Here is a 107,325-nt window from a genome sequence, read left to right on the forward strand (position 1 = left end):
ATACTGACTGGAACAATTCACAAATAACTGGTACATTGTTGAGTCAACTAGAGGATGTGTTAGTTCATTCTGGACCATGAAATAAGGCAGGTGTAACCCAAATGGTCCAGGAAAGACCAATACCTCATCTAATTTGGTCTGCAGCCTCTTTGTTTATTGTGAGTGAAGGTGTGTGTGTGTGTGTGTGTGTGTGTGTGTGTGTGTGTGTGTGTGTGTGTGTATGTTTGTATGTTTGTATGAGGAGAGAGTCATCGAGGACATTACCTTAAGCTGGATGTGAGGGGGGAGTGCCGTAGAGGGCACTACCCTAAGCTAGGTATGAGGGAGAGTGTCATAGAGGGCACTACCCTAAGCTATGTATGAGGGAGTGTCGTAGAGGGCACTACCCTAAGGTAGGTATGAGGGAGTGTCGTAGAGGGCACTACCCTAAGCTAGGGGTGAGGGAGTCATAGAGGGCACTGCCTTCAACATGGTGCGTAGAGAGCACTGTATCAAGCGTGTTTTTCAGACTACCTTAACTTCTAAATATGTACAAGGACAGATATTTGTGGTTTAATGCAGCATAAAATAAACAGAAAATTAACATTATTTTTTTTTGTCATCCCAAGGCTTGAAGAATGAAGTAATGGTGAATATTGGAAGATAAGAGATGGTAGTGATTGAGAAGAGTAGAAGCAGTGGCCGGGGTTCATTAGGGAGCGCTGCACTACGCCTTGTACCCAAGACGCTACACTCTAGTCTCCACTTTTAATGGCGTCCAAGACTTGAACAGTTCACAAAGCACTTGAAGATCTCGGTCATTATCGTGTTTACAGAAGGTCGGAGGGGCTCTTGGTGAAGCGGACGAAGACTTGAGCGCTTCGTGAGGTGCTTGAAGATCTCAATAATAGTTTTACGAAGGTCGGAGGGGCTCTTGGCGAAGAATTCGGTGTTGGTTTGAAGAAGAGATTTAAACTGGGAATGGTGGGTAGCACAAGAAGAATAGTAGAGGCGCCAAGTTAAAGTTGAAGCTTGATCAAAATGTTGGCCAAGACCAAGAGAGGAAGAATTAAGTCGGTACTACCACTGAGGTAATTTCTTTCCAGTCTCTTGGAAAGTCTCTAATAAGAGCACCAACATATTTAGTCTTTAAAAGAGTATATAAGAGAGTTGTTCAGAGTGACGATTAACTCCACATCTCTCTCAAAATTATTGAAGAGTTTCAATTATTTTTGTAACCACACTGATCATTACTCACTAGTGTTAAATGTAACATTTGAGTTGCTTAATTGTGGATTTGTTTGAACACACAGTGGCTTCTGCAGTCCAATACAGAGGAGAATAATGGAAGATGATAAGTTTGAGATGATCAGTTCCTCATCCTGGAGTTGATATCTTCACTCCGTCAAACTTCTCATCTTCCACTGTTCTTCTCTATATGGACTTGTAACTTCCTAACTGGTCAGACATTTATACAATAAAGTCGCATCAGTGTTGCATTCAATAACTTGTCAGTTTTCAAAACCATTTATACAGTATCCCTGAGAAGTGTGTATGTGTCACTTTATACACCCGAAGTCAGTTTAATATACACAGGTGTGTATGTGTATGTCTCATTGTGACTGCAATCGTTTGTTGATACACAGAGAGGTGTGTATGGGAGTACATACACTAAGGTCTCAGTATACACACTGTATACTGAGAGTTATCTCTTGCTAAGTAAACTACCACTAAGAGATGTTGATCTGTACTAAAAGTTTACTGGTATCAGTTTTAGAGTAAAGGTGTCCTCGACTTTGTAGTGTATAGGTGACACAAGGCCTTACAGTACCCCAAGGTATTACTGTCAGCCTACCTTTGTGGAAGGTAGTAGTCTGCGGGTGGTAGAGGCTTGGGTGCCCAGTACACATATATGGTCATGTTAGGAGTGAGTGAAGATCAGTAGTTCTGGGGATTTAACATGCTATTGGAGTATACACAGATAACCCGCACATAGAAGAGAGGAGCTTACGATGACGTTTCAGTCCGACCGAAATGTCGTCGTAAGCTCCTCTCTTCTATGTGTGGGTTATTTGTGTATCGTTCCAGTCACGGTATTGTGCCTCTTTTTGTTATTTATTGGAGTATTTGAATGAGTTGAAGTGTGAGCAAGGTAATAGTTAGCTGTAAGTACTGGAGGTGGGAAGTACAGTGCCTGTACTCTGAAGGATGAATGAGAATGTTACAATTTGGAGGTGGGAAGTACAGTGCCAGTACTCTGAAAGATGAGTGAGGATGTTACAGTTCTGTAGGTGGGAACCATGACTTAGTCAGAAAAATGACTTAGAACCATGACTTACAATCAGAACCATGACTTAGAACTGTCAGTAGTGTTACTGTGTACTGTGTAGTATACTTAGATAATCCCAGCTACTTTATAGATATGCTCCCTTGCTAGCCATGACATCACGAAACCCATCACATGTAAACAGTAGGCCAGAGGCATTGTGGTCAGTTCCCGCTAGGCATAGACTGGTCAAGGCAAGGCTCCTCGGCTTCTCAAGACTCTCTTAATTATATGCCTCCAAGACATCCAACGTATGTATGTCTTACTCCAGTATCTCCTCACGAACCCCCACAACAGAACCACGACTTAGAACCACAATTTACAGGTTCTTTGTTCAGATCAAAGTCTTGATGAATATTATAAAAATTCTTATCAAGTTTTTATTGATAAAGGACCTTCCCTCCCAACCCTGAGGTCATCCTGGCCAGGTGCTCTTAACCCCAGGGAGTGCAGCTGCCCCCTTGAGCCATGCCTGGGGCACTGAGCAGCTCCTACAGGTCTAGCACTCACCCCCCCCCCCCACACACACACACACAAAATAGCCTTCAACAAAAAATAGGCTTCAAAAAATAATTTGAAAAATTGACATTTAATATCATGAGGGAGGTGTTGAGGTGTGGAATAATTGTAATTATTACCAAACTAATGAATTATCAGGCAGGATAAATTATCAAGCATAATGACCACTAAATTATCAAAGTAATTGGTCAGTTATCAAGCAGATTACCCCTCAGGAATAATTATGCAGTGACTGCCAGAGAGAATTATTCAGTGAATATCATAGTTATCATACGAGGCAGTTATCACACAAGACATCAGATTGTAAAGTCTTCTTTGATCTCTTTAACTGAGCCAAAGTTGGCTTGATAATGCTGAGTCTTAAAGTATGGGTCTTTGACAAGTGTGAACGCTCAAGACTCAAGTACAGATGCGCCTGTCGGTCTTGAAAACAATTGATTTCTTCTAATTCGTATTTCCTTTCCAGATTTTTTTGGGCCTCTGACATGAAATTTATGAAGACTGTTTTGTAACACGTAGTGGACTGGTACTGCAGCAGGCCTATTGACCTAGGCTAGACATGTGCTGCTCACACTATTGTTGCACTTTCTTGCAGTACTGTCTGCTTCTGCTAGACTGCTGGCAGTGGTGGCGGTGGCAGCGGCAGTACCGTTGGTTGGAGTTAGTAACTAAAGGTACTTATTTTCCCAGCAGAACCATGTTGGTTCCCATCTATCATCACTGATGGTTGTGATGCTACCATCTATCATCACTGATGGCTATGGCATTGCCATCTATTTGCCATCACTGATGGCTGTGACAGAACTGTACTCTTGTGATGACTTATTGTACAGTACATGCTTCTTGTACATAAAGTACACACGTCATGGAGAAACACCTGGCACCAGTCTGAGTAGTATCAGGTATGCTGGTAGTACATCTGCCAGACAGCAGGCACACTTTACGTTTAACATCTCCACTATTTGACTATTCTGACTACCCTTCTCAACCTGCACAAAGTATGTATTCAGTACACAAACTCTCCATAACTTGCTCACTACCATCACATGGAAGCTACAAGAAACAGTACATACAACAAAGGTGCAAATTTTAACTAGTTGCAACAACTCATTTTGAAGTGCTACTTGTGTTGACTCTACTCTCCTGCAGCATATGGCAGATGCATCTTCCGACACAGTGTTGAACAACACTGGTTTATCTCCTCCGAATATTGTAATGGAATTGGACTTAGCAAACCAGACTGTTGATATTTAGCAGCTACCAGTGATGCTTAGCTGTAAATTTGTCAGGAAGACGTACTACATGCGTGTGAAACGCCAGGTGGTAGCACTATCTGGTGGGTGTTCCTGGGGTCAGTGGCCTGATCCATGGCTAGGCCTCATGGTGGATCAGGGCCTGATCATCCAGGCTGTTACTGCTGGCAACACATAAACAAATGTACAAATCACAGCCTGGCTGGTCAGGTACTGATTTTAGGTGCCTGTCTAGCTCTCTTGAAGACAGCCAGGGGTCTTTGTAATCACCATTATGCATGATGGGAGGCAGTGTTTAGGTAAGTTGTTTCACAGGTACCTGTATACTACAACTGTTTTTGTCGATGCTTCAGACCTGTCTGTGATGTTTGTGGCTACAAGTGCACTTGAAGCAAACTACAGGTATATGGAGCACCAGGCAGTGAATAGGTAAGTTCCTTCACTGGCACCTGTATGCTACTGTTTTTGTTGACACTTGTGTACTTTGTCAATACTTAAAGATGGTAAGGTTCAGCCTTCACACACTAAATAAATCATGGACTGGGTGAGGTTTGGGCCCATGGCAAGCAAGTGATAAAACTCAAGAGGCCAGTGTGTTAACTACTTGGCCAGCTGGCTAATAACATTCATCCGTTCTCTGATTTGTTTACAGTCGTGTTATTATAGTTTTGCGAGTCACTAGATACACTAAGTTACCCGGCACTTTTACCTCAAGAAACATTATATCAACGGCAGGTATACAGGTCAGAAGTTGCAGAGTCGGTATGCTCATACTTGACACCATTGTAGTATTTATCGTACATCTTTTCAATAATAATGCCTATTAATATTAAACTTGCTCTATTTGAAGGACAGTGACTATAGGCCCACTGATTTTCCTGGAATTTGTAACAAATAGTTGTAGCACTAGTGGAGAGAGTGCCTTCACCAGTCTGCAGTAAAATCTACAGATTTTACCCAAATATTAAATTTTGTGATTTTTGTCCAATGCAAAACCCCTATGGGTTTACTGCTGTTTGGGAATATACCTTTACCTTTGATGTACCTTTGAAGACTTTCACGAGTTTCACTACTCTTGGAGTCCAGCCATGGACCGGGCTCATCTGGTGCTTGCCTGGTCAACCAGGCTGTTGCTGCTGGAGGCCTGCTGTCCCACATATACATCACAGCCTGGTTGATCTGGCACCTGGTGAAGATAATTGCCCAGTTTCCTCTTGAAGGCTTCTACACTTGTTTCAGCCGTGTTTCTGATATCTTCTGTTAAGATGTTAAATAGTTCCATGTTCCATGGAACGTCATGTCATGTTCTCGAGAATGGTGTATGTATTGCTCCTGTACAGAACACTGAGCAAGCTTGTTGTATTTCTCTTTTTAGCCCCACTCATGACACTTCTCTCATTACAGATAAACATTCTTCTCTCAGTTCTTGTTGCACGACTCTCAACACCATCCTTCAGCAAGACTTTGTAACATGTTATACAGATATTATAAAGCAGCTTCAGCTCCAGGACCTTCCCAGTCTTAGACACTTCGGAGTTGCTTGATGTCCTCGCACCTTTGTAGTACCTACTGCCACAGCCACCTCTGTAGTACCTACTGCCACAGTCACCTCTGTAGTACCTACTGCCATAGTCACCTCTGTAGTACCTACTGCCATAGTCACCTCTGTAGTACCCACTGCCATAGTCACCTCTGTAGTACCTACTGCCACAGTCACCTCTGTAGTACCTACTGCCACAGCCACCTCTGTAGTACCTACTGCCACAGCCACCTCTAGTACCTACTGCCACAGTCACCTCTGTAGTACCTACTGCCACAGTCACCTCTGTAGTACCCACTGCCATAGTCACCTCTGTAGTACCCACTGCCATAGTCACCTCTGTAGTACCTACTCCTGCAGTCACCTCTGTAGTACCTACTCCTGCAGTCACCTCTGTAGTACCTACTCCTGCAGTCACCTCTGTAGTACCTACTCCTGCAGTCACCTCTGTAGTACCTACTCCTGCAGTCACCTCTGTAGTACCTACTCCTGCAGTCACCTCTGTAGTACCTACTCCTGCAGTCACCTCTGTAGTACCTACTCCTGCAGTCACCTCTGTAGTACCTACTGCAGTCACCTCTGTAGTACCTACTCCTGCAGTCACCTCTGTAGTACCTACTCCTGCAGTCACCTCTGTAGTACCTACTCCTGCAGTCACCTCTGTAGTACCTACTCCTGCAGTCACCTCTGTAGTACCTACTCCTGCAGTCACCGCTGTAGTACCTACTCCTGCAGTCACCTCTGTAGTACCTACTCCTGCAGTCACCTCTGTAGTACCTACTCCTGCAGTCACCTCTGTAGTACCTACTCCTGCAGTCACCTCTGTAGTACCTACTCCTGCAGTCACCTCTGTAGTACCTACTCCTGCAGTCACCTCTGTAGTACCTACTCCTGCAGTCACCTCTGTAGTACCTACTCCTGCAGTCACCTCTGTAGTACCTACTCCTGCAGTCACCTCTGTAGTACCTACTCCTGCAGTCACCTCTGTAGTACCTACTCCTGCAGTCACCTCTGTAGTACCTACTCCTGCAGTCACCTCTGTAGTACCTACTCCTGCAGTCACCTCTGTAGTACCTGCTCCTGCAGTCACCTCTGTAGTACCTGCTCCTGCAGTCACCTCTGTAGTACCTGCTCCTGCAGTCACCTCTGTAGTACCTACTCCTGCAGTCACCTCTGTAGTACCTACTCCTGCAGTCACCTCTGTAGTACCTACTCCTGCAGTCACCTCTGTAGTACCTACTCCTGCAGTCACCTCTGTAGTACCTACTCCTGCAGTCACCTCTGTAGTACCTACTCCTGCAGTCACCTCTGTAGTACCTACTCCTGCAGTCACCTCTGTAGTACCTACTCCTGCAGTCACCTCTGTAGTACCTACTCCTGCAGTCACCTCTGTAGTACCTGCTCCTGCAGTCACCTCTGTAGTACCTGCTCCTGCAGTCACCTCTGTAGTACCTACTCCTGCAGTCACCTCTGTAGTACCTACTCCTGCAGTCACCTCTGTAGTACCTACTCCTGCAGTCACCTCTGTAGTACCTACTCCTGCAGTTACCTCTGTAGTACCTACTCCTGCAGTCACCTCTGTAGTACCTACTCCTGCAGTCACCTCTGTAGTACCTACTCCTGCAGTCACCTCTGTAGTACCTACTCCTGCAGTCACCTCTGTAGTACCTACTCCTGCAGTCATCATGTCTGATCCTTTTGCAATCATTGCCTCTGAGGTTGGAACCCCAGAGGCAAGGACTCGGTAGTACACACAGGTTCCTACCTCAGAAGCAAGGACTCGGTAGTACACACAGGTTCCTACCTCAGAGGCAAGGACTCGGTAGTACACACAGGTTCCTACCTTAGAGGCAAGGACTCGGTAGTACACACAGGTTCCTACCTCAGAGGCAAGGACTCGGTAGTACACACAGGTTCCTACCTTAGAGGCAAGGACTCGGTAGTACACACAGGTTCCTACCTTAGAGGCAAGGACTCGGTAGTACACACAGGTTCCTACCTCAGTGTGTACTACTGTCCTACCTTCATCATCTTTTCACTTACCTGTTTCTCCATCTATACAGCCTACCCTGACAACATTTCATATTCCTACATTTCCAAAGTTCAGAACTCCTTTAGCCCCTAAACCATGTATCATTTCCCTACACTGTTTTTCCTACGTCTTGAGTCTAGCTCCTTACCTCATAATCTGTTACTGGTGTGGAAGTTCAACCCCCCCCCTCCCCCATGTACACTTGTTCTGTCTTTTCTCCTCACTTGCTTCTTCCCACCAAGATGTCTTTAACCTCTCATTATCTATCCCCTTCTTTGGTAAGTACCATTGTCTTTCCAGTCTTTACCCAACCTACAGCTTCTGCTTTTGACATGCTTCCTGCAACTTCCTGTCATCTGAAATAATGAAGTTATCTCTACATTTGTTAAGGAGACAAAACTGGCAATGGACACTGACCTGCTAAACAAAACTTCACCTTCACATTTTCCTCAAAATTCCACATTTACTTCTGCACATTGACTTTACAGACCTTCCTAGTCTGTAGACAACTGCTGCTTACTGTTACTCTTGTACTCCTTATTACCTTATAGTGGAATATTTGTGGCCTCAGTGGTAATTGAGGTGAGTTTCAGGCTTTGATCTCCCAGTTTACCTCTGCATGTGTCTGTTTACAAGAACTAAAATTGTGCTCTGCTGTTATCCTCCCCATCTTCGGACATTTAATAAAAGTGCACTTCTTGTGCACACTCTTATAGCACATTCTCATCATTATGCTCATACTTGACTGTATTACACTGTGACCAGTATATACTTGAATAATTGGTGTACTGTCTGCTCTTTTTATCTTTCTCCTCGACCATTATCTTTTCCTGATGTTGATTTTCTGGTTACTTCCTTACCTCCACCTCTCTTCTTATTAGATTTTAATAATCATCATTTCCTTTGGGGAGGGTCTCACTCTGACTCGTGGCACTCTGTTACAGGCATTTCTTCTTTCCCTCCATGTTTTAAATACAGGTACTCCCACTTAATTTGACCCTCGCACTTTAACTCTCTCTTGCTTAGATCTCTGTTTGCCTTTCCACAGCACTTTACTTGGTCTTTGGTATCAGATTTAAATAACACTGATTATATTTCTATTCTTACCTTCCATTCATATTTCCAACCTCATTGTAGCCTATGTTGGCAGTTTGAGCGAGAGGATTTGGCCCTTACCTCGTATCAATTTTTTTTTTTTTTTGTGAGATGGCCTTCTTTGTTCTCACCAGACAAGCTATTAAAAATATTTATGACCTCTGTTTTAAACTTAGGATAGACACACTTGGATATATGTACCTTAGTGGTTTCCTGCTTGTGCAGTGGGTTTGAAACATGCTGCGAGGGGCCTTTATTGTTACAATAGAACCACAGAGCATCTAAACTTCAAACAAGGGAGGACGGTAGCCCGGTGTGTAATATGTGAAGCAAAACAAAATTGTTATTGGGACTATCTACTGTCACCACGGAAAAAAGTACAGAAATAGAGTGGCAGGTATTCTGCAGACCCAACTCCCGTTCTTACGGTTACCATCTATGCCCTTTGTTGTTTTCAAAACTGCTTGTTAAGACTTTCAAATTTTCTAGCATAGAGGAATCTTATACCTTTCATATTTTGAAAACTTGAGTCAACACTTTTCACTTGCCTACTGTCAGCAGCTGGATCTGATGGCATTCATGCTTCATCATTTACATCTATCAGGCCTCGTAGTCCTCTTATGTCTCTCTAATTTTTTTTGGTCGCAAGGGATTCTTCCTCATCCATGGAAACTGTTGTTGTTCTGCCTTTTCATAAACCAGGTACTTCAGGCCATGATGCCTGACACTATCAACCATTAATTTTACCAGTGGTGTTTGCAAGTTGCTGAAGTATCTAGCAGTAAACATTTGGTGTGGTATATGGAGAGACAATTGTATTTACATACCTATGTACATAATGCATTCACTAGTAAACACTTGGTTATTGCAGTCTTTTTTAACCCTTTGGGGGTCGGCAGGTCCTCTCAGACTCTTGTTCTCAGGGTCGGCCAAATTTCAAAAAAAAAAAAATTCTAATGAAAAGATAGAGAATCTTTTCCCGATCATAATGACACCAAAAATATGAAATTTGATGGAAAACTTATGGAAATATGCTCTCGCGAAGTTAGCGGTCTCAACGATGTTTACGCATCGGCGATTTTGCCCACTTTGAGCCCTATTTTCGGCCAATTCCAGTGTACTAGTCAACAAAAATCATAACTATTTCGTTAGAACTCCATTTTTTCTGTCGAATGAGTACAAGAAACCACCCATTTACCGATTTCAACTATCCAATACAAAGGTCAGAATTTAGCAATTTTGCCAATTTCACACAAATTTCAAAAGATGCCAATTTCCGAATAGAGTCCAGAATAAACAAGAAAGACATTCCTCGCACTAAAATAAAAAATTTTCTGTTCATCAGTCACGTCCCCAGGCTCCTCTTACATTTCTTTTGCTTTCCACTGAATTTTTATTCTCACAAAAAAATAGAAAATTTACTGTTATACAGACTACTGCATTAGTGTAGAAATGGTATAAATAATATCAGTGCACTTGTGAAAGAATATTAGACTCACCAGTTGACGTGTATTGGACGCGTAGCATGATTTGTTTACTTTTGATCTTTGGTAAAAATCGAACATTTCTGCTACTTTGAGCTCAATTTCAAGGTACTTTTCATTGTAAAATCAGTCAAAATCATCTCAATTTCTGTTATATGTCTTCCATTCTATAAAATGAGACCAGGGAAACTTAAATACAACAATAAATACCATACGAAAATACAGTGCAAATTCGCTGTTTTAATCCAAAAACATGGTCATTTTTTTTTTCTCATTTTGCACTGTGCTGCAGGATTTTTTTTTATACTGTGCACACTGACCACATAGACCCATTCTTTCATATGTAGGCCTACCAGCTTTCTCTCGCTAGATTTGACGGCACTAGAACTTATGCGTACTAGTACGTCAAAAACCCTTGCTCGTAAGCCGTACTAGTATGTCCGAAACCCCGAAAGGGTTAATCTTCAAAATGCTTAGGACACTAAATGATATAACATCTTGGCCAGAGCTCATTCCTTAGGCCTACACAGCAATCCACCACTTTTCCTTAAGAATTTCTCATCTGAGAGACATTTCCGTCTCTGGGTTAGTAATATGTTACCCCAGACAGTGTTCAAGCTGAAGGTGTCCTCAGGGTTGTCTTCTTAGCACCACTCTTTTTGTATTTATCAGTGATTTTACCTCTGTTCTCCCCATCTAATATTTGGTCATCACTTTGTTGATTTTGCTATAGGTTGTGCAGGTGCTGACACTCACTTGGTAGCAGCCTCTCTCCTGTGTTTTCCATTATTCATGGCTGTAAGTTTTCTGTTGCTGATGTCGCGTTATACCTGAACAAGCCTTCTATTTGATCTCTGGATGTCCTGGAAACCTCACATAACCTCTCTGCAAGCAACTTGCCATAGCCAGCTGAGCCTCCTTAAAACTCTTGTCCATATTTCTTGGACGGCTGATAAATGAACTCTAAATCTTCATTCTGCTCTAATCTTATCAAAACTGGATCCCATTCATCATTAAGTGTTGCATTTGTGTCAAGCTACTTTCTATTCCTCCCTGATCGAGAGTCTGTATGCAGAGGTGAATTTTCCATCTTTGTAAGGTTGATGTGATGTCCATTGTCTCTTATTTTGTTGTCTCTCATCACCTTCATGATCCTTCAACATACAGAATGGTAACACATTAGTAGAAGTTCTCTGCTGCTCCTCCTTACTACATCCTTTTTCTTTATATTCACTCTTATTTACTCTATCCATCCAGCTTCCTATTTTTCTCTTTCCCCTTGGGAGGTTCCGTTGATTCTTGTCTTTTCTTCGTCACTTCCATGTATGAAAGCTCAATTAACTACTGTAGCTTCTCAGTCTTTCTTAACCATTTGCAGTCTCATTCTCATGTCATTGTAGTTTACACTGATGGTTTTAAATCCTCTTGACAGTTTTGGGTTTGCAACAGTTTTTCTGGACAGTGTTGTATGAGGTCATTTATTTGACTCGGCTAATGTTTTCACAGCTGAGTTTTATGCAGTTCTCATGGCTGTTATACTTACTGCATTTCTGCTGCCTACCTCAACATTTGTAGTAGTTTTAGACTATTGCATTATAGGCTATCCAGAACACATTGTTGGGTCCTACTGGGCTTTTTCCTGGACATGCGAATGTTCAGGTAGACTGCTGTGCACTCAGCAGTTCATAACATTTCATACAGGTTGTTCCATTCTCAGACTATTTTACAAGAATCTCTGAACTTTACAACCATCGGCAACAATGGTAGGCCGAGATGATCTGTAAATTGTATTCTATCAAATCTTGGTGGCTTTTGTTTTATCATTGCTGTTATTTTTGGGAAACTACACTCTCCCACCATATGGGACACATCTTTTGGAAATTTGTCTGGACTGCCTACATGTGAGTTGTCTACCCTAGCAAGCTCTGTTGACACTGAGCCCTGAGGCTGGTACCTCAGCCTCACAAGTGGCTTATAGGACACATTTCCATAAATGACTGATGTTGCAAGAAATCTCGCCTGCATGCACGAATAAAGGACTAACTTGGTGTTGGAAAATATATCCTGGTCCTCAATCTCCCTAAGCTTTAGCCCCTCTGGACTTTCTCTTCAGAACCACGTGCAACTGGGAACCTTAATTCCTGCAATATTCAGTCGGTATTAGTGACCTGCCTGCACCTCAGAAATTCCCATTTCCAAGGGGATGTGTATCCCCTAGTATAACAACGAGGGGACGCCGACACGTACTGGTCATTGGCCGTCCCACTGCACAAAGACCCACAGTTCAACTCACAATTTTCCCCAGAAACTGGCCAGAATACTGAGAAAGAAAGGGAGGCCTCGTCTTACTGTTTGGGCCTGATGGAGGTCATCCACGGTACTTCCAGGTGCCTCCACCAGATTTCCCCAGGGCCTAGTATGTGTAGACACGTTGAGCGCTGCCCTGATGTTCACGGCAGTGTGCCTCGTTCAGAGTTTCGACAAAGGAGGAGGCACTGGGGTCTCAAAACCCCATGCCTCGTCATTCAAACTTGGGCTGCCAGTTCCTCTTCAAGGGGGGCTCCTTGGCGTGGTGAAGAGGCTCTTGGTCTGAGGAATTAGCCCTGTCGGTCTTCTTCCTCAGACCGAACCTAATTACCCCCCATTCTCCCCTCCCCTATCCCATCCTCCCCTTTTTCCATTCCTCCTCCTCCCCACCCCTCCCTTTTGCCCTTCCTCTTTTTGGCCTTTGGGATTTCTCCCACAGGCACGCTAGTTCCTAGGTAGGGGAAAGGACACCGGGGTCCATCCCATTCCGTTGAGGTTCTTGGCAGTGGCGTAGTTTGCCATGGAATCTGGATCGCCTGGGGATGTCCCGATCCCTCTCCTGTATCCCGGAGTAGCTTTGGGTGTCTCGGGCGACGGGTGTATCTCTGGAAGCCACCTTTCGGATTCTGGGGGTGGTGGCCGAAGGAGGTATGCTTTGTGGCGGATATCCGGCCGCCCTCTCTTTTGTCCACCGAGGTAGCTCAGCAGATGTGAGGTTGCTATCCCGGATTGCTGGTTTACTGGCATGAAGGGTAGGGTATGGCACGGGTTCCATGCTGCATCTGCGCTACTAGGGGTGCTGAGGTCCTCTTGGGCACGGAGGGAGATTTCCGGCCCTTTCATTCCTCCTGGGAACTACTACTCCCCACTCCCCCCTTTTTTTTATTCTTTTTTTTTATTTTTATTTTATTTTCTTCTTTCTTTTTTTTTTCTTAAAAACAAAAAGCAAAGGAGTAACCTAACCATGGAGAACCCAATCCATTAACCCACTACCCCCGGGCCCCTTCTTGATACCGCACCACATTCTGACCCTGCCTTGTGTTTAGACCACTCTTCGGACACTCCTGATGCCCCTGTACCTCTTGCTGGTGCTGTTTCCTCACCCGCTTCAGGTACAAGGGCTTCGACTGACTCCTTCGATTTGTCTGAACTCCGCTCTCCTTTGACTATGCTTCCGGCTTCTCCCTCTACGGTACGGCAATTTTCGAATCGCCCGCCCATTTCATGCCGGACCAACTCCGGTCCTACTCCTAAACGCCAACGTCAATCCCACCGCTGCCACCACTGTTATTGCTGTTCTTACTGCTGAACAGCGGTTTAGTGCCGATGAAGGTAGCGTAGGTAGCAATGATACGGCCGTGGACTAGTTTGGCTTTAATTTGGTAGGAGTGAGTACACAACGGGCAGTGTGAGGGAGTGACCTCGAGCCAGTCCGTGGAGGGGGAGCACTTGTGTCTATCAAGTCGGTCGGCCTAGGAGTGAGAGAGGGTGAGCTCAGCCTCCCACTGAAGTGGGTGAGCCTACAGAGGGCAGCACCTAAAATGCCGCGAAATATGAACTAGTCAGAGCAGACGGCTAGGCTGTGTGTTCTGACAGTACAGGCTGTCTACAATCAGTGCCGAGGTTGGGAGACCACTCTCCCGCCTTCGCATTGGCCACACTTGTCTTACTCATGGGTATCTCATGGAGAGGCACCCTGTTCCTCTCTGTGAGCTGTGTCAAGTTCCAGTATCGATTAGCCACATTCTGTTAGACTGCCCTCTCTATCAACGAGCACGCAGAATTTACCTCCGTCGTCTTCATTCTACTACTCTCTCTTTACCTTCCGTTCTTGCTGATGGACCCTCCTTTAATCCTGACTCTCTCATTGACTTCTTGACAATGACTGATTTACTCCACAAACTCTGATGATACTTTTCGCACTCCCCTCAGCCCTTTCTAGTTCAGTCTCTTGCTGCCCTTTACCCTTTCACCATCCACTACCCCGCTGTTATCCGCAACCTATTACTCATCCATCTCCCTTTTGCCACCTGATGCCCTCGCTTCCTTCCTGCCCTGCAGTGCTGTATAGTCCTTGTGGCTTAGCGCTTCTTTTTTATTATAATAATAATGGGCTGCCAGTTCTCCCTTGCTAATATAACCTAGTGTTTGCCTATATTACTGGCCTATTACTAAATATGTTAAGGTCTTAGGACTACATTATTATCTACAGTTCCCTCAATAGTCCTAATATTAGTTTACCAACAGTATAAACTACCTACCCCTTCCTTGAAGGGTAAATCGATCAATTAAAATGTACCTTCCAACCACCTTCACCAACCCAGGTGTGTGTGTGTGTGTGTTTTGGGTGGATGTAAGGGTCCCCCAACTCAGACGTTTCATCCGTGACATGTTAGGGCCTTCATGCGATGTATTTGCCTTGTGGAACTTTTAGGACTGAATAAGTTTCCACACATCTAATGGAGAAACTCTCACCACTATGTGAGGATTGTCAAGTTCCATTATTAATCATTTCTTAACCCTTTGACTGTCGAAAGGCCCAATCCTGAAGTGTCTCCTGGTGTCGCAAAATATTCGAAAAAAAAAAATTATTTTTTCTTATGAAAATGTTAAGATTATTTTTCCAATTGTTTTAGTCCAAAAAAAAATTTCCCATCAGTACTTACCCAGATATAGAGTCATTAAGTTTGCAGAAAATGAGCCGCATATGGCAACAGCTGCGACTGCCGCTCACCAGGTAAACTTTGGTTTACTTGTATTCGAAGGTTTGTTTGTTTTGTTTTTTTTTTTCACTATTTTATTTTTTCACATAACTTATGTGGCCTGAGAGACCAAAGTAAGGTGCAATGTACATATATACACTCGTATACAACACAATAAGCACACAAACATAATTATCAATATATTGTTTACAAAACTTGTTTACAAACACAATACAAAAAAATTTTTATTACTATTGTTCTATAATATATATACGAATATAGTCACTGGACATATTCCTAGAAGTTCTGCAGCTTGTGGAACTCTTTGAAACATGGTGTCATACACAATGGTGTTTTACACTCCTCGCACATAAAACCAGTGTGTGTGTATTTTTGTGGAAGTTTTTTATGTGCGAAGACAAAACACCTCGTCTGAGCAGTTTTCTTCAAAGTATTAGCAGGCAGTTGAGCAGTTTTCTTCAAAGTATTAGCAGGCAGTTGTGTTATGTAGTTATCCTAGGTAAATGGTCATGTGTCATCATTCCTTCCTGCATACCTTCCTACCTTCCTGCATTCCTTTCCTACCTTCCTTCGTCTTTCCTTACTTTTTTCCTTCCTTTCATCTCGTCCTTCCTTCATTCCTGCCTTCCATTCTTCCTTCCTTCATTCCTGCCTTCCCTTCTTGCTTCTGGTTTCTATAATATATATACACATATATAGTCACTAGATACTTTCATATAACTGCTATTATCTCCATTCAGCAAGCTTGTCTTGTGTGTGAGTGTGTGGCTTATAATTGTTTTGAGTCAGGAGTCGGCAGCTGTCAAAATGACATATTGTCTCATTACTCTCTCCCCCTCACGTCTGTCAAAACAATGGGGTCGGATGCTGCTTCCCCTCTATTCTATCTTAATTATCTTTCTCCCTCATTCTATCTCAATCTCTCTCTCTCTCTTTCTGTCTATCTCTGTCTCACAGGTACACACAAATACAATTATACATAGTGTAAATTACCTAGGATAACCCAAAAAATCCAGACAGAGTGCTATACTCTGCTTGAAGATGTGAGTAAACGTGATGATGACACAGTCTTGTGGTTCTGAGACAGAGAGCTAGACGGATAGACAGGGAGCTTGGCAGACAGACAAATAGACAGACATAAATGTTTGTGTACCAGCAAAAACAAAGTGAGGGGGATGGTCATCTAATCTTTTCTTATCAGCTCCACCCTCCCCCTACCCTCCTTTATGCTCATCATACGTCAGCTCTTATCAGATGTTATTTCCCCTTATCTTGTCACTGTCATGGGGTGGACTGTTTTTCATGCTTCAAGGGAACATATCGCTGTATAGCCCTTGTGGCTTAGCGCTTCTTTTTTATTATAATAATCAAGGGAACATATTACGGCATCTTCTTCTTCTTCCTCCTCCTCCATCATTGCTTTTGGTCTCAAACTCCTCAAAATCATGAAATTGATCTTCACTGACACATCTATCTGTGTTAGAGCATCACTTGGGAAGAGAAGAGTCCCAGATTTGCTAGGGAGTCACATATTTCTTACAGCTAGACATGCTGAAAAAGGACGACTGAAATGGCATTCCCATAATGCACCACTGGCTCCCGGATTTTTTTTTTATATGGTGCACACTGACCATGGAGACCCATTCTCTCGCATGTGGGCTTACCAGCTCTCTCCTGCTTGATTTGAAGCCCCTAGAATTTATGTGTATAGATACGTCAAGGTATATCTCCTATGACGTAGTATATATATGACCGCGACAGTCAAGGGTTAATAGACTGTCCTGTTTACAAGTGAACTCGGAATTTGCCTCCAGCATTGTCACCACTCTGATGCACTCTGACCTTGCTGACAGCCCCAACTTTGACTCAGACTCCCTCTGACTTTATTACACCAACTTGGGTATTTTTGTTGTAGCATTCCTCATTACTTCTCTGCCTCTTGTATTCTCGTAACCTTTACACTGCCCTGCAGTGCTGTATGACCCTTGTGGGTTTAGCACTTAGTTTTGATTGTAATAGAAATTTATGTTTGATGGTGTTCACTCAAGAGTGCACATCCCTCTAGTGTTCAACACTTGACTCGCAAAATTGTAATAATACAATATTAAATGAGTCTCAGAACAGGTGGGTCTTGAACCTAAGACAGGAAGGTTCTAACCCCCTGCTGTGACCCTGGTAGGTTTAGCACTTAGTTTTGATAATCTAACCCTCTACCCTACCTACTCCCATGGGTTCAAACTTATCACAATGAGTAAAGTCTTGTTCAATACTACTATTCATCACTTAAGTATCTTATTGAAGCACTTGCAGGTTCTGTGATGCCAGGGAGAGGCTCTTGATTCCAGGGTTTGAACCTGTGTACTAGTCCTTTGAACCTGTTCCTCCTATCACAGGTGTGGTATGGCCCTTACAGGTTTAAAGCTTTCCCTATGGATATTTAATTTCAGGTATTTATAATTAAAAGAAAATTATAAACTGTGTTTTCTGTAACCTTTGTATTTAACCCAGATGGGTTTGTATGTAACCCAAGTGGGTTTATATTTAAACTGTACTGCTTTGGAATGTGTCTTTGTAAAGGCGAGAACGAAGTGAAGGGCTCTTGATGCAAGGAATTAGATGTGCTCTCCTTCCTTGGATCAAAGTTAATGCATGCCCCAGCTGCTGTATGATTCTCTAGGTTCATCACTTCCCTACTATAAAACCTGCTTTGTTTTGATTATAAAATCATGACCGTTACGGGTTTGAGGCGAGAATACAATGAGACTTGCTCAAAGTGAAGAGAAACTCTTCACAATGCATTTGAGCATCTGTTGGGGAAAATGTGGAATAAAATATGAGCATTGTTGGGAAGGAAAAATCCCTTCAAAGGAGGTTCCTTGATGCTGGTGAGAGGCTCTTGATCTAGGGAACTGTCCCCTCAAGGAAGGTTCCTTGATATTGGTGAGGGGCTCTTGATTTAGGACCTCTTCAAGGGGGGCTCCTTGGCGTGGTGAAGAGGCTCTTGGTCTGAGGAATTAGCCCTGTCGGTCTTCTTCCTCAGACCGAACCTAATTACCCCCCATTCTCCCCTCCCCTATCCCATCCTCCCCATCCTCCCCTTTTTCCATTCCTCCTCCTCCTCCTCACCCCTCCCTTTTGCCCTTCCTCTTTTTAGCCTTCGTGATTTCTCCCACAGGCGTGCTAGTTCCTAGGTGGGGGAAAGGACACCGGGGTCCATCCCATTCCGTTGAGGTTTCTTGGCGGTGGCGTAGTTTGCCGTGGAATCTGGATTGCCTAGGGATGTCCCGATCCCTCTCCGGTATCCCGGAGTAGCTTTGGGTGTCTTTTGGGCGACGGGTGTATCTCTGGAAGCCACCTTTCGGATTCCGGGGGTGGTGGCTGAAGGAGGTATGCTTTGTGGCGGATATCCGGCCGCCCTCTCTTTTGTCCACCGAGGTAGCTCGGCAGATGTGAGGTTGCTATCCCAGATTGCTGGTTTACTGGCATGAAGGGTAGGGTATGGCACGGGTTCCATGCTGCATCTGCGCTACTAGCGGTGTCGAGTCCTCTTGGGCGCGGAGGGAGATTTCTGGCCCTTTCATTCCTCCTAGGAACTATCCCTCCCCGGTCCCCCCTTTTTTTTTCTTTTTTTTATTTTTATTTTCTTTTCTTCTTTCTTTTTTTTTCTTAAAAACAAAAAGAAAGAAGTAACCTAACCATGGCAGCCCTAGTCCATGAACCTGGTACCCCCGGGCCCCTTCTTGATACCGCACCCCGTTCTGACCCCGCCTCGTCTTTGGACCACTCTTCAGACATTCCTCATGCCTCTGTACCTATTGCCGGTGCTGTTTCCTCACCCGCTTCAGGTACTGAGGCCTCGACTGACTCCTTCGATTTATCAGACCTTCGCTCTCCTCTGACTATGCTTCCGGCCTCTCCCTCTACGGTGCGGCAATTTTCAAATCGCCGACCCGTTCCACGTCGGACCAACTCTGGTCCCACGCCTAAACGTCAACGACAATTACCTGCTGATGATACTTCTCCACCTTCACCTTCTCGTTCTTCTCAGAAACGATCGACACGTCCTTCACTACCTTTCCACGCTCAGTTTCAGACTGAACAGTGGACTAAATTCTTCACTTTACGACCAACTTCCTCTACTGCCTATCTTTCTGACCATAGTATTGGCAAGGCACTCCTACGCCATGTTGGTAAAGATATTTCTTTTCATGCTCTTAAGAGCGGTACGCGCATCATTACCGTACAGAATGCTACCCAGGCTCGTGAGCTCTCTCGTCTTTCCCATATAGATACTGTTCCTGTCACCCTTGAAAAACATCATTCCCTCAATTCTTGTAGTGGTACCGTTATTCTGCCCCATACCATAGTTCAACAAAATTTCCAGACATGTGGCACCGACATTCTAGAACAGCTGGAACTCCAAGATCTCCCAATCCTCAAGGTAGACACTTACGTTCTTCCTGCCCGTGGGCGGAGACGATACCCTAGCAATGTGGCTCGTTTAACTTTTGACAGCCGAGAACTCCCATCCTCCGTTTATATAGCAGGACATCGGTTACAAGTTCGAAAGGTGATCCCTACACCACAACAGTGTAGAAATTGCTGGCGATTTGGCCATCCAGCGAAATATTGCAGATCTATCGCCGAATGCCCAGTCTGTGGTGCCGATGACCATTCTAATACGTCTTGCAATCGATCTCCCTCTTGCCTTAACTGTCATGAGGCTCACCCTTCGTACTCTCGCCGTTGTCAGGTCTATTTAAACGAGCGGGAAATCCGTTACCTCAAAGAGACAGAAGGTCTCCCTTATGCCATGGCAGTTTCTCATCTCCGCCTCCAAGGGAGACTCCCACGTGTTTCTTATTCCCGTGTTTCAAAACGTCCCCCCACTTCTGGTATCCCATCTTCTACACCCACCTCTGTGGTTACCTCTCCCATAATCACTCCTGTATCTAATCCTTTTGCTGTCCTCGGCTCAGACGTCCCTACTTCAACGCCTCAGTCTAATCTCGCTTCTTCGAGTTCTCTCTTACAAGCCTCAGTATCGACGAGACCTCGTACGACACCTCTTCCCAATCGTCCCTCTACTTCTCAAAAGTCAAAAAAAGGTCCGGTAACACCTCCTACCCATCTTCCACCTCCTCATTTTACCCTCCCTGTCTCTGTCCCTAGTTCTTCCCCTCTCACTGGCTCAGTTACAAGTGCAGAGGTTCACCCTCCTCCTCGTAATGTACCTTCCTCCCCTGTTCCCTCCCAAGTTTCTTCCTCTTCTGCCACCTCCCAGGTTCCTGTCTCTTCTGTCCCCTGCCACGCTTCTCCAGTTCCCTCCACCCTTTCGCCCCCCCCTACCTTGGTACAGTCCAATACAGTTCCAATCTTTACTCATCCTCCCCCTACCATTCCCAATATTGTCTCCCATACGACATCTTTGAATTCCGAAACACTTGAAGCAATCTCTGAATATATTGCAGAGACCAAACCATCAATGGACACTGATCCACCTTCCGCTCTTTCTCTCTCCTCTGCTCCATCTGCGCAACTCCTTTCTTCACAGCGCACCGTTCCTTCGCTGCTTGAACATTTTCCACTGCCTCCGCATGTGGACTTTTCTAACCCTTCTAGTCCGTAGGAACCCTTACCTGCGGATTTCAAGTATCTTTATCATTGCCAATCATGGCCTTTTTACAGTGGAATATACGCGGCCTCAGGGGAAATCGGGGTGAGCTTCAGATGTTACTCTCCCAGTTTGCCCCTGTTGGTGTTTGCTTACAGGAACCAAAATTACACTCTGCTGTTATTTCTCACATCTCAGGCTATAATTTATTGTATTCTTCAGATCCTTTTCCTGATGGGACCTTTAATGAAAGTGCCCTTCTTCTCCGCACTGATATTCCGTACCATCAGCTATTTATTCATACTTCGCTGCATTACACAGCAGCCCGTATCCACTTACATAGGTGGTATACGCTCTGTTCTTTATATCTCTCTCCTTCTCGGGCATTATCTATTCCGGATTTTGCCTTCCTTGTTTCGTCATTACCGCCACCGATTCTGTTACTTGGTGATTTTAATGCCCACCATTTCCTCTGGGGAGGGTCTCACTGTGATTCCCGTGGAATTCAGTTAGAGGCTTTTCTTGCCACCCACCCCCTCCATGTTTTAAATACAGGTACTCACACCCATTTTGATCCTCGGACTCATACTCTCTCTTGCATAGATCTCTGTTTGCTCTTCCTCCGCCGCATTAGACTTTACTTGGTCTGTTCTCCCGGACTTACATGACAGTGATCATTTCCCAATCATTCTTACTTCCCCTTCATATTCGCCACCTCTTCGCACCCCACGCTGGCAATTTAATCGGGCAAATTGGAACCTTTACTCACACCTGACTGTTTTTAAAGAGGTTCCTTCTTCGTCCTCCATCGATGAGCTTTTACACCTCTTCTCGTCCTCCGTTTTCACCGCAGCTTCTCATTCTATACCCCAAACTTCGGGCAGGCATTCTCAGAAATGCGTGCCTTGGTGGTCTCCTGCTTGTGCTCGTGCAGTACGTTTGAAACGCGCTGCATGGGGCAGGTACCGGTACAATAGAACCACAGAGCGACTCCTTGATTTTAAACAGAAGCGTGCGATCGCTCGCCGTGTCATCCGTGACGCTAAACGCACTTGCTGGCGAGATTGTCTCCACCATCACCTCTGCTTCCTCTATGAGTGCAGTCTGGAAAAAAGTACGAAAACTGAGTGGTAAATATTCTCCTGACCCGGCTCCTGTTCTGCGGGTTGCCGGTGTTGATATAGCAAACCCACTAGATGTTGCCAATGAAATTGGCAATCATCTGGTCCGTATTTCTCAGGGACTCCATCTATGCCCCTCATTTCTTTCCTCAAAGTCTGCCAGAGAGTTAGCACCTTTGGACTTTTCTTCTCTCAGAGAAGAACAGTATAATGTGCCTTTTACACTTCAAGAACTGGAGGCAACACTCTCAGCTTGTCGATCATCGGCAGCTGGGCCCGACGACATTCATATTCGTATGCTACAACATTTACATCAGTCAGCCCTTGCAGTCCTATTACGCCTTTACAATCTTATTTGGTCACAAGGAGTTCTTCCACAGCTGTGGAAATCCGCCATTGTTCTCCCTTTCCACAAACCAGGCACTACGGGACATGAAACCTCCCACTATCGTCCCATTGCTCTTACCAGTGCAGTTTGCAAAGTAATGGAACGTCTAGTAAATAGACGTTTAGTGTGGTATTTAGAGACACACAACAGTCTCTCCACTCGTCAATATGGCTTTCGTAAGGGACGTTCTACCATAGACCCCTTACTGCGCTTGGATACGTATGTTCGTAATGCCTTTGCGAATAACCACTCAGTTATTGCCATATTTTTTGACCTTGAGAAGGCATATGACACAACTTGGAGGTATAATATTTTAGCCCAAGCCCACTCCTTAGGCCTTCGAGGCAATCTACCATCCTTCCTTAAGAACTTTTTAACTGACAGGCATTTCCGTGTTCGGGTTAATAATGTGCTCTCCCCGGACTTTGTCCAAGCTGAAGGTGTCCCCCAGGGATGTGTTCTGAGCACAACACTTTTTCTCCTTGCTATTAATGATTTGGCCTCTAGTCTTCCATCAAATATTTGGTCATCACTCTATGTTGATGACTTCGCTATTGCCTGTGCAGGCGCTGACTGTCACCTCCTTACAGATTCTCTCCAGCATGCAGTCGACCGTGTTTCCAATTGGGCCACTACACATGGGTTTAAATTTTCCAGCACTAAAACCCACCAAATCACTTTCACTAGACGCTCTGTCATCTCTGATCATCCTTTGTACCTCTATGGCTCACGTATCCCTGAACGTGATACAGTCAAGTTTCTGGGCCTCCTCTTTGATCGTAGGTTATCCTGGAAACCTCACATTACCTCTCTGAAGGCAACTTGTCACAGCCGGCTGAACCTTCTTAAAACCCTTGCTCATCTTTCGTGGGGAGCTGATCGTCGAACCCTCCTTCACCTACATTCCACCCTTATTTTATCGAAACTTGATTATGGTGACCAGATCTATTCAGCGGCATCTCCTGCTACTCTCTCTAGCCTTAACCCCATTCATCACCAAGGATTACGTTTATGCCTTGGTGCTTTTCGCTCTTCCCCTGTCGAAAGCCTCTATGCAGAAGCGAACGTTCCATCCTTATCCGATCGCCGTGATGCCCATTGCCTGCGCTACTATGTACGCTCTCATGATCTCCGCAATCCTTCCATTTATAGAATGGTCACTGATATTAGTAGACATTCTTTATTTGTTCGCCGCCCCTGCTTACTCCGTCCCTTCTCTCTTCGCCTTCATTCGCTCTTGTCTTCTCTTCAACTACCACCTTTCTATGTACATGTAGCATCTCACTTTTCCCTACCCCCCTGGGAAGTTCCAGCTGTTCGAGTCTGTTCTTTCTCCCTCCCTTGCTCGAAAGCCCAACTGTCTACGGTCGCTTCCCGCTCTCTTTTTCTTGACCACTTTCACTCTCATTCTCATGCCATTGCTGTGTACACAGATGGCTCTAAGTCTTCTGACGGCGTAGGATTCGCAGCAGTGTTTCCGGACAGCGTCGTACAAGGGCATTTACTATCTTCAGCTAGTATTTTTACTGCTGAATTATATGCCATCCTTACAGCACTTATCCGTATTGCATCTATGCCTGTGTCATCATTTGTGGTTGTCTCAGACTCCCTTAGTGCTTTACAGGCTATACAAAAATTTGATACACCTCACCCCTTAGTCCTCCGTATCCAACTTTGGCTACGCCGCATCTTTACTAAGCATAAAGATATTGTTTTTTGTTGGGTCCCTGGTCATGTTGACGTACAGGGCAATGAACAGGCAGACACTGCTGCGCGGTCAGCAGTACATGACCTACCAGTTTCTTATAGAGGTATTCCATGTACGGACTATTTTGCTGTAATATCTTCCCACCTTCACACCCGTTGGCCCCTCAAGGAAGGTTCCTTGATGTTGGTGAGGGGCTCTTGATTTAGGGAATTGGATCTGTGCTCCAGTTCCCCGAATTAAGCCTGAATGCCTTCCACATCCCCCCCCAGGCGCTGTATAATCCTCCGGGTTTAGCGCTTCCCCCTTGATTATAATAATAATCACACCCGTTGGCAACAACGTTGGTCTACTATGCTCGGCAACAAACTTCAGTCTATTAAACCGAGTATAGGTTACTGGCCGTCTTCTTATCACCAGTGTCGAGGTTGGGAGACTACTCTCTCCCGTCTTCGCATTGGCCATACTCGTCTTACTCATGGATATCTCATGGAGAGGCGTCTTGCTACTCTCTGTGAGAATTGCCAAGCTCCATTATCAGTCAGCCACATTCTGTTGGACTGCCCACTTTATCAACGAGCACGCAGAATTTACCTCTGTCGTCGTCTTCGCCCCGCTGCTCTCTCTTTACCTTCCCTTCTCGCTGATGGACCCACCTTTCATCCGGACTCTCTCATTGACTTTTTGACAACGACTGACTTACTTCACAAATTCTGATACTTTCAGCCCTTTCTACTTGTATCTCTTGCTACCCTCTACCCCCGTACTATCCCCCGCCCCGCTGTTTTCTGTAACCTGCTGATCATCCCCCCTCCCTTCTGCCATCCAATTCCCTTGCTTCCTTCCCTACCCTGCAGCGCTGTATAGCCCTTGTGGCTTAGCGCTTCTTTTTGATTATAATAATAATAATAATACCCTACCTACTCCCATGGGTTCAAACTTATCACAATGAGTAAAGTCTTGTTCAATACTACTATTCATCACTTAAGTATCTTATTGAAGCACTTGCAGGTTCTGTGATGCCAGGGAGAGGCTCTTGATTCCAGGGTTTGAACCTGTGTACTAGTCCTTTGAACCTGTTCCTCCTATCACAGGTGTGGTATGGCCCTTACAGGTTTAAAGCTTTCCCTATGGATATTTAATTTCAGGTATTTATAATTAAAAGAAAATTATAAACTGTGTTTTCTGTAACCTTTGTATTTAACCCAGATGGGTTTGTATGTAACCCAAGTGGGTTTATATTTAAACTGTACTGCTTTGGAATGTGTCTTTGTAAAGGCGAGAACGAAGTGAAGGGCTCTTGATGCAAGGAATTAGATGTGCTCTCCTTCCTTGGATCAAAGTTAATGCATGCCCCAGCTGCTGTATGATTCTCTAGGTTCATCACTTCCCTACTATAAAACCTGCTTTGTTTTGATTATAAAATCATGACCGTTACGGGTTTGAGGCGAGAATACAATGAGACTTGCTCAAAGTGAAGAGAAACTCTTCACAATGCATTTGAGCATCTGTTGGGGAAAATGTGGAATAAAATATGAGCATTGTTGGGAAGGAAAAATCCCTTCAAAGGAGGTTCCTTGATGCTGGTGAGAGGCTCTTGATCTAGGGAACTGTCCCCTCAAGGAAGGTTCCTTGATATTGGTGAGGGGCTCTTGATTTAGGACCTCTTCAAGGGGGGCTCCTTGGCGTGGTGAAGAGGCTCTTGGTCTGAGGAATTAGCCCTGTCGGTCTTCTTCCTCAAACCGAACCTAATTACCCCCATTCTCCCCTCCCCTATCCCATCCTCCCCTTTTTCCATTCCTCCTCCTCCACCCATCCCTTTTGCCCTTCCTCTTTTTGGCCTTTGGGATTTCTCCCACAGGCGCGCTAGTTCCTAGGTAGGGGAAAGGACACCGGGGTCCACCCCATTCCGTTGAGGTTCTTGGTGGTGGCGTAGTTTGCCGTGGAATCTGGATTGCCTGGGGATGTCCCGATCCTTCTCCGGTATCCCGGAGTAGCTTTGGGTGTCTTTCGGGCGACGGGTGTATCTCTGGAAGCCACCTTTCGGATTCCGGGGGTGGTGGCCGAAGGAGGTATGCTTTGTGGCAGATATCCGGCCGCCCTCTCTTTTGTCCACCGAGGTAGCTCGGCAGATGTGAGGCTGCTATCCCGGATTGCTGGTTTACTGGCATGAAGGGTAGGGTATGGCACGGGTTCCTTGCTGCATCTGTGCTACCAGCGGTGTTGAGGTCCTCTTGGGCGCGGTGGGAGATTTCCGGCCCTTTCATTCCTCCTGGGAACTATTCCTCCCCGCTCCCCCCCTTTTTTATTCTTTTTTTTATTTTTATTTTCTTTTCTTTCTTTTTTTTTTCTTAAAAACAAAAAGCAAAGGAGTAACCTAACCATGGCAGCCCTAGTCCATGAACCCACTACCCCCGGGCCCCTTCTTGATACCGCACCCCATTCTGACCCTGCCTTGTGTTTAGACCACTCTTCGGACACTCCTGATGCCCCTGTACCTCTTGCTGGTGCTGTTTCCTCACCCGCTTCAGGTACCGGGGCTTCGACTGACTCCTTCGATTTGTCTGAACTCCACTCTCCTTTGACTATGCTTCCGGCTTCTCCCTCTACGGTACGCCAATTTTTGAATCGCCCGCCCATTTCACGCCGGACCAACTCCGGTCCTACTCCTAAACGCCAACGTCAATCTCCTGATGATGCTCCTTCGTTACCTTCCCATTCTACTCGGAAAAGACCGACATGTCAAGCACTCCCTCTCCACGCTCAGTTTCGGACCACACAATGGACTAAATTCTTTACTTTAAGACCGACTTCTTCTTCTGCCTACCTTTCTGACCATAGTATTGGCAAAGCGCTCCTGCGTCATGTTGGTAGAGATATTTCATTTCATGCTCTCAAGAGCGGTATGCGCATCGTCACTGTCCAGAATGCTACCCAAGCTCATGATCTTTCTCTCCTTTCGAATATCGATACTACTATCACTATTGAAAAACATCTTTCTCTCAATTCTTGTAGTGGTACTGTCATTCTGCCCCATACCATAGTCCAACAGAATTTCCAGTCATGTGGCAATGACATTTTTGAACAGCTGGAACTCCAGGATCTCCCAATCCTCAAAGTAGACATGTCCTTCCTGCCCAGGGGCAGAGACGTTACCCTTGCAATGTGGCTCGTTAACTTTTGACAGCCGAGAACTCCCGTCCTCTGTATATGTCGCGGGACATCGGTTACAAGTTCGAAAGGTGATACCTACACCGCAACAATGTAGAAATTGCTGGCGTTTTGGTCACCCAGCGAAATATTGCAGATCTATGGCCGAATGCCCAGTCTGTGGTGCTGACGACCATTCTAATACATCTTGGAGTCAACCTCCACCTTGCCTTAATTGTAATGAAGCTCACCCTTCGTACTCCCGCCGTTGCCAGGTCTACTTAAATGAACGTGAAATCTGTTGCCTCAAAGAGGCAGAAGGTCTCCCTTATGCTATGGCAGTTACTCATCTCCGCCTCCAAGGGAGACTACCCCGTGTTTCTTATTCTCGTGTTTCCAAACATCCCCCCACTTCTGGGGTCCCATCTTCTGCAGCCTCCTCTGTTGTTACCCCTCCCATAGCCACTACGGCATCTAATCCTTTTGCTGTCCTCGGCTCTGACGTCCTGACTACAATTCAGTCTGTTCTCACATCTTCGCGTCCTTCCTCACAAGCCCCAGTATCGACAAAACCTCGTATGACACCTAATACCAATCGCCCCTCTACTCAGAAGTCCAAAAAATCCACTTTGCTCAAATCTTCTTTGCCCCTTCCTTCCCTTCTTCCACCTCCACACTTTACCTTTCCAGTCTCTGTACCTAGTTCTTCCCCTCTCTCTGGCTCTATTACAAGTGTGGAGATTCACCCTCCTCCTCGTACTATGCCTTCCACCCCCGTCCCCTCCCAAGTTTCTCCCTCTTCTGCCACCTCCCAGGTTTCTGCCTCTTCTGCCCCCCCCCCACACTTCATCTCCAGTCCCTTACACTCTTTCGTCCCCCTCTACTTTGGTACAGTCCATTACTGTCCCAGTCTTTACTCACCCTCCTCCTTCTATCTCCAATATGGTCTCCCATTCATCTTTGAATTCAGAAACACTTGAAGCCATTTCAGAATATATTGCAGAGACTAAACCTTCAATGGACACTGATTCACTTCCTGTTCCTTCTCTTCCCTCTCCTCCATCTTCACAACCCCATTCTTCGCAACGCTCCATTCCTTCGCTACTTAAACGTCTTCCAATGCCACCACACGTTGACTTTTCTAACCCCTCTAGTCCGTAGGTACCTTTACCTACAGATTCCTGGTATTTTCTTCATCGCCAATCATGGCCTATTTACAGTGGAATATCCGTGGCCTCGGGTAATCGGGGTGAGCTTCAGATGTTGCTTTTCAGGTTTTCCCCTGTTGGTGCTTGCTTACAAGAACCAAAATTACACTCGGCTGTTTTCCAACCTATCTCAGGCTATAATTTATTGTATTCTTCGGATCCTTTCTCAGATGGGACCTTTAATGAAAGTGCCCTTCTACGCAATGATATTCCGTACTGTCAACTATTTGTCCATACCTCGCTGCATTACACTGCAGCCCGTATCCACTTGAATAAGTGGTTTACAATATGTTCTTTATATCTCTCTCCTCGGGCATTTTCTATCCCAGACTTTGCCTTTCTTGTTTCATCCTTACTGCCACCACTTCTGTTACTTGGTGATTTTTATGCCCACCATTTCCTCGGGTGGGGGGGTCTCATTGTGACTCACGTGGCATCCAGTTGGAGGCTTTAATCGCCTCTCACCCCCTCCATGTTTTAAATACGGGTACTCCCACCCATTTTGATCCTCGTACTCATACTCTCTCTTGCATCAATCTATCAGTCTGCTCTTCTTCCACTGCACTAGACTTCACCTGGTCTGTTCTACCAGACTTACATGACAGCGATCATTTTCCGATCATTCTTCTTCCTATTCACCACCTTTCTGTAGCCTTCGCTGGTAATTTGATCAGGCAAATTGGGATCTTTACTCACACCTTACTGCCTTTAGTGAGGTTCCTTCTTCATCCTCCATTGATGAGCTCCTACACATCTTCTCGACGTCAGTTTATACCGCAGCTTCTCATTCTATACCCCAAACCTCAGGCAGGCATTCTCAGAAGTGCGTGCCTTGGTGGTCTCCTGCTTGTGCTCGTGCAGTACGTTTGAAATGTGCTGAGAGACTTCTTGATTTTAAGCAGAAGCGTGCGATCGCTCGCCGTGTCATCCGTGAAGCTAAACGCACTTGTTGGCGAGACTGTTTCCACCATCACCTCTGCTTCTTCTATGAGTGCAGTCTGGAAAAAAGTGAGGAAATTGAGTGGTAAATACTCTCCTGACCCGGCTCCTGTTCTACGGGTCGCTGGTGTTGATGTAGCAAACCCTCTCGACGTTGCCATTGAACTTGGCACACATCTGGTCCGTATTTCCCGAGGGCTCCATCTATGCCCCTCGTTTCTTTCCTCAACGTCTGCCAGAGAGTTAGTACCCTTGGACTTTTCTTCTCTCAGAGAAGAACAGTATAATGTGCCTTTTACACTTCAAGAACTGGAGGCAACGCTCTCAGCTTGCCGATCATCGGCAGCTGGGCCTGACGACATTCATATTCGTATGTTACAATATTTACATCGGTCAGCCCTTGTAGTCCTCTTACACCTCTTCAATCTTATTTGGGCACAAGTTCTTCCCCAGCTGTGGAAATCTGCCATTGTTCTCCCTTTCCGCAAACTGGGTACTACAGGACATGAAGCCTCCCACTATCGCCCCATCGCTCTTACTAGTGCAGTTTGCAAAGTGATGGAACATCTCGTAAATCGACGTTTAATGTGGTATTTAGAGACAACAGTCTCTCCGCTAGTCAATATGGCTTTCGTAAGGGTCGTTCTACCATAGACCCCTTACTACGCTTGGATACGTATGTTCGTAATGCCTTTGTGAATAATCACTCAGTTATTGCCATATTTTTTGACCTTGAGAAGGCATATGACACAACTTGGAGGTATAATATTTTGGCCCAGGCCCATTCCTTAGGCCTCCAAGGCAATCTACCATCCTTCCTTAAGAACTTTTTAACTGACAGACATTTCTGTGTTCGAGTCAATAATGTTCTTTCCCCGGACTTCGTCCAAGCTGAAGGTGTCCCTCAGGGATGTGTTCTAAGCACAACACTTTTTCTCCTTGCTATAAATGATTTGGCCTCTGTTCTTCCACCCAATATTTGGTCATCACTCTATGTTGATGATTTCGCTATTGCTTGTGCAGGCGCTGACTGTCATTGCAGTTTCTCTCCAGCATGCAGTCGACCGTGTTTCCACTTGGGCCACCACGCATGGGTTTAAATTTTCAAGTACCAAAACTCGCCAAATTACTTTCACTAGACGCTCTGTCATCTCCGATCATCCTTTGTATCTCTATGGCTCCTGTATCCCCAAACATGATAGTCAGGTTTCTAGGCCTTCTCTTTGACCGTAGGTTATCCTGGAAACCTCACATTACCTCTCTGAAGGCAACTTGTCACAGCCGGCTAAACCTTCTTAAAAGCCTTGCTCATCTTTCCTGGGGAGCTGATCGTCGAACTCTGCTTCGCCTACATTGCTGTATAGTCCTTGTGGCTTAGCGCTTCTTTTTGATTATAATAATAATTCACCTACATTCAGCCCTCATTTTATCGAAACTCGATTATGGTGACCAGATTTATTCCGTGGCCTCTCCTGCTACTCTCTCTAGCCTTAACTCTATCCATCACCAAGGATTACGTTTGTGCCTTGGTGCTTTTCGCTCTTCCCCTGTTGAGAGCCTCTATACAGAAGCGAATGTTCCATCCTTGTCTGATCGCCGTGATGCCCATTGCCTTCGCTACTATGTACGCTCTCACGATCTACACAATCCTTCCATTTATAGAATGGTCACCGATATTAGTAGACATTCTTTATTCGTTCGCCGCCCTTTTGCTCCGTCCCTTTTCTCTTCGCCTACATGCACTCTTGTCTTCCCTTCAGTTACCACCTTTATATGTTCATGTAGCATGTCACTTTTCCCTACCCCCCTGGGAAGTTCCAGCTGTTCGGGTCTGTTCTTTCTCACTCCCTTGTTCGAAAGTTCAACTGCCTACGGTGGCTTCCCGCTCTCTTTTTCTTGATCACTTCCACTCCCATTCTCATGCCACCGCTGTGTACACAGATGGCTCTAAGTCTTCAGATGGCGTCGGATTCGCAGCAGTGTTTCCGGACAGCATCGTGCGGGGGCATTTACTATCTTCAGCTAGCATTTTTACTGCTGAACTGTATGCCATTCTTGCAGCACTTATTCGTATCATACCGCATCTATGCCTGTGTCATCATTTGTAGTAGTCTCAGTCTCCCTTAGTGCTCTACAAGCTATACGAAAATTTGATACATCTCATCCCCTAGTTCTCCGTATCCAACTTTGGCTACACCGTATCTCTACCAAACAAAGATATTGTTTTTTGTTGGGTCCCTGGTCATGTCGACGTACAGGGCAATGAACAGGCAGACACTGCTGCGCGGTCAGCAGTACATGACCTACCGATTTCCTATCGAGGTGTTCCATTTCTGGACTAATTTGCTGCAATAGCTACCCACCTTCGCACCCGTTGGCAACAACGTTGGTCAACTCTGCTCGGTAACAAACTTCATTCTATTAAACCGAGCATAGGTTACTGGCCGTCGTCTAGTCATCAGTGCCGAGGTTGGGAGACCACACTCTCCCGCCTTCGCATTGGCCACACTCGTCTTACTCATGGGTATCTCATGGAGAGGCACCCTGTTCCTCTCTGTGAGCAGTGTCAAGTTCCAGTATCGATTAGCCACATTCTGTTAGACTGCCCTCTCTATCAACGAGCACACAGAATTTACCTCCAATGTCGTCTTCGTTCTACTACTCTCTCTTTACCTTCCCTTCTTGCTGATGGGCAGCGCTGTATAGCCCTTGTGGCTTAGCGCTTCTTTTTGATTATAATAATAATTCTTGCTGATGGACCCTCCTTTAATCCTGACTCTCTCATTGACTTCTTGACAACGACTGATTTGCTCAACAAACTCTGATGATACGTTTCGCACTCCCCTCACCCCTTTCTAGTTCAGTTTCTTGCTGCCCTTTACCCTTTCACCATCCACTACCCCGCTGTTATCCCTAACCTATTACTCATCCATCTCCCTTTTGCCACCTGATGCCCTCGCTTCCTTCCTGCCCTGCAGCACTGTATAGTCCTTGTGGCTTAGCGCTTCTTTTTGATTATAATAATATAGCTGTATAATCCTATGGGTTTAGTGCTTCCCCCTTGATTATAATAATGAATACCTTACATTCCCCCAGGTGATGTGTAATCCTATGGGTTTAGCGCTCCTTATAATTTTGAAAAATATGAACTAATTTTCTCTAATGCCATCTGTTGGGAAAAATATAAACTAAAATCATATTCCCCCTTACAAGCACTATAATCCTATGGGTTTTGCTGCTCCATAATAATATCAGCATTTTTTGAGTGCCATCTATTGGGAAAAATATGAACTAATTTTTTTTAGTCCCATCTATTGGGAAGAATATAAACTAAAATGTTTTTGTGCCATCTATTGGGGAAAATATGAACTAAATTTTTTTAGTCCCATCTATTGGGAAGAATATAAACTAAAATGTTTTTGAGTGCCATCTGTTGGGAAAAATATGAACTAAAATGTTTTTGAGTGCCGTCACCCCTCAAGGAAGGTTCCTTGATGTTGGTGAGGGGCTCTTGATTTAGGGAATTGGATCTGTGCTCCAGTTCCCTGAATTAAGCCTGAATGCCTTCCAAATCCCTCCCCCCAGGCGCTGTATAATCCTTCGGGTTTAGCGCTTCCCCCTTGATTATAATAATAATAATGAATGCTGTCTATTGGGAAAAATATGAACTAAAATGTTTTTGAGTGCCATCTATTGAGAAAAATATGAACTAAAATGCTTTTGAGTGCCATCTATTGGGAAAAATATGAACTAAAATATTTTTGAGTGCTATTGGGAAAAATATGAACTAAAATGTTTTTGAGTGCCATCTATTGGGAAATTATTATTATAATCAAAAAAGAAGCACTAAGCCACAAGGGCTATACAGCTTCTATTGGGAAAAATATGAACTAAAATGCTTTTGAGTGCCATCTATTGGGAAAAATATGAACTAAAATTATTTTTAGTGCCATCTATTGGGAAGAACCCCTCAAGGAAGGTTCCTTGATGTTGGTGAGGGGCTCTTGATTTAGGGAATTGGATCTGTGCTCCAGTTCCCCGAATTAAGCCTGAATGCCTTCCACATCCCCCCCAGGCGCTGTATAATCCTCCGGGTTTAGCGCTTCTCCCTTGATTATAATAATATTGGGAAGAATACGAACTAAAATGTTTTTGTGCCATCTATTGGGAAAAATATGAACTAAAATGTTTTTGAATGCCATCTATTGAGAAAAGTATGAACTAAAATTATTATGAGTGCCATCTATTGGGAAAAATATGAACTAATTTTTTTTAGTGCCATCTACAGGAGGGCCCCACTTACACGGCGGGTTAGGTTCCAGGCTACTGCCGTAAAGCGGAAACCGCCGTAAAGTGGAACACCCTTTTTTTCCACTTACAAATGCATACAAACACTAGATAACAAGTTTACACTAACATATATTATGTTAGCAATAGAACCAGACATCAAAAAACAATAAAAAAGTACAATACACACATAGTGCACTCATTACTTACCTTAAAATATTTATAGTCTTAATCTAGGGTGAGACAAGTAGTGTTTATTGTAAGAAATCAAGTGTGGTATGTATGGTAGTCAGCCAGGCTACCATACCAGGCCACCCCACCCACACATACTATTCTATGATATTTAAGCATCCCAGAGCGATAAAATGTATATACAGTTCACTCATTACTTACCTTAAAATATAGGGTGAGATGAGTAGTATTTATTGTAAAAAATCAAGTGTGGTATGTATGGTAGTCAGCCAGGCTACCATACCAGAGAGAAAGAATGAGTGCATGAGAGAGGACAGGCGCAGAGTTATGTAAACAAACCAGGCGAAGGTAAGTTTTGTAAACAGTGTACACGTCTGGTTTGTGTACAAGTTACATTGTGTACAGGTTGTCTCTACATTGATACGGTAGAATAAATAAAGAAGAACACTCCCATTCTCATGTAACATCATTTTGAGAAGAAATGATGCTCTGAGTGAAGGCAATGGAAGTAAGTCACTCTGACTTTTTTGGGTTATCCTAGGTTCTCTACACATATGTTATGTATTTATGTTATGTATCATGTTTATTATATAATTTTGAAAAAAATATCACGGATGGATTAATGAAAATGTGTATATTAACGTAATATACAACATTTAATGATACACCGAGCTCAGACAGCGTAAACAAACAAACTGAACAGGTTGTGGACGATCACTCGGTCAGACGAAATAGACGGTATTAATACGTGTCCAGTTTTAGTTCATTCATGTACATTTGTAAGAGTTTGTGAAACTTTTACCTTATAATATTTTTATCATTATTATAATAATTAAATCACGAAACAAATACTCTTACACTGTGTACAAGTTAGTACAGAATTATAGCTATAAAGTGAAGGCATACGAAAGGAATATTTTTCTACAGTTATCCCTAGTAACAGGTGACGGGCTAGAGAAAACGTAATTCTTCCGACACTTCTACAAACCGTTTGGTAAACATCTCATATATATTTGTATAAATTTTTATACTGTGGGAGCATGTATCATGTTTGTGTGTTACATAATGTGTTTCTTATATAATTTTGAAAAAAATATCATAGATAGATTAAGGGAAATGTCTATATTAACGTAATATGCGACATTAATGCGCCCAAGAGATTATTACTATTATTATTATTATTGCATCAAGAGTAGAGAGACTCTTAGTGATTTTAATGTGTACCTACATGCCAGCACAGTGTGTAAGTTTATTTAGGTACAGGTGTACACAAGTTTAATTATCAAGTACAATACATATAAAATATACAATAACTTTAAAACACTTGAAATTTTGGAAAGTTTCCAGACATAATAAAGAGATGTGCTCAGGGAGAATGTAAACAAACTCGGTGGGCCGCTGTGACCGTATTAGAAAGACAGGTGGGGGGAGCCGTATAGCGAGTTTTGGTCATAATTTGAAATGTCCGTAGTAGTGGAATGCCGTAAAGCGAATCGCCGTAAAGCGGGGCCCTGCTGTATTGGGAAAAATATGAAAACATTTTTTAGTGCCATTGGGAAAAATTATGAACTAAAATGTTTTTGAGTGCCATCTATTATGAAGAATACAAATTGGCAAGTGCCATCTATTGACAAAAATATGAACTAAAATGATTTTGAGTGCCATCTGTTGGGAAAATATAAACTAAAATATTTTTGAGTGCCATTATTGGAAAGAATATAAATTAAAATTTGTGTGTGCCATCTATTAGGAAGAATATAAATGTTTTTGAGTGCCAATTATTGGGAAAAATATGAACTAAAAAACAACTTTTCATCTACTGGGAATTATTATTATAATCAAAAAGAAGCGATCTACTGGGAAAAATTAAGAAAACTTGGGCACCATCTATTTGGAAAATATGAAACAAAATTGAGTGCCATCTATTGAGACAAATATGAACTAAAAATCAGTCCTTGAGTCAAAATGTAAATAAAGCATCAACAGTAACTAACAAGAAAACAAGTTTTTTTCTTTTAACATTTATTTTTGACTAGTTTAAAAATATAAAATGTATAAAAACACTTAATTCTACATATTATCCAGGTTATCCTGGCTATTATTATCTGGTTTAATATCCTGGCTATTATCCAGGTATATATCCTGGAAAAAATGCTGGTAATTATCCTGCTAAATATCCTCAAGGCTCCATGTTAAGAGGCTCTTGATCCAAGGGAGTGGATCTATTCTCTTGGAGCCACACTGGTTGCTTCCCCAACCAGTGTATGACCCCTACAGGTTGACCACATCATGGTTATCCTGTATATCTTCAATAATATCCTGCTTAATAATCATTGGGAAGAACTAAACATTTGTTTTGAGTTGAGGAAAGTTGAGTTTTGTGAAGACTTTTAAGTACAGATATACAGGCAGCTGCTGTTGCTGCAATAACAGCTGCTGTTACTACAGCTCCTTCTGGTGTTGAAGTAACAGCAGTGGCAGAACAGCTGCAGTAACAGTTACCATTATTTACACTTTACACCTACTTACAGTAAGGTTCAAGTACCCACAACTGACAGCACCAGACAACATAAGTCATTGCTCATACACAATAACCTCTGACAAATCACCTGTGTACCAAGTACAAGAGAATACCAGTACATCAAAGCACAATACTTCACAATTTACAAATCAAAGCACAATATTGACTATAAATCACAGCCCATATCACAGTTTTGTTTGTGCAATGGTTATACTGGGAGTCTTTAACAGCAAGTTGAATTCCTCAGGGTTCAGCTAAGTGAGGATCACTGTAAACCAAGTGTTTTAAAGTGTGGTTCATTGTACAGCTGATATAGATGACCAGATATGTGTTGGTCATACAGTCTGGTACTAGTCAGGTCATACAGTCAGGTACTAGCCAAGTCATACAGTCAGGTACTAGTCAAATTGTACAGTCAGGTCATACATCACCCTACAATAACCAGAAGCAGCAGCCCAGAACACAGATCAAACTATTCCTCTCTGTCTTGACTATTTTCAAGGTGCTAGTGCCCCCAGAGTGACTCACAGACTAACTTACAACTGTATTACAAAAAACTAGGCGCAACACCCACAAGGGTGCCTACAATTGTAGTGGTATTTTCTGCGATCATCTGCAAGACGCTAGAATGAAGTTAACATCAATGAAGTGGCTGAAGTACCAATAAGCTCTCTGGACATCTACTTAAGGTTTAGTGAGAGTTGTGGATAATGGGGGTTGTTTTTGGGTGTGTTTAAGTCGAACGGTTAAAGTATGATGGTTGTGGGTAGCGCACGAGTGAGGTAGACAGTATGCCTACACCATGTCTGTTTCCCAGAAATAACACTAGGGGAGCTGTCTCCTAGCCCTGTGTGGCCATCTTGTAGGCTGGGCCTACCTTTAGTCCATGAGATGCTTGTTCCATCTTTCTTAGTAAACAGCCTACATACAAGAGGTGCCTCTCCTCTCTCTCCTGCTGGGCTGGTGCCTGGAGGGGCAGCCTACAACACACTGCCTCTATTACAACCAAAATAAAACTAAGACTTGCCTTCCCAAGAATATCACTTACCCCTCACCAGAAATAAACTACTGACACATCAGTGTAAGTTGATCAGTTAACAACAGTCTCTCTCCTATATACACATGGTATCCTCTGGTCAGACACAGGTAAGTACACACCACTTAGTTTACATACATGTTCACACACACCACTCAGTTAACATACACATATGCACAAACACCTCTCACCAATGTACACATATCTTTGTGTAAACACTGCAAGACTGACACTGTGTACATACACCGAGTGATATGTACATGTACATATTACTGGCCAACAGTATTCACACGTGACAGTTTACAAACAAGACACTTGTACATTGTTCCACACGTTATTGTGACCTGTGACCCAACTTGTCGTCTGACCCAGACTGGAGCTTTACCAGTTGTCCGGATGACCAGTGAACTACCTAATCGACAGGCCGAACATTCGGGTGAGTGCTGGTGTGTGGGTCGAGGCAACTGCCAATAGCAGTGGCAGGTCATTGAGGTCAAGGCCCAGGGCACGGGTCAAGTCAGGAAGATGGTAGGGGATGAAGGAAGAACCTTCAGCGGTGCTGAACGAGGCGCCGGATCCACACAGTAAGTACTCCGCCAACAAGTGAGACTTCAGGTAGATTTCACACAGTCGTTCCTCCAGGTGACTCACAATCTACCCAAAGACACACTATTATATACAGTCACTTCTCTTATAAAGCTCCTCTATATACAGTCAATTCTCTTATAAAGATCCACTATATACAGTTCTCTTAGTAAGATCCATTATACTCAGTTTAATCATTCCACAAAACTGAGGATCACTTAATCAGTTTGAAATAAGTAATTTTGTTTTAACTGCACCATTTGTTCATGAACTACTTCTTTATTTACTTTTAAGTGTAGTTAACTGCATAAGTAGGCCTACTTAACCCTTAAACTGTCCACACGCAGATCTATGTTCATGTGAGGGGGGGAGGGGGTCCAAACGTAGACCAACATTTTTTCATTCCTTCAAATTTGGTGCGATAGGCCTGAGTCGCCTAGACATGAAAGAATGGGTCTGTGCACTTAGTGTGCACAGTATGGAAAAAATCTGGGACCGCTTAGTACCTTGTGGGAGCACCAGTTCAACAGAGCGCCAGCTAGAGCAGATAGCATGACAAACACCAGTGATTCACTGATGTCATGTCATATTAACACTCACATTTTAAGAGGAAAGTAAAAATAGGCTAGATAAATACATGAGTGTGTGTGGGTGCAAGTTAGACCTGACTAGCTTGTGCTACTGGGTCAGATGTTGTGCTCCTTCCTTCAGTGGATGTGTCCTAAGTTGGTGGGTCACTGGTCTAAGCCAGGGGTTGACACAGACCTGCCTTGCATGGGCCAGTAGGCCTACTGCAGCGTTCCTTTCTTATTTATTCGGCTGGCTGGCTGGCTTTGGGTGTCTCTGTATCTGTCTGTCTACATCTCTATCTGGCCATATCTGTTTATATCTCAATCTCTTACATGTACTCATAAGTACAGTCATTATATATAACGTAAATTACCTGGGATAACTCAAAAATTCCAGGCAAAGTGCTATACAGTATATGTAGATATAAGACATAAACAAGGATGATGCAAGTAATAGGAATCAGGGAGCGGCTCACACACCATAAACCAACAGGTTCACTAGCCGCTCCCTGAGACACAGACAAGAAGATGGAAATTCACTCACACAGGCAGACAGAAAAACAGATAAGCAGAACTAGATAGATAGATAAAAAGATAGACAGGCAGACAGATAGACTGACAGAGACATGTTTGTGTGCAAGAGTAAAAACATATAAAGGCAAGGTTCCCCCTCCAGCAGGGCACATTCATCAAATGTCTCTTATCTGACCCTTGTCATAACACCATTCTTCAAGGAGTTTCATACTCCAGTGTGTCTAAAACATTGCTGGGACCTATAAATACTTTGTATATATTTCTAGACAATCAATAACCAAAGCAAGTGAAAATGTTCACCTGTCAGTGTGATTTGTTACTATCTGAGTACTATTATAGTACATAATATTACTGTCAGAACAAAGATTGGCTATGAAATCACAAAAAACTATTATAAATTATAATTATCAGAACAAAAATTATGTAAGTTAAAATAAAAACAAGAAAAAAAAGGTAAATCGACAACACTTCTGCAAGAGGCAGGACTGGATGTTGCTGTCAGGTGAGCATCCACAGCCAACTTTGAGGTCTTATATCTCGGTAAGTACTGGTCCTAATTTTTTTTTTTTTGGTCTTATACCACAGAGAAAATTGCCCTCTTTAATTTAAAAACAAAAAAGTTTTTTATTTCTCAAAATATTCGGAGCACCACGCAGGTGAACGTAGATCTACGTTTGGACAGTTTAAGGGTTAATAATCTATGTATAGTTAAGTAACATTTAAGCATTAGGATTAGTTTGCCTGAAATGTACTGTACACTAGTGGCTTTATTTTAGGCCTACCACTGTTTCATAAATTTGTACCGCAAAGAAATCATTTTGGTTGGTAAAAATTGTACTCACAAAGTGTGGGGGTACTGCCAAGCGCGTGAGGTCCAGGATGGAGTCAGTGATAGCGGAGACCAGAGGTGAGATGCCCACCTTAATACCCAGCTGCCCGGCGCCCGACTCTACCACCACCAGTGAGTGTGATGACGCCACTTCCACCTCCCTGTCCAGGACAACACTGTCTTAACTGATGTAACTAAGTTAAACTAAGTTATGTACTGGGTGGATGTTAAACACCCAGGGGTCTGTCAACTATGAGAGTCATTAAGACATATCTACTACATGAAGGTCATAAGGATGAATGTCACCTGTACACCATCAGTCAAGAATACTCTTATATTTAAAATAGTGATTAATATAAACTTCCAATGTATATATTTCTCAGTGTGTATATCTTTTCTTTCTTTCAACACACTGGCCATATCCCACCGAGGCGGGGTGGCCCAAAAGGAAAAACGAAAGTGTCTCCTTTTACATTTAGTAATATATACAGTAGAAGGGGTTACTAGCCCCTTGCTCCTGGCATTCTGGTCGCCTCTTACAACACACATGGCTTACGGAGGAAGAATTCTGTTCCACTTCCCCATGGAGATAAGAGGAAATAAAAAAGAACAAGAACTAGTAAGAAAATAGAAGACAACCCAGAGGGGTGTGTGTATATATATGCTTGTACATGTATGTGTAGAGTGACCTAAGTGTAAGTAGAAGTAGCAAGACGTACCTGAAATCTTGCATGTTTATGAGACAGAAAAAAGGACACCAGCAATCCTACCATCATGTAAAACGATTACAGGCTTTCGCTTTACACTCACTTGGCAGGACTGTAGTACCTCCCTGGGCGGTTGCTGTCTACCAACCTACTACCTAGGATTAATATATATATATATATATATATATATATATATATATATATATATATATATATATATATATATATATCTTTCTTTCAACACACCGGCCGTATCCCACCGAGGCGGGGTGGCCCAAAAGGAAAAACGAAAGTGTCTTCTTTTACATTTAGTAATATATACAGTAGAAGGGGTTACTAGCCCCTTGCTCCTGGCATTTTAGTCGCCTCTTACAACACGCATAGCTTACGGAGGAAAAATTCTGTTCCACTTCCCCATGGAGGTAAGAGGAAATAAACAAGAATAAGAATCAGTAAGAAAAATGGAAGAAAACCCAGAGGGGTGTGTATATACATATATGCTTGTACATGTATGTGTAGTGTGACCTAAGTGTAAGTAGAAGTGGCAAGACGTACCTGAAATCTTGCATGTTTACGAGACAGAAAAATGGACAACAGCAATCCTACCATCATGTAAAACAGTTACAGGCTTTCATTTTACACTCACTTGGCAGGACGGTAGTACCTCCCTGGGCGGTTGTTGTCTACCAACCTACTACCTACATATATATATACAGTGGACCCCCGGTATTCGATATTAATCCGTTCCTGAGAGCTCATCGAATACCGATAACATCGAAAACCAAATCAATTTTCCTCATAAGAAATAATGGAAATGAAATTAATCTGTGCAAGACACCCAAAAGTATGAAAAAAAAAATTTTACTACATGAAATATTAAGTTTAATGCGGCAGCGGCAGCAGCGACCTCCAAGCTCCGTACTTTTCTCCAACTATCAGAGCTACCAATGCTCCTATGATGACCTAGTTACAAGCAAAACTGCACTACCCAACGTAGCACCCAGAATGACCAAAGATTACCAACAGTGAAACCTACAAATCGAAAATAATAGAGATCAAAGGAAGACTGCCCACAAACCGAAAGCAACACCCCGCTGCCAGCCGAACAACGTAACCCTAAGCTTTTTATAACTACAACTTCTTCTTAACTACAACAATTCCTGTAGTATTATGAGGCGCAATCTAAGAGGAAACAGCACCAAGGCCAGCAAGAAAACACCGAAAAATCAACTATTCTACAAGTGTAGCCAGAAGGACGCCGGCCCAGCAACCACCCCACTCACCACCACTCAAGGCGACACCACAACAATAACAACAAACATGGCTGCCACCAGCCCATCCTCCCCTCTCTTCCCCGGATTCAACCTACCAAGTAGTCTCTCAGGTATGACCAACGATCCAGATACCCTAAAGACATGCATCTCCACCTTAGTTATTGAAAATATGAATGACCTACCAAATGCTTCGCAATTACTCAAACCCACACTATTTGCAGATGACACTACATACGTCTTCTCCCACCCGAGCCCAGTCACGCTAGCCAATACTGTAAATACCGAATTACAGAAAATATCTACCTGGATGAGGACTAACAAACTTACACTAAACATTGACAAAACCTACTTCATTCAGTTTGGTAACAGAGCTACAGATGTCCCTCTTAACATAATGATAAACGGATCACCTATCACAAAGCTAACAGAGGGAAACTTCTTAGGAATCCACCTTGATAATAGACTCAAATTTCATACACATATACAACAAATTTCTAAGAAAATTTCCAAGACTGTAGGCATACTATCGAAGATACGGTACTATGTTCCACAGTCAGCCCTCCTGGCCCTATATCACTCTCTTATTTACCCCTATCTCACCTATGGAATTTGTGCATGGGGCTCAACAACAAGTAACCATCTCAGACCACTAATTACCCAACAAAAGGCTGCAGTTAGAATGATAACAAATTCTCACTATAGGCAGCACACTCCACCAATATTCAATACACTAAACCTACTCACCATACAAAACATTCATACTTATTACTGCACCTATTACATACATAGAACACTTAACTCTGATATTAACCCTCCCCTCAAACATCTCCTTGCCAACCTCAACAGAACACATGACCATAACACAAGGCACAGATCACTCTTTGATGTTCCTCGTGTCCATCTCACACTATGCAAAAACTCAATGCACATAAAAGGCCCTAAAATCTGGAACTCATTACCTGTAAATATAAAAGAAACACTACCTGTTTATAAATTCAAGTCTCTTCTCAAAGATCACTTACTCACCCAAAACCAAATAAATACTGAATAACTGAACCTTATAAATTGTATATCTTAAATGTTTCTCACAATTATATCACATAAATGTTAAACCTAAAACCCAATCTAACTTTATTATTTTTTAAATACACTACCTAACAGAATACTCCATTCTACTGAATGTACAACAATGCATACAACCATATGACCTGTCTTTGTAATACTCACTTGTGCTTTATAGTTATCTGTTTACATTAAAGTTTTATCACTGATGTCATCATTGCTTAGTTCATCTTAAGTTAATTTTAAGCCAGCCCGTAATGCTATGCATAGTATAAGTGGCTTTGGCATGCTGCTCTTATCTGTATTTTTTGTACCTCTGTATGTGTGCTCAAATTTTTAAATAAATAAATAAATAAATAAATAAATAAACTCGAGAACAAAATCCTCAGTCTTGAACAAAAGTTAACACCACCAGGAATGACTAACTGTGACAAGACCATCCAAACAGTCATAGATAGCCATACCCAACAAATAATATCTCTTAATACAAAGGTTGAAGAAGCAGTAAAAGAATGGAAGAACAACTTAGATAACCAGTTCAGTGACTACTTTGCTCTCCAAGAAGATAAAACTGAACAAGATAAACTATCGGACGCAGTAATAGTTAACAGTCCACTTTTTCCCAGTGATATGAACCAAACAAACAGTAAAGAAATTACTCTGCAGATCATAAAGGACCAAACAAAAGTTACAGTACCAGAGTCAGAAATAAAAGAAGCCAGGTTACTAGGATCCCATGGTAGAAAAAGTGTTATGCTTAGATTCCACTCACATGACAGGAAAAAAAAACTTAATTATTTCATCTATTAAAGTAAAGAAAGAGGTATACATAAACGAGTGTCTTACCAAAAAACGTCAGAACCTCCTGTATAGAGTCAGAAAACTTAACCGGGAGAATAATGACACAATACACCAATGCTTCACACGGGATGGGAAAATTCTAGTTAGGAAAACAAATGTAGGTCAACTGTACACAATCACGAACGAGAATGATCTATCACGATTTCTCAGGGATACTAATCTTACAGAGAATAACTAAACAATGTCCAACCTAAAAGCCTACGTAGTGTAGTGTATGTTTTGCTGCATTATTGTTCAAATTTCATTGTACAATCTCTTAGTAATTAAATAATCAACTACCTCATTTTGTGATTTTACTAGTAAGCAAAAGTCACCTTATGTAATTTTCTTATTTACTATTGTTTGCTTAAACATTAGCTGAATTGATACTTTCTCTGTCCATATTATTACTTCATATTTTTTTAAATACTATCAATTGATATTACTTACTAAAATTAATAATTATCATTTTTACTATAATTTCAATTTACTCTTAACATTTTTGACATTTAATAACCATTACTTGTCTAATTACCTTTACCTGTTTTATACCACATTTACTATATTAGAGTACTCTTAATTACCTTGTGCTGCCATATAACCTCTAGTATAACTACCAGTGCAATATTGAATGAAATAAACATTACTTTTTCACTTTTTTTGTAATCATTATTACTTACTAAAATTTTATTAAACACCATATTTACTACCAGTCAATTTTACTTTTGTACATTAAACATTATTTTATACTTCCCATAACATTTTGTTGCCAAATTTCCAAGTTTGTATATTCAACTCCAACCTTTATATTATCCTTTGTACCTGTGTACCTGTGTACCTGTATACCTGTGTACCTGTCTACTATCTTACTATCATATTATAACCAAGTCATTGTCATTGTTATTTTTTACTTATTATTCTTTTGGTACTTTAATTGTGAATTTTATTTTGTCAATTTAAATCAAGTTATAATCTTGATCTTGTCAACAACCTATACCAGACTAGTGCAATTGCAAGTACCATTTCAATTTGTATTTTTATAAGTTTATATTATAATTCCTACTCTAAGATTTTCATATCTTAGTGACTATATTGTGTGTGCAATTGGTGTATATTTCAATTATATTATTGTTCAAGGCCCTTAATTATCTTTTGCTAACTAGTACCAACTACCTCATATATATTTTTTTTTTCTACTTTTTTAATTCTTTTGCTACCTTAACTTGTATATTTTATCTTGTCAATTTAAATCTAGTTATGCTCTAATTCTTGTAAACAACTTATATAACACCTTAGTGCAATTACAACTGAGAGTCTTGTGCCTTTTTTATATCATTAGATTAAACTCAGTTGTACTATAGCTCATTCTAGCTCAATACATAGTCAATACCAAAGTCATTATATTAGACCATAGTGCAATTACTAGTGAGAGCCTGGTGCTATTTTCAATTTGTATTTTTATATTATTAGATTAAACCTAGTTGTACTATAGCTCATTCTAGCTCAATACATAGACTATACCAAAGTCATTATTAGACCTTAGTGCAATTACAAGTGAGAGTCTTGTGCTATTTTTAATTTGTATTTTTATATTATTAGTTTATACCTAGTTGTACTTTAGCTCATTCCAGCACAACACATAGACAACACCAACTTCATTATGTGTATTAGTGACTATACTCTACATGACCAAAATGCTATAGCTATATACTTGTCCAAACTTCCCACCACTACAGATATCAGTACTAAAACTCAACTCGGGATATAAAACACAACTCGGGATATAAATAACCATAATTTAAACCTAGAAGATGATTGATCACGTTGACCCTGATCTAAACCTACATAATCTGACACACAATCAAAACCTATTGGAAAGTAACTGCCTTTACTACACAGCATCACAAGCCAGCACTATCCTAAACAATGATAAAAGTCTATCAGTACTTAACTACAACATCAGGTCCTTAAGCAAACACTATGATGACCTCCTGGCACTCCTTGAATCACTAAAGACACCCTTCTCCTGCATTATTCTTACTGAGACCTGGCTTAAACAGGACACAATAGATATCTACCCTCTACCAGGATACACAGCAATCCACAACTGCAGACCATACCAAGTTGGGGGTGGTATTGCAATCTATTACTCTAACCAATTATCTTGTATTAGCACCAATTGCTTTAGTGATGAATATGGAGAATACATTTTTGCTAATTTTACTGTAAAAAACCTTAAGACGCCTTTAACAATCGGTGCCATTTACCGGATACCCCACACAAACATCCCAAACTTCAGTGAGAAATTAAAGGCACTAATAGCAAACAGACAAATGAATAAGCACCACCTTCTCTTAGTTGGAGACTTCAACATCAACCTTGGCCTACTAGATGATCAGCCTGTAACTGATTTCATCAACAATATGAACAACACACTTCTCATACCAACAATAACTAAACCAACCAGGCTCACTGAAACAAGTGCAACCATAATAGACCACATATGGACCAATATACTAGCCCCCCTTAAATCAGGGATAATCACAGAAAGCACTACAGACCACTACCCTACCTTCCTCTTGACAAACATTAGTAAACCACCACTTTAATACAACAAAGTCTCATTTAGACTCCATGATGAGGCCTCAATAAGGAAGTTCACAGCTGACCTAGAGACTGTTGACTGGCCTACAGAATTCTCCAAGGCCAATGGTATTGATGACTGGACAGACATTTTTCTTAACAAACTACTTAGACTATACGACAAACATTGTCCTATAAAAACGAAACAGATCACAAACAAACAGCTTGGTTGCCCATGGCTAACCAGCACCATTCTGAAATCCATTGATAAGAAACACCAATATGAAAAGCAATATAGACAGGGCTTAATACACAAAGATATTCTTAAACACTATTCATCAGTCCTCACCAAAGTAATAAAGAAAGCCAAACAACTATACTACTCCAGTAGATTCACTGACACAAGAGGAGATATAAAAAAGACCTGGAAAACACTCTCTCAGATTCTAGGGACCAACAAACTGAAAAAAAACAAGAATATTGTCCTAACTAAACCTAATGAAACACCACTGCAACCCACTGACACACTTAACAAGATAAACGACTTCTTCTCAACCATAGGTTCTAATCTCGCCAATAAAATCCCACGTACCAATGCCCATGCCGGGGACTACCAAGATGGGAATTAACCAAATTCCTTCTATCTTGCTCCAACTGAGCCCACGGAAGTCACCGAGATTATAAAATCACTTAAAAATAACTCAGGGAATCTGTCTCATGTCCCACCATTATTGTACAGTACAAGAGAGTGGCCCATGTCCTCTCGCATATTATCTCATTACTTTTTAACAAGTCACTAGAAACTAGCACCTTCCCGAAACTACTCAAGATGGCAAGGGTTACACCAATACATAAAGGTGGTGACCCTACAGATTTAAACAACTATAGGCCAATATCAAACTTACCATTGCTATCCAAAATCTTTGAGAAACTCGTGCACAGGAGACTGTATTCATTTATAACGTCACAAAACATACTCAACCCCTGCCAATTTGGATTCAGGAAAAATAAAAGCACTAACGATGCAATCATAAAAATGCTAGATCTGCTTTACACAGCATTGGAAAATAAGGAATATCCACTAGGAACTTTTATTGACCTAAGAAAAGCTTTTGACACAGTAGACCACGGCATCCTACTCCACAAACTTGACCATTATGGTTTAAGAGGCCATGCGCTTGCATATTTCAAATCTTACCTTACTAATAGGTATCAGTATGTCACCATTAAAGACACAGCATCAACAACACAGCCACTTGATACTGGAGTTCCGCAGGGAAGTGTCCTTGGTCCCCTGCTCTTCCTCATATACATCAATGATCTTCCAAACGTATCTCGACACCTGAACCCCATTCTCTTTGCTGACGACACGACTTATGTCATCTCTCACCCTAATCTTGCCACCCTCAACACCATTGTTAATGAGGAGCTGATCAAAATATCGACTTGGATGACAGCCAATAAACTTACGCTTAACGTTGACAAAACCTACTACATTATGTTTGGTAGCAGAGCAGGAGATGCGCAAATTAACATTAAGATCGACAACACTCTAATTGCCAGGCATAATGAGGGCAAATTCCTAGGCCTATACCTCGACAACAATCTGAACTTCAGCACCCATATCCAACACATAACCAAAAAAGTATCCAAAACGGTTGGGATCCTCTCCAAGATACGATACTACGTGCCACAAACTGCCCTTCTCACACTATACCATTCACTTATATATCCATACCTCACCTATGCTATCTGTGCTTGGGGTTCAACTGCAGCAACACACCTAAAGCCAATAATAACCCAACAAAAAGCCGCAGTAAGAATAATCACTAAATCCCATCCCTGGCAACACACCCCCCCACTCTTCATAGATCTAAACTTATTCCCTGTTCAGTACATCCACACTTACTACTGTGCAATCTACATCTACAGGACCTTAAATTCCAATATTAACTTTAACCTAAAACTCTTTCTTGATAGTCGTGACAGAACCCACAGGCATAACACCAGACACAAACATCTCTGACATTCCCCGTGTCCGACTAAACCTTTACAAAAATTCAATGTATGTCAAAGGCCCTAAAATCTGGAACACCCTACTTGAAAATTCCAAAACTGCAGACACATTCATCACCTTCAAAACTACCATTAGAAAACATCTTATCTCCCTGATACACCCTGTCAACTAACTACACGAATACCACCTGGTGGTTCACACTTACACTCACTCACCCATTTGACCATAAACAGAAATATCAATCTCAATCTCAAAATAATGAATCTTAACTAGTCATAAGTTGGCCTGTGATACTCCAATACTGAAACTATGTATAGTGCCAAAACAAAAGCATTCACATTGCTAAACTCACAACTAGTATTTAGTCACTTAGCCATAATACCAACTTGCCTCATAATTTTGTAATATTTTAAACTTAAGATTTAATATAAGTCTGCCCGAAATGCCTAGCCATGCTAGGTGTTCTAGTGGTACACTCTGTAATTATTATTTTACTACATGTAAACCACACAATAACCAAATTCTGTAAACTCAGCATTGTAATCCTTATAGAGAATAAACTTTGAATTGAATTGAACTGAATTGAATAACAATAAAATAATTGACACTTACCTTTAATGAAGATCTGGTGATGATTGATGGCATGGAAGGAGGGGAGAGGTGTTAGTGTTTAGAAAGGGAATCCCCTTCCATTAGGACCTGAGGTAGCAAGTCCTTTCCCGGGGTTATTTCCCTTCTTCTTTTAATGCCACTAGGACCAGCTTGAGAGTCACTGGACCTCTGTCGCACAACAAATCTGTCCATAGAGCTCTGTACCTCCCGTTCCTTTACGATTTGTCTAAAATGGGCCACAACATTGTCATTGTAATAGTCACCAGCACGGCTTGCAATAACTGTGTTAGGGTGATTTTCATCCATAAAGGTTTGCACTTCAACCCACTGTGCACACATTTCCTTAATTTTTGAAGTAGGCACAATGGAGTCCACAACTGGCATAGGCTTCTCAGAGTTAGCCCCAAACCCTTCAAAATCTTTCTTAACTTCCATACTAATTCTCACCCTTTCTACCACAGGGTTGGCACTAGAAGCTTTCTTGGGGCCCATGGTGACTTATTTTGCAGAAACAAGCGCTAAACACAGTGATAATATGGAATGTACCGAATGTATCCTTAGATGCGCGCACACTGGCTGGCTTGTAAACACTGGCACACACAGGGCAGTTCAGGCCACACATGGACAGGTCTCGTATGAATCGTGTCGAATACCGGGTTTTCAATCGAATACTGAGGGAAATTTTTTGCGATATAATGCATCTAATACCAGATTTATCGAATACCGATGCCATCGAATACCGGGGGTCCACTGTATACATGTATATATATATATTATATATGCACCTGGAGAAGAAAGAAGTGTAGAGGAGAGAGAGAGATTTTGGGAAATGTTGAGTGAATGCGTGGGGAGCTTTGAATCAAGTGTGAGAGTAATGGTGGTTGGGGATTTCAATGCTAAAGTGGGTAAAAATGTTATGGAGGGAGTAGTAGGTAAATTTGGGGTGCCAGGGGTAAATGTAAATGGGGAGCCTTTAATTGAGCTATGTGTAGAAAGAGATTTGGTAATAAGTAATATGTATTTTATGAAAAAGAGGATAGATAAATATACAAGGTATGATGTAGCACGTAATGAAAGTAGTTTGTTAGATTATGTATTGGTGGATAAAAGGTTGATGGGTAGGCTCCAGGATGCACATGTTTATAGAGGGGCAACTGATATATCGGATCATTATTTAGTTGTAGCTACAGTTAGAGTAAGAGGTAGATGGGAAAAGAGGAAGGTGGCAACAACAAGTAAGAGGGAGGTGAAAGTGTATAAACTAAGGGAGGAGGAAGTTCGAGCGAGATATAAGCGACTATTGGCAGAAAGGTGGGCTAGTGCAAAGATGAGTAGTTGGGGGGGGGGGTTGAAGAGGGTTGGAATAGTTTTAAAAATGCAGTATTAGAATGTGGGGTAGAAGTTTGTGGTTATAGGAGGGTGGGGGCAGGTGGAATGAGGAGTGATTGGTGGAATGATGAAGTAAAGGGTGTGATAAAAGAGAAAAAGTCAGCTTATGAGAGGTTTTTACAAAGCAGAAGTGTTATAAGAAAAGCAGAGTATATGGAGAGTAAAAGAAAGGTGAAGAGAGTGGTGAGAGAGTGCAAAAGGAGAGCAGATGATAGAGTGGGAGAGGCACTGTCAAGAAATTTTAATCTTTACAGGAAAAGGGAATAAGAATCTTTCCTCCGTAAGCCATGCGTGTTGTAAAAGTCAACTAAAATGCCGGGAACAATGGGCTAGTAACCCCTTTTCCTGTAAAGATTACTAAAAAGAATAAGAAGAAGAAAATTGTCAAAGTGGGAAGTCTGAATGTGCGTGGATGTTGTGCAGATGATAAGAAAGAGATGATTGTGGATGTTATGAATGAGAAGAAGCTGGATATCCTGGCTTTAAGTGAAACAAAGCTGAAGGGGGTGGGAGAGTTTCAGTGGAGAGGAATAAATGGGATTAGGTCAGGGGTTTCAAATAGAGTTAGAGCTAAAGAAGGAGTAGCAATAATGTTGAAGGATAAGCTATGGCAGGAAAAGAGGGACTATAAATGTATTAATTCAAGGATTATGTGGAGTAAAATAAAGATTGGATGTGAAAAGTGGGTTATAATAAGCGTGTATGCACCTGGAGAAGAGAGAAGTGTAGAGGAGAGAGAGAGATTTTGGGAAATGAGTGAATGCGTGGGGAGTTTTGAATCAAGTGTGAGAGTAATGGTGGTTGGGGATTTCAATGCTAAAGTGGGTAAAAATGTTATGGAAGGAGTAGTAGGTAAATTTGGGGTGCCAGGGGTAAATGTAAATGGGAAGCCTTTAATTGAGCTATGTGTAGAAAGAAATTTGGTAATAAGTAATGCATATTTTATGAAAAAGAGGATAAATAAATATACAAGGTATGATGTAGCACGTAATGAAAGTAGTTTATTAGATTATGTATTGGTGGATAAAAGGTTGATGGGTAGGCTCCAGGATGTACATGTTTATAGAGGGGCAACTGATATATCGGATCATTATTTAGTTGTAGCTACAGTTAGGGAGGAGGAAGTTCGGGTGAGATATAAGCGACTATTGGCAGAAAGGTGGGCTAGTGCAAAGATGAGTAGTGAGGGGGTTGAAGAGGGTTGGAATAGTTTTAAAAATGCAGTATTAGAATGTGGGGCAGAAGTTTGTGGTTATAGGAGGGTGGGGGCAGGAGGAAAGAGGAGTGATTGGTGGAATGATGAAGTAAAGGGTGTGATAAAAGAGAAAAAGGTAGCTTATGAGAGGTTTTTACAAAGCAGAAGTGTTATAAGAAGAGCAGAGTATATGGAGAGTAAAAGAAAGGTAAAGAGAGTGGTGAGAGAGTGCAAAAGGAGAGCAGATGATAGAGTGGGAGAGGCACTGTCAAGAAATTTTAATGAAAATAAGAAAAAATTTTGGAGTTAAACAAGTTAAGAAAGCCTAGGGAAAATATGGATTTGTCAGTTAAAAATAGAGTAGGGGAGTTAGTAGATGGGGAGATGGAGGTATTGGGTAGATGGCGAGAATATTTTGAGGAACTTTTAAATGTTAAGGAAGAAACAGAGGCAGTAATTTCATGCACTGGTCAGGGAGGTATACCATCTTTTAGGAGTGAAGAAGAGCAGAATGTAAGTGTGGGGGAGGTACGTGAGGCATTACGTAAAATGAAAGGGGGTAAAGCAGCTGGAACTGATGGGATCATGACAGAAATGTTAAAAGCAGGGGGGGATATAGTGTTGGAGTGGTTGGTACTTTTGTTTAATAAATGTATGAAAGAGGGGAAGGTACCTAGGGATTGGCAGAGAGCATGTATAGTCCCTTTATATAAAGGGAAAGGGGACAAAAGAGACTGTAAAAATTATAGAGGAATAAGCTTACTGAGTATACCAGGAAAAGTGTACGGTAGGGTTATAATTGAAAGAATTAGAGGTAAGACAGAATGTAGGATTGCGGATGAGCAAGGAGGTTTTAGAGTGGGTAGGGGATGTGTAGATCAGGTGTTTACATTGAAGCATATATGTGAACAGTATTTAGATAAAGATAGGGAAGTTTTTATTGCATTTATGGATTTAGAAAAGGCATATGATAGAGTGGATAGAGGAGCAATGTGGCAGATGTTGCAAGTATATGGAATAGGTGGTAAGTTATTAAATGCTGTAAAGAGTTTTTATGAGGATAGTGAGGCTCAGGTTAGGGTGTGTAGAAGAGAGGGAGAAAACTTCCCGGTAAAAGTAGGTCTTCGACAGGGATGTGTAATGTCACCATGGTTGTTTAATATATTTATAGATGGGGTTGTAAAGGAAGTAAATGCTAGGGTGTTTGGGAGAGGGGTGGGATTAAATTATGGGGAATCAAATTCAAAATGGGAATTGACACAGTTACTTTTTGCTGATGATACTGTGCTTATGGGAGATTCTAAAGAAAAATTGCAAAGGTTAGTGGATGAGTTTGGGAATGTGTGTAAAGGTAGAAAGTTGAAAGTGAACATAGAAAAGAGTAAGGTGATGAGGGTGTCAAATGATTTAGATAAAGAAAAATTGGATATCAAATTGGGGAGGAGGAGTATGGAAGAAGTGAATGTTTTCAGATACTTGGGAGTTGACGTGTCGGCGGATGGATTTATGAAGGATGAGGTTAATCATAGAATTGATGAGGGAAAAAAGGTGAGTGGTGCGTTGAGGTATATGTGGAGTCAAAAAACGTTATCTATGGAGGCAAAGAAGGGAATGTATGAAAGTATAGTAGTACCAACACTCTTATATGGGTGTGAAGCTTGGGTGGTAAATGCAGCAGCGAGGAGACGGTTGGAGGCAGTGGAGATGTCCTGTTTAAGGGCAATGTGTGGTGTAAATGTTATGCAGAAAATTCGGAGTGTGGAAATTAGGAGAAGGTGTGGAGTTAATAAAAGTATTAGTCAGAGGGCAGAAGAGGGGTTGTTGAGGTGGTTTGGTCATTTAGAGAGAATGGATCAAAGTAGAATGACATGGAAAGCATATAAATCTATAGGGGAAGGAAGGCGGGGTAGGGGTCGTCCTCGAAAGGGTTGGAGAGAGGGGGTAAAGGAGGTTTTGTGGGTAAGGGGCTTGGACTTCCAGCAAGCGTGCGTGAGCGTGTTAGATAGGAGTGAATGGAGACGAATGGTACTTGGGACCTGACGATCTGTTGGAGTGTGAGCAGGGTAATATTTAGTGAAGGGATTCAGGGAAACCGGTCATTTTCATATAGTCGGACTTGAGTCCTGGAAATGGGAAGTACAATGCCTGCACTTTAAAGGAGGGGTTTGGGATATTGGCAGTTTGGAGGGATATGTTGTGTATCTTTATATGTGTATGCTTCTAGACTGTTATATTCTGAGCACCTCTGCAAAAACAGTGATAATGTGCGAGTGTGGTGAAAGTGTTGAATGATGATGAAAGTATTTTCTTTTTGGGGATTTTCTTTCTTTTTTGGGTCACCCTGCCTCGGTGAGAGATGGCCGAATTGTTTAAAAAAAAAAAAAAAAAAAAAAAATATATATATACACCTCAGTCTATATACAATGAGATACACACAGTGTATATACACCAAGATACACACCTCTCACTGTATATACACTGAGAGGTATGTGTTTTGAGCTATATGTTGCCCTTGACATACCAGGTGTTTGTGTCGGCGACGACCGCCACAGCCTCGGCGACCTGCTGGTCGAAGGTTGAGTGGTGGGCAGCGGCACATAGGTCATGTCTGAGGGCGTCATTCCATCGACGACTCTGGGTGGTGGCATGTACCACAAACACCGATGAGTAGTGGTCCATGACACCACCCAGTAACGACTCCGCAAGGCTCCTGTTACTGGAGCAGTAGGTGCTAGTGTTCCTGCTAGAGGTGCTACTGGTGGTGCTGCTGGAAGGTGGTGTGTCTCGCAGGGGATTCTGAACCCAACATGTACACCTGAAACAACAATTCATTAGGATAATCACCCTTGGGGCAACAATAATCCATGATAACCCAAGACTCTGGATAATTATCTTGGGAAGGTTAATAACCCCAAATTAAAAGTAATTGACCGAATGATGGTGAACGTGCTTCCTTTTTTAGCCTAATCTACCCCGGTGGTCAACTGATGTTTGTGGTTTAATAACTTACCTGGGCATGTGAACATTGATTGGCGGCTCATCACCATTTGTGTCTTCTGTGATGTCCTCGGCAGTGTGTGTGTCCGGTGTCAACTCTGAATTGGAGACAGTGTCATGGCGCCAGCAAACACTATCACCATGTGTGGCACCTTCCCAAGTGCTTGGCGTAGACCGCCTATTAGGGATTTCCTGAGTACTTAGTGTAGACTCCCGTCTACTTAGGTTTTCCTGAGTTCTTGGTGTAGACTCCTGTCTATTAATGTTTTCCTGAGTACTTGGCATAGACTCCTGTCTATCACACAATCGTTCATTCTCGCTACAAGTAACACCTTCAACAACTGTTAGTGTAGTTTGTGATCTATCACACAATCTATCATTCTCACTGTAAGTAACACAGTCCATAGTTCTTGATATAGCTTCCTGTCCATTATGTAATATATTAGGTCTATCACATAGTCCATCACCACTACAAACAACCCCGTCAATCATTCTTGTTGTGAGCTGCTCTCTGGCATACAAGTTGTCATTCTTGCCACCCTTAACACTGCTCGACACCTGTTCTTCTATGACAACTTTTATAGGTTCACAATTTTGAGAGTCCGTCACTTTGCAAGCAAAGACGCCATTAGTGGGGTCACTGTGGTGTCTGTGGTGCCTCATGTTTGCTAACAACCCACTAGTACCACTGTCACGATTATGGGCTAGTCTCAAGTCATCACTGCAGCTAGTCCTACGACTGTCAAGTTTTAAGTCACCACTGATGCTAGTGTCAGAACCACTGGCCAGTCTTAGATTGACACTGCCGCTAGTCCTATGACCATCGGTCAGGCTTAGATTGTGTTTTAAATCACTCTGTGGCAAACACACGGCACTCTCAAGTCTAGTCAGGTCTCTGGCAGACTGACGTCCAACATTCCGCGTTCTAACTACTTTCCTCGTGTCCTGTGGCTTCGGTAAGCAACGTACTCGAGTTGCTGCCGATGTGTCAACATTATCACACGGTTCGCTAGTACTAACCCCTAGGCCTTCAAACCCAATGGCAGAGCCAGTACAGCGACCATTCCAGAATCTGCGGGACTGACACCCTGCTTCAAGTTTTATTTGGGGTTTTTCTATTGCAGTGGGAGTGTTCGTTTCAAGTACATTGCCGTCTCCTAATAAATACAGCACTTGGCCTCCTTCCTCGATCTCTGGATGAATGTCTGTCGCAGGCACGGTAACCTCGTCCAGAGATAATCTTTCAACTATGTCTGTACCACAATGTTTTTTGCTGCCTCTCTCTTTACATTGAGAACTAGCTACAGTCTGGTTGACATGCAGTGATTCGCTACAACTTTCATCACTATACACAAAACCATACCCTAAAGTATCCGACTTTCTGGTCCGTGACAAAGCTGCAACACATCTTGTAGACTGTGACTCTTCACTCTCTTTGTTATTCTCAAACTGATCAAGTTTTTCCACTCCACTTTTTTGAGGTGATAATCCGGGCTGACTTTGTTCTTGGGAACCTACGCACTTAGATGGCACTCTAAGCAGCTTGTGGACTTTATCAGCGATGATCCGAGGCTCTAGCGGCACTGGGCCAAATGTTTCCCTGTGGTCATCCAAGTCGTGCAACGGCGGATACAAACGTTCGGAATATTGTCTTGCCATATTTATTGCATTATCACTAAAGTTTGAAACACCCGGGCTGGACTCGCTGCCATCACACGCCAGAGATGCCAGGTTTGTTGATGTTTTACATGACGATAAACTTTTTCCCAACTCAGGCAACGGAGCCACAATGGTCACTCTCTCTGCCTCCAAAAGCTCTTTGTTCCTTGGCTCTAAACGAGACGGACTTCCACGACTTGTACCGTGTGATAAGTCTGAATACTTAACATCGTGAATTACTATCTCCTCACCATCATTTAGCATCCACTTAGATGCCTGGTCGCTCTCTCTCTTGAGAGGCTGATGGCCTGGCACTGAAGGATCAACGTCGCACGCAGAACCGCGTTGGGCATCAACAGCACTATAGCCACCAGACCTTAGGGCAACCTCGGAGATACTGTCTCCCCGACCCTCGGTGGACAGGTATCTGCCACTGCGACCTTCTCGACTGTTCCTCCAGCTCCGCCGTAGGCTGGACTCTCTCTTCAACTGCTGAGTGTGAGCATCTCTGGTGCCACAATCCTTCTGAGAGTCCTTCCTGTTGCCCTCCACCATACTGATGATGGACGACACAGAAGATGTACACGAGGGACACGACTGATGCTCAGCTGTCATGGTGTCACCCAGCTGGTGGCGACCGACTTCAGCCTCAACCACCTAAACATAAACAAGATTTAAAATTCAATCCACACCATACAATGCATTTATACAAATCACAATGGCAGGGACCACGGTTTGACTTCCCAATCATTCCTTTAGTCTTCGTACAATATGCCTTGGCAACAGTACAATAGAAAACACTGTTTTACAATATATAATAGATTTTGACTTGCAAACTTACAACAGAGGTACAGTTTACACATTTCCCAGCAAGTGATGAGGGATGGTACATTTTTCACCAAAGCAGAAAGTTCAAGGAATTTAATTTGTGGGAATTTAAATTTTATCACACAAGATTATATTTTTGAAAAATTGAAAAAATCTGAGAACTTTATATGGCTCACTTGGAGATTAGCGCAATACTGTTGCTATACAACTGGTGTATGGTACTGCCAGGAAGGTACAGTACCTGGGAGCAGCGTATGATGTAAGAGAGTATGGTGAGGAGCTGTGCTAGCAGTGTAGTGTCGGTGCCCACCAGGATGGTACGTGCCGCCCGTGGTGGGTAACCCACAGCGCCACTCAACTCGCACAGTTGTGCCCACACGGCGTTGTATGGACGACACTCGTTCAGCCTCTCAACCTTAATAATAATTACAGTAATAAGAACATAAGAAAGAAGGAACACTGCAACAGGCCTACTGACCCATGTGGAGCAGGTCCATGTCCCCCCCCCCCCCCCCGGATTAGCCCAATGACCCACCTCCCTGGATTAGACCAATGACCCACCCAGTCTGGCCACTTCCACTCAAGGATGGAGCACAGCACCAGACCCAGCAGCACAAGCTAGTCAGGTCCAACTCACACCCACCCACACCCACTCATGTATTTATCTAACCTATTTTTAAAACTACACAATGTTTTAACCTGAATAACTGTACTCGGGAGTTTGTTCCACTCATCCACAACTCTATTACCAAACCAGTGCCTTCCTATATCCTTCCTGAATCTGAATTTTTCCAACTTGAAACCACTGCTGCGAGTCCTGTCTTGGCTGGAAATTTTCATCACGTATTTATATCCCCTTTATTTATTCCTGTTTTCCATTTATACACCTCGATCATATCCCCCTAATTCTACGCCTTTCGAGAGAGTGCAGATTCAGGGCCCTCAGTCTATCCTCATAGGGAAGATTTCTGATACATAGGATCATCTTTGTCATCCTCCAAAATACATTTCATTAGTATTATTACTGCTAGGATGGCAGCATGTAGAAATCATAATCCAGTGTTTTATTGTGTCCAAGGCAAATGTTGTGAGGAACATGATGGAGTCAGCAAGACACCAGCATTATGGGTGGTCCCTATTACATGTCATAGCTTGACTCTCTGTTTCCACACTCATCCTAATTGGCTGAAGCATCGGAGGGGGCATGACTTTCTTACCTGTCACAGTCGAGGGTCATGACTTACCTAGTGCTTGTAACCTGGTACTCTGTGGGTGATATAAAAAAAAAAAAAAAAAAAAACTGCCTACCTTCCATATAAAGCTAGTCTCTATATACAGTCAGCTTTTACAAAGTTTAGTGTACAATAAGCTGTACAAGTGTATATAGCACACTTGTACAGCTAATAAGGTGTACAAGTATACATTATTTAGTCTGTACGTGAAGGTTACAACTGCATTTACAGCGATGACTTGCTTTAACTGTCATTGGGGCACTCCAGGCAAGACTGAATGAATGATGGGCGATGGGCTTCCTCTGTTTAGGGTCGACTGACATTGGTGGTAAACAACCATATATGACTGACTGCTTACCCAAGATGGTCGAGTGGTGGCAGTTGTGGCAGCATTGAGGCGAGGTGGGTGTGTGGGGAGTGCAGTAGTGCCAGGATGGGGCAGCCCTGGTGCTGACACAGGTGCTGTCGCTGGTGTGGAGTGTGTCATGGTAGGTGTCATCGATGTGGCATGGTCGCCCGGAGTAACGGTCGACACCCAGCCAAGATGATGTGTCAACACAGCCGTCAACAACTTACTCACGAAACTGAAAAATTATTATTATTATTAATGAAGGGAGCAAGGGGCTAGTAACTCCTTCTCCTGTATAAATATAACAAGAGGAAACTTGCATTTCTTGCTTCCAACAGTCTCAGTGGGAGACGGCTCATGTTGAAAAATAAATTATTATATGTAGCTTTGAGGACATATATGACAGGTTACATGTAGCCAGGAGTAAACCTGGTAGCTGCAGGTGGAGAGATTGGGTCAGGAGCTGAGCCCTGACCTCTGCAACCACATGTACAATGACAGGGTTACATGACTGACTTTGTGGATTCCTCTTAAGTGCAAGATCTGGCTTGCTTCGAGTGTGGCTTGTCTGGGTGTGGCTTGTCTAGGGGTGGCTTGTCTAGGGGTGGCTTATCTAAGGATGGCTTGTCATGGGTGGTTTGTCTGGGGGTGGCTTGTAAACTAACCTCGAAATTAAACACATTCTCATCACTTCCCCTTGACAGAACTTACAAGTTGGTCTGCTTGGTGTCAAACTTGTCAAGAAGGGAAGCCAGGGTGTCGACCAGCGTGGTACACAGTGCTTGGCGCTCAGTGGGTGGCGGCTGGCCCAGCAGGCCCAGCCATATGGGACGGCACAGTCGCGGTCCGCTGACCAGGTCCACAATATCCTGGGGAGGGGGGGGGGGAGGGTTAAGTCAGAATTGTTGCAATTTCCACTCAAGTTGAACAAATATTTTGAACTTGGTGAAAGGATATACAGTAGCTCTATTATAAAGATTTTTATACATTCAACTCTTTATAAAGCCCTATATAGCATCACCTTTATTATATAGCCACTAACCAGCAGTGAGGGAAGCACATACTAACCTGTTGGAGCTGCAAGACCGCCTGGTGGACGGTGTAAACAAAGGAGTGACGGTGAAGGTACGCTGCCTGCAACATGGTCTGCAGCTTGTTGATCAACCCTTCGATGACACTCACATGCAGGAAGATCCACTCCTCCGAAGACCTGTAACAACCACAACTTACAACTTTCTACAATGATGGCCTTCCACTTTACAAAAACAACAATAATACCTAGGTAGTAGGTTGGTAGACAGTAACTGCCCGGGGAGGTACGTACTACCATCCTGCCAAATGAGTGTAAAACGGAAGCCCGTAATTGTTTTACATGGTAGGATTGCTGGTGTCTTTTTTTTGTCTCGTACACATGCAACTTGTAGCGGCAGCGGCATCCTAGCACCGCTATTTTCTTAAACAACCAGGGCCCATCAAAGGTTCTGATAGCCTCATTGCAGGTACAACTGCACAAACCCATGTAGAACCTAAAATGAGCCAAGAATACTAACACTGCTACCCATAACCTGTTAAAATTGATGATCTAATGAAGACAGCCCTGTAAACCCAAGCTCTGCCCTACTGTCAGACGAACACCTAACCGAAGCTCTGAAATAAAATTCTCTCCTTCATCATTTCACCAATAACTACCTCAGTGATAATATGAGAGGAAATCACAGAATAAACAATAACAGTAATAGCAAGAAAACACTGAGAAATCTACAATTCAACTTGTGTACCCAGCAGGACACTGGTGTACCATCCACCCCCCTCACCACCACCCAGGGCTACACAATAACACCAAACATGGCTGATTCCCTCTCCAACTCCCCTTCCTTCAGGAGATTCAGCACTCCAGTTGATACCCTTAAGTCATACATCATTGCCCTAACAACTCATAATACGAATCTTCAGTCAACACTAGCGCAACATGAGGCCAGGATAACCAAATTCGAGAGCAAGATCCTCAACCTCGAAGAGAAGACTACAACATCTAGAAGTAATGATTTCGGCAATTCTCTACAAGCAGCTATAGCCAGTCATACTGAACAAATAGCATCTGTGAACACAGGTGGAAAAAAATCAACGTGAATGCCCGTTCGAATGACTACCTTGATTACCATGATGACAAAACTGAACAAGAAAAGTTATCTGACGCAGTCATAATTAAGAGCTCTCCCTTTACCAGTGAAATAAACCAAACTAACTGCAAAGATACCTCTATTAAGATCATAAAAGACCAGCTAAAAGTTAATGTACTAGCTAACAAAATTAAAGAGGCAGGTTTACTAGGAAAATAAGGTAGTAAACACTGTGTTATGATCAGATTTCATTCATATGACATGAAAAAGGATCTAATTAAATCATCAATTAGATTAAAAAATGAAGTGTACATCAATGAGTGCCTGATGAGAAAACATCAGAACCTCTTGTTCAGATTGAGAAAACTGTAACGGGAGAACAGTGACAAAATCCACAAGCGCATCACTCGAGATGGGAAAATTCTAGAGAGAAAAACAGATGTAGGCCGTTTATACACTATCACAAATGAGCACGATCTATCCAACTTCCTTAGAGATGCAGATCTTACCCAGACTGATTTACCAATTCATCCTTAACATTATCATCTACGCGTATAAATGGAGTATACCTGGAGAGAGTTTCGGGGGGGTCAACATCCCCGCGGCCCGATCTGTGACCAGGCCTCATGGTTAATCAGGGCCTGATCAACCAGGCTGTTACTGTTGGTCTCGCACAACCCAACACACGAACCACAGCCCAGATGGTGAGCTACTGACTTTAGGTGCCTGTCCAGTGCCTTCTTGAAGACAGCTAGGGGTCTATTATGTATGCTGGGAGGTAGTTGAACAGTCTTGGGCCCTGACACTTACTGTGTTCTCTTACAGTGCTAGTGGCACCCCTGCTTTTCATTGGGGGATGCTGCATCATCTGCCGAGTCTTTTGCTTTCACAGGGAGTGATTTTCGTGTGCAAATTTGGTACTAATCCCTCTAGGATTTTCCACTAGAAGACAAAAAGAATGCAGATGTAATATATACAGACTTTGCAAAAGCCTTCGACAAGTGTGACCATGGCGTAATAGCGCACAAAATGCGTGCTAAAGGAATAACAGGAAAAGTCGGTCGATGGATCTATAATTTCCTCACTAACAGAACACAGAGAGTAGTCGTCAACAGAGTAAAGTCCGAGGCAGCTACGGTGAAAAGCTCTGTTCCACAAGGCACAGTACTCGCTCCCATCTTGTTCCTCATCCTCATATCCGACATAGACAAGGATGTCAGCCACAGCACCGTGTCTTCCTTTGCAGATGACACCCGAATCTGCATGACAGTGTCTTCCATTGCAGACACTGCAAGGCTCCAGGCGGACATCAACCAAATCTTTCAGTGGGCTGCAGAAAACAATATGAAGTTCAATGATGAGAAATTTCAATTACTCAGATATGGTAAACATGAGGAAATTAAATCTTCATCAGAGTACAAAACAAATTCTGGCCACAAAATAGAGCGAAACACCAACGTCAAAGACCTGGGAGTGATTATGTCGGAGGATCTCACCTTCAAGGACCATAACATTGTATCAATCGCATCTGCTAGAAAAATGACAGGATGGATAATGAGAACCTTCAAAACTAGGGAGGCCAAGCCCATGATGACACTCTTCAGGTCACTTGTTCTATCTAGGCTGGAATATTGCTGCACACTAACAGCACCTTTCAAGGCAGGCGAAATTGCCGACCTAGAAAATGTACAGAGAACTTTCACGGCGCGCATAATGGAGATAAAACACCTCAATTACTGGGAGCGCTTGAGGTTCCTAAACCTGTATTCCCTGGAATGCAGGAGGGAGAGATACATGATTATATACACCTGGAAAATCCTAGAGGGACTAGTACCGAACTTGCACACGAAAATCACTCGCTACGAAAGCAAAAGACTTGGCAGACGATGCACCATCCCCCCAATGAAAAGCAGGGGTGTCACTAGCACGTTAAGAGACCATACAATAAGTGTCAGGGGCCCGAGACTGTTCAACTGCCTCCCAGCACACATAAGGGGGATTACCAACAGACCCCTGGCAGTCTTCAAGCTGGCACTGGACAAGCACCTAAAGTCAGTTCCTGATCAGCCGGGCTGTGGCTCGTACGTTGGTTTGCGTGCAGCCAGCAGCAACAGCCTGGTTGATCAGGCGCTGATCCACCAGGAGGCCTGGTCACAGACCGGGCCGCGGGGGCGTTGACCCCCGGAACTCTCTCCAGGTAAACTCCAGGTAAATCATGTATCTCTCCCGCCTGCATTCTAGGGAGTACAGGTTGAGGAACTTCAAGCGCTCCCAGTAATTGAGGTGTTTTATCTCCGTTATGCGTGCCGTGAAGGTTCTCTGTACATTTTCTAGGTCAGCAATTTCACCTCCCTCGAAAGGTGCTGTTAGTGTGCAGCAATATTCCAGCCTAGATAGAACAAGTGACCTGAAGAGTGTCATCATGGGCTTGATATCCCTAGTTTTGAAGGTTCTCATTATCTATCTTGTCATTTTTCTAGCAGATGCGATTGATACAATGTCATGATCTTTGAAGGCGAGATTCTCTGATATGATCACTCTCGGGTCTGTTACATTAGTTTTTCGCTCTATTGTGTGGTTGGAATTTGTCTTAATTTCCTCACAATTTTCCATATCGGAGTAATTGAAATTTCTCATCATTGAACTTCATATTGTTTTCTGCAGCCCACTGAAAGATTTGGCTGATGTCCGCCTGGAGTCTTGTGGTGTCTTCAATGGAGGACACTGTCATGCAAATTCAGGTGTCACCTGCAAAGGAAGACACGGTGCTGTGGCTTGCATCCCTGTCTATGTCAGATATGAGTTTGAGGATCAGGATGGGAGTGAATACTGTGCCTTGTGGAATAGAGCTTTTCACTGTAGCCGCCTCAGACTTTACTGTTTACTACTACTCTGTTTTTTATTTGTTAGGAAATTATAGATCCATCTACTAACTTTTCCTGTTATTCCTTTATCATGCATTTTGTGTGCTATTACACAATGGTCACAATTGTCAAAGGCTTTTGCAAAGTCTGTGTATACTACATATGTGTTTTGTTTGTGTTCTAGATTTGCTGTTGTGGATCCTCAGGTACAAATAGCATAGGTCAGGTAGGGATAGATTAGAGTGTAGTATAATGTAAGTAGTACTGACTGAGGTACATAATAATGTATCTTACAGAGGATACTAACTGTTTTGGACACTTTTTGTAATGTGTTGGATGTGGGTGTTGAAGATGTAATCAAGGAACAGGTCCAGAAATTTTCCTTTGCTTTGTTTAGCAATGGGAGAACTGTTAATCAAAACATTTGGACATTTGTAACACTGTTGCTAATGTTATGCAGAAAATGCAATTCCCTAAGGCCTAAGGGCCTTGTCTAGGGGCAAAGGTAAAAGTTACACAAATCTCATGTAACACTAGGCCACCCAGGGCTATCCCAGTCAAAACAGAGTGCTAAACCAGCATGTATTACATCTATTAGAGAGATCAGGCAAAATTCCTAGGTAGGAAAATATACATTTATTATTATTAACCATATATACACACACTAGAAAAACACTCCCACATTTATCTTGGCCTTCTCATGGCCTAAACACCCACATAAGGGTACATAAGGAGCCGGCGGCTGGCGAGTTAACGCAAAACAAAGACACACTTGTACCTATAAGGCTTGGTGCCTGGCAGACGCTGTCCTCTACTCTCCTCCCGAGACCATCTCATCCTATTTCATCAGTCCTCACTCATCCCACAGAGACCTGACCATATCAGAACCCAGGTGAGCGTGCTGGTACACCACAAAAGAGCATATGGCTTGAGTTGGATAACCAAAAGAAGTACAAAAACTACAAAACTTAGCTTCAGTACACAGCGTCTCAGATGCCAGCCTTCCCTCCATGCTGCCTCCACGTGACTCCCCCGAGCCACACCACCCACACTAACCAAACACAATTGGAAAATAAGTCCCTGGCAGGATTTCCTTACATTTACAGTTTAAAGTACTTTACAGTACCCCCAAATGCACAGTATGAATTATAAAATTAAGTTTTACAATTATAACATCATTCATACTACAGTGGACCCCCGCATAGCGACCTTAATCCGTGCAAGAGGGCTGGCTGTTATGCGAAATGTTCGCTATGTGAATGAATTTTCCCCATAAGAAATAATGGAAATCAAATTAATCCGTGCAAGACACCCAAAAGTTTGAAAAAAAAAATTTTACCACATGAAATATACATTTTCCCACACACAAAGAGAAGGATACATGCACAATAGTAGAGTAGTACATACACAATATATATTGTGCATGTACTACTCTACTAAATGAAGAATAAATGACACTTACCTTTATTGAAGATGCAGCAATGACTGATGAGACACTGTGTCCTGGGAGTGCCTTTTCCTCCTGAGTACTGTAGGTCCTGTTTGGCATTTTCTTCCAGAACAGACCTTATCACACTGTGTATGCCACTACAATTCTTAAATCTCTCAAACCAACCTTTGCTGGCTTTAAATTCACCAATATGAGCACTAGTTCCAGGCATTTTCCCTGTTCACCTGGGTGTTAGTCGACTTGTGTGGGTTGCATCCTGGGAGACAAGATTAAGGACCCCAATGGAAATAAGTTAGACAGTCTTCGATGACACTGACTTTTTTGGGCTATCCTGGGTGGCAAATCCTCTGGGGTTAATTGTTTCTTGGTATTCTCAATAAGCCACACCAACAACGGTGCTACAGCAGCAGCAGCAGCAGCTGACGATGTTACAACAGCAGCAGACGATGCTACAGCAGCAGCAGCAGCAGACGATGCTACAGCAGCAACAGACGATGCTACAGCAGCAGCAGACGATGCTACAGCAGCAACTGACGATGTTACAGCAGCAGCAGACGATGCTACAGCAGCAGCAGCAGCAGACGATGCTACAGCAGCAGCAGCAGCTGACGGTGGTACAGCAGCAACAGACGATGCTACAGCAGCAACAGACGATGCTACAGCAGCAGCAGACGATGCTACAGCAGCAGCAGATGATGCTACAGCAGCAGCAGACGGTACTACAGCAGCAGGAGCAGCTGACGGTGGTACAGCAGCAGCAGCTGACGGTGATACAGCAGCAGCAGCAGCTGTACCACCAATAGTAGCGATGGTTGATTGGGGTTTATTATACAACCTGGCCAGCTCGGAGACACGCACTCCACTTTCATACTTATCAATGATCTTTTTCTTCATCTCCATAGTAATTCTCACCCTTATTGCTGTAGGGTTGGCACTAGAAGCTTTCTTGGGGCCCATGGTCACTTATTTTCCAGAAAAAAATCACCAAAAACACTGTAATAATACAAAATGTTCCGATTGTATGCTTGGATGTTACCGCGGAGGCTGGCTGGTAAACAATGCCACCCGCGGAACATGTGAGCGTGGCTCAGGCCGCACATTGGACGCGTCTCGGACGAAGGCCGCTGAGCGGGTTTTTGGGCGCTATGCGGGGCAAAATTTTAGCGATCAAAGCGTCCGCTATGCGGATTGTCCGCTATGCAAGGCGTCCGTTATGCGGGGGTCCACTGTATTATGGCACACTTTCTTCACTACATATACAGTGCAACCCCGAGTTTTGAACTTATTTCATTCCAGTATACTGTTCGAGTGCCAATACCGAACGAATTTGTTCCCATAAGGAATGATGTAAATTAGATCAGTCCGTTTCAGATCCCCAAAAAATACACTTACAAAAGCACTTACACAAATACACTTACATAATTTTTCAAGTTGGAAGCATTTGAAACTCAGGGTACCACTGTAGTATATTACAATGCAATGCAGAATCCTGCAAAACACTAAGCATCACGTAGGTCTTGTCAGCGTTAAGTGAGTTTATTGGTAGTCATCCAGGTTGATGTTTTTATGAGTTCTTCATTAACAATGGTGTTGAGGGAATCTACATTTGGGTGGAAGATGACAAAAGTTGTCTTGTCGGCAAAGATAACAGTTCTAAGTTGCTGTGATATATCTGGAAGATCACTGATGTATTTTATTATTTTTATTATCACACCGGCCGATTCCCACCAAGGCAGGGTGGCCCGAAAAAGAAAAACTTTCACCATCATTCACTCCATCACTGTCTTGCCAGAAGGGTGCTTTACACTACAGTTTTTAAACTGCAACATTAACACCCCTCCTTCAGAGTGCAGGCACTGTACTTCCCATCTCCAGGACTCAAGTCCGGCCTGCCGGTTTCCCTGAACCCCTTCATAAATGTTACTTTGCTCACACTCCAACAGCACGTCAAGTATTAAAAACCATTTGTCTCCATTCACTCCTATCAAACACGCTCAAGCATGCCTGCTGGAAGTCCAAGCCCCTCGCACACAAAACCTCCTTTACCCCCTCCCTCCAACCCTTCCTAGGCCGACCCCTACCCCGCCTTCCTTCCACTACAGACTGATACACTCTTGAAGTCATTCTGTTTCGCTCCATTCTCTCTACATGTCCGAACCACCTCAACAACCCTTCCTCAGCCCTCTGGACAATAGTTTTGGTAATCCCGCACCTCCTCCTAACTTCCAAACTACGAATTCTCTGCATTATATTCACACCACACATTGCCCTCAGACATGACATCTCCACTGCCTCCAGCCTTCTCCTCGCTGCAACATTCATCACCCACGCTTCACACCCATATAAGAGCGTTGGTAAAACTATACTCTCATACATTCCCCTCTTTGCCTCCAAGGACAAAGTTCTTTGTCTCCACAGACTCCTAAGTGCACCACTCACTCTTTTTCCCTCATCAATTCTATGATTCACCTCATCTTTCATAGACCCATCCGCTGACACGTCCACTCCCAAATATCTGAATACGTTCACCTCCTCCATACTCTCTCCCTCCAATCTGATATTCAATCTTTCATCACCTAATCTTTTTGTTATCCTCATAACCTTACTCTTTCCTGTATTCACCTTTAATTTTCTTCTTTTGCACACCCTACCAAATTCATCCACCAATCTCTGCAACTTCTCTTCAGAATCTCCCAAGAGCACAGTGTCATCAGCAAAGAGCAGCTGTGACAACTCCCACTTTGTGTGTGATTCTTTATCTTTTAACTCCACGCCTCTTGCCAAGACCCTCGCATTTACTTCTCTTACAACCCCATCTATAAATATATTAAACAACCACGGTGACATCACACATCCTTGTCTAAGGCCTACTTTTACTGGGAAAAAATTTCCCTCTTTCCTACATACTCTAACTTGAGCCTCACTATCCTCGTAAAAACTCTTCACTGCTTTCAGTAACCTACCTCCTACACCATACACTTGCAACATCTGCCACATTGCCCCCCTATCCACCCTGTCATACGCCTTTTCCAAATCCATAAATGCCACAAAGACCTCTTTAGCCTTATCTAAATACTGTTCACTTATATGTTTCACTGTAAACACCTGGTCCACACACCCCCTACCTTTCCTAAAGCCTCCTTGTTCATCTGCTATCCTATTCTCCGTCTTACTCTTAATTCTTTCAATTATAACTCTACCATACACTTTACCAGGTACACTCAACAGACTTATCCCCCTATAATTTTTGCACTCTCTTTTATCCCCTTTGCCTTTATACAAAGGAACTATGCATGCTCTCTGCCAATCCCTAGGTACCTTACCCTCTTCCATACATTTATTAAACAATTGCACCAACCACTCCAAAACTATATCCCCACCTGCTTTTAACATTTCTATCTTTATCCCATCAATCCCGGCTGCCTTACCCCCTTTCATTTTACCTACTGCCTCACGAACTTCCCCCACACTCACAACTGGCTCTTCCTCACTCCTACAAGATGTTATTCCTCCTTGCCCTATACACGAAATCACAGCTTCCCTATCTTCATCAACATTTAACAATTCCTCAAAATATTCCTTCCATCTTCCCAATACCTCTAACTCTCCATTTAATAACTCTCCTCTCCTATTTTTAACTGACAAATCCATTTGTTCTCTAGGCTTTCTTAACTTGTTAATCTCACTCCAAAACTTTTTCTTATTTTCAACAAAATTTGTTGATAACATCTCACCCACTCTCTCATTTGCTCTCTTTTTACATTGCTTCACCACTCTCTTAACCTCTCTCTTTTTCTCCATATACTCTTCCCTCCTTGCATCACTTCTACTTTGTAAAAACTTCTCATATGCTAACTTTTTCTCCCTTACTACTCTCTTTACATCATCATTCCACCAATCGCTCCTCTTCCCTCCTGCACCCACTTTCCTGTAACCACAAACTTCTGCTGAACACTAACACTACATTTTTAAACCTACCCCATACCTCTTCGACCCCATTGCCTATGCTCTCATTAGCCCATCTATCCTCCAATAGCTGTTTATATCTTACCCTAACTGCCTCCTCTTTTAGTTTATAAACCTTCACCTCTCTCTTCCCTGATGCTTCTATTCTCCTTGTATCCCATCTACCTTTTACTCTCAGTGTAGCTACAACTAGAAAGTGATCTGATATATCTGTGGCCCCTCTATAAACATGTACATCCTGAAGTCTACTCAACAGTCTTTTATCTACCAATACATAATCCAACAAACTACTGTCATTTCGCCCTACATCATATCGTGTATACTTATTTATCCTCTTTTTCTTAAAATATGTATTACCTATAACTAAACCCCTTTCTATACAAAGTTCAATCAAAGGGCTCCCATTATCATTTACACCTGGCACCCCAAACTTACCTACCACACCCTCTCTAAAAGTTTCTCCTACTTTAGCATTCAAGTCCCCTACCACAATTACTCTCTCACTTGGTTCAAAGGCTCCTATACATTCACTTAACATCTCCCAAAATCTCTCTCTCTCCTCTGCATTCCTCTCTTCTCCAGGTGCATACACGCTTATTATGACCCACTTCTCGCATCCAACCTTTACTTTAATCCACATAATTCTTGAATTTACACATTCATATTCTCTTTTCTCCTTCCATAACTGATCATTTAACATTACTGCTACCCCTTCCTTTGCTCTAACTCTCTCAGATACTCCAGATTTAATCCCATTTATTTCCCCCCACTGAAACTCTCCTACCCCCTTTATACTGATGTATAAAAGGAAAAGCAGAGGGCCAAGGACACTTTCCTGTGGGATGCCTATGTTAACAAGTCTTCTTGAAGAGGTTGTGCCTCTGACAGAGACATATTGGTGTCTGTTGCTCAAGTCTGAGATGTGGGATGCCATGGTCAACTTTAGTGAAAGCTTTCCTAAGGTCAATACAGACGTCTAGTGGATATTCATTAAGGGAAATCTATCATTTGTATGACTGCATCTGGTATGAAACCAAACTGGCAGGGGTTGAGTTTACTGTGTGAATCTAGAAAAGAATCTAGTCTCTTATGGATTAATTTTTTCAAAAATTTTGGATAACAATGGTAAGTTAGATTTTTTTTTATCACCACACTGGCCAATTCCCACCAAGGCAGGGTGGCCCGAAAAAGAAAAACTTTCACCATCATTCACTCCATCACTGTCTTGCCAGAAGGGTGCTTTACACTACAGTTTTTAAACTGCAACATTAACACCCCTCCTTCAGAGTGCAGGCACTGTACTTCCCATCTCCAGGACTCAAGTCCGGCCTGCCGGTTTCCCTGAACCCCTTCATAAATGTTACTTTGCTCACACTCCAACAGCACGTCAAGTATTAAAAACCATTTGTCTCCATTCACTCCTATCAAACACGCTCATGCATACCTGCTGGAAGTCCAAGCCCCTTGCACACAAAACCTCCTTTACCCCCTCTCTCCAACCTTTCCTAGGCCGACCCCTACCCCGCCTTCCTTCCACTACAGACTGATACACTCTTGAAGTCATTCTGTTTCGCTCCATTCTCTCTACATGTCCGAACCACCTCAACAACCCTTCCTCAGCCCTCTGGACAACAGTTTTGGTAATCCCGCACCTCCTCCTAACTTCGGTCTATAATTATTTACATCAGTTGGGGTCTCCACCTTTGATACTGGAGTAACTCTTACTGTCATGAGTTATGCTGGAAAAGTGTTGGTCTCTAGTGTTTTGATGAACAATACTGTAATCTAATGAGTTGCCTTTTTTGAACAATAGTGGTGGAACCTGTGCTAAGCTTCCTTACTTGTTTTTTCAGTGAGTTTATAATTAGTATGATCTCAGTGGGATTAGATGGTGTAAAATAGAGGGATGTTGGGAAATTTCCACCTGAGTAATCACTCGCTGGAATATTAGTGGTTATTTTTGTTAGCTAAACTTGATCCTATGGTAGAAAAACAAATCATTTAACTTACTGGCTGTTTCTACAGGCTGGAGCTGTGGTTCATTGGGTTTAGTTAGAACAATGTATCTGGTTTTGGCCAACCTTTGAGAACCCAGGATTTGAGTATGCATATTCTGGGTCTTTTTTTTTATATCACTGCTTATTAAATAGAACCCGCTAGAGTAAGACAGCTGTCTGAACTTCCTGATTAGTTTGCTAAGTGCAGTTGTATAGTTTTTTGTTAGTTCTTTAGTTATTAAAACATGTTTATATTGTTTTCGGTATCTATTTTTCTTGACTATGTACATGAGGATGCTATGTTAGCCATGGGCTACCTAGCCTCTTTGTTGTCGTCTGTTTAGTTTTAATAGAACTAAGTCTGATATAAAAACAACGAATTTTTTACAGGAAAATTTCAACTCGCTGTCAACATCTGCCATCGGTAAATTCTGTGTTGGCAACAAACTAACTTAGTGCTGTAGTGCAGGTATTTATGGGTGCTGCATCGTGGAGACGGACTCGGATCATCCTACATTATAGTGGTGACTGACTTATGTGACTTATGTGACTTGATGGTACTGACTGTATGTAAAGGAGCTTGATGACACTAACTGTATATAAAGGAACTTGATGACACTAACTGTATATAAAGGAGCTTGATAGTACTGACTGTATATAAAGGAACTTGATGACACTAACTGTATATAAAGGAGCTTGATAGTACTGACTGTATATAAAAGAACTTGATGGTACTGACTGCATATAAAGGAACTTGATGGTACTGACTGTATGTAAAGGAGCTTGATGGTACTGACCGTATATAAAGGAACTTGATGGTACTGACTGTATATAAAGGAACTTGATGGTACTGACTGTATATAAAGGAACTTGATGGTACTGACTGTATATAAAGGAACTTGATGGTACTGACTGTATATAAAGGAACTTGATGGTACTGACCGTATATAAAGGAACTTGATGGTACTGACCGTATATAAAGGAACTTGATGGTACTGACCGTATATAAAGGAACTTGATGGTACTGACTCTATATAAAGGAACTTGATGGTACTGACTGTATATAAAGGAACTTGATGGTACTGACTGTATATAAAGGAACTTGATGGTACTGACTGTATATAAAGGAACTTGATGGTACTGACTGTATATAAAGGAACTTGATGGTACTGACTGTATATAAAGGAACTTGATGGTACTGACTGTATATAAAGGAACTTGATGGTACTGACTGTATATAAAGGAACTTGATGGTACTGACTGTATATAAAGGAACTTGATGGTACTGACTGTATATAAAGGAACTTGATGGTACTGACTGTATATAAAGGAACTTGATGGTACTGACTGTATATAAAGGAACTTGATGGTACTGACTGTATATAAAGGAACTTGATGGTACTGACTGTATATAAAGGAACTTGATGGTACTGACTATATAAAGGAACTTGATGGTACTGACTGTATATAAAGGAGCTTGATGACACTAACTGTATACATGACAGTCATCTCACCTGTCTATCTCAGAAGCAGTGTTGCCAATTTGTATAGTGACAGCAACGCCCAGTTTGGTGGGGCGGCGACAGAGGTGGCTGAGCGGGCCAGCGCTGCCCGCTGCTGTCCCAGCCTCCTGCACCTCGCCCTCTCGACCCAGCGCCTCCAGCGAGGTGCTCACCGTGTGCAGGAAGCGTCGCTGCAGGCTACTCAAGCTGCCAGAGTGTTTGAGACTGCTCCCTGAACCTACAAGTAATATATATGACTGTCAGTAGCTGCCTAAGATTGTAATAATATTGTCAGTAGCTGCTTGAAACTGTAAGAGTGCTGTCAGGAGCTGCCTGAAACTGTAATAGTACTGTTAGTAGCTGCCTGAAACTGTAATAGTACGGTCAGTAGCTGCCTGAGACTGTAATAGTATTGTCAGTAGCTGTCTGAGACTGTAATAGTACTGTCAGTAGCTGCCTGAGACTGTAATAGTACTGTCAGTAGCTGCCTGAGACTGTAATAGTAGTCAGTAGCTGCCTGAGACTGTAATAGTACTGTCAGTAGCTGCCTGAGACTGTAATAGTACTGTCAGTAGCTGCCTGAGACTATAATAGTACTGTCAGTAGCTGCCTGAGACTGTAATAGTACTGTCAGTAGCTGCCTGAGACTGTAATAGTACTGTCAGTAGCTGCCTGAGACTATAATAGTACTGTCAGTAGCTGCCTGAGACTGTAATAGTACTGTCAGTAGCTGCCTGAGACTGTAATAGTACTGTCAGTAGCTGCCTGAGACTATAATAGTACTGTCAGTAGCTGCCTGAGACTGTAATAGTACTGTCAGTAGCTGCCTGAGACTGTAATAGTACTGTCAGTAGCTGCCTGAGACTGTAATAGTACTGTCAGTAGCTGCCTGAGACTGTAATAGTACTGTCAGTAGCTGCCTGAGACTGTAATAGTACTGTCAGCAGCTGCCTGAGACTGTAATAGTACTGTCAGCAGCTGCCCGAGACTGTAATACTACTGTCAATTGCTGCCTGAGACTGTAATAGTACTGTCAGTAGCTGCCTGAGACTGTAATAGTACTGTCAGTAGCTGCCTGAGACTGTAATAGTACTGTCAGTAGCTGCCTGAGACTGTAATAGTACTGTCAGTAGCTGCCTGAGACTGTAATAGTACTGTCAGTAGCTGCCTGAGACTGTAATAGTACTGTCAGTAGCTGCCTGAGACTGTAATAGTACTGTCAGTAGCTGCCTGAGACTGTAATAGTACTGTCAGTAGCTGCCTGAGACTGTAATAGTACTGTCAGTAGCTGCCTGAGACTGTAATAGTACTGTCAGTAGCTGCCTGAGACTGTAATAGTACTGTCAGCAGCTGCCTGAGACTGTAATAGTACTGTCAGTAGCTGCCTGAGACTGTAATAGTACTGTCAATTGCTGCCTGAGACTGTAATAGTACTGTCAGTAACTGCCTGAGACTGTAATAGTACTGTCAGTAGCTGCCTGAGACTGTAATAGTACTGTCAGTAGCTGCCTGAGACTGTAATAGTACTGTCAGTAGCTGCCTGAGACTGTAATAGTACTGTCAGCAGCTGCCTGAGACTGTAATAGTACTGTCAGTAGCTGCCTAAGACTGTAATAGTACTGTCAGTAGCTGCCTGAGACTGTAATAGTACTGTCAGTAGCTGCCTGAGACTGTAATAGTACTGTCAGTAGCTGCCTGAGACTGTAATAGTACTGTCAGTAGCTGCCTGAGACTGTAATAGTACTGTCAGTAGCTGCCTGAGACTGTAATAGTACTGTCAGCAGCTGCCTGAGACTGTAATAGTACTGTCAGTAGCTGCCTGAGACTGTAATAGTACTGTCAGTAGCTGCCTGAGACTGTAATAGTACTGTCATTAGCTTCTTGAATGAAGTATTCTACAAGAATATAAATGAGAATTCTAACACAAATATACCAGAAATCTTGATTAAAAACAAAAAATTCTCCATAAATCTGAATTAAGGAAAATCTTTGACTACCTTGAATTAAATCACTAAAATCTACCTTAAATGTGTATTAACAAAACAGGCGGATGGGCGACACTGTACCTTGCTTGGAGGAAGGCGTGCCCATGGGAGTATTGGGCATGGAGGGTGGCAAGAGGAATGACCCGCAGCCAGACGAGTCAGTCGAGGGCAGGCCACCATATCCAGAGTCGCCCTCGCTGTGTGAGGTGCTGAGGGCAGTCGGCGGGCGGGTTGCCCACCCACTGCTGCCACCACCCACCACCGCCGCTGCCCATGGCACCTCCAGGCCCTCAGGGTGGCAGGCAACATCGCTCCATGAGCTGAGAGAACTACCCAGTGATGAGTCCTCTATACCCTGATCACTGCAACAAACTTTGTGTGTTAGGTACTGCTTTATAAAGTGTAGCTTTATACCTCATATATCCTCTATATAGAGGAGCTTAATAAGACAACTGACTGTACATAGAGGAGCTTTATAATTGAACTGACTGGATATAGAGGAGCTTTATAAGAGAACTGACTGTATACAGAGGAACATTATAAGGGAAATAAGTACAGTATACATAAAGGAGCATTATAAAGGAACCGACTGTATATAGTGGAGTTTTATAACAGAAATGAGCGTACACAGAACAGGTCCGCCATCACAAATCCGGTATCATTGGGACCTGTAGTGTGCTGGATTACTGAGTTTGCCGGATTACAGATGGTTATGTTAAAATACAATTAGAATACAAATTAACCAACTTGACTTACACAAAGTTCATTGAACATCGGCAAAAATTGAACATTTCCGCTACTTTGATCTCAAGGTACTTTTTGTCGTGAAACCAATCGAAATCATATCAATTTCTGTAAAAAATCTTCCATTCAATCAAATGAAATAAAAAAAATGAGAATACAACCATAAAAACCATACAAAAATATACCGCTATGGGCCGCTAATGGCTGAGAAGCGAACTGCCCTATTTATCGTCCTGTTTTTTTTTTATTTTTGGTGTACTTTAAGAAGCATCTTTCCATCATACATTGCCCAAGCTTCAATAAGATAGCCCAACAAACAACTGAGAGAAAAAAATATTTACGAAAAATCGTATATGGCAAGCCCAAGCCAGGTACTGGAAATAAGTCACTGACTTTTTTTGGGGTTATCCCAGGTTCTCTATACATATGCTGCTATGTATGATAATCTATGTAACTGTATTTGTGTATACCTGAATAAAAATACTTACTTCCATTCTGTTGCCTGAGTACAAGAAACTGCCCATTCACATATTTCAACTACCCAATAAAGTGATCAGAAATTGGTAATTTGGCCAATTTCACACAAATTTCAACAGATGCCAATTTCAAAATAGGGTCCAGAATAAACAATGCAGACATTCCTGGCACTAAAATAACATTTTCTCTGTTCATTAGTCATGGCTACAGGCCCCTCTTATATTACTCTTGCTTACCATTTGGAATTTTTATTCACACAAAAAACAGAAGATTTACTGTTATGCAGACTGCTGCATTATTGTAATAATTGTATAAATAATATCAACCCATTCTTGACAGCATATTGGAATTTGGACTGGCAGGCACACACGTATCAGACGTATTTGTTTACTCTTGAACATCACTAAAGAATAGAACATTTCCGGTACATTGAGCTCATTTTCAATTTACTTTTCGTCATGAAAGCAATCAAAATTTTATCTATTTCTGTAATCTATCTTCCATTCTATCAAATGAGACCCAAAAAACAAGAATATAACCATAAAAACCATAGGAAAATATACCGCTATGGGGCCGCTAATGGCTGACAAATGAACTCCGTTATTTATTGTCTGATTTCTTTCATTTTTGGTGTACGTTAAGAAGCATCTTTCCCTCATACATTGCCCAAGTTTCATTAAGATACTCCAACAAACAACTGAGAGAAAAAATAATTATAATAATAATAATAATAATAATAATAATAATAATTTATTTACTACAAGTACATGTACAAGGTATACAGGCGTAGCTGACATCAGTGACATACTACTATATAGAAAGCCCTTTGTTATGCTAAGCATTTCAGGCAAATTAGGTCAGTGTCCCAGGATAAGACCCACACCAGTCCATTAACACCCAGGTACCCATTTACTAATGGGTGAACATAGACAACAGGTGTAAAGAAGCACGCCCAATGTTTCTACCCTGGCTGGGAATCGAATATTTACCAAAAATCATATATGGCTAGCCCAAGCCAGGTACTAGAAATAAGCCACTTTGACTTTTTTTGGGTTATCCTAGGTTCTCTACACATATGCTGCTATGTGTGATAATCTATGTAGAGAAAATATTATTATAATCAAAAGAAGCGCTAAACCGCAAGGGTTATACAGCATATGTAGAGAAAATAGCTTTTTTGTTTTATGGTGCAGTATGAGTGTATATCACAGTTAGTCCTGTGCTATACTCTGTTTTCTCTAATATAAGCCCCCAAGAGAGGGATAGATGAATGGTACTTGTATCCCATATCCTCTTCATACCTCCGTCGAATTGCTTTTCATTATGCCAAATATTATTCATTCTGGAGTACGTATTTAACAAATTTTTATGTTATTTATATTGTTTATTATGTCACTGATCAATTGTGATAGGCAAATAAGCTGTAGTGTTGATATTAGCGTAATAATAAAGCATATTCCCCTGCATCGCGAGACTGAGCTCATGGCAACCGACAGTGGCTTCAAAGCCACGTTTTCTTTTTATGGATAATGTACTGTGTAGGTGCTTTACACAACGAGAAGCATTTCTTTTATTCGTTGGAACCATGGCTAGGACTAAAAGCAGGTAGGTTATAACAATAAATGGAAAAAAAGAAATTGGAATGACTTATGTAGCAAGTAGTGCCACCAAACAGTACCAGCAGGTTGGTGTGGCGACCCTGGAAATTTGAAATTATGCTAGCCAAAATTAGTGCCAAATAACTGATGGAACCAGGTGTCTGATTGCCGGATTTGTGATGGTGGACCTTTAGTAATGAGGGTCAAGTTGCAGCAGTACCTTACAGTAGTAGCAGTACCTACAGTAGTAACAGTACCTTACAGTAGTAGCAGTACCTTACAGTAGTAACAGTACCTTACAGTAGTAACAGTACCTTACAGTAGTAACAGTACCTTGCAGTAGTAACAGTACCTTGCAGTAGTAACAGTACCTTGCAGTTGTAGGTCTGAGGAGATGCGAGGTGGGTGTTGCACTGGTACAAGAGAGCAACACACGTAGGGGAGTGTGCAGGATGTGCAACTTGGTGTATGGTCCTCTGTACGAGAGAGCAACACTACCGAAGACCAGTTCTCCCAGTAGCTTGGTGTCTCCCTCTTGTTGACGGTACTGTAAAGTTATGTTACCAACGTTACAGTGAATGTTACCATTACAGTGAGTGTTAGAGTAGTACAGTTAGTGAGTGTTATAGTGTATGAGCTGGAGCAGTCTATGGGTTACCGCACAAAAATTCTTACACATTCAGTAATAATTTAAAAAAAAATTATAACTGACTCAGAGATGACTAAACACCAGCTGATACTTGCTAGTGACTTCAGCTTAAGTTTATCCAAGAAACTGACCCTCAAGCAGCTGACCCTCAAGCAGCTGACCCTCAAGCAGCTGACCCTCAAGCAGCTGACCCTCAGGTAGATGACTTCACAAACACTGAACAACTGCTTGCTACTACTAAGCCAACAATATTATTAGACAAGTTGCTCACTGCCTGACCATATCTGGACCAATACTATATCCTCACTACAAGCTGGGATAATCACAGAACACCACACACTACTACCCCCATCTTCCTCATGACCAACTTATGTAAACTGCCACAAGACACAAGTAAGACCTCATTTCATCTCCACGATGAGTTATCAGTAAATAACTATTTCAGCATTAGGTGACACTGGCTGCCACAGACAGCCAGCTGACAGCCATGATATTGACAAATGTATCAAAGTTTTTCTTCAAAAAATCCAAAATTTCTACAAAAGACATTGCCCAATCAAAACTAAACAGATCACACCAGACTAAACAGCCCATGACTTACAAATAGCAACCTTAACCCTTTGAGGGTCCAAGCCATAGTTCTATGCCATGAACTCAACTCACTCATAAGCTGTGATAGGTAAATTTGGGCCTAGATATGAGAGACTGGGTCTTTGTGGTAAGTGTGCACCAAACCCTGAAGCACGCAGTGCATCAGAAAATAAGACTGTGACCGTGTTTTTGGATTAAAACAGCACCTTTGCAGTGTATTTTCCTGTGGTTTTTATGGCTGTATTTGTGGTTTCTTGGTCTCATTTGATAGAATGGAAGATATATTACAGAAACAGAGATGATCTTGATTGGCTTTAGTACTCAAAATAGCTAAAAATTGAGCTCAAAGTAGCAGAAATGTTTGATTTTTGCCGATGTTCTAGAGTAAACAAATCATATCACGTGTCCAATACACATCAACTGGTGGGTCTAATATACATTTAGAAATGCACTGATATTATTTATACAATTATTACAATATTGCATAAGAGTAATTCTTCTATTTTTTGGTGTGAATAAAAATTCTTTATGTAAATAAAAAATCAAAAGGGAATTCATGTGTAAATCCTGGAAATGTATCTAATAAACAGAGGAAATGTTATTTTAGTGCCAGGAATGTCTGCATTGTTTATTCTGGACTATTTTGAAATTGGAATATTCTGAACTTTGTGTGAAAATGGCCAAATTTCCAATTTCCAATCACTTTATTAGGTAGTTGAGACAGTTGATTGGTCAGTTTCTTATGCTCAGTCGATAAAATAGAAGTGATACTAGCAAAATAGGTAGTAGGTTGGTAGACAGCAGCCACCCAGGGAGGTACTACTGTCCTGCCAGGTGACTGAAACAAAAACCTGTAACTGTTTTACATGATGGTAGGATTGCTGGCGTCTTTTTTTCTCTCATAAACACGCTGGATAAAAGGTATATCTTGCTACTTCTACTTACACTTAGGTCACACTACACAGGCACGCACATGCATATACAGTGGACCCCCGGTTAACGATATTTTTTCACTCCAGAAGTATGTGCAGGTGCCAGTACTGACCGAATTTGTTCCCATAAGGAATATTGTGAAGTAGATTAGTCCATTTCAGACCCCCAAACATACACGTACAAACGCACTTACATAAATACACTTACATAATTGGTCGCATTCGGAGGTGATCGTTATGCGGGGGTCCACTGTATATATACATACACACATCATGTTCTTGTTTTTTTCTCTTTCTATTGTCCATGGGGAAGTGGAAAAGAATCTTTCCTCCATAAGCCATGCGTGTTGTATGAGGCGACCAAAATGCCGGGAGCAATGTGCTAGTAACCTCTTCTCCTCTACACATTTACTAAAAATGAGAAGAAAAACTTTATAAAACTGGGATGCTTGAATGTGTGTGGATGTAGTGCAGATAAAAAAGAGATGATTGCTGATGTTATGAATAAAAAGAAGTTGGATGTCCTGGCCCTAAGTGAAACAAAGCTGAAGGGGGTAGGCGAGATTCAGTGAGGAGAAATAAATGGGATTAAGTCAGGAGTATCTGAGAGAGTTAGAGCTAAGGAAGGGGTAGTAATAATGTTGAAGGACCAGTCATGGAAGGAAAAGAGGGAATATAAATGTGTAAATTCAAGGATTATGTGGATTAAAATAAGGGTCAGATGTGAAAAGTGGGTCATAATAAGCGTGTATGCACATGGAGAAGAGAGGAGTGTAGAGGAGAGATAGAGATTTTGGGAGATGTTAAGCGAATGTATAGGAACCTTTGAACCAAGTGAGAGAGTAATTGTGGTAGGGGACCTAACTGCTGAAGTAGAAGAAACATTTAGAGAGGGTGTGGTAGGTAAGTTTGGGATGCCAGGTGTAAATGATAATGGGAGCCCTTTGATTGAACTTTGTATAGAAAGGGGTTTAGTTATAGGTAATACATATTTTAAGAAAAAGAGGATAAATAAGTATACAAGATATGATGTAGGGCGTAATGACAGTAGTTTGCTGGACTAAGTATTGGTAGATAAAAGATTGTTGAGTAGATTTCAGGATGTACATGTTTATAGAGGGGCCACAGATATATCAGATCACTTTCTAGTTGTAGCTACAGTGAGAGTAAAAGGTAGATGGGATAAAAGGGAAATAGAAGCAGCAAGTAAGAGAGAGGTGAAGGTGTATAAACTAAAAGAGGAGGCAGTTAGGGTAAGGTAAGATAAGATAAGATAAGATAAGATTTCGTTCGGATTTTTAACCCCGGAGGGTTAGCCACCCAGGATAACCCAAGAAAGTCAGTGCGTCATCGAGGACTGTCTAACTTATTTCCATTGGGGTCCTTAATCTTGTCCCCCAGGATGCGACCCACACCAGTCGACTAACACCCAGGTACCTATTTGCTGCTAGGTGAACAGGACAACAGGTGTAAGGAAACGTGTCGAAATGTTTCCACCCGCCGGGAATCGAACCCGGGCCCTTCGTGTGTGAAGCGGGAGCTTTAGCCACCAGGCCACCGGGTAAGATATAAACAACTATTGGAGGATAGATGGGCTAGTGAGAAAATAGGCAATGGGGTCTAAGATGACTCAAGAAATCGTAATGACACGATTGCAAACAAACCATACCCCCAGCTGGGATTGAACCCGCGGTCATAGTCTCAAAACTGGTCTAGTGGCTAACGCGACGGGCTGGAGTTTTGAGACTATGACCGCGGGTTCAATCCCGGCCGGGGGTATGGTGGGTCTAAGATGTATGAGGTAGGTTTAAGAATGTAGTGTTAGAGTGTTCAGCAGAAGTTTGTGGTTACAGGATAGTGGGTGCGGGAGGGAAGAGGAGCGATTGGTGGAATGATGATGTAAAGAGAGTAGTAAGGGAGAAAAAGTGAGGTTTTTACAAATAAGTGATGCAAGGAGGGAAGAGTATATGGAGAGAAAAAGAGAGGTTAAGAGAGTGGTGAAGCAATCTAAAAAGAGAGCAAATGAGAGGGTGGGTGAGATGTTATCAACAAATTTTGTTGAAAATAAGAAAAAGTTTTGGAGTGAGATTAATAAGTTGAGGAAGCCTAGAGAACAAATGGATTTGACAGTTAAAAATAGGAGAGGAGTTATTAAATGGAGAGTTAGAGGTACTGGGAAGATGGAGGGAATATTTTGAGAAATTGTTAAATGTTGATGAAGATAGGGAAGCTGTGATTTTGTGTATAGGGCAAGGAGGAATAACATCTTGTAGGAGTGAGGAAGAGCCAGTTGTGAGTGTGGGGGAGGTGTGTGAGGCAGTGGGTAGAATGAAAGTGGGTAAGGCAGCTGGGACTGATGGAATAAAGATAGAAATGTTAAAAGCAGGTGGGGATATAGTTTTGGAGTGGTTGGTGCTATTATTTAATAAATGTATGGAAGAGGGAAAGGTACCTAGGGACTGGCAGAGAGCATCAATCAATCAATCAAGTTTATTCTCTACAAAGATTACAATGCAGGGTTTACAGATTTTGGATATTGTGTGGTTTACATGTTTTAAAATACTCATTACAGAGGGAGCCACTGGGACACCTAGCATGGCTAGGTATTTCGGGCAGACTTAGATTAATTCTAACTTTAAATTATTACAGATTATGGTATTAAGGCTAAGTGACTACATTATAGTTTGTGAGTTTAACAATGTGAATGCTTTTGTTTTGGCACAATACATAGTGTCTATATTGAAGTATCATAGGCAAGCTTATGACTAGTTAGGATTCATTATTTTAAGATTAAGATTCGTATTTCTGTGTTTATAGTCAATGGGTGAGTGAGTGTAAGCGTGAACCACCAGGTGGTTTACATGTAGTTAGTTGACGGGGTGTATCAGGGAGATAAGATGTTTTCTAACGGTAGTTTTGAAAGTGATGAATGTGTCTGCAGTTCTAGAGTTTTCAGGTAAGGTGTTCGAGATTTTAGGCCCTTTGACACACATTAAATTTTTGTAAAGGTTTAGTCGGACACGGGGAATGTCATAGAGATGTTTGTGTCTGGTGTTATGCCTATGGGTCCTTTCACAACTATCAAAAAAGCATTTTAGGTCAAGGTTAATATTGGAATTTAAGGTCCTGTAGATGTAGATTGCACAGTAGTAAGTGTGGATGTTCTGAACAGGGAGTAAGTTCAGATCTATGAAGAGTGGGGGGGAGGGTGTTGCCAGGGATGGGATTTAGTGATTATTCTTACTGCAGCTTTTTGTTGGGTTATTATTGGCTTTAGATGTGTTGCTGCAGTTGATCCCCAAGCACAAATAGCATAGGTGAGGTATGGATAAATGAGTGAATAGTATAGTGCGAGAAGGGCAGTTTGTGGCACATAATATCGTATCTTGGAGAGGATCCCCACTGTTTTGGATACTCTTTTTGTTATGTGTTGGATATGGGTGCTGAAATTTAGGTTGCTGTCAAGGTATAGACCTAGGAATTTGCCCTCATTATGTCTGCGTGCATAGTTCCTTTGTATAAAGGCAAAGGGGATAAAAGAGAATGCAAAAATTATAAGGGAATAAGTCTGTTGAGTATACCTGGTAAAGTGTATGGTAGAGTTATTATTGAAAGAATTAAGAATATGACAGAGTAGGATAGCAAATGAACAAGGAAGCTCTAGGAAAGGTAGGGGGTGTGTAGACCAAGTGTTTACAGTTAAAAATATAGGTGAACAGTATTTAGATAAGGGTGAAGAGGTTTTTGTGGCATTTATGGATTTGGAAAAGGCATATGACAGGGTGGATAGGGGGGCAATTTGGCAGATGTTGCAGGTGTATGGTATAGGAGGTAGGTTATTCAAAGCAATGAAGAGTTTTTATGAGGATAGTGAGGCTCAGGTTAGAGTATGTAGGAGAGAGGGAGATTATTTCCCAGTAAAAGTAGGCCTTAGACAAGGATGTGTGATGTCACCATGGTTGTTTAATATATTTATAGATGGGGTTGTAAGAGAAGTGAATGCGAGGGTCTTGGCAAGAGGTGTGGAGTTAAAAGATAAAGAATCAAACACAAAGTGGGAGTTGTCACAGTTGCTATTTGTTGATGACACTGTGCTTTTGGGAGATTCTGAAGAGAAGTTGCAGAGGTTGGTGGATGAATTTGGTAGGGTATGTAAAAGAAGAAAATTAAAAGTGAATATAGGAAAGAGTAAGGTGACGAGGATAACAAAAAGATTAGGTGACGAAAGATTGGAAATCAGATTGGAGGGAGAGAGAGTATGGAGGAGGTGAATGTATTCAGTTATTTAGGAGTGGACGTGTCAGTAGATGGGTCTATGAAGGATGAGGTGCATCATAGAATTGATAAGGGGAAAAGGGTGAGTGGTGCACTTAGGAGACTGTGGAGACAAAGAACTTTGTCCATGAAAGCAAAGAGGGGAATGTATGAGAGTATAGTTTTACCAACACTTGTGTGGGTGTGAAGCATGGGTGATGGCTGTTGCAACGAGGAGGAGGCTGGAGGCAGTGGAGATGTTATGTGTGAGGGCAATGTGTTGTGTGAATATAATGCAGAGAATTCATAGTTTGGAAATTAGGAGAAGGTGTGGGATTACCAAAACTATTATCCAGAGGGCTGAGGAGGGATTGTTGAGGTGGTTCGGACATTTAGAGAGAATGGAACAAGACAGAATGACTTCAAGTGTATAAATCTGTAGTGGAGGGAAGGCGGGGTAGGGGTCAGCCTAGAAGGGTTGGAGGGAAGGGGTAAAGGAAGTTTTGTGTGCGAGGGGCTTGGACTTCCAGCAAGCATGCGTGAGTGTATTTGATAGGAGTGAATGGAGACAAATGGCTTTTAATACTCGACATGCTGTTGGAGTGTGAGCAAAGTAACATTCATGAAAGGATTCAGGGAGACCAGCAGGCTTGACTTGAGTCCTGGAGCTGGGAAGTACAGTGCCTGCACTCTGAAGGAGGGGTGTTAATGTTGCAGTTTAAAAACTGTAGTGTAAAGCACCCTTCTGGCAAGACAGTGATGGAGTGAATGATGATGAAAGTTTTTCTTTTTTGTGCCACCCTGCCTTGGTGGGAATCAGCCAGTGTTAAAAAAAAAAAAAAAAAAAAGCTAGCAAAACAGCTAAGAATTTGGTAGACTGGAATAATGTAATTTGCCTAAAATAGGAGTCAAAGTGGGCAAAATTGCTGATGCATAAATATTGCCGACAGGAAAATTCGCGATACTGTGTGTAATTTTGTCAATTTTCCGCCAGATTTCATACTTTTTGTTTTATTACTTTCAGTAAAAGATTCTCTACCATTTCATAAGAAAAAATAATTTTTTTTTTTAAATTCTCGGACCTTGTAGACAAGGTATGGAACTACGGGACGGACGCTCAGAGGGTTAATATACAAAATAGGCACTCATTGTTGTGCGCATATGTGCATATGCACATTATATATATATATATATATTATTTTTTTTTTTTTTTTTTTTTATTATCACACCGGCCGATTCCCACCAAGGCAGGGTGGCCCGAAAAAGAAAAACTTTCACCATCATTCACTCCATCACTGTCTTGCCAGAAGGGTGCTTTACACTACAGTTTTTAAACTGCAACATTAACACCCCTCCTTCAGAGTGCAGGCACTGTACTTCCCATCTCCAGGACTCAAGTCCGGCCTGCCGGTTTCCCTGAATCCCTTCATAAATGTTACTTTGCTCACACTCCAACAGCACGTCAAGTATTAAAAACCATTTGTCTCCATTCACTCCTATCAAACACGCTCACGCATGCCTGCTGGAAGTCCAAGCCCCTCGCACACAAAACCTCCTTTACCCCCTCCCTCCAACCCTTCCTAGGCCGACCCCTACCCCGCCTTCCTTCCACTACAGACTGATACACTCTTGAAGTCATTCTGTTTCGCTCCATTCTCTCTACATGTCCGAACCACCTCAACAACCCTTCCTCAGCCCTCTGGACAACAGTTTTGGTAATCCCGCACCTCCTCCTAACTTCCAAACTACGAATTCTCTGCATTATATTCACACCACACATTGCCCTCAGACATGACATCTCCACTGCCTCCAGCCTTCTCCTCGCTGCAACATTCATCACCCACGCTTCACACCCATATAAGAGCGTTGGTAAAACTATACTCTCATACATTCCCCTCTTTGCCTCCAAGGACAAAGTTCTTTGTCTCCACAGACTCCTAAGTGCACCACTCACTCTTTTTCCCTCATCAATTCTATGATTCACCTCATCTTTCATAGACCCATCCGCTGACACGTCCACTCCCAAATATCTGAATACGTTCACCTCCTCCATACTCTCTCCCTCCAATCTGATATTCAATCTTTCATCACCTAATCTTTTTGTTATCCTCATAACCTTACTCTTTCCTGTATTCACCTTTAATTTTCTTCTTTTGCACACCCTACCAAATTCATCCACCAATCTCTGCAACTTCTCTTCAGAATCTCCCAAGAGCACAGTGTCATCAGCAAAGAGCAGCTGTGACAACTCCCACTTTGTGTGTGATTCTTTATCTTTTAACTCCACGCCTCTTGCCAAGACCCTCGCATTTACTTCTCTTACAACCCCATCTATAAATATATTAAACAACCACGGTGACATCACACATCCTTGTCTAAGGCCTACTTTTACTGGGAAAAAATTTCCCTCTTTCCTACATACTCTAACTTGAGCCTCACTATCCTCGTAAAAACTCTTCACTGCTTTCAGTAACCTACCTCCTACACCATACACTTGCAACATCTGCCACATTGCCCCCCTATCCACCCTGTCATACGCCTTTTCCAAATCCATAAATGCCACAAAGACCTCTTTAGCCTTATCTAAATACTGTTCACTTATATGTTTCACTGTAAACACCTGGTCCACACACCCCCTACCTTTCCTAAAGCCTCCTTGTTCATCTGCTATCCTATTCTCCGTCTTACTCTTAATTCTTTCAATTATAACTCTACCATACACTTTACCAGGTACACTCAACAGACTTATCCCCCTATAATTTTTGCACTCTCTTTTATCCCCTTTGCCTTTATACAAAGGAACTATGCATGCTCTCTGCCAATCCCTAGGTACCTTACCCTCTTCCATACATTTATTAAATAATTGCACCAACCACTCCAAAACTACATCCCCACCTGCTTTTAACATTTCTATCTTTATCCCATCAATCCCGGCTGCCTTACCCCCTTTCATTTTACCTACTGCCTCACGAACTTCCCCCACACTCACAACTGGCTCTTCCTCACTCCTACAAGATGTTATTCCTCCTTGCCCTATACACGAAATCACAGCTTCCCTATCTTCATCAACATTTAACAATTCCTCAAAATATTCCTTCCATCTTCCCAATACCTCTAACTCTCCATTTAATAACTCTCCTCTCCTATTTTTAACAGACAAATCCATTTGTTCTCTAGGCTTTCTTAACTTGTTAATCTCACTCCAAAACTTTTTCTTATTTTCAACAAAATTTGTTGATAACATCTCACCCACTCTCTCATTTGCTCTCTTTTTACATTGCTTCACCACTCTCTTAACTTCTCTCTTTTTCTCCATATACTCTTCCCTCCTTGCATCACTTCTACTTTGTAAAAATTTCTCATATGCTAACTTTTTCTCCCTTACTACTCTCTTTACATCATCATTCCACCAATCGCTCCTCTTCCCTCCTGCACCCACTTTCCTGTAACCACAAACTTCTGCTGAACACTCTAACACTACATTTTTAAACCTACCCCATACCTCTTCGACCCCATTGCCTATGCTCTCATTAGCCCATCTATCCTCCAATAGCTGTTTATATCTTACCCTAACTGCCTCCTCTTTTAGTTTATAAACCTTTACCTCTCTCTTCCCTGATGCTTCTATTCTCCTTGTATCCCATCTACCTTTTACTCTCAGTGTAGCTACAACTAGAAAGTGATCTGATATATCTGTGGCCCCTCTATAAACATGTACATCCTGAAGTCTACTCAACAGTCTTTTATCTACCAATACATAATCCAACAAACTACTGTCATTTCGCCCTACATCATATCGTGTATACTTATTTATCCTCTTTTTCTTAAAATATGTATTACCTATAACTAAACCCCTTTCTATACAAAGTTCAATCAAAGGGCTCCCATTATCATTTACACCTGGCACCCCAAACTTACCTACCACACCCTCTCTAAAAGTTTCTCCTACTTTAGCATTCAAGTCCCCTACCACAATTACTCTCTCACTTGGTTCAAAGGCTCCTATACATTCACTTAACATCTCCCAAAATCTCTCTCTCTCCTCTGCATTCCTCTCTTCTCCAGGTGCATACACGCTTATTATGACCCACTTCTCGCATCCAACCTTTACTTTAATCCACATAATTCTTGAATTTACACATTCATATTCTCTTTTCTCCTTCCATAACTGATCATTTAACATTACTGCTACCCCTTCCTTTGCTCTAACTCTCTCAGATACTCCAGATTTAATCCCATTTATTTCCCCCCACTGAAACTCTCCTACCCCCTTCAGCTTTGTTTCGCTTAGGGCCAGGACATCCAACTTCTTTTCATTCATAACATCAGCAATCATCTGTTTCTTGTCATCCGCACTACATCCACGCACATTTAAGCAACCCAGTTTTATAAAGTTTTTCTTCTTCTCTTTTTTAGTAATTGTATACAGGAGAAGGGGTTACTAGCCCATTGCTCCCGGCATTTTAGTCGCCTCATACGACACGCATGGCTTACGGAGGAAAGATTCTTTTCCACTTCCCCATGGACAATAGAAGAAATAAAAAAGAACAAGAGCTATTTAGAAAAAGGAGAAAAACCTAGATGTATGTATATATATATATGCATGTGCGTGTCTATGAAGTGTGACCAAAGTGTAAGTAGGAGTAGCAAGATATCCCTGTTATCTTAGCGTGTTTATGAGACAGAAAAAGAAACCAGCAATCCTACCATCATGCAAAACAGTTACAGGTTTTTGTTTCACAGTCATCTGGCAGGACGGTAGTACTTCCCTGGGTGGTTGCTGTCTACCAACCTACTACCTATATATATATATATATATATATATATATATATATATATATATATATATATATATATATACACACACACACACACACACCCTCCTCTCAAACTTCTTGATAGCTACAATAATACACAGACACAAAACTCTTCAACATCCCCAGTGTAATAAAGTTGGTAGAATTACCGACAATATGTAAAGTAAAAGGACACATGTGCAACTAATGTGACATTTTATTGTGGCAATGTTTCGCTCTCCAGGAGCTTTGTCAAGCCGCTTGACAAAGCTCCTGGAGAGCGAAACGTTGCCACAATAAAATGTCACATTAGTTGCACTTGTGTCCTTTTACTTAACATCCCCAGTGTCCAACTCAACCTTTTGCAAAAAACTTGATGCACATAAAAGTCCCTAAGATCTGGAATTCATTAACTGAATCATTTAAAGGTTCCCCCTGTCTGCCAATCAATTTAGAGCTACTGATAAAAATCACCTCATCTCGTAACTAAAGCAACACTGTGCTGTACCAAACATAACCAGCACATCCCACTATCTCTGTTCTTCCAGTTGTCCTTAAACTCCCATAGAAAATTAATTACCCATCCTGTTCCATTATATCTCTACTGAAACTAATTAACTTCCAGTATCTTCATCTCTTCCAATCTTTCCATAAACTGAAGACTGAGTCAATTTGAAACTGCTAAGAAATCCCACTTAACTGAAGATCACTGAATCAGTTTAAAGTATTAATGAATACTGAAAATTATACTATTGTTCACTTAACTACCTCTCATTTAATACATTTAAAACACTACTTGCTAACTCAAGTCTGCATAACCCATGAGCAGAAAGTTCATAGGTTATGCAGAGCACTTCGGCCAAACTTATGCCTTAAGTAAGACTAAAATAATAGCAATAGCTAACTGATTGTTTATATATAGAGACTGTGGGGGTCATAAACAACAATATAGCAACTACGACTACAAGGGAATTTCTAAGAATATTAACATATTTTTAACACATTCATCATGTTAAATTGTAAGGATCACAGGTAATGAGAATAACAATATTAAGTTTTTGTTTCTGGTAGAAAGAACTCTTTAGCACAGTAACATAGTTATCATATTTTACTGATGTTAGGATACATTAGGGCAAGGTGTTTGTATGGTAGTTTGAAAATACTGGTAGATAACGAGGATCTGGACTCATCGGGGAGACAGTGAGGATCTGGACTCATCGGGGAGACAGCGAGGATCTGGACTCATCGGGGAGACAGCGAGGATCTGGACTCATCGGGGAGACAGCGAGGATCTGGACTCATCGGGGAGACAGCGAGGATCTGGACTCATCGGGGAGACAGCGAGGATCTGGACTCATCGGGGAGATAGCGAGGATCTGGACTCATCGGGGAGATAGAGAGGATCTGGACTCATCGGGGAGATAGCGAGGATCTGGACTCATCGGGGAGACAGCGAGGATCTGGACTCATCGGGGAGATAGCGAGGATCTGGACTCATCGGGGAGATAGCGAGGATCTGGACTCATCGGGGAGATAGCGAGGATCTGGACTCATCGGGGAGATAGCGAGGATCTGGACTCATCGGGGAGATAGCGAGGATCTGGACTCATCGGGGAAATAGCGAGGCTCTGGAGTCATCAGGGAGATAGCAAGGCTCTGGACTCATCGGGTAGATAGCGAGGCTCTGGACTCATCGGGTAGATAGCGAGGCTCTGGACTCATCGGGTAGATAGTGAGGCTCTGGGCTTTTCAGATAGATAGCGAGGCTCTGTAGTTATCAGGTAGACAGAGAAGCACTGGAGCTATCAGGTAGACAGAAAAACTCTGGAACTATAAGGTAGACAGAGAAACTCTGGAGCTATCAGGTAGACAGAGAAACTCTGGAGCTATCAGGTAGACAGAGAAACTCTGGATTTATCAGGTAGGGAATGTAAGATTTTGGGTCCTTGTATACACACAGAGTTTTTCCAAGATTAAGTCAGACACAGGGAATGTCAGAGATTTTTGTCTGGTATTATATCTATGAGTTCTGTTGCAACTATCATGAAAGTGTTTCACATTAGGATTGATATTATAATAATAATAATAATAATAATAATAATAATAATAATATATCTTTATTTCTACAAGTACATGTACAAGGTATACAAACCATAGCTGACATCAATGACATACTACTAAATAGAAAGCCGCTTGTTATGCTGAGCATTTCCCGCAAATTAGATCAATTTTGTCCCAGGATGCAACCCACACCAGTCAACTAACACCTAGGTACCCATTATTACTGCTGGGTGAACATAGGCAACCGGTGTAAGGAAACACGCCCAGTGTTTCCACCCCTTTGCCAGGAGAAAAAAAATGGATCCTCACCATGTGAAGCAAAATCTTTTGCCACCAGGCCACGGGGCACCATGGCCGTAGAAATTATTATCCTGTGTATGTAGTATACACAGTAGTATGAGTGAATGTTATGTATAGTAAGTAGGTTTAGGTCTGTGAAGAGTGGTGGAGTGTGTTGTCTGGCAGCAGACAGAAGAGTGGTGGAGTGTGTTGTCTGGCAGCAGACGGAAGAGTGGTGGAGTGTGTTGTCCAGCAGCAGACTGAAGAGTGGTGGAGTGTGTTGTCTGAGAAAAAAAATATTTACCAAAAATCATATATGGCAAGTCCTAGCCAGGTACTGGCACTGCGAGAAGCTGATTGTGCACTACCTGCTGATAAAACATTGCTAATCTGAATTTAACACGGTCATAATTACTGTAATTTATGAATAACTTGCTTCCAAGACGACAAAAACGAGCATGCGAAAGAAAAAAAAAAAAAAGACAATAAGTCGCTGTCAGACTTTCTTGTTATCCCAGAATCTCTACACATATGCTGCTATGTGTGATAATCTATGTAACTGTATTTGTGTATACCTAAATAAACTTAGTTTTATGGTGCATTACGAGTGTATATCACAGTTAGCACATTACTACACTACATTTTCTCTAATACAAGTACCCAGGAGGGGATAAGAGGATGGTACTTTATTCCTTATCCTCGAGTTCACACCGAATGAATGCATGTCTGACCGAGACCAACCACAAGGCGTGGGTCTTTGATAGGTGTACACAAACAGGAAGTGGGGAAAATTGGCGCGTGCAAAAAAATGTGAAAATTGCTGAGGCTGTTTGTTCGGCACCTGATTATGTGTTCGTCACCAGATGCAAAAATCTGGCGAAATTTTTGGTCGTGAACCGATTTGTTCATGTTCGGAAGCGTTCGTGGCCAGAGGTTCCACTGTGGTTATTTACATCAGCTGATTGTCCTGTGGCCTGGTAGGCAACACTCTCGACTCACACACTGAGGGTCCATGGTTCAATCCCGGCAAAGATGTTAACACTGGGCGTTTTTTCCTTACACCTGCTGTCCCATTCACCTAGCAAGTAGGTACCTGGGTGTTAGTTGACTGGTGTGGGTGGCATCCTGGGGGACATGATTTAAGGACCTCATTGGAAATAAGACAGCATGTCCTTCAATAATGCACTGCCTTTCTTAGGCAGTACATCAACCCTCTGGGGTTAAATATCCGAACAAAATCTTATCATACACCTTTGTGCATTGGAGTAACTCTTGCTGTCTTGAGTAATGTTGGGAATGTGTTGGTTTCTAGTGATCTGTTAAATAGTAATGTAATGGTGGACGAGACGACATGAGTCGCTCTCTTCAACAACAGTGGTGGAACTTGATCTAAATTTCCTGGCTTGTTTTTGAATGAATTAATAATCATTTGGGCTCATTTGGTGTAAGATAGAGGGATGTTAGGAAACTTCCATCTAGTAATTACTCGCTCAGGTATTAGCACTTGGAATTTTGTTAATGAGACTTGATCCTTTGGTGGAGAAGGAATCATTTAACTTATTAGTTGTTGTGATGAACTGTGGTTTGTTGAGTTTAGTCAGGACAATATCTCTGGTTTTGGTCAACTTTTGAGAAGCCAGGATTTGGGAGAGAGTTTTCAATCCTGGTTATATCCCAATGTTAACAAGTTGCTGATTTTTTTTTTTGTTATCCTGATGGGTGATTTACGCACGTTACTATGTATGACAATTTATGTAACTATATTTATGTATACCTGTACCTAAATAAACTTATTAACCCTCTTGTTTCAGTGAATCTCTTAGAATAATACAGTTATTTGTACTTCCTTATTAGTTTGGTGAAGACTGACATGTAGTATTTACCGAGTTATTTGGTTATAAAGCCCAGTCTATACAGTTTTTCGTAATGGTACTTCTTACCTATGGATGTAAGGAAGGTGTTCATAAGCCACGGGCAACCTACTGTCTTAGTAGTGATCTGCTTCATTTTTATGCCATAATGTTTGTTGTACAGTCCTGGAGTTTACCTGGAGAGAGTTCCGGGGGTCAACGCCCCCGCGGCCCGGTCTGAGACCAGGCCTCCTGCTGTCATTGTAATTTTTGTCGGAAAATTTCTATCCGTTCATCAACACCTCCGTCAATAATAAATTCTTCGGGCCAGTCGAGTGAACTTAGTGCTGCAGTGAAGTTGTGTAATACATATGCAAAGAGTTCCCTTGATAAAGATATATTAACCTAAACTCATGTGAGTCACAGAAGTGAGACATGATTGATAAAGAATAAAAGTCACAATACCATGACTGGAACAACACAAATACTCAGCACATAGTAGACAAACTTATCAAGAGGTTTCAGTCTAACTTGGACCATTAACTAGTCCAATTCAGACCAAAATATTCTCATAAGTTTGTCTCCTATGAGTGGGTTGACTGGTGTGTGATAGGCTTACCTGGTAGCCATAGCCGTTGCTTATTTCAACAAAGGCATCAGATTTGTAACTGGTGTTGGTTGCAGCGGAGGTCTTAACCCCAAGACAAGGGGTTTTAGTGGTCTGTGTGGCAACGGGTGGCATGCTGCCACTGCCACTGCCTCGAAGGCCGCTGCTCCAGCTGCTCTTGAAGGACATCCTGCTAGACGGTGGTGCCGCCGCTGCCGCTGGGATCTCTGCGACGGGCACTTGCAACACCGTCTTGGAATCGTAGAGCAACTTGCGACCCCGGGAGTCACACTCGCGGAACAAGAGGACTCTGACGCCATCCTTCTGGAGGTTGAACGGGGCCGGAGGTGCTGCCGACTGCTTCTGCGGACTGAAAAACACTGTTAAACAACTATGATCGAAGCTACAATCATCCTCAGTGACGACCCCATCAACTGGCCAGTTTAACGGCAGAGAATTGGCCATGTCTTCTGTACTAGGGTAGACACGGGGCTGGCTTTCCCGCGGGTCTACCAGGGGGACAAGTGGCTTTCTCGCCAGTGTGTGCATCAATGCGTGTCCACTAAAACATGACTGCTTGTACAGCTGGCATAGCCTAGTAGCTAGGGGCAAGAGCACCTCACTAGTACTAGACATACTAGTGCAACTAGTATCATACTGCCCACACATCACACTTGAGTATTTCAAAGATCACACCATACTTTACAACACCTCAGTCATGGACCCACGACCACTTCTCAACCTTCAGTATCATCACACAAGGCCAGGGCCCAGGAGCTATGACTACCCCTGCAGCCACACATACGTGAGTACTAACACCAAATCTAAGTTGGTCCAACCTTGGTCAACTTAAGTCAAGATTTTGGCCCATTCTCGACCATTTCTAAGCCGCCAACTTGAAAACGAATACAGTATAGCCTTCTCAATACAATAATTCATAAGGTATATACACTAGTTTCAAGGTATATACACTGAATATACGGGTGATGGTGATTGCGTATTTAGTGAGATGTGAGATTGTAGTGGTGAGAAGGAGAGGGACTAGTGAGAGACTGAGAGGGACTAGTGAGAGAGGGCATGAGCGAGAGTTGGCAGAGCAGGGGCAAACCCTGGGCAGGCCTGGGGAGTGGGTGGGCAGGCCAAGGTTGAGGATGGGCAGGGTAGGCCAAAGTAGAGGGTGGGCAGGGCAAGGCAGGGGAGGGGGTGGGCTGGCCAGGGAAGAGGGTGAGCAGGTGGGGCACATACCCATGTGACTATACTTGGCAGCTGGGGCAGTTCACATGCACGAGGCCCTCACGTGAGTTGTCAAACATACCCCAAGGTACCTACCCCAGGGTACCTAGTGCCCTACACCCAACCAGCCCAAACTGTCACACAGGTACACCACCTGCTACCACCCCCTACCTAGGTGAATAGTGGGCACAGGTGTTAGGTGCACTGCTCATACCCCTGCCCAGGCTTTAGCCCAGGTCACTTAGGTTGTGGTCCAACATCACTGAGGGTATGGAGCAGGTGTATGTAACTAACACCCAGATACCTACTTGCTCCTACATGAACACTGACAGCAGATATAAGGTGAATAACACAGAGGTACCTACTTACTACTAGGTGAACACTGACAGCAAGAGTAAAGTAACTAACACCCAGGTACCTACTTACTGCTAAGTGAACATTAATATACACCTCAGGGAGGATAAATGCACTTCAGGGGAGGGTATATGTATCCCAAGGGAGGACATATACACCCCAGGGGAGGGTTTATACTCCAGGAGAGGGTATATGCACCCCAGGGAGGGTATGAGGGATATACAACCCAGGGGAGGATATATACATCCTAGGGGATGGTACATGCACTCCAGAGGGGGGAAATTTACACCCCGGGGGAGTGTATATAAACTCGGAGACGGTATATACACTCCAGGAGAGGGGATACACACCCCAGGGAGGATATATACACCCCAGGGAGGGCATGTACACCCTGGAGAGGGTATATATACCCCAGGAGAGAGTATATACACCCCAGGGGAGAGTATATACACCCAGGGGAGTATATACACCCAAGGGAGGGTGTATACACCCCTGGGGAGGGTATACATACCCCTGGGAAGGTGTATACACCCCAGGGTGTATACACTGCAGGGGAGGATACATACACCACAGGGAGGGTATATACACCCCATGGGAGGGTGTATATACACCAGGGGAGGGTGTATACACCCCAGGGGAGGGTGTATACACCCCAGGGGAGGGTGTATATACACCAGGGGAGGGTGTATACACCCCAGGGGAGGGTGTATACACCCCAGGGGAGGGTATATAAATTGCAGGGGAGGGTATATACATCCCAAGGAAGGGTATATACACCCAAGAGGGTATGAGGGATATACATCCCAGGGGAGGGCATATGCATCCTAGGTGAGGATACATGCACTCCAAAGGAGGACGTATACAACCCTCGGGAGGGTATATAAACTCCAGGGGAAGGAATATACACCAAAGGAGAGGGTATATACACCCCAGGAAAGGATATATACACCCCAGGAGAGGGTATATACACCCCAGGAGAGGGTATATACATCCCAGGGGAGGGTATATACACCCCAGAGGAGGGTATATACACCCCAGGGGAGGGTATATACACCCCAGAGAGGGTATATACACCCCAGAGAGGGTATATACACCCCAGAGAGGGTATATACACCCCAGGGAGAGCATATACACCCCTGGGAGGGTATATACACCCCAGGGAGGGTATATATACACCCCAGGGAGGGTATATATACACCCCAAGGAGCGTATATATATACACCCCAGGGAGGGTATATATACACCCCAGGGAGCGTATATATATACACCCCAGGGAGCGTATATATATACACCCCAGGGAGGGTATATATACACCCCAGGGAGGGTATATATACACCCCAGGGAGGGCATGTATACACCCCAGAGGGTATATACACACCCCAGAGGGTATATACACCCCCAGAGGGTATATATACACCCCCCAGAGGGTATATATACACCCCCAGAGGGTATATATACACCCCCAGAGGGTATATATACACCCCCCAGAGGGTATATATACACCCCCAGAGGGTATATATACACCCCCCAGAGGGTATATATACACCCCCAGAGGGTATATATACACCCCCCAGAGGGTATATATACACCCCCCAGAGGGTATATATACACCCCAGAGGGTATATATACACCCCAGAGGGTATATATACACCCCAGAGGGTATATATACACCCCAGAGGGTATATATACACCCCAGAGGGTATATATACACCCCAGAGGGTATATATACACCCCAGAGGGTATATATACACCCCAGAGGGTATATATACACCCCAGAGGGTATATATACACCCCAGAGGGTATATATACACCCTAGAGGGTATCTACACCCCAGGGAGGGTATATACACCTCAGGGAGGGTATATACACCCCAGGGAGGGTATATACACACCAGGGAGGGTATATATACACCCCAGGGAGGGTATATATACACCCCAGGGAGGGTATATACACCCCAGGGAGGGTATATACACCCCCCAGAGGGTATATATACACCCCCCAGAGGGTATATATACACCCCCCAGAGGGTATATATACACCCCCCAGAGGGTATATATACACCCCCCAGAGGGTATATATACACCCCCCAGAGGGTATATATACACCCCCCAGAGGGTATATATACACCCCCCAGAGGGTATATATACACCCCCAGAGGGTATATATACACCCCCCAGAGGGTATATATACACCCCAGAGGGTATATATACACCCCAGAGGGTATATACACACCCCAGGGAGGGTATATATACACCCGAGGGTATATATACACCCCAGGGAGGGTATATACACCCCAGAGAGGGTGTATACACCCCAGGGAGGGTATATACACCTCAGGGAGGGTATATACACCCCAGAGAGGGTATATACACACCAGAGGGTATATACACCCCAGGGAGGGTATATACACCCCAGGGATATATACACCCCAGGGGAGGATATATACACCCCAGGGGAGGATATATACACCCCAGGGGAGGGTATATACACCCCAGGGGAGGGTATATACACCCCAGGGGAGGGTATATACACCCCAGGGGAGGGTATATACACCCCAGGGAGGGTATATACACCCCAGGTAGGGTATATACACCCCAGGTAGGGTATATACACCCCAGGTAGGGTCTATACACCCCAGGTAGGGTATATACACCCCAGGGGAGGATATATACACCCCAGGGAGGGTATATATACTCCAGGGGAGGATATATACACCCCAGGGAGGGCATATACATCCCAGGGGAGGGTATATACACCCCAGGGAGGGTACATACACCCCAGGGAGGGTATATACACCCCAGGGAGGGTATATACAACCCAGGGAGGGTATATACACCCCAGGGAGGGTATATACAACCCAGGGAGGGTATATACAACCCAGGGAGGGTATATACACCCCAGGGGAGGGTATATACACCCCAGGGAAAGGTATATACACCCAAGGGAAAGGTATATGCACCCCAGGGAGGGTATATACACCCCAGGGGAGGATATATACACCCCAGAGGAGGGTATATACACCCCAGGGGAGGGTATATACACCCCAGGGGAGGGTATATATATACCCAGGGGAGGATATATTCACCCCAGGGGAGGGTATATACACCCCAGGGGAAGATATACACACCCCAGGGGAGGGTATATACACCCCAGGGGAAGATATACACACCCCAGGGGAGGGTATATACACCCCAGGGGAGGGTATATACACCCCAGGGGAGGGTATATACACCCCAGGGGAGGGTATATACACCCCACGGGAGGGTATATACACCCCAGGGGAGGGTATATACACCCCACGGGAGGGTATATACACCCCAGGGGAGGGTATATACACCCCATGGGAGGATATATACACCCCAGGGGAGGGTATATACACCCCAGGGGAGGATATATACACCCCAGGGGAGGGTATATACACCCCAGGGGAGGGTATATACACCCCAGGGGAGGGTATATACACCCCAGGGGAGGGTGCATACACCCTAGGGGAGGATATATACACCCCAGGGGAGGATATATACACCCCAGGGGAGGGTATATACACCCTAGGGGAGGATATATACACCCCAGGGGAGGGTATATACACCCCATGGGAGGATATATACACCCCATGGGAGGATATATACACCCCAGGGGAGGGTATATACACCCCAGGGGAGGATATACACCCCAGGGGAGGATATATACACCCCAGGGGAGGATATATACACCCCAGGGGAGGGTATATACACCCCAGGGGAGGGTATATACACCCCAGGGGAGGATATATACACTCCAGGGGAGTATATACACCCCAGGGGAGGATATATACACCCCAGGGGAGGGTATATACACCCCAGGGGAGGATATATACACCCCAGGGGAGGATATATACACCCCAGGGGAGGATATATACACCCCAGGGGAGGATATATACACCCCAGGGGAGGGTATATATACAGCTCACATGACTAAGGTGTCACAATCAGCTGACTTCCCCTGGGTGGCCGCCAAAAACGGCTCTATACACGACAATACACCCAGCTCCTGGGTTGTTTGACCCCAGGGGTGGGTGTAGGACACAGGGTGGTTGTCTCACCTGGGTGTGGCGGCGGCAGGAAGCTTGTGTAGCTTATTAACGTCATTTTTCCTGCGGTTTGAGAACAACTTCTGCCATAACTCCATCACTTGAGCCAAGCACGCTCAGGTAGACTCGCTCCTACAACCGCTCTGATAACAACATTTATTATTGCTGCAGTTTTATGGGCGGGGTAAAACTGTATTGGTTGTGCTGATGCCTGAGTGTAGGGAAGGCAAGTTGGTTTGATCCGAGGGAGGATAACTTGTTCTGCTTCCCCGGATCAAGAACCCCTTCGTCAATATCAATCCAAGTATCATAAAGTTCTCTCAATTTGGATACTTTTTCGGTATTTGCGCCTATTTATTCTCATCTGGTAAAGGAAAAAGTATACAAGATATACTTCGACGTAACTGAGGGGAACATAGGGAAGTGTTCAGGTTGTGAAGGTTGTAATAAGGTTGTTAGAAGCAAGGTGAAGCACAGGTAGCTAATCACTGAGCCTCTAATATTTCCCGGGTAAACATCACGTGCGCTTCCATAACACAAAAATTTAACAGACTTAAATTTTAACGATTTAAGCCAAATATTAACATTTTATATATAAATAACATCCTGAGGGTACATAAACTACTTTATAATGTGCATTAATTTATATTAATGTCAAAAAGTCAGAAAAACTCCAAAAACACTCTTAAATAAATATAAGAGGCTAAATTTCACGAGAATGACATCACAACCAGTATCATGGATGACGTCACAGTGCGTCATCAATGACGTCAGAGTTGTCTCAGACGTCACACAGGTAAGTCTTGGTTCAGAGAGGAGCGCTATACCCGCAAGGAGGGGGGTTAACGGGAAGGCAACAATGAGGCTTGATCCAAGGAAGGGGAGGTTAACTCCACTGCCTGGGATTATGCATCTCTATCTCATACGTAAATTAAGGTAGTTTAACCTTACTCAGCCACCAGTAGATGCTAATTAATTACTGGACCACTATGACATGGTCTTGGATGGTCACTACTGCCTCTCACAACTACTGGACCACTATGACATAAGAACATAAGAACATAAGAAAGGAGGAACACTGCAGCAGGCCTGTTAGCCCATACTAGGCAGGTCCTTACAATTCATCCCACTAACAAACATTTGACCAACCCAATTTTCAATGCCACCCAAGAAATAAGCTCTGATGTGAAAGTCCCACTCAAATCCAACCCCTCCCACTCATGTACTTATCCAACCTAAATTTGAAACTACCCAAAGTCCCAGCCTCAATAACCCAACTAGGTAGACTGTTCCACTCATCAACTACCCTATTTCCAAACCAATACTTTCCTATGTCCTTTCTAAATCTAAACTTAACTAATTTAAATCCATTACTGCGGGTTCTATCCTGGAGAGATATCCTCAATAAGTCACTCTGACTTTTTTGGGTTATCCTAGGTTCTCTACACATATTGTTAGGTAAGACACATATGCAACAGTTGGGTATCTTTATTTCGAAACGTTTCGCCTACACAGTAGGCTTCTTCAGTCGAGTACAGAAAAGTTGATAGAAGCAGAAGATACTTGAAGACGATGTAATCAGTCCATCACCCTTAAAGTTTTGAGGTGGTCAGTCCCTCAGTCTGGAGAAGAGCATTGTTCCATAGTATGAAACAATATGGAGATGAAGTGACAGGATGGAGCTTTATATAGCGCCAAGAGGTGAGACGTAGGTCACTAGAAGAGGTGAGAACTCAGATGTTGAGAGGTCAGGTCCCTCTCAAATCCAGCCGCTCTCACTAGTGGAAGTTGTCGAAGTTGATTGCATGTCTGTACCAAGATACCCTTGTGTTGCTTCTATCAACTTTTCTGTACTCGACTGAAGAAGCCTACTGTGTAGGCGAAACGTTTCATAATAAAGATACCTAACTGTTGCATATGTGTCTTACCTAACAACCTGTCGGTATTTTATACCATTTTAATGTTCAATCTGTCAGACACTGCAACACAAGGGTATCTTGGTACAGACCTGCAATCAACTTCGACAACTTCCACTAGTGAGAGCGGCTGGATTTGAGAGGGACCTGACCTCTCTACATCTGAGTTCTCACCTCTTCTAGTGACCTACGTCTCACCTCTTGGCGCTATATAAAGCTCCATCCTGTCACTTCATCTCCATATTGTTTCATACTATGGAACAATGCTCTTCTCCAGACTGAGGGACTGACCACCTCAAAACTTTAAGGGTGATGGACTGATTACATCGTCTTCAAGTATCTTCTGCTTCTATCAACTTTTCTGTACTCGACTGAAGAAGCCTACTGTGTAGGCGAAGCGTTTCGAAATAAAGATACCCAACTGTTGCATATGTGTCTTACCTAACAATCTGTCGGTATTTTATACCATTTTAATGTTCATTCTGTCAGACACTGCAACACAAGGGTATCTTGGTACAGACCATCAACTTCGACAACCTCTACTAGTGAGAACGGCTGGGTTTGAGAGGGACCTGCCCTCCCAAAGCAACCTACGTCTCACCTCCTGGCACTATATAAGGCTCCATCCTGTCACTTCAACTTCATATTGTTTCAGACAACGGAACAATGCTCTTCTCCAGACTGAGGGACTGACCACCTCAAAACTTTAAGGGTGATGGACTGATTACATCGTCTTCAAGTATCTTCTGCTTCTATCAACTTTTCTGTACTCGACTGAAGAAGCCTACTGTGTAGGCGAAACGTTTCATAATAAAGATACCTAACTGTTGCATATGTGTCTTACCTAACAACCTGTCGGTATTTTATACCATTTTAATGTTCATTCTCTACACATATGCTGCTATGTATGATAATTCTATGTAACTGTATTTGTGTATACCTGAATAAACTTACTTACATACTTACTTACTTACTTAATATCCCCTTTATTAATACCTATCTTCCACTTATACACTTCGATCAGGTCTCCCCTCATTCTTTGTCTAACAAGTGAATGTAACTTAAGAGTCTTCAATCTTTCTTCATAAGGAAGATTTCTAATGCTATGTATTAATTTAGTCATCCTACGCTGAATGTTTTCTAACGAATTTATATCCATTCTGTAATATGGAGACCAGAACTGAGCTGCATAATCTAGGTGAGGCCTTACTAATGATGTATAAAGCTGCAGTATGACCTCTGGACTTCTGTTGCTTACACTTCTTGATATAAATCCCAGTAATCTATTTGCCTTATTACGTACGCTTAGGCACTGCTGTCTTGGTTTAAGGTTGCTGCTCACCATAACCCCCAAGTCCTTTTCGCAATCTGTATGGCTAAGTTCTACATTATTTAACTTATAAGTGCTAGGATTATGGACACTCCCGAGCTTCAGAACCTTGCATTTATCTACATTGAACTGCATCTGCCACTTTTCTGACCAAGAGTAGAGTTTGTCTAAATCCTCCTGAAGTTCCATAACATCTACGTTTGAATCAATTATCCTACCTATCTTTGTGTCATCGGCGAATTTGCTCATATCACTAGTAATTCCTTCATCAAGATCATTGATATATATTATAAACAACAACGGGCCCAAGACTGATCCCGAGACTGTTCAACTGCCTCCCAGCACACATAAGGGGGATTACCAACAGACCCCTGGCAGTCTTCAAGCTGGCACTGGACAAGCACCTAAAGTCAGTTCCGGATCAGCCGGGCTGTGGCTCGTATGTTGGTTTGCGTGCAGCCAGCAGCAACAGCCTGGTTGATCAGGCTCTGATCCACCAGGAGGCCTGGTCTCAGACCGGGCCGCGGGGGCGTTGACCCCCGGAACTCTCTCCAGGTAAACTCCAGGTAAACTGATCCCCACTCGGATTTAACCCCATTTATGGACACTCTCTGCTTCCTGTCAGTAAGCTATGACTCGATCCACGAGAGCACTTTTCCCCCAATGCCATGAGCTGCTACTTTCTTCAACAGTCTTTTTTTTTTTTTTTTTTTTTATTTAAAATACAATACATAGCTTAACATAAAAACCCCTTAAACTAGGGTTGATACACATTGTATATAAACACATTTTGAAACAATCTCTCAGAACGTACAATAGCAAATAACAAACACAATATTAACAAACACAAGAGGTTACACAATTATACTAGAAAATATCGCTTGTGACAAAACATAACAATAAGAAGATGGGCAATCTTAACCCTATGTACACAAGAACAACAACAAGAACATAACATGTAGGTGACCCCTGTAGCAGGTTCAATAATATAAATAAAACCATAATCCCTTCAGGTATACACTATTTACATAATATACTGGGACATATTGTCAATGCACTATACAATACAATAAGAAGAATATTATGATAAATATATAAATATATCGGTTACTCACAACCAACACAAATAATCGATAACCGAAAGAACCTACATCACAATCTCATGATAAAACAAAGTACATACTCTTACTCACCTAACTCCCAGTACATAAGTTCCCTACAGTCACACATACTCGCCTTACCACAAGTCTTACGAATCAGCCACAAAACTAGAATAGCCATAAGCATTCCGCACTCATCTACAGGCTATACACATTATATAATATAGCAATAAAATGCTCAGTACAAACACATAAAACCCCGTTTGCCAGGCCATAGCCGAAAGGTACATCAAGTACTTCAACAAAGAAAGAAGGCAGTAGACTCTGACTTAAGACATCTATAACACATATAACTTCACCACCACATCCACTCACACAACCACATTTTCCTCAACCACGCATTACACAGATACACACAGTAAACCAGCTGTTGTGCATACCCAACCCCGGAGACAAGCCCGTTCCATCCCCTGAAATTCACTCCCCCCCCCCTTTCACAACGTTAACAATGCTCTCACACTCATACTACGGTACCCTGCTGAAAAAGCCTGGTCCCAGCGACTTCCATATATTTCCCGATTATAACACAACGTTCTATAAATGGTCCCCGCCAACACCCTTTTGCGCACCTCCCAATCCCCATTCCTTCTCATTGCCCAGGATACAAAAACAAAATCCGCAATTATATACGTGATCGCACGTTGCACAGGCGCCTCGACGCCTCCCACGTCCAAACTTAACGCCCTCAATACTAATATCCCGCCTCCTCCCACTGTCCTCAGAACCTTACCCATCCATTCCCTGATACTCCCCAAATTATCACAAAAATACACTACATGAAACGCAGTCTCCTCATCCCCGCACACCCGACACGCACCCTCCACCATCAACCCTCTTTCCTTAAGTGCAGCACCTGACGGCAGTATACCATGGAGAAAACGGAAAAATACCTCTCGCACATTTGGACGCACGCGCATCAACCGTAATCTTTCCCATATATCCTTCCACGCATACATAGGGTAAATACTCTCAGCCTTCACGACTACCTTCGCCCTTACAACATGCTCTAAAACACCCACTCGAACTTTATTAGGGTCCCGTACATGCAGCAACGCCCGCAACACGTCTTCACACACTTTCATCTCCGACCCTCCCCACCACATTCGCACCTCTTCATGCAAGCCATTCACGCCCCTCCCTGCATGACCCCGCACACGGCGTAACCCCCACTTCAAATAAATGCACTTGACTCTTAACCGTAAATCAATCAACCCCAATCCTCCTCTGTTGACCGGTAAAGTAACCACACTCCTACTCAACCATTCACACCCGGAACCCCAAAGAAAATGGAAAACCCTCTTTAACAGCCTCGTAACATCCGGACCTGCTAACGGATATACCGCAGCCACGTGCCAGACTTTACTGTATAACAACACATTCACAACAATCGCACGCTGATGTACTGTCAAATGAGTTGGTCTCAACCCATCCAATCGCCCCACCATTCGATCCACAACAAGTCCAGAATTAACCATCCTCGCCTCTCTCGCACTACGCATATACACTATTCCACACACTTTTATCCTGTCCACCATATTCCAACGTACATTCCTTCCCCAACTCTCTCTTCCCACCCAATCTCCTAAGACCAGTAATTTTGATTTTTCCACATTAACTCTTAACCCGGTAACCCCCGCGAAATTATCAATAACATCTCCAACCGCACGTAAACTCCTCTGCGTTCGCACGAGTATTGTCGTGTCATCCACATACCCTATTATTCCCTGCACTCCACTTCCTACTCCCCAATCCACCTCCATACACGCTTCCACCTTTCTATAGAAAGGGTCTGTTAAACAGGCAAACAACAATTGAGACAGGGGACAACCCTGCCTAATACCCCGACCCATGGATACCCACTCCCCCAACTTCCCATTTACCTGTACACACACTCCCACACCTGTATACAATGTCTCTGCCCAACGCACCACCTCCTTCCCAAAACCCTGCCTCCTTAATATGTACCACAATACCTCACGTTCTACACTATCATATGCCGCCTGCCAATCTAACGCTAAGACACCCCCCCCTGCTCCCCTCCCGACCCTTCCACAAAATTCTTTATAATACTATGCCCGTCATACATCGTCCTCCCAGACACACCATATTGTCCTCTCGCAACCACTCTATCCACCACACACTTCATCCTATTTCCTAAAATTTTTGCAAAAATCTTATAATCAGCACACAGCAATGATATTATCCTAAAGTCCCGCACCGTGTCCTGTTTCTTACCTTTTGGCACTAAAACCACAACCGCAGTTCCTTGCAACCTGCCCATCCTCCCCTCCCTTTTCATCGTATTCATTAGTTCTACTAAGAAGGACTTCAACACATTCCAATGGCTCACATAAAACTCGCAGGGCAAGCCATCCAGACCTGGAGCCTTACCACGTGCCATCCCCTCCAAAGCCCTCCACACCTCCCCTTCTTCAATATCCCCCCCCAACGCCATGCGATCACTGCTACTTAGCACACAAGATACATTCTCCCCCAACCTCCCGAAAGCCTCCCCATCCACCCCTACACTCAGTATATTTTTTCCAAACCACCTATCCACGTAATCACTCATTGCCTCCGTTGTTCTTAACTCATGTCCCGCCCTATATCCACCTAAGTCCTCATGTACCACCAGCCTATCAATTTCCATAGCCATACGTCGCTGCCTCTGTCCCCTTAACACACAGGCCGATGGTCGGTCACCCCACACCGCCTCTTCAATTCCACCCTGCACTCTCACCGCATCAAATCTATCATTCTGCAAATCACGAATCCTTCCTTTTAACAACTCGATTTCCTCCATGGGATACTGCCCTGCTTGCACGCCCCTCTCATAACAACTTTGCAACCTACCCTCAAAATACTGCTGCAACCCGTACGTCATCCAACCCTGGTACTTTCCCCATCGCACATAAAACCGCCGGATCCTCTCCTTAGCTACCCCATCCCACCACCCCAGCAAGTCACCCACATCCCTACCCTCTCCCCACAAATTCTCCCACATTGTCCTAAAATCTAACCCCGCCTCCTCCACCCCAAGAAGTCTCACATTTAACTTCCAATACCCTGGATACCTCTTAGGTAAGCTGGCCCAAGTCAAGTCCGTATAAACAGCTCTATGATCCGTGTAAACAGCTTCCACCGTACGCACACACATCACTCGCACACTTCTCGTCACATATAACCTATCGAGCCTGGCCGCGTATCCCTGTCTATGAAACGTATGCTCAACCATTAGGTCCCCACCTCCAATAACATCCCTTAACCCCACGCCCAGCAAAAGATCCCTTAGGCTAACCAAAAAACACCCTGCCCCCCGTGGCTCCACATCCTTTCTACGTACTATACAATTCCAATCACCGCCCACGATTGTTACCGAGGGAAGAGATCTCAAATAATAAACCAAAACATCACGCACAAATTCATTCTTCACCCGTACATCACGCTCCGCTGGCGCATACACACATACCACTGCCAGTCGCTCACCTCTCCACCATCCATCTACCCGGAGTACCCTACCCTCCTCCCCTCCCTCACATCTAATTACAACAAACGGGCTTGTCTCCCAAATCAGAATTCCAACCCCACCTTTCAAACGGTCCGAATATGCCACAAACACACGATATCCGTCCACATTCAAATCCCGACCCGCCTTAAAGTTATGCTCCTGCATGAATACAATATCTATGGCATGACGCCTCAGAAACCCCTGGAGCCACAAACGCTTCACATTCATACACAACCCATTTACATTCACAGTCATACACCTGAAACCTTCTTAAAGGGTTTTACACGCTGCCCTGTAACTCCTTTCATAGACACGTCACCAGCCTTCCTATTTTTCCCACCATGCTCACCACA

The 107,325-nt window shown here is 42.9% G+C and overlaps 2 protein-coding genes and 1 long non-coding RNA gene across 8 annotated transcripts in view; 2 read left to right on the forward strand and 1 right to left on the reverse strand.

Annotated features, from left to right (window-relative positions):
- Nucleotides 1-583, forward strand: part of LOC138853932 (uncharacterized) — a 1,143-nt gene extending 560 nt beyond the window's left edge. Inside the window, exons 1-2 of the long non-coding RNA XR_011393129.1 lie at nt 1-357; nt 397-583. The exon at nt 1-357 is cut by the window's left edge and continues 560 nt beyond it. This is a non-coding gene — a long non-coding RNA (uncharacterized lncRNA). The remainder of the gene's footprint in view (nt 358-396) is intronic.
- Nucleotides 1-4,911, forward strand: part of LOC128694193 (transformer-2 protein homolog alpha) — a 118,350-nt gene extending 113,439 nt beyond the window's left edge. For 2 of the 3 annotated variants that reach the window (XM_070093774.1, XM_070093775.1), the window contains exon 8: nt 609-4,911. In XM_070093774.1, coding sequence (XP_069949875.1) covers nt 609-646 — 38 coding nt within the window. In that variant the 3' untranslated portion in view covers nt 647-4,911. The remainder of the gene's footprint in view (nt 1-608) is intronic. The other variant, XR_011393128.1, reaches the window with a different exon arrangement.
- Nucleotides 4,912-35,848: 30,937 nt separating this feature from the next.
- LOC128694192 (folliculin-interacting protein 1-like) lies at nt 35,849-99,525 on the reverse strand. Of its 4 annotated transcripts, none has more exons than XM_070093779.1 (13): nt 99,071-99,525; nt 93,415-93,782; nt 77,755-77,930; nt 74,646-74,926; nt 72,592-72,817; nt 59,749-59,890; nt 59,392-59,549; nt 58,690-58,915; nt 57,341-57,514; nt 54,626-56,928; nt 54,137-54,430; nt 39,950-40,097; nt 35,849-38,073 (listed from the first exon to the last, which is right to left on the reverse strand). In XM_070093779.1, exons 1-13 carry the CDS (start codon nt 99,114-99,116, stop codon nt 37,828-37,830), a joined length of 4,788 nt encoding a protein of 1,595 aa, XP_069949880.1. In that variant the 5' UTR covers nt 99,117-99,525; the 3' UTR covers nt 35,849-37,827. The 4 variants fall into 4 exon arrangements, with proteins under 4 accessions (XP_069949880.1, XP_069949879.1, XP_069949878.1 ...); XM_070093778.1 differs by having other exon boundaries at nt 93,415-93,772; nt 99,071-99,524; XM_070093777.1 differs by lacking the exon at nt 99,071-99,525 and having other exon boundaries at nt 93,415-94,584.
- Between the last annotated feature and the right edge of the window lie 7,800 nt (nt 99,526-107,325).

Source organism: Cherax quadricarinatus, chromosome 43 (assembly GCF_038502225.1).
Source record: "Cherax quadricarinatus isolate ZL_2023a chromosome 43, ASM3850222v1, whole genome shotgun sequence".
Lineage (NCBI taxonomy): Eukaryota > Metazoa > Arthropoda > Malacostraca > Decapoda > Parastacidae > Cherax > Cherax quadricarinatus.

What these genes read in the sequence shown, in the direction of transcription:
- LOC128694192 (XM_070093777.1), bottom strand. Translation starts at nt 94,071, where the DNA reads ATGTGTGGGCAGTATGATACTAGTTGCACTAGTATGTCTAGTACTAGT. An exon ending in CACGCCTTCCTCCAAGCAAG is followed by an intron (nt 72,818 to 74,645) that starts GTACAGTGTCGC and finishes TATTACTTGTAG; the next exon opens with GTTCAGGGAGCAGTCTCAAA. An exon ending in GTCGCCGACACAAACACCTG is followed by an intron (nt 40,098 to 54,136) that starts GTATGTCAAGGG and finishes TGTCCTGGACAG; the next exon opens with GGAGGTGGAAGTGGCGTCAT.